Genomic DNA, 144,179 nt, shown 5'->3' on the forward strand with positions numbered 1-144,179 from the left:
CGCACAAGATTATACGCCCCTCGAAGATCTGTCTTGGTGAACCAACTAGCCCCCTTAATCCGAGCAAACAGATCAGACAGCAGCGGCAAAGGATACTGAAATTTGACTGTGATCTTATTAAGAAGACGGTAATCAATACACGGTCTCAAAGAGCCATCCTTCTTAGCCACAAAAAAGAACCCTGCTCCCAATGGTGACGACGACGGACGAATATGACCCTTCTCCAAGGAATCCTTTATATAACTCCGCATAGCGGCGTGCTCTGGCACAGATAAATTAAACAGACGGCCCTTAGGAAACTTACTACCAGGAATCAAATTAATAGCACAATCGCAATCCCTATGAGGAGGTAGGGCACCGGATTTGGGCTCTTCAAATACATCCCGGTAATCTGATAAAAACTCAGGGACTTCAGAAGGAGTGGAAGGCGAAATTGACAACAATGGAACATCACCATGTACCCCCTGACAACCCCAGCCGGACACAGACATAGATTTCCAATCCAACACTGGATTATGGACCTGTAGCCATGGCAACCCCAAAACGACCACATCATGCAGATTATGCAACATCAAAAAGCGAATATCCTCCTGATGTGCAGGAGCCATGCACATGGTCAATTGAGTCCAGTACTGAGGCTTATTCTTGGCCAAAGGCGTAGCATCAATTCCTCTCAATGGAATAGGATACTGCAAGGGCTCCAAGAAAAAACCACAGCGCCTGGCAAACTCCAAGTCCATCAAATTCAGGGCAGCGCCTGAATCCACAAATGCCATTACAGAATAGGACGACAGAGAGCAAATCAGAGTAACGGACAAAAGAAATTTAGACTGTATCGTATGTTATGTTTGCTAATGACAGGTGTTATGAAGGCAATCCAGAAACACAGTGTGCTTAGCGATCAGAGCGCACACAGTGATCTGACAAATACCCAAAAATACAAGAACGAGCTCTGAGACGTGGAAACTCTGTAGACTGCACACCTGATGCTATCCTAAACACAACTAAAAGCGGCTGTGGATTGCGCCTAACAACTACCTAGGCAACTCGGCACAGCCTAAGAAACTAGCTAGCCTGAAGATAGAAAAATAGGCCTGACTTGCCCCAGAGAAATTCCCCAAAGGAAAAGGCAGCCCCCCACATATAATGACTGTGAGTAAGATGAAAAGACAAAACGTAGGGATGAAATAGATTCAGCAAAGTGGGGCCCGATATTCTAGGACAGAGCGAGGACAGTAAAGCGAACTTTGCAGTCTACAAAAAACCCTAAAGCAAAACCACGCAAAGGGGGCAAAAAAAACCCCACCGTGCCGAACTAACGGCACGGCGGTACACCCTTTGCGTCTCAGAGCTTCCAGCAAAACAAAAGACAAGCTGGACAGAAAAAAAGCAACAAAAAAGCAAAAAGCACTTAGCTATACAGAGCAGCAGGTCACAGGAACAATCAGGAGAAGCTCAGATCCAACACTGAAACATTGACAAGGAGCAAGGATAGCAGCATCAGGCGGAGTTAAGTAATGAAGCAGTTAACGAGCTCACCAGAACACCTGAGGGAGGAAGCTCAGAAGCTGCAGTACCACTTGTGACCACAGGAGTGAATTCAGCCACAGAATTCACAACAGTACCCCCCCCTTGAGGAGGGGTCACCGAACCCTCACCAGAGCCCCCAGGCCGACCAGGATGAGCCGCATGAAAGGCACGAACAAGATCGGAAGCATGAACATCAGAGGCAAAAACCCAGGAATTATCTTCCTGAGCATAACCCTTCCATTTAACCAGATACTGGAGTTTCCGTCTAGAAACACGAGAATCCAAAATCTGCCACGTATCTCCGCAACAACGACCTATGGAATACATTATGTATGGAAAAGGAGTCTGGGAGGGTCAAACGAAAAGACACAGGATTGAGAACCTCAGAAATCCTATACGGACCAATAAAACGAGGTTTAAATTTAGGAGAGGAAACCTTCATAGGAATATGACGAGAAGATAACCAAACCAGATCCCCAACACGAAGTCGGGGACCCACACGGCGTCTGCGATTAGCGAAAAGTTGAGCTTTCTCCTGGGACAAGATCAAATTGTCCACTACCTGAGTCCAGATCTGCTGCAACCTATCCACCACAGAATCCACACCAGGACAGTCCGAAGACTCAACCTGTCCTGAAGAGAAACGAGGATGGAACCCAGAATTGCAAAAAAATGGAGAAACCAAGGTAGCCGAGCTGGCCCGATTATTAAGGGCGAACTCAGCCAACGGCAAAAAGGACACCCAATCATCCTGGTCTGCAGAAACAAAACATCTCAGATATGTTTCCAAGGTCTGATTGGTTCGTTCGGTCTGGCCATTAGTCTGAGGATGGAAAGCCGAGGAAAAGGATAGGTCAATGCCCATCCTACCACAAAAGGCTCGCCAAAACCTTGAAACAAACTGGGAACCTCTGTCAGAAACAATATTCTCAGGAATGCCATGCAACCGAACCACATGCTGAAAGAACAAAGGTACCAAATCAGAGGAGGAAGGCAATTTAGCCAAGGGCACCAGATGGACCATTTTAGAAAAGCGATCACAGACCACCCAAATGACTGACATCTTTTGAGAAACGGGAAGGTCAGAAATGAAATCCATCGAAATATGTGTCCAAGGCCTCTTTGGGACCGGCAAGGGCAAAAGCAACCCACTGGCACGAGAACAGCAGGGCTTAGCCCTAGCACAAATCCCACAGGACTGCACAAAAGTACGTACATCCCGTGACAGAGATGGCCACCAGAAGGATCTAGCCACTAACTCTCTGGTACCAAAGATTCCAGGATGACCAGCCAACACCGAACAATGAAGTTCAGAGATAAGTTTATTAGTCCACCTATCAGGGACGAACAGTTTCTCTGCTGGACAACGATCAGGTTTATTCGCCTGAAATTTTTGCAGCACCCGCCGCAAATCAGGGGAGATGGCAGACACAATGACTCCTTCCTTGAGGATACCCGCTGGCTCAGATAAACCCGGAGAGTCGGGCACAAAACTCCTAGACAGAGCATCCGCCTTCACATTTTTAGAGCCCGGAAGGTACGAAATCACAAAGTCGAAGCGGGCAAAAAATAACGACCAACGGGCCTGTCTAGGATTCAAGCGCTTGGCAGACTCGAGATAAGTCAAGTTCTTATGATCAGTCAATACCACCACGCGATGCTTAGCTCCTTCAAGCCAATGACGCCACTCCTCGAATGCCCACTTCATGGCCAGCAACTCTCGATTGCCCACATCATAATTACGCTCAGCGGGCGAAAACTTCCTGGAAAAGAAAGCACATGGTTTCATCACTGAGCAATCAGAACCTCTCTGTGACAAAACCGCCCCTGCTCCAATCTCAGAAGCATCAACCTCGACCTGGAACGGAAGAGAAACATCTGGCTGACACAACACAGGGGCAGAACAAAAACGACGCTTCAACTCCTGAAAAGCTTCCACAGCAGCAGAAGACCAATTAACCAAATCAGCACCCTTCTTGGTCAAATCGGTCAATGGTTTGGCAATGCTAGAAAAATTACAGATGAAGCGACGATAAAAATCAGCAAAGCCCAGGAACTTTTGCAGACTTTTCAGAGATGTCGGCTGAATCCAATCCTGGATGGCTTGGACCTTAACTGGATCCATCTCGATAGTAGAAGGGGTAAAGATGAACCCCAAAAATGAAACTTTCTGCACACCGAAGAGACACTTTGATCCCTTCACAAACAAAGAGTTAGCACGCAGGACCTGAAAAACCATTCTGACCTGCTTCACATGAGACTCCCAATCATCTGAGAAGATCAAAATGTCATCCAAGTAAACAATCAGGAATTTATCCAGATACTCACGGAAGATGTCATGCATAAAAGACTGAAACACAGATGGAGCATTGGCAAGTCCGAACGGCGTCACTAGATACTCAAAATGACCCTCGGGCGTATTGAATGCAGTTTTCCATTCATCTCCTTGCCTGATTCTCACCAGATTATACGCACCACGAAGCTCTTAGTGAACCAACTAGCCCCCTTAATCCGAGCAAACAAGTCAGATAACAATGGCAAGGGATACTGAAATTTAACAGTGATCTTATTAAGAAGGCGGTAATCAATACACGGTCTCAGCGAACCATCCTTCTTGGCTACAAAGAAGAACCCTGCTCCCAGTGGTGATGACGATGGGCGAATGTGTCCCTTCTCCAGGGATTCCTTCACATAACTGCGTATAGCGGCATGTTCGGGCACGGATAAATTAAATAATCGACCTTTAGGGAATTTACTACCAGGAATCAAATTGATAGCACAATCACAATCCCTATGTGGAGGTAGAGCATCGGACTTGGGCTCTTCAAATACATCCTGATAATCAGACAAGAACTCTGGGACCTCAGAAGGGGTGGATGACGAAATCGACAAAAATGGAACATCACCATGTACCCCCTGACAACCCCAGCTGGATACCGACATGGAATTCCAATCCAATACTGGATTATGGGTTTGTAGCCATGGCAACCCCAACACGACCACATCATGCAGATTATGCAACACCAGAAAGCGAATAACTTCCTGATGTGCAGGAGCCATGCACATGGTCAGCTGGGCCCAGTATTGAGGTTTATTCTTGGCCAAAGGTGTAGCATCAATTCCTCTCAATGGAATAGGACACCGCAAAGGCTCCAAGAAAAACCCACAACGTTTAGCATAATCCAAATCCATCAGATTCAGGGCAGCGCCCGAATCCACAAACGCCATGACAGAAAACGACGACAAAGAGCATATCAAGGTAATGGACAGAAGGAATTTGGATTGTACAGTACCAATGACGGCAGACCTAGCGGACCGCTTAGTGCGCTTAGGACAATCAGAAATAGCATGAGTGGAATCACCACAGTAGAAACACAGACCATTCAGACGTCTGTATTCCTGCCGTTCAACTCTAGTCATAGTCCTATCGCACTGCATAGGCTCAGGTTTAACCTCAGGCAGTACCGCCAAATGGTGCACAGATTTACGCTCGCGCAAGCGTCGACCGATCTGAATGGCCAAAGACAAAGACTCATTCAAACCAGCAGGCATAGGAAATCCCACCATGACATCCTTAAGAGCCTCAGAGAGACCCTTTCTGAACAAAGCTGCCAGCGCAGATTCATTCCACTGAGTGAGTACTGACCATTTCCTAAATTTCTGACAATATACTTCTATATCATCCTGACCCTGGCACAAAGCCAGCAAATTTTTCTCAGCCTGATCCACTGAATTAGGCTCATCGTACAGCAATCCGAGCGCCAGGAAAAACGCATCGACACTACTCAATGCAGGGTCTCCTGGCGCAAGAGAAAATGCCCAGTCTTGAGGGTCGCCGCGCAAAAAAGAAATAATAATCAAAACCTGTTGAATAGGATTACCAGAAGAATGAGGTTTCAAGGCCAGAAATAGCTTACAATTATTTTTGAAACTTAGAAACTTAGTTCTATCTCCAAAAAACAAATCAGGAATAGGAATTCTTGGTTCTAACATAGATTTCTGATCAATAGTATCTTGAATTTTTTGTACATTTATAACGAGATTATCCATTGAAGAGCACAGACCCTGAATATCCATGTCCACACCTGTGTCCAGAATCACCCAAATGTCTAGGGGAAAAAAAAAAAAGTGAACACAGAGCAGAAAAAAAAAAATGATGTCAGAACTTTTTCTTTCCCTCTATTGAGAATCATTAGTTATGAAGGCAATCCAGAAACACAGTGTGCTTAGCGATCAGAGCGCACACAGTGATCTGACAAATACCCAAAAATACAAGAACGAGCTCTGAGTCGTGGAAACTCTGTAGACTGCACACCTGATCCTATCCTAAACACAACTAAAAGCGGCTGTGGATTGCGCCTAACAACTACCTAGGCAACTCGGCACAGCCTAAGAAACTAGCTAGCCTGAAGATAGAAAAATAGGCCTGACTTGCCCCAGAGAAATTCCCCAAAGGAAAAGGCAGCCCCCCACATATAATGACTGTGAGTAAGATGAAAAGACAAAACGTAGGGATGAAATAGATTCAGCAAAGTGGGGCCCGATATTCTAGGACAGAGCGAGGACAGTAAAGCGAACTTTGCAGTCTACAAAAAACCCTAAAGCAAAACCACGCAAAGGGGGCAAAAAAAACCCACCGTGCAGAACTAACGGCACGGCGGTACACCCTTTGCGTCTCAGAGCTTCCAGCAAAACAAAAGACAAGCTGGACAGAAAAAAAGCAACAAAAAAGCAAAAAGCACTTAGCTATACAGAGCAGCAGGTCACAGGAACAGGTCACAGGAACAATCAGGAGAAGCTCAGATCCAACACTGAAACATTGACAAGGAGCAAGGATAGCAGCATCAGGCGGAGTTAAGTAATGAAGCAGTTAACGAGCTCACCAGAACACCTGAGGGAGGAAGCTCAGAAGCTGCAGTACCACTTGTGACCACAGGAGTGAATTCAGCCACAGAATTCACAACAATCGTACCAATGGTGGCAGACCTAGCGAACCGCTTAGTGCGCTTAGGACAATCGGAGATAGCATGAGTGGATTCACCACAGTAAAAACACAGCCCATTCCGACGTCTGTGTTCTTGCCGTTCAGCTCTGGTCAAAGTCCTATCACACTGCATAGGCTCAGGCCTATGCTCAGAGAATACCGCCAGATGGTGCACAGCTTTGCGCTCACGCATGCGCCGATCGATCTGAATGGCCAAGGACATAGTCTCATTCAGACCAGCAGTCGTGGGAAATCCCACCATGACATCCTTAAGGGCTTCAGAAAGACCCTTTCTGAAAATTGCCGCCAGGGCACATTCATTCCACTGAGTAAGGACAGACCACTTTCTAAACTTCTGACAGTACACCTCCGCTTCATCCTGACCCTGACACAAAGCCAGCAAGATTTTCTCTGCCTGATCCACTGAATTTGGTTCATCATAAAGCAATCCAAGCGCCAGAAAAAACGCATCAACATCACGCAATGCAGGATCTCCTGGCGCAAGGGAAAATGCCTAGTCTTGAGGGTCACCACGCAACAAAGAAATAATGATTTTTACTTGTTGAACGGGGTCACCAGAGGAGCGAGGTTTCAAAGCTAGAAACAGTTTACAATTATTTTTGAAATTCAAGAACCTAGATCTATCCCCAGAAAATAAATCAGGAATAGGAATCCTAGGCTCTAACATAGGATTCTGAGCCACACAATCTTGAGTGTTTTGTACCCTTTGCAGTGAGATGATCCACACAAGTGGACAGACCTTGAATGTCCATATCTACACCTGTGTCCTGAACCACCCAAAGGTCTAGGGGAAAAGAAAGACAAAACACAGTGCAAAGAAAAAAAAATGGTCTCAGAACTTCTCTTATCCCTCTATTGAGATGCATTAATACTTTGGGCCAGCTGTACTGTTATGACCTGGTGGTTAGGAGCACCAGGCACGACCTGATAGTTAAAATCACACAGGACGAGCTCTGGGATGTGGGAGCTCTGCTGACCGCAGTCCCTAATCCTAACACACACACTGGAAATAGCCGTGGAGCGCTCCTGACATGACCTAGGCGCCTCGTCACAGCCTAAGAGCTAACTAGCCCTAGAGATAGAAAATAAAGCCTACCTTGCCTCAGAGAAATTCCCCAAAGGAAAAGGAAGCCCCCCACATATATTGACTGTGAGTAAAGATGAAAGTCACAAACGCAGAAATGAAACAGGTTTCAGCAAAGGGAGGCCAGACTTAGTAAATAGACAGAGGATAGGAAAGGTATCTTTGCGGTCAGCACAAAAAACTACAAAAGACCACGCAGAGTGTGCAAAAAAGACCTCCGCACCGACTCGCGGTGCGGAGGGGCCACTCTGCATCCCAGAGTTTCCAGCTAGCAAGACAAAATCATGAAAACCAGCTGGACAAGAAAACAATGAACAAATAATGACTATCAGGAACTTAGCTTCTGCAGGAGAAGACAGGTCACCAGAAAGATCCAGGAGCGAACTGAACCAATGCAGAAACATTGACAGCTGGCATGGAGTAACGATCTGAGTGGAGTTAAATAGAACAGCCAACCAAAGGATAAACCACGTCACCTGTGTAAGGAACCTCAGAAGCAGCAGCTTCACTCACAGCCACCAGAGGGAGCCCATAGACAGAACTCGCCGAAGTACCATTCACGACCACAGGAGGTAGTTCGACAACAGAATTCACAACAATGCTATGTGGCTGTGCTATATGCTATGTGGGCTGTTATATGCTACGTGGCTGTGGGCTATATACTACGTGGGCTGTGTTACATGCTACATGGCTGTGCTATGTGCTACATGGCCGTGCTATGTGCTACATGGCCGTGCTATGTGCTACATTGGCTGTGCCATATGCTACATGGGCTGTGCTATATGCTACATGGGCTGTGCTTTATAATACGTATGCTATATATTGCGTGGGTGGTGTTATATACTATGTGGCAGTGCTATATACTACCTTGGCTGTGTTATATACTATGTGGCTGTGCTATATGCTACATGGGCTGTGCTATATACTGCGTGGGCGGTGTTATATACTAGGTGGCTGTGCTATATACTACGTGAGCTCTGCTATATGCTATGTGGCTGTGCTATATACTATGTGGGCTGTGTTATATGCTACGTGGCTGTGCTATATACTATGTGGGCTGTGTTATATGCTATGTGGCTGTGCTACATACTATGTGGGCTGTTATATACTACGTGGCTGTGCTATATACTATGTGGGCTGTGTTATATGCTATGTGGCTGTGCTATATACTATGTGGGCTGTGTTATATGCTATGTGGCTGTGCTACATACTATGTGGGCTGTTATATACTACGTGGCTGTGCTATATACTATGTGGGCTGTGTTATATGCTACGTGGCTGTGCTATATACTATGTGGGCTGTGTTATATGCTATGTGGCTGTGCTACATACTATGTGGGCTGTTATATACTACGTGGCTGTGCTATATACTATGTGGACTGTTATATACTGTGGGCTGTGCTATATACTACGTGAGCTGTGCTACATGCTACGTGACTGTGCTATATACTACGAGGGCTGTGCTATATACTATGTGGCTGTGCTATATACTACGTTGGCTGTTATATACTACTTGGGCTGTGCTATATACTACATGGGCTGTGTTATATACTACAAGGCTGTGCTATATACTACGTGGGTGGTGTTATATACTACGTTGGCTGTTATATACTACTGGGGCTGTGCTATATACTATGTGGGCTGTGTTATATACTACAAGGCTGTGCTATATGCTATGTGGGTTGTGTTATATACATTGGCTGTGTTTATATACTATGTTGGCTGTGTTATATACTACGTGGGTGGTGTTATATACTACGTTGGCTGTTATATACTACTTGGGCTGTGCTTTATACTTTGTGGGTAGTGTTATATACTACGTTGGCAGTGTTATATACTACGTTGGCTTTGTTATATACTATGTGGGCGGTGTTATATACTACGTGGCTGAGCTATATACTACGTGGGCTGTGCTATGTAATACGTGGGCTGTGCTATATGCTACGTGACTGTGCTATATACTACATAGCCTGTGCTATAAGCTACATGGCTGTGCTATATACTACGTGGGCTGTTATATGCTATGTGGCTGTGCTATATACATGGCCTGTGCTATATGCTTCGTGCCAGTGCTATATACTACATGGGCTGTGCTATGTGCTACGTGGCTGTGCTATATACTATGTGGGCTGTATTATATACTACACTGGATGTGTTGTATACTACGTGGGCTGGGCTATATGCTATGTGGGCTGTGCTATATACAACATGGGCTGTTATATGCTACGTGGCTGTGCTTTGTACTACGTGGCTGTGCTATATGCTACATGGGCTGTTATATACTATGTGGGCTGTGCTATATACTATGTGGGTGGTATTACATACAACATGACTGTGCTATATACTATGTGGGCTGTTATGTGCTACGTGGCTGTGCTATATACTACGTGGGCTGTGCTATATGCTACGTGGGCTGTGCTATATGCTACGTGGCTGTGCTATATACTTCGTGGGCTGTGTTATATACTATATGGGCTGTGTTATATGCTATGTGGCTGTGCTATATGCTACGTGGGCTGTATTATATACTACGTGGGCTGTGTTATATGCTATGTGTATGTGCTATATACTACGTGGGCAGTGTTATATACTATGTGGCTGTGCTATATACTACGTGGGCTGTTATATACTACGCTGCGTGTGCTATATACTTCGTGGGCTGTTATATACTATATGGGCTGTTGAATATAGGAGGACTAGAGTTTTTAGTATTAAAAATGTCATTTATTAAATACAAAAATATAAAAATACACAGAACTATAAAGTATCACCTACAATAATGAAGCATGAAAATATAACAGTGTGATCCCTATGGTGCGAAAACGCAAAGGGGTCGTAGTCCTGGACTAAGAAAGGTAGCCCTGCATGATATAACAATACAGTGAATAGCCTGGAATTTGTACTACACAAATACTAGTAACGAAGATAATCTTTCCTCTTGAGGAAGCGAGATTCATTCTCGCGAAACGCGCGTTGGGGAGAGAGGTCGGGTCTTGGACGGCACTACTAATACCATGGGTAATTAACCCCTTATTATGCACTGTTTGTTTCTGGGCAGCAATTACTATTGATGACATGTATGGTAGTCATGCACGGCTGGTATTACTTGTAATTATAAGAGGAAAGAGATTATCTTCGTTACTAGTATTACAATTGAGTTAGTATTTAGGTGATAAATCTTACATGCTGGTTTTTCTTTATATGTTTTACTATATGGGCTGTGTTATATGCTACGTGGCTGTGTTATATGCTACGTGGGCTGTGCTTTATAATACGTATGCTATATACTATGTGGTCAGTGTTATATGCTTTGTGGGCTGTGCATGCTATATGCTATGTGGCTGTGCTATATACTATGTGGGCTGTGGTATATGCTACGTGGCTGTGCTGTATACTATGTGGGCTGTGTTATGTACTACCTGGCTGTGCTATATACTATGTGGACTGTGCTATATACTATGTGGGCTGTGCTATATGCTATGTGACTGTGCTATATACTACATAGCTGTGCTATATACTACATGGGATGTGCTATATACTACATGGGCTACATACTACATGAGCTGTGTTATATGCTACGTGGCTGTGCTATTTGCAATGTGGGCTGTGTTATATGCTACATTTGCTGTGCTATATACTATGTGGGCTGTTATATACTACAAGGATGTGCTATATGCTACGTGGGTTGTTATATACTACATGGGCTGTGCTATATACTATGTGGGTGGTGTTATACACTGCGTTGGCTGTGTTATATACTACGTTGGCTGTGTGATAAACTATGTGGGCGGTGTTATATACTACGTGGCTCCGTTATATACTACGTGGGCTGTGCTATATGCTATGTGGGCTGTGCTATGTAATACATGGGCTGTGTTATATACTACGTGGGCTGTTATATGCTACGTGGCTGTGCTATATACTACATGGCCTGTGCTATAAGCTACGTGGCTGTGCTATATACTACGTGGGCTGTTATATGCTACGTGGCTGTGCTATATACATGGCCTGTGCTATATGCTGCGTCGCTGTGCTATATACTACATGGCCTGTGCTATATGCTACGTGGCTGTGCTATATACTACGTGGGCTTTATTATATGCTACATGGGGTGTGCTGTATACTACGTGGGCTGTGCTATATACTACGTGGGCTGTGTTATATACATTGGATGTGTTGTATACTACGTGGGCTGTGCTATAGGCTACGTGACTGTGCTATATAGTACGTGGGCTGTTATATGCTACGTGGCTGTGCTATATACTACATGGGCTGTTTTATGCTACGTGGCTGTGCTTTGTACTACGTGGCTGTGCTATATGCTATGTTGGCTGTGATATACTATGTGGGCTATAAATGACTGTGCTATATACTACCGGGGCTGTGCTATATGCTACGTAGCTGTGCTATATACATGGCCTGCGCTATATGCTACGTGGCTGTGCTTTATACTACATGGTTTGTGCTATATGCTACGTGGCTGTGCTATATACTACGTGGGCTGTATTATATGCTAGGCGAGCTGTTATATGCTACGTGGGCTGTGCTATATACTACGTGGGCTGTGCTATATACTATGTGGGCTGTGTTATATGCTATGTGGCTGTGCTATATACTACGTGGGCTGTATTATATGCTAGGTGGGCTGTGTTATATGCTACATGGGGTGTGCTATATACTACGTGGGCTGTGCTATATACTATGTGGGCTGTTATATGCTACGTGGCTGTGCTATATACTACGTGGGCTGTGCTATATACTACATGGGCTGTTTTATGCTACGTGGCTGTGCTTTGTACTACGTGACTGTGCTATATGCTACATTGGCTGTTACATACTATGTGGACTGTGCTACAGTGCCTACAAGTAGTATTCAACCCCCTGCAGATTTAGCAGGTTTACACATTTGGAATTATCTTGGCATTGTGACATTTGGACTGTAGATCAGCCTGGAAGTGTGAAATGCACTGCAGCAAAAAATAATATTTCTTTGTTTATTTTTTTTTTTAAATTGTGAAAAGTCTTTTCAGAGGGTTATTTATTATTCAACCCCTCAACCCACCAGAATTCTGTTTGGTTCCCCTAAAGTATTAAGAAGTAGTTCAGGCACAAAGAACAATGAGCTTCACATGTTTGGATTAATTATCTCTTTTTCCAGCCTTTTCTGACTATTTAAGACCCTCCCCAAACTTGTGAACAGCACTCATACAGGGTCAACATGGGAAAGACAAAGGAGCATTCCAAGGCCATCAGAGACAAGATCGTGGAGGGTCACAAGGCTGGCAAGGGGTACAAAACCCATTCCAAGGAGTTGGGCCTACCTGTCTCCACTGTTGGGAGCATCATCCGGAAGTGGAAGGCTTATGGAACTACTGTTAGCCTTCCACGGCCTGGACAGCCTTTGAAAGTTTCCTCCCGTGCCGAGGCCAGGCTTGTCCGAAGAGTCAAGGCTAACCCAAGGACAACAAGGAAGGAGCTCCGGGAAGATCTCATGGCAGTGGGGACATTGGTTTCAGTCAATACCATAAGTAACATACTCCACCGCAATGGTCTCCGTTCCAGACGAGCCCGTAAGGTACCTTTACTTTCAAAGCGTCATGTCAAGGCTTGTCTACAGTTTGCTCATGATCACTTGGAGGACTCTGAGACTGACTGGTTCAAGGTTCTCTGGTCTGATGAGACCAAGATCGAGATCTTTGGTGCCAACCACACACGTGACGTTTGGAGACTGGATGGCACTGCATACGACCCCAAGAATACCATCCCTACAGTGAAACATGGTGGTGGCAGCATCATGCTGTGGGGCTGTTTCTCAGCCAAGGGGTCTGGCCATCTGGTCCGCATCCATGGGAAGATGGATAGCACGGCCTACCTGGAGATTTTGGCCAAGAACCTCCGCTCCTCCATCAAGGATCTTAAGATGGGTCGTCATTTAATCTTCCAACAAGACAACGACCCAAAGCACACAGCCAAGAAAACCAAGGCCTGGTTCAAGAGGCAAAAAATCAAGGTATTGCAGTGGCCTAGTCAGTTTCCTGACCTTAACCCAATTGAAAACTTGTGGAAGGAGCTCAAGATTAAAGTCCACATGAGACACCCAAAGAACCTAGATAACTTGGAGAAGATTTGCATGGAGGAGTGGGCCAAGGTCACTCCAGAGACCTGTGCCGGCCTGATCAGGTCTTAGAAAAGACGATTATTAGCTGTAATTGCAAACAAAGGTTATTCCACAAAATATTAAACCTAGGGGTTGAATAATAATTGACCCACACTTTTATGTTTAAAATTTATAAAAATTTAACTGAGCAACAAAACTTTTTGGTTTGTAAGATTTATGCATCTGTTAATAAATCCTGCTCTTGTTTGAAGTTTGAAGACTCTAACTTATTTGCATCTTATTAAACCTGCTAAATCTGCAGGGGGTTGAATACTACTTGTAGGCATTGTATATACTACGTGGGTGGTGTTATATACTACATGACTGTGCTATATACTACCTGGGCTGTGCTATATACTATGTGGGCTGTGTTATATACTATGTGTCTGCGCTATAAACTACGTGGGCTGTGCTATATGCTATGTGGCTGTGCTATATGCTACGTGGGCTGTATTATACTACGTGGGATGTGTTATATGGTACGTGGCTGTGCTATATACTACGTGGGCTGTGGTATTTGCTATGTGGGCTGTATTATATACTATGTGGCTGCGCTATAAACTACGTGGGCTGTGCTATATACTACATGGGCTGTGTTATATACTACATGGGCTGTGCTATATGCTACATGGGCTGTATTATATACTATGTGGCTGTGCTATATGCTACACATTTTGCACTTATACTACGTGGGCTGTGTTATATGCATTTGCTGTGCTATATACTACGTGGGCTGTTATATACTACGTGGCTGTTATACACTACGTGGGCTGTAATATATGCTAGGTGGGCTGTGTTATATGCTACGTGGGTTGTGTTATATACTACGTGGGCTGTGCTATATACTACGTGGGCGGTGTTATATACTACATTGGCTGTGTTATAACCTACGTGGGCGGTTTTATATACTACGTGGCTGTGCTATATGCTACGTGGGCTGTTATATGCTACGTGGCTTTGCTATAGTACGTGGCTGTGCTACATGCTACGTGGGCTGTTATATACTATGTGGGCTATGTTATATACTACATGGGTGGTGTTATATACTACATGACTGTGCTATATACTACGTGGGCTGTGCTCTTTGCTATGTGGCTGTGCTATATACTACGTGGGCAGTGTTATATACTACAGTTGTGGCCAAAAGTATTGACACCCCTGCAATTCTGTCAGATAATGCTCAGTTTCTTCCTGAAAATGATTGCAAACACAAATTCTTTATTATTATCTTTAGTTAATTTGTCTTAAATGAAAAAAAAACACAAAGAATTGTCCTAAAGCCAAATTGGATATAATTCCACACCAAACATAAAAAAGGGGGTGGACAAAAGTATTGGCACTGTTCGAAAAATCATGTGATGCTTCTCTAATTTGGGTAATTAACAGCACTTGTAACTTACCTGTGGCACCTAACAGGTGTTGGTAATAACTAAATCACACTTGCATCCAGTTGACATGGATTAAAGTTGACTCAACCTCTGTACTATGTACTTGTGTGTACCACATTGAGCATGGAGAAAAGAAAGATAACCAAAGAACTGTCTGAGGACTTGAGAAACCAAATTGTGAGGAAGCATGAGCAATCTCAAGGCTAGAAGTCCATTTCCAAAGACCTGAATGTTCCTGTGTCTACCGTGCGCAGTGTCATCAAGAAGTTTAAAGCCCGTGGCATTGTGGCTAACCTCCCTAGATGTGGATGGAAAAGAAAAAAATGACAAGAGATTTCAACGCAAGATTGTGCGGATGTTGGATAAAGAACCTTGACTAACATCCAAACAAGTTCAAGCTGCCCTGCAGTCCGAGGGTGCAACAGTGTCAACCCGTACTATCCGTCGGCATCTGAATGAAAAGGGACTGTATGGTAGGAGACCCAGGAAGACCCCACTTCTTACCTCGAGACATAAAAAAGCCAGGCTGGAGTTTGCCAAAACTTACATGAAAAAGCCTAAAAGCTTTTGGAAGAATGTTCTCTGGTCAGATGAGACAAAAGTAGAGCTTTTTGGGCAAAGGCATCAACATAGAGTTTACAGGAGAAAAAAGAGGCATTCAAAGAAAAGAACACGGTCCCTACAGTCAAACATGGTGGAGGTTCCCTGATGTTTTGGGGTTGCTTTGCTGCCTCTGGCACTGGACTGCTTGACCGTGTGCATGGCTTATGAAGTCTGAAGACTGCCAACAAATTTTGCAGCATAATGTAGGGCCCAGTGTGAGAAAGCTACGTGGGCTGTTATATACTACGTGGCTGTGCTATATACTACATGGGCTGTGCTCTATGCTACACATTTTTCACTTTTACAATTGTTCTACGTTAATACTTTCTAATGTTTACTTCCCAGTGGGAGGTCCAAATGAGATGACTGACGTCTCAACGGATTCGTTGGGGCTGGACCAATACAGAGTCAAACTCGGGTCGGCTAAGTGGTTCTGGAGAGCCAGTCTCGATAGCTCGGAATCCGGCCACACTAGAGGGATATGATATGCGGTGGTGCGTGCAGGGGGCTCCCAGGGTTCTGGTGGTATATCAGACATAACCTGGAGATGCACGACACTTTCATAATTCACCTCTACATGTCGGTGATGCTCGATCTAGCTTTCATGGTACTCTCATGATTCATCTCTAGGTGACATTGGGTCTAGAGTTTGCTTTGATGTTGGCTGCCTTGCACAAAAGACAGCAGGGTGTTCTAGCTCTGCTCCTCTGTGCCTTCATTAACACTTAGTCTCTAATTCACTGGCCATTTGGCAAAAGTCCTGCTCTGGTGGGAATTAGTGATGAGCGAATATACTCTTTACTCAAGATTTCTCGAGCATGCTCGGGGGTCCTTCGAGTATTTTTTAGTGCTCAGAGATTTAGTTTTTCTTGCCACAGCTGAATGATTTACATCTGTTAGTAAGCATAAGTACATATGGGGGTCCCCACATGTACTTATGCTGGCTAACAGATGTAAATCATTCAGCTGCAGCAAGAAAAACTAAATCTCCGAACACTAAAAATGACTCGGAGGACCCCCGAGCATGCTCGAGAAACGAGTAAATTCGCTCATCACTAGTGGGAATCTGTGTGCTTTTCCCAAGGGTGGGGGCCACATTTCAGGAGTGGAGGGAGAGCTTCAGAATCTATGGGGCCTGAATTCATAAATTCAAAATGGAGTCTCCCTCGTACTTCACAATGTAAGTGCGGCGCCCCAGGGTCCTGGTCGTTGCAGTGGCATTGCTTTCCTCTCGAGGAGAGCGATGCTACGTTTGAAGGCAATGAAGGAGAACTCTTTGTCAGGTAACGCAATGCATGCAACATGTTCACACTCCAGACCAGAAGGGGGAGCTCTAAGCCTGTTTAAGGTGAACTCCCCTATAAGAACATCCTGATCTGGAGGGAAAGGGTTCAGTTCCTGTCAGAAAGAGAGAGGGAAAGGAAGCAGAGTAGCCCTGTGGCCTGAAGTGCTGCAGCTCCTAGGAAACAGATGGATAGAAAGCAGAACATATTGCAGCAAGCGTGAATCAAGTCATATCCTCTCCTTTGCTATCAGAGGAATTCTGCCCTACACAGGCTGCCTCCTTCTGAGGCGCAGGATCCCGGTATCAAGAACACCGAGGAAGAAACGATCCTTTATGCCTTGCTCCAGAGACCGACAGGACAGCTAATTTCACGTTACCTGTCCGCCCCTACACCCAGGAGGCAAGGTGGCACCCCTTAGAGGCTGGGGCATGATAGAGTCCCTGTAAAACGCCTCAAGCCACCGGTCATACGGGTTTGTCCTATCCATCTGGGGGACAGAGAGAGACATAACATCTGTAACATCTTCAATAGTTGTGAGGACCTTATGAGAAGCTTAACAGTAAGGTACTACAATACCACGGCGCTAGAGGAAGGCTACTGATTTCTACCCGGATAAGGGGAATCTGGATTTGCCTCCAAACTGGCCGGACTCTGCCTGCCCTGTGGATGCTGAAGCCTTCAGTAAAAGGTGAAGAGACTGCAACCTTGTGTCCTCGTTCTTCGCTGCACCTCTCACCATCCACCACCTACACACCGGGAAGCCCTGGGGATACACTTCACCCTTGGGAAGGTATACCATCTAGCTGCTATCACATCACCCCAGCGGACCCCTAGCAGCATCGGTCACCCTGACCGAATACCACAGGTGGCGCCACGAACATTCCCTTCAAAGACCTTTCCCTTTAAAACGGCCGTCCTAGGGCCACGGACCGGGTCAGCCACCATGACATCCCCCGGGAACCGAAGGACCCGCTACCGAGTACCCCGCTGCCCTGATGGGGTGATCCATAAGAACAAAAGTGTGTATATATATATATATATAGCCATTGTAATTTAACAGAGGAAATTATCATATTCCCCAAGGAGGGCCAAAAATATCACAGTAATGTGGTTCATAAGTACAATAAAAATAGAAAAACATTCAACAGGCGATTATGGGTTATTTAAAGAAAATAAAGGAAGAGAACCAGTGTATACTAAAGAGGTACATTAAGTATCTGATACCACACTTGAGAGGTTTGTTTATATAATGAACTCAGTGTCCTACAGTAATGATATCTGTAGAGAAAGTCTTTGTTACTTACCGGAAACAGTATTTTTCGGGGCCCTTGACAGCGCCATGAGAGGGAAACAGAAACCTACAGATCTAAAAAGGGCGGCACCTCTCCCACATCAGTTGGATTATAGAGCCCAAGAGGACCTCCATGGTTAATGGCAGAAATATATACAATACCCTTACATACAATACCCTAATACCCTAACACCCAACAATTTTACACACGTGAAAACTTACAAGAGAAAGAAGTACACACCTACACATGAAGTGAGGGAATCTAAGGGTGCTGTCATGGGCTCCAAAAAAATAGTTACCGGTAAGTAACTAAGACTTTATTCTGTCTCCCATGACCGCACCATGAGAGACTTACAGAGAGGAAATAACTGCCTTAGGGAGGAACCACAGGCTGCAGCACCCTTAGGGTATGTGTACACGTCAGGATTTTTAGTGTTTTTTTTTGCGGAGTTTCGCTATAAAAACGCTATAAATCCGGTAAAAAAAGCTAACATTATGCATCCTTTTAGAATGCATTCCGCATTTTTTGTGCATATGTTAGCGTTTTTTTCCGCAAAAAAAAACGCATTCCGCAAAAAAAAACTGACATGCTCTATCTTTTTGCGGATTTTTTGCGGATTTCCTATCAAAAAAGACATTCCGGAAAAAAAAAAAAATCCGCAAAAAAGTCGCGCAAAAAACGCGCAAATTCCGCGAGAAATCAGCGGGAAAAAAGGACGCGGATTTCTGGCAGAATTCTCAGGATTTTGTCAGGAAATAATCCTGACGTGTGCACATACCCTTATGCCAAAGGTGAGATCTGAGGAGGCACACATATCCAACCTACAGTGCCTTGCGAACGTATTCGGCTCCCTGGAACTTTTCAACCTTTTCACACATATCATCCTTCAAACACAGGTACCAAATGTAAATTTTTGGTGAAGAATCAACAAGTGGAACACAATTGTGAAGATGAACCAAATATATTTGTTATTTTTAATTTTTGTGGAAAAATCAAAAACTGAAAAGTGGGGCGTGCAATATTATTCGGCCCCTTTAACTTAATACTTTGTTGCGCCACCTTTGGTGCGATTACAGCTGCAAGTCGCTTGGGGTATGTCTATCAGTTTTGTACATCAAGAGACTGAAATTCTTGCCAATTCTTCTTTGGCAAACAGCTCAAGCTCAGTGAGGTTTGATGGAGGACATTTGTGAACAGCAGTTTTCAGCTCTTTCCACAGATTGTCGATTGGATTGAGGTCTGGACTTTGACTTGGCCATTCTAACACCTGGATACGTTTATTTGTGAACCATTTTATTGTAGATTTTGCTTTATGTTTGGGGTCATTGTCGTGCTGGAAGACAAATCTCCGTCCTAGTCTCAGGTCTTTTGCAGACTCCAACAGGTTTTCTTCAAGAATGGTCCTGTATTTGGCTCCATCCATCTTCCCTGTCCCTGCTGAAGAAAAGCAGGCCCAAACCATGATGCCGCCGCCACCACGTTTGACAGTGGGGATGGTGTGTTCGGGGTGATGAGCTGTGTTGCCTTTACGCCAAACATATCGTTTGGCATTGTTGCCAAAAAGTTCAATTTTGGTTTCATCTGACCAGAGCACCTTCCTCCACGTTTGGTGTCTCCCAGGTGGCTTGCTGCAAACTTTAAACACTTTTTATGGATATCTTTGAGAAATGACTTTCTTCTTGATACTCTTCCATAAAGGCCAGATTTGTGCAGTGTACGACTGATTGTTGTCCTATGGACAGACTGTCCCACCTCAGCTGTAGACCTCTGCAGTTCATCCAGAGTGATCATGGGCCTCTTGGCTGCATCTCTGATTAGTCTTCTCTTTGTTTGAGATGAAAGTTTATAGGGACGGCCGGGTCTTGGTAGATTTGCAGTGGTATGATACTCCTTCCATTTCAATATGATCGCTTGCACAGTGCTTTTTGAGATGTTTAAAGTTTTGGAAATCATTTTGTATCCAAATCCGGCTTTAAACTTCTCCACTACAGTATCACGAACCTGCCTGTTGTGTTCCTTGGTCTTCATGATGCTCTCTGTGCTTCAAACAGAACCCTGAGACTATCACAGAGCAGGTGCATTTATACGGAGACTTGATTACACACAGGTGGATTATATTTATCATCATTAGGCATTTAGGTCAACATTGGATCATTCAGAGACCCACAATGAACTGTTGGATGAGTTTGCTGCACTCAAAGTAAAGGGGCCGAATAATATTGCACGCCCCACTTTTCAGATTTTGAATTTCCACAAAAATTTAAAAACCTATAAATTTCGTTCAACTTCACAATTGTGTTCCACTTGTTGTTGATTGTTCACCAAAAATTTACATTTGGTATCTTTATGTTTGAAGCATGATATGTGGGAAAAGATTGAAAAGTTCCAGGGAGCCGAATACTTCCGCAAGGCACTATATAAATGATTATAAAAAGGCGGAAGGAGAAGACGATGTAGCTGCCTTACATATCTGGTCGATTGAGATCTCAGGGGGAGCAGAAAGGCAAGTGCAGTTAAAAAAAAAAAAAAGTTTTAAATGTTTTTCTGATGGGGCCCGTGCATACCAATACAGGGGCCAATCATACCAGGATACTATTGAAGAGAAATGAATATTCATTGCCCTTCATGCCCATGGGCATAGCATGCAGCGAGTATTCATTTCTCTTTAGCAGCGGGCATAGGCTTTAGCCGCAGCAGCCGGCTCCTGCCTCCTGAGACTTGCGGCTCCTCTCCCACCAGGAACATCCAGACAACAATACGCACCCCCATTTTCCTCCACATTTTTGAAGGGGAAAAAAAAAAAATACAGTAGGAGGAACAGTGGTGGTTAGGGTTGAGCGACTTTTACTTTTTTAGGATCGAGTCAGGTTTCGCGAAACCCGACTTTGTCAAAAGTCGGGTTGGGTGAAATCGGACAATTATTGCGAAAAATCGGGGGCCGACCGAAACACGAAACCCAATGCAAGTCAATGGGGAATCAAAGTCGGCAGTGAGTGGAGGACAGGAAAACACCTACAGTGCCCATTTTAATGCCAAAAACATCAATTCTTATTACTTAAGCTTGTCAATCTTAATTTACTTAATAATAATAGTTAGGCATTGAAAACTGGGGGTCATTTGGCTAAAGTTGGGGGGGGGGGGACGGGGGGGTAGGGCTGGCTCAAGATTTTTGTGGGCCCAGGAAACGCGGAATACGTCATGGCGATGGAGCAGGGAGAGGTAAGTATTTCAACTTTGCAAGTGCTGTGATCCTGAGCAAGCGGGGGGGGGCCCACTAGTTGGCACTGGCACAGGGCCCCTCATAGTATGGCGGTGTATTTGACGGCGGGTGGCGCCTCCCACTGCCAGACACACTTTTGCGTACTATGAGGGGCCCTGTGCCAGTGCCAACGAGTATGCCCCCCCCACTGAAGGAACCTGCACCTTCCTCTTTGTCCCCATGTAAGGTGGTACAGTATGCGGGAAGGGGAACCTGACTTTCAGCAGGGTCAGATTCTGGCTGTGTAGAGTGACCCAGACCACTACATTCCCCTTGCAATGTACCAGCAGACTCATCTAGCAGTGGCTGGGCAATGGGCAGGATGAGGAGGAAACAGATATAGGCCCAAATAAGAAAGTAGGCTAAATGCAGTTCAAAATTGGTAACAGGACTAAACAGGCGGCATAGCTTTGTTCAGTGGAGGACAACTGTAATGAGTGGCGCAGACAGACTTAGTAGGCCCAAAATAAAAAAGTAGGCTAAATGCAGTTCAAAATTGGTAACAGGAGTACACAGGCAGCATTAATTTTACCTCTATACAAGTCACCAGTTCGACCACACTTAGAATACTGTGCACAGTTCTGGTCTCCGGTGTATAAGAAAGACATAGCTGAACTAGAGCAGGTGCAGAGAAGCACAACCAAGGTTATTAGAGGACTGGGGGGTCTGCAATACCAAGATAGGTTATTACACTTGGGGCTATTTAGTTTGGAAAAACGAAGACTAAGGGGTGATCTTATTTTAATGTATAAATATATGAGGGGACAGTAATCATAGACCTGAAACAGGGACAAGGGGGCATCCTCTACGTTTGGAGGAAAAAAGGTTTAAGCATAACAACAGACGCGGATTCTTTACTGTAAGAGCAGTGAGACTATGGAACTCTCTGCCGTATGATGTTGTAATGAGTGATTCATTACTTAAATTTAAGAGGGGACTGGATAGCTTTCTGGAAAAGTATAATGTTACAGGGTATATACACTAGATTCCTTGATAGGGCGTTGATCCAGGGAACTAGTCTGATTGAAGGATTTAACAGCACAGACTACACAGTGGTGTAGGGAGAGGTAAGTATTGCAAGTGGTAGAGCACTGTTCGAGCTGGGGGGGAGTCAGTCCATTTAGGGAGGTATAAAAATGGCCTATGGTGGACATTCAGCAGCTGCAAATGGAGGAATTGGAGAAGTCAGTAAGAGGAGGCCAAAAGCAAGACATTTTTCAAGCAAGCTACGTGTCAGCAGGGCAAGGTGGGGCAAAATAATTTGAAATCCATGATTGGTTCATTTTAATGAAGGTTAGATCGTCAACATTTCGGGTAGCCAAATGTGTCCTTTCTTCGGTCAATATTTAACCAGCAGCACTGAAGACTCTTTCTGATAGCACACTAGCAGCAGGGCAAGCGAGCTCCTGTAATGCATATTCTGCCAATTCAGGCCAGGTGTCTATTTTAGATGCCCAGTAATCAAATGGGAATGACGGGTGAGGGAGAACATCGATAAGGGAGGAAAAATAATTCGTAACCATACTGGACAAATGCTGTCTCCTGTCACTGAATTGATGCTGCAGCACCTGTCGTGTCAGCGATCATTGCGAAATCACTCCACAACCTGGTCAGAAAACCCCTCAGTCCAACGCCACTTCGGATTTGTGCACCTCTAAACACCTCTGCCCTGTTGCCCCCTACGGGTCGTGCGAGAACCATCACCGCCGCTGTGTGTTGGGAATGCCTGAACCAAACGGTTTACAAGAGTTGCTTGCTTGGTAGCCAATATTTGCACAAGGTTCTCATGTGGCATGATATCTTGTAATTTTCCTTTATATCGTGGATCCAGGAGGCAGGCCAACCAGTAATTGTCATCGGTCATCATTTTGATAATGCGGGGGTCCCTTTTTAGGATACGCAAGGCATACTCAGCCATGTGGGCCAGTTTTCCAGGTGTCAATTCATTGCTTGTGCTGGGTTGAGGAGCAGTTTCTTGCAAATCAACATCACTTGTGTCCCGCAAAAACCCTGTACCGGATCTTGCTACGCCACCAGTTTCTATTGCCCCCTGAGAAGCATCCTCCTCCTCTGCCACCTCGTCCAGGAGAGTTCCCTGAGCAGACAATGGCCGACTGTCATCAAGGCTTCCCTCCTCCTCGGCTGCAGACGCCAGCTCCTTAATGTGCATCAAACTTTGCATCAGCAGACGCATTAGTGGGATGCTCATGCTTATGATGGCGTCGTCTGCACTAACCAGCCGTGTGCATTCCTCAAAACACTGAAGGACTTGACAGAGGTCTTGGAGCTTCGACCACTGCACACCAGACAACTCCATGTCTGCCATCCAACTGCCTGCCCGTGTATGTGTATCCTCCCACAAATTAATTACAGCACGCCTCTGTTCGCACAGCCTCTGAAGCATGTGCAGTGTGGAGTTCTTCCTTGTTGCAACGTCAATTATTAGGCGGTGCTGGGGAAGATTCAGTGGATGTGCGAGCAAAGTCTTCGCACCTTCAGCGCAATTTAATTTTTTTTATTTTCAACATTATATCTTGCTACTATTGATGCTGCATAGGCAGCATCAATAGTAAGAGAGCGAGCGAGAATTTCCGACAGGAAATTCTTCCACGCATGCTGTTTGAAAAGACGGGACCCGTCGCTGGATTCCTGCTTTTCACAGGCAGCGACGCATCCTGCGCTCATAGGCTTCCATTGTAGCCAGTAACGGGCAGCGCAGGATGCGTCGCTGACCAGTTTACTGACGTGCAGAAAAACGTTCCTCTGAATGTTTTCTCTGCTCTCCACGGGAGATCGTCAAGGGACACTTGTCTTAATTCGTTGTCTGCAGATCAGGAAGTATATTGTTTGTTTATTACAGGTGACAATGGCTTTGGGGATTAAGGTGATAGTGAGTAAGTACTCTGTTTAATGTACTGTGTATATGATGCATGTCGCATGTATTCTACTCTTAGATGAGATAAATAGAAGATATCAGAAAGTTAGAAGGAATAACAGAATGAGATAGATTGATGTAAAGAGATCGAAAGAGGCAAAATTGTCACTAATCTTACGCTAGCAGTGGGTTACGGCGTTATGTCCTGGATGGGAAATGTTTTCTGGCGTCCAGACCACCACAATTTGCATATACAGACTTCCGGGGCACAGAGGTTAGCATTCAAAGGCGGCGCATGCGCAATAATATGTTGTATGCTTTGCCCACAGTTGTTCAAAGCATACTGCACAGGTGTGAGAGGACACTTGAATGCACAGGCGCAAAATACAATGCCGGGAAGAGGATTCTTAGTGAAAAGCCGGAGGTGGGGAGAATCGCCTATTAGGCCCCGCCCATCAGACCGGGGTGATTGACAGACAAACGGTTAGATTACCAAGGTATTTTCTCTGCAAAGTTGGGGATATAAAAGGTACTAATGTAAAGCAGAGCTCAGGCCCTATTGAACAATATTTTTATCTGATATCGAAAAAACGGGGTAACAGGTTCCCTTTAACTTTAGGCCTTTTAGAGATCATTTCATCTTCAACTTTGTTAACTGTTCACAATACCAGGAACAGTGAGAAGGGTTGCCTAAACCTTTACATGCCACTGTACATACTGCACACTAGCCCAAGCTATGCTATGGCTACATTGGGTATCGATTTCCTTTGGGCATACAGTGAGGCTATGTGCACATGCTGCAGATCTGCAGCAGTTTTCCATGAGGTGTATGTACAGTACCATGTAAACCTATGGGAAAAAAATCTGCAGTGCACATGTTGCAGAAAAAAAAACAAAAAAAAACACGCGGAAACGCAGCGGTTTATTTTTCGTAGCATGTCAATTCTTTGTGCGGATTCTGCAGCGGTTTCCACCTGCTCCACAATAGAAATCTGCAGGTGTAAAACCGCAGGTGGAATCCACACAAAAACCGCGGTTAATCCGCAGTGCAGTTTACCTGCGCATTTACCAAAAACAGTGCGAAAAATACGCACACCATTCCGCAGCGTGTGCATAGCCTAATTCAGACAAATGTTTAAGTAGCTAAAACAAACAGTCTTCAACTAAAAAACACAATGAAAGATCACTAAAGGAAATAAAACACCAGATCTGAGAGCTCTTGAGACTTTATTAAAAACAAAAATGCAATTAAGTTTACAAATGAGTTATAAACTACAGTAATTGTCACCTTTGTACAAAAGACTGGTTTTAAAATGTTTCCCATATTACACCAGGATTTAAAAAAAAAAAATCAAAAAAAAAAATCATAGAACATTACAAAGACATTAGCTTTTACTTATTGCCAGGGTTAGAATTTTAGGCACGGTTTTATACATTCCCAGAGGTTTTAGAAAAGTTAATGGCTTGAATACTGCCCAAAATTGAAAGCAAGCAGCAGAGTAGACTTAAGAATACAGAAAAATTAGCAAAGTACAAGACAAAAAAAACTGATCGAAAAAAGGAAAGCCACTATGAGAAATCAACTATGTACATTTACTGTCATCAGCTCATCTCATAGGAGTCACTAACACTTATCTGTAGCAGAATTGTACCCAAACCTCTTACTGAGCGATGACCCTCGACTTATAATGGACTAAATATGACTTTGCTCAATTTAAGTTACAGTACATGAATTCACATAACTCCTATGAAAAGCCACGGCAGCCAAATGCTGAACAAGTCAATCTTTGCTCTTCACCAATGGCAATACTACATGGAAGCCCTATTACATGTGAAGATCCATTGGGTTTTCAGGCAGCACAACCTATAAAAGAGGACATTATGTGCAGACAAGATGTAGACCCATTTGTTCATCTTTTGAACAGTTTTCAAAAAACTGCAATGACAGTATTAAGGCTCCTCGGGTATTTTTCTAGTTTCAAGTTAGGACATGTTTACTCTGGCCGATGACAGCCTTTAAAAAAGGCCGCTGATCGGCTGTTTAATAGCTTGTTGAGACCCATCTCACAAGACAATAGTTAATAGAATGGTTTTACGCTCACACTTGTCATTGTTCTCGGCAGCACCAGATCTGTTTACACAGGATGAGGTGTTGCAAAGAATGAGCATTTTTAATGGAAGCTTTAAAATAACTTCAACTGTACCCTTAGTCTTTACAATACCTACATCACTGGAGCTTTTGATATAGGAGCACAACTAGAAGCCATCTAGCCAGCCAGCTTATAATAACTTACCACTCAATAGTAGATTTCCTTCACTGGACACATCACAAAACATTTCCTTTTCGGGGAACCATCTACGTATGATTAAACAGCACCCATCACCTACATTGAGGCTTGTTCATCGAACAAAATACATTTTCCATTCAAGGTCATACAGGTCATCACGTCCCCCTTGCTCAAGAAATCATGCCCCCGCCTCCATGTGACCGATTGGAGACCACAGCACCGATCAATTCAAATGAAAGGAGACAAATGTAGAAGATAAGTCCATAGAAAGGCTGTATTCCTGATTTATTTATTTTTACTTGGTACAAGTTTATGGATGGGTCTCAAATGTACAAAAAAAAAAAAAGTTATGAGACTACCACTAAAGTCTTAGATTAGACTTAAGGAAATAGATGGGAAAGGCATAAACCTGGTGATAGAGCAGCATATTGTAGGAGCAGATACCGAGAATCCAATGATGCATCACTTACTGGACTATGTGCTGCAGTTTTGATAAAACCCCTGTTTTCTTTGCTGAAGATCCAACAGCTCTCTGAATGCAGAGCCTGTTTAACTCCTCCTCACACCACTGATTGGCAGCTTTCTTTGCACACTGTGCATAGGCAGAAAGACGCCAATGGTGGAGGCAGAGTAACAGCTCATGAATATGGAGGACTACATGGCAGCATATTTAATAGTTTTCTAGTGTCAATGCACTGCTGGTAAACCAATATTATCAAAACTACAGCAAGCAGCTGAAAAAAAGTGACATCACTGGAATCAGGGTCATAATATGTTGCTCTCAGATTAGGTGGTCAACACCTAGTAACAGCTTCAAGGTAAAGCTATCGTCCTACAATTAGACTTTCACCTGTGTATAGGTGATAAGTTGACCACTGAAACTGACCATCCACAAAAGGTTACACAAGACAATTCTCATGAAGCAGCAGTCACTCCATTCTCAGTCTATGGAATAATAAAACAAACAAAAAAACAACTAAGCGCTGTACTTCCAACAGAGTGGCATCGGATTGCCACTTCATTCAAACGTGGCACATTGGATGCCCACTCATGAATTCTGGGGTCATGAATTCTGGGGTCCCAACGCTTTTTCTTCTCCTGAAGATATAGGCTTTACCAATGATGTACCAAGGCTACGACTTCAGGAGTTGTTTTCCAAGTTGAGCAGAGTTTGTCTGCCATTACATTTGTATAAATAGATTAGAGATTTATATTGGCCACTAGAGTTGAGTGAATTTGATCGGGTCCCTGCTTTTTCGGCAAGCTACAGAGCTTTCCAAATAAGGCTACTTTCACACTAGCATCGGTACGGGGCCGTCGCCATGTGTCGGCTCGACGTACCGACGCAAACTGCGATAATGGTGAACAACGAGGGCAGTGGCTGCAGTTTTACAACGCATCCGCTGCCCCACTGTGGTCCGGGGAGGAGGGGGCAGAGTTTTGCCGACGCATGCGTGGTTGGAAACGGCGGACTCGACACACAAAAAGTGTTACATGTAACTTTTTTTTTTGTGCCGACGGTCCGCCACAACACATCCGTCGCTAATGCAAGTCTATGGAGAAAAAAAAACCGCATCCTTCAAGCACATATACAGGATGCGTTTTTCTCCAAAACGACGCATTGCGACGTACAGCGAGCAACGCTAGTGTGAAAGTAGTGCACGCTACAGAGGGAACCCGGATACATGGAGCGTTCTGTGTGACCAGCTGTTTGGTGCCATGTGTTGTGGCTGTGTCACTGTCACAGCACATGCATGAAGAACCCAACACAGGCTCTCCATGCATGTACTGTGACACTGACAACATGCAGTGGGGAGCTGAACAGCCGGAGCGCTCCATGTATCCGGGTTCCCTCAGCAGCTTATTTGGCAAGGGCTATAGCTTGCCGAATAAGCAGGGACCCAATCAAATTCACTCAACGCCATTAGCCCCGTCACGGGGAAAGAAAAAAAAAAAAAAGTGAGGGGTGTACAGCGAGATTGAATAAATTGAACTTTCTGGAGATACATATGGAATATTCCGGACTCCCATTTAATTGCAGGGTAAATTGATAAACTTAAAGCCTCTTTGACAGATGTAAATAAATTACCACTTTCTACAAGAAATAGTTATATGGAGGTCACAAGTCAATAAAATAAAAAACTAAACAGATGCCAAGGATCAGGTATATTGAAAGAGGGGGCATTTTCTTCAAGACAAAAAAAAAAAAAAATGTTAAAATAATAGGGTGTGATATACAATAAGTGACAACAACTGACAATAATGCATAGCTTGTAACTAATCCAACTCTGTCTCCTTACATAGTAATCATTCATGGTCTAGCCACATAATGAGATCAGATTAAGGCACAGTCATTGAGAAAACAAGAAAAACCACGTACAACATCTCCAGCAGATGCCTCCAACCTGAACAGAAACCCCCGACTCATGAAGCCAGACGTCCACGATGGACCAATTTCGTGTCTTACGCCAAGACCTCATGAGATCAGCAAACCCCTACCTTAAATATTTCTAGAAGCAGAAATACCCTGTGGAGGGGGAGAAACCACGGTATAAAACTACTTTGCTTACATGTTTGGATGTGGGTATAGCTTCATATAAAAATATGTACATTGGCGCCCCTAAAATACAATTTCCCCCCCCCAAAAAAAAAAATATAATAATGTTATGTACACAAGTCATTTCTTTAACAAAAAAAAAAAAAAAAAAAAGTGAATACCCTCTATACTCCACTAACATTTTGCAAGGGCTCCAGAACATGAGCAAACGGGATGTGGACATGAACAGAACGTATATACCATCATTGCGCCATTATAAAACATTCAATGTCAAGATTTCTCTGCACATTCAGAGACATTGCGTCCAATTCACTGACAGCGACAATGACCAAGATCCTCCAGTCGGAGAAAGGGAAAAATAAACCTCCACAAGTTCTCTTATTGCAGCACAAACAATAAAAAGAAAGTGAACTGACCAACAAGTTCATTATTCCAGGGTGTTACAGTCCAGGGGATTCATATTGCTTCTGCCTGGACCATGCAATGCCAGCAAATCCTAAAGTAGGTGTTTAGCCTCCATATTCTATAAACCCGCTGTTAGATACAGGTTTCACATTTTTCATGCAACACACCAAAGACCTAGAGCAAAGGACTTCATTATAGAGAGTGCTTGTGACAAACCATATAGCGGCATTATTTCTCCTGCACAATGGGAATGTGACAGCTCGTGAAAAGCAAGAGAGTGGAAAAAGATATATGTATACAGAATCCCAGGAAATGCTTGAAATCTAATGTTAATGACACTAATTGGGAAAGGAACACGTACTAACAAGATAAGGCTATGCAGAGTGACCAGAAAAATTTTGGTCTAAACACTTGTTAGAATATATTTGGCATTTTTTCTTTAAATTCCACATTTTAATATCCTCTATATATAGGTCTTGTTAAAAATGTATTGCTTTGACAATAATTATAAAGGTTAAACGTTTACAGGATGTACCTTAGGTTTCCTCTGTTTCTGAAAATATAAGAAAATAGAAATATTTTATATATATATTTATAATAAAAAAGGAAGAATAGATAAGTCCTGGCAAACTTCTTCACAACCTTCACCCTAACAGTCAGGGGCTTTACAGTGGCGAGCTCTGGCTCTCCTTTGGGTGGTATTAAGCTCTGCCACAATCAAGGTTTAATAGCAAGAAGGTTTCCATTTATACAAATACATGGTTATGTCCCTTCCAAACAGGAAGCCCTGTAGATATCTGTAATATATTGTTAGTTAACGTGAATGGAGGGGAAGGAAAAACCCAAGAAAACTGCTACAGAACGTGAGTCTCCCCAAGCGGAGGCTGGGGAGATAAGTTGGCACAACCTTTCATGTCACAGATGCTTGACACTTTCCATGTATACGAATTTGGACCCATCATTCTTTCATAGCCCAAAACTCCAATACACATTTGCCAAATTATTTACAGTCTGGCCTGAACAAGGCCCGTCAGAAGCCATTGCCGCTGAGGTTGATGGACTGCAGGTCTGCCACTTGCATGACGTTTATGCCGCTGCTGGCGAGTCGGGCAATGCCTTCAGGTGATATTGCCTCCATGGCTACCATGTTGGTGGTGATGAGGGCCTGTGGGGTGGGCGTGGAGGCAGCGCTTCCATCAGAGCCTGTCCCCGCTTCCAAAGTAACTGTTGTCATGGCTACTGGTCCGGACTGCCCCTTCTTGTTTTGATGTGTTTTTATGTGTTTGGACAAGTGATCGCTTCTCATAAATCGCTTTGGACACTCCGGACACACAAACTTCTTCTCACCTATAGAGAAGATGGAGAAGAACGTTATAATAAACAGTCATTACATTCAACGTCATGGAAAACTTTACTGGCTTATATTATAGCCAGGTAGGTAAAGTATTACATTATATTATAGTTTCTTATTTTTGCCCTGTGTCAGCTGGATGTGTTCGGATGCCGAGCTACCCGGGTCTACCAGCTGCAGACTGGCTGATTGGGAATAATGTACATCTGCCCCCTACAGATTCGATTAGGGGGCCATTATGTGCAGCACCCATCCATGGCCCCTATAACTTGTGCTGCTATGCACATGAGTGTATCCAATTGCCACAGACAGCTGCAACAGCTGACCAGAAGGGGTCCCAGGTGTCGCACCTCCACGATCTGACATTGATGGTGGCCTATCCTTAGGACACGTCAATATGAATGTCCCAGACAACTTTAAAATTAGTTTTATATTTTAAATGCATTTCTTCATGGCATTTAACCTCCCTTTACCACCTTATTATTATTATTATTATTATACATTTTTATAGCGCCATTTATTCCATGGCGCTTTACATGTGAATACGGGGCAAATATAGACAAATACATTAAACATGAGCAGATAACAAGGCACACGAGTACATAAGGAGGGAGGACCCTGCCCGCGAGGGCTCACAGTCTGCAGGGGGTGGGTGAGGATACACTAGGAGAGGGAAGAGCTGGCTGTACGGCTGTTCAGTAGGTTGAGGATCACTGCAGGCTGTAGGCTTGTCGGAAGAGATGAGTCTTCAGGTTCTTTTTGAATGTTTCTATGGTAGGCGCAAGTCTGATGTGTTGGGGTAGAGAGTTCCAGAGTATGGGGGAAGCACGGGAGAAGTCTTGGATGCGGTTATGGGAAGAAGAGATGAGAGGGGAGTAGAGAAGGAGGTCTTGGGAGGATCGGAGGTCGCGTGTAGGTAGGTACCGGGAGACCATGTCACAGATGTATGGAGGAGACAGGTTGTGGATGGCTTTGTATGTCAGTGTGAGGGTTTTGAACTGGAGTCTCTGGGCGATAGGAAGCCAGTGAAGGGCTTGACACAGGGGAGAGGCTGGGGAATAGCGGGGGGACAGGTGGATTAGTCGGGCAGCAGAGTGTAGGATGGATTGGAGCGGTGCCAGAGTGCTAGAGGGGAGTCAGGTACATTATACAGGTACATCTAATGTGGCCTCCCAATGTTTGCTGCCGGCTCCAGCGATGAGCTCACAATTTTTCCAACACATGTAAGCTGTTCAAATCAGCTGACATGTGCCCAAAATGCTATCAATACAAACTTCAGCTCGGCACACAAAATAAGCCTGCAGCCAGCCCCAGATCACAAAAATAGGGAGACGCTACAGGTCTCAAAATGGTGACTTTTTGGATTTATTTTCACCACTTAAAGAACTTATACATGTTTGGGATCTAAACTTCGTGACCCGGAGAATCATAATGGCGGGTCAGTTTTAGCATTTCATGAACAAGGCAAAAAAAAAAAAAAAAAAACCACAATTGTGGAATTGCATTTTTTTGCAATTTCACTGCACTTTGAATTTTTAACCAGTTTTCCTGTACATCTGGCAAAAATCAGTGGGGTCGTGCAAAATTGCAACTCGTTCCGCAAAAAAAACAAGCCCTCACATGGCCATATTGATGGAAAACAAAGCTACAGCTTGGGGAAGAAGGGGAGCAGAAAAACCGGAAACTCAGAAACCGAAAAATCCAAGGTTGAGAAGGGGTTAAAGAATGAATATAAAATTATCCAGCTCTCTCCTGCAATGTTCACACTAGCTATTGAGGCTTAGTGGCCTTTACATAACACTTCTGGACATCCTCATTATCATAACAGGGAAAGCTGCATTTACACCAAGATAATCACAAACTAGTGTTAGAACCGCTCACTGAGTGAAGTGTTCCTTTACAGTGATGCTCCACCAATAACAGATTTTTAGTGCTGTGTAAACAGGACTCCTACTGCAGAGAACGCCGAGTGCGCATCATACTTTGGTCTGCTTCTATGTTGGTCCATAATAACGGACAACAAACATATACACTGCTGACGACACAGGATCCACCAGTCACAATAAGTGACTTCACATCTGACCCACTTGCTCTCCTTTCACAAAAACTTTTGCACAAAAGTGGGGAAAAAAAAAAAAAAATCACATGGTGCAGACACACATCATGGGAGGAAAGATCACCACCGCAGACCAAAGGGAGAAGGTCTGTGCCATGTGCTCCCTAACAGGATGATGTCCATGAACCAACTATGAGAGATGTATTTGCAGCAGCCACCTTGTCTAACAGTACTCTAGCAATGATTAGTGACCAAATGAGCAGCATGAAGGAGGATATTCACTGTATTAAACAGGACCTCCATACAGTAAATGAAAGCGTAGAGGAACAGGTTGGATGTATGGAGGATAACGATCTGAATTTTAAGAAAACTGCAGAACATATCCCTATTGTTGGATAAAACAGACGATTTTGAAAACAGGATGCGCAGAAATCGTCTAAGGCTGGTGGGGGTCTCTGGAAAAGTGGAAATGATCCTGTGGGATTTTTTGAAAAGTGGCTATATAACACCATAGGAAAGGAGGTGCTCATTAGTTTTTGCAATTGAACGAGCGCCAGGGTGCCCAGCATACCCCTCCAACCAGGTGCTCCCTATGTACTGTCATGCTAAAAAGCCAGGGAGCTTGAAGATCTCTTTATTAATGAATATTAAACTTCCATTTACCTGAACTTTTCTGCAGAAATATAAAAAAAAAAAAAAAAAAAAAAAAAAAAAAGCAGCTTTGTCATGCCTTCCAGACATATGAAGACTACTAAGGTGTAGATCACTACAGCATACGAAGGGCCTTATTTCCTCCATTGACAGGATATTACCCTTATGTCTACATAAGCATCCAATGTTGGTCAGGTCAAGATGGGAAGAGGATGTTGGCCCCATATCTGAAGAACAATGGAATGAAATACTAGAAACAATTCCTATACTCCCTTTATCTGAGTAGCAAATTTTCCATATCCACAGGGTATATTAAACAATATATTGTTTATAATTGGGACTCGGACTGAAGACTCATGTCCGAGATGCGGTATGAATGGGGCCCATCTGATGCATATGCTCTGGGAATGTGTTGATATAGGCCATTACTGGGTGGGGGTGACCTTCCTGATTAAGCAAGTAATCGGCATAGACATACAACTTCATCCTAGGGTGTGCATACTGGGCCTTCTAGGGGTGGGGGTAGATTTAAGATCCCCTGTGACAACCACCATTCTGAGAATTCTGGCCAGGAAATTGTTGACATTGCACTGGTTAGACCGTAACCCCCAACATTGGAGGAATTGAAAGCTAAAATTTAATACCATATGCCAGAGAGGTACTTAAATTAAAAAAAACTCCATTAAAAAAAAAAAAAAAAGTTTAGAAATATATGGGAATGGTGGCTGGTCACCCCTGAGGTGGCATCTGTGGACCTACTCAATAACCACTAGCTCGGTTGGCCATTTCGGCTTTTTAAATATTGCATGTTGAGGACATATAGATACCAATTATTTTCTGTTCGTAAACAGGTTAGTGAACTTACAACCAATACTATGTCTTGGTAAAATCCCTGTATTTAATAACATGTCACCAGTCTGGGAAAATTTTCATTTGCACAAGATTGATAACTTTGCTTGGCGTGGACTACCCTGGCATGTATAGGACTATATAAACTTTAAGGGTTAAACTAGTTTATTAAGTTTATAATATGATGTATATAATGGTTTCTAAAATCAAATAATCAAAAATGATCTGATTTAAAAAGTGAACTTTAACAAATCCCTTTGTCTAACATTAGCATGACGGAAGCGGAGAACAAGGTGTGCCATGCCATTCCCCTGGAACGCCCCCATACAGAGAAAATGCAGCAGTACAGAGTTCTCAATGAAATCCTTGAATTCTCTAAATAATGTAGTACTGTCCAGTGACCTCTAGATGCTGGTAGGTATGCGGATGAGAACCCGCCGTGAAAAAAAAAAAAAAAAAAAAACACGCAATAGGCATTTACCAAAAACTGTATTGCAAAGTTTCTTCTAAACGCCAACATACCTTATGGAAGCTTTAGATCTTAAGCTCCACTACACATTGCAAGCGCATATTTTTTACCTCTCTTTTAGCACAATTATTTAGCATCAGAATTAGGCAGCAATGACTGCATAAGGCTACATTCACATTTGCGTTCTGCCGGGCGCAGCCGTGGCGACGCATGCGCCCCTATATTTAACATGGGGGGGGCGCATGGACATGGGTTGCATTGCGTTTTGTGACGCATGCGTCTTTTTTGGTGCACATGTCAGAGCGCAGAGGACGCAGCAAGTTGCATTTTTTTTTGTCCAAAATCATGCCAAAAAAGGACGCATGCGTTTTGCATGCATTTTGGTTTGCGTTGTGTGTTGCCGACGCAGCACCACACAACGCAAATGTGAACGTAGCCTTAGACAGAAGAAAGCATGCATTACTCACCAGTGTGGGTACGCTTGTGCCTCTGCAGTTCGTCACTTCGTGTAAAACGCTTTCCACAGAACACCCACGTGCAAACAAAAGGTCTTTCTCCTGTATGCCAACGCAAGTGAGCCCTCAGGTGTGAAGTCTTTCCATAAACTTTGCCACAGCCCGGGATGTGACAGATGTGCTGTTTTTTCTTCCCTGGATCACTTGAACTCCTGAGAAGAGAGTTTGTTTGAAAATGAGAACTCCATGTTGTGGAATAAGCGATCGGGGGGGGGGGGGGGGGGGGGTTGGTGGAGAGAATGATATTCACACAAGTCACATTAAACATGCAAGGAATCTGTCAGTAGGTGAACAGCACTTCATGAACAGATTCAAGCTGCCATGTCATCCTTCGCCATGACCACAGTCTGCAGCTTCTACCTCACTCACAGGGAGAGAAATCAAATGTCAGAAAAACATGACAAGACATCGGACAATGAACTGTGTTTTTTCCCCGCCAACACTTCACTACTATAGGTTACATACTTGTTGCAGACATATGTACCTAAAATGCCTAAAAAAAAACCAAAACATAGCTGTGCATTCACCAGACAACCTAGTGATTTCAAAGCATAACATTTCTCCTTCGGGAAAAAAACCCCAAAACAAACCAACAGGTCCATGTCAGGACTGCCACCCAGAACAGTATTCTCTGGATTATACAACCTCATTAATGTTTACATGGTGGTACCAGATCATTAAACATTCACAAGACGCATCACACTGTTAGGCTGCCGTCACACCATCAGTATTTGGTCAGTATTTTACATCAGTATTTGTAGCCAAAACCAGGAGTGGGTGATAAATGCAGAAGTGGTGCATATGTTTCTATTATACTTTGCCTCTAGTTCTTCCACTCCTGGTTTTGGCTTACAAATACTGATGTAAAATACTGACCAAATACTGATAGTGTGATGGCAGCCTCAGTGGTGACCCTTACCTTCCCTCGCTGTCTTTACAGTAAGGACAAGTACAAGCCTCTCTGCGCATTCTCCGTCCAGGTTGGGGTTGGGGATCTGGGCTAGTTTCACCCTCTTCCATGGCAGAATGATCCTCGTGTAACCCGTCAGCACCAGCAGCATGAATGCTTAAGTGGCCAGTTCCATCTCCTGTTTTGGGAAGAGGAAGGGTGGGAAATTATAACACTGAAGCTCATTTCAGGCACAAACTAGTAGGCAATGGACAGTTTACAAAGATCTAGTTTGCTACATGACCCTGTCATAAGGAAACTATGATATCAAGAATATTACTAAGCTGAAAGAGCTTCAATGCAAACTGTCTATATGTATATCAAAAGAGCGGATGGATGGAGGGCGGACAGGCAGCAGTAAAGACTAATCTACAAGATCCTGGGATGACATCCCTGCAACACAGTGCCCCCTCGTAGTGGAGAATATAGAGCTGTAGGTACAGAGCTGTGCACCAGCAGAAGCCCTCCATACAGAGAATACAATGGATCATATTTGTTGTGAATTCTTAATGAATAAAGACAAATAAATCTGTGCGCACTCATAGGGTTAATGTCAATACCATAAGGCACCAAACACTACAAAGAAAGCCCAAATACAACCCCTAGCAAAAATTATGGAATCACCAACCATGGAGGATGTTCATTCATGGAGGATGTTCATTCAGTTGTTTAACCCCTTTCTGCCATCAGACGTACTATTCCGTCCATGTGGGGTGGGCTTTACTTCCCAAGGACGGAATAGTACGTCATGCCCTTTAATGCGACACTGCGACTTAAGTCGCAGCGATCGCATTAAAATTCCGACGCCATCTTACCTGCAGGAAGATGGTGTCGGCATCCTAGGGCCTGTCGCCGCCCCCCCGATCGCTGTGATTGGCTGCTCAATTCTGAGCAGCCAATCGCAGCCTCTCATTGCTTCAGCCAATCAATTTGGCTGAAACAGTGAGGTCCCAGCCTAGGATCGAGTACCGATGTACTCGATCCTAGGCCAGTGCCTGGCAATGCCAGGCATGGGCCCAAACCCCCCCAGGATTGGCGCGATCGAGATCGATCGCGCCAATCGCAGGGCACAGCGGCGGTGTTACCGCTCTGTGCCCTGCCTGTCCCTGCGCGCTCTGCAGCCCCGGGCCATGGCTCCGGAGCATTCAACGCTGATTGGTGAGGATTCCTTCAGAGCGGTCACGCTGCGAGATCCCCTCCTGTGCTAAGACTTGTGGTGCCACAGTAGCCTGTGACACCACAATTCTTGCTAAAGAAAGAAGAGAGAAGAAAGAAGAGAGAAGAAAGAAGAGAGACTACAAACCGTAAGTGTTGATACCCCGATCCCGGCCCGATCTCTATTCATCCCCCCTTCTCCCATCCATCCTTCTCCCATCCCCCCTCCTTGCGCCGTATCCGTGCCCAAATTTAGCAGCCGCCGAGCGTTGATTGGTGACGCAGTTCACCTATCACTCGTGCTCACTTTTTTCCCCATCCGCTCCCCCAGCCGCCGTGTCTAATCCGTGCCTTTTCTATTTTTTTTTCCCCCATCTCCTTGCGCTCCCCCAGCCGCTGCATCTAATCCGTGCCTTTTCTTTTTTTCCCCCATCCCCTTGCACTCCCCCAGCCGCCGCGTGTAATCTGTGCCTTCCCTTTTTTTTTTTCCCCATCCCCTTGCGCTCCCCCAGCCGCTGCGTCTAATCCGTGTCTCTCCTTTTTTTCCCCCCATCCCCTTGCGCTCCCCCAGCCGCCGCGTTTAATTTGTGCCTTCCCTTTTCTTTTTTTCCCCCCATCCCCTTGTGCTCCCCCAGCCGCTGCGTCTAATCCGTGTCTCTCCTTTATTTTTTCCCCCATCCCCTTGCGCTCCCCCAGCCGCCGCGTGTAATCTGTGCCTTCCCTTTTCTTTTTATTCCCCATCCCCTTGCGCTCCCCTAGCCGCTGCGTCTAATCCGTGCCTTCCCTTTTCACATCCCCGTTCGCACACCCAGCAGCCGCCGAACTCTGATAAGTGAACCGTGTCACTTATCAGAGCTCTCGTGCCTGGCGTTTTTTCCACATCCCCGTTCGTACACCCAGCAGGCGCCAAAATTTGATAAGTGACGCGGTTCACTTATCAGAGCTAGGGCCTGCTGTTTTAGACTTTTCCTTTCACAGGTATTTTTTTCTCCCCTTTGCTTTTTTTTCCTTTAGCCTTTTCTTTTTAGAATAGTTTGCACCAAACACTATCCCCCCACACGTACACATAGTTCCCAATAAAGTACACAAAAGCACCATACTGACAAAAAAAATGTCCCGTTCGTCCCAACAGCGCTATTCAGCGGAGGAGGCATATGCTTTCCTTGCCTCCGACACTGATAGCGAGGGAGAGGATCCCACTTTTCTTTATTTTTCTGATTCTTCCTCATCCTCTTCCCCCTCCTCATCTTCCTCCTCCGGCCCTGCGGAACAGCCACGCAGACGCCGCAGGACAGAAAAAGTGCCCATCATTCATGAAGATGAGGCAGGGCCCACTCCTGAAGATGAACCAGCGCGCCCCTCTTCGGACCCCGTATGGACCTCGCCCCCCGAAAATTACGAGCCACTGATTCCTGATTTTGTGGCAGAATCAGGAATCAGGTTTGACACCACCGGCCTCACAGAAATAGACTTTTTCAAAGTCTTTTTCTCTGAGGATTTTGTTAACCTCATGGTGGAGCAAACTAATTTGTACGCTCGTCAATTTTTGGAGCAAAACACCGGTTCCTCATATTCCAACTGGTCTCCTGTAGACGCAGTTGAGATGATGCAGTTTTGGGGCCTGATGCTTCATATGGGGCTCCTGAAGAAGCCAGAAGTTCGGCAATATTGGAGTGTTGATATTTTATTCAACACTCCAGTGTTCCGAATGGTCATGGTCCGAACGCGTTTTGAGGCCATCCACAAGTTCCTGCATTATTCCGATAATGCACAGTGTCCTGCACGAGATGACCCCAACTTTGACCGTCTGTTCAAAGTTCGGCCTGTCATCGAACACTTCAACAAAAAGTTCGGTGAAGTGTACGTGCCCAAAAGGGACATCTGCGTGGATTTTTCATTTTAAGGGGCGGCTCGGATTCCGTCAATACCTGCCCAGCAAGAGGGCCAGGTACGGAATCAAACTCTACAAGCTGTGTGAGAGTACCTCAGGGTACACCTACAGCTTTAGAGTCTACGAGGGGAAGGACAGCAGGATTGAACCGCCTGAGTGTCCCCCTGTCCTGGGAGTGAGTGGGAAAATAGTGTGGGATTTGGTGCACCCACTGCTGGATAAAGGTTATCACCTCTACACTGATAACTTTTATTCCAGCATCCCACTCTACAAATCCCTCTCTGCGCGAGGTACCGCAGCCTGCGGTACTGTCCGCAAAAATCAGAGAGGCCTCCCAAAGACGCTACTTGGGCAGATGCTCAGAAAAGGTGAGAGCAGAGCCCAATGTAGCGACCACCTGCTGGTGGTCAAGTACAAGGACAAGAGGGATGTCCTTCTCTTGACCACCATACACGGTGATGGCAGTGCCCTCAGCACTGTACGGGGTACCTCTGCACAGGTCTGCAAACCGGACTGTGTACTGGGGTACAACAAAAACATGGGGGGCGTTGATCTCTCCGATCAACTCCTCCAACCATACAGTGCTTTGAGAAAGGCCAAGGTGTGGTACAAAAAGCTGTCAGTGCACATCGTACAAATGGCAATGCTCAACGCTTTCCTGCTGTCACGATGTGCACACCACAGCGATACGTCGTACCTTCAGTTCCAGGAGGTAGTGGTTAAGGCCCTGTTATTTGGCACGAGGGAAGGAGCTGGCCCCAGTACTTCCGGAACTGAAGGTGCTCGTATCGTACCAGGTCAGCATTTCCCGGGGGAGGTCCCACAAACTGCAAAAAGAGGTAAGTCGCAAAAAAGGTGCAGAGTGTGTTACAAAAGGGGAATACGCAAGGACACCATTTATCAATGCGACACCTTCCCCCGAAAAACCTGGCCTGTGTATGAAGGATTGCTTCAGAGTGTACCACACCTCCATGCACTACTAATTTACTTTACAGGAAACAGTAGATTAGTTCCAAAAAGGGGGCACATCTATGTAAGTTCATTGGGGGTCTAGTTTACAAAATGCTACTTGTGGTTTTTTTTTACTGTTTGGGCACATCAGGGGCTCTGCAAACGGAACATGATGCCTGCAGACCATTCCATCAAAGTCTGCTTTCCAAAACGTCACCACATCCCTTCCGAGCCCCGACGTGTGCCCAAACAGTATTTTTTCCCACATGTGGGGTATCACCGTATTCAGGGCAAATTGGACAACAACTTTTGGGGTCCAATTTCTCCTGTTACACTTGGGAAAATTAAAAATTGGGGACTAAATGATCATTTTTGTAGGAAAAAATAGGATATTTTATTTTCACGCCCGGGCGTTATAAATTTAAGTGAAACACTTGGGGGTTCAAAATTGTCACCACACCTAGATAAGTTCCAAATTAGGTCTAGTTTCCAAAATGGGGTCACTTGTGGGGGATTTCTACTGTTCAGGCACATCAGGGGCTCTGCAAACAGAACATGATGTCCGCGTACCATTCCATCAAAGTCTGCTTTTCAAAACGTCACCACTTCCCTTCCGAGCCCCGAAGTGTACCCAAACAGTAGTTTTCTCCCACATGTGGGGTATCAGCGTACTCAGGACAAATTGGACAACAACTTTTGGGGTCCTATTTCTCCTGTTACACTTGGGAAAATTAAAAATTTGGGACCAAATGATCATTTTTGTGGGAAAAAATAGGGTTTTTTTTTCTCGCCCAGGCATTATAAACTCTCGTGAAGCACTTGGGGGATAAAAGTGCTCACGACACATCTAGATAAGTTCCTTAGAGGGTCTAGTTTCCAAAATGGGGTCACTTGTGGTGGTTTTCCACTGTTTAGGCACATCAGGGGCTTGCCAAACGCGACATGGCGTCCGATCTCAATTCCAGCCGATTTTAGCTTGAAAATGTCAAACGGCGCTCCTTTCCTTCTGAGCCCTGCCATGCGCCCAAACAGTGGTTCCCCCCCACATATGGGGTGTCGGTGTACTCAGGACAAATTGGACAACAACTTTTGGGGTCCAATTTCTCCTTTTACCCTTGAGAAAATAAAAAATTGGGGACTAAACGATGAGGTTTGTGGAAAAAATATGATTTTTTATTTTCACGCCCGGGCATTATAAACTTTCGTGAAGCACTTGGGGGATAAAAGTGCTCACGACACATCTAGATAAGTTCCTTAGGGGGTCTAGTTTCCAAAATGGGGTCACTTGTGGTGGTTTTACCACTGTTTAGGCACATCAGGGGCTCGCCAAACGCGACATGGCGTCCAATCTCAATTCCAGCCGATTTTAGATTGAAAATGTCAAATGGCGCTCCTTTCCTTCTGAGCCCTGCCGTGCGCCCAAAAAGTGGTTCCTCCTCACATGTGGGGTATCAGCGTACTCAGGACAAATTGGACAACTTTTGAGGTCCATTTCATCTTTTTACCCTTGGGAAATTAAAAGAATTATTGCTGAAAGATCATTTTTGTGACTAAAAAGTAAAATGTTAATTTTTTCCTTCCATGTTGCTTCTGCTGCTGTGAAACACCTGAAGGGTTAATCAACTTCTTGAATATGGTTTTGCGCACCTTGAGGGGTGCAGTTTTTAGAATGGTGTCACTTTGGTATTTTCTGCCATATAGACCCCTCAAAATGACTTCAAATGTGAGGTGGTCCCTAAAAAAATGGTTTTCTAAATTTTGTTGTAAAAATGAGAAATTGCTGGTCAACTTTTAACCCTTATAACTCCCTAACAGAAAAAAATTTTGTTTCCAAAAATGTGCTGCTGTAAAGTAGACATGTGGGAAATGTTACTTATTAAGCATTTTGTGTGACATATCTCTGATTTAATTGCATAAAAATTCAAATTTGGAAAATTGCGAAATTTTAAAAATTTTCGCCAGATTTCCGTTTTTTTCACAAATAAACACAGGTAATATCAAAGAAATTTTACCACCATCATGAAGTACAATATGTCACGAAAAAACAATGTCAGAATCACCGGGATCCGTTGAAGCTTTCCAGAGTTATAACCTCATAAAGGGACAGTGGTCAGAATTGTAAAAATTGGCCCGGTCCATAACGTGCAAACCACCCTTGGGGGTAAAGGGGTTAATTTTGTAGAAAAAAAAAAAAAAGAAAAAAAAAAGCAGATCACAGACATGGCACAAAACTAAAGTCATTTCAAATGGCAACTTTCTGGCTTTAAGACACACTAAAAGAAATCAAGAACAAAAAATGTGGTAGTCAGTAATTGTTACTTTTTTTAAACCAAGCATAGGGGAAAAGTTATGGAATCACAATTCTGAGGGGGGGGGGAAAAAATATTATGGAATCACCCTGTAAATTTCCATACCCCAAAAACAGCTCCTGCATCAAATTACATCTGCTAGCTAATCTTCATCTAAAAAGAAGCGCTCACACCTTGGAGAGCTGTTGCACCAAGTGAACTGACATGAATCATGGCTCCAACAAGAGAGATGTCAATTGAAACAAAGGAGAGGATTATCAAACTCTTAAAAGGGGTAAATCAATCACACAATGTTGCAAAAGATGTTGGTTGTTCACAATCAGCTGTCTACAATCTGGACCAAATACAACCAAGGGAAGGTTGTTAAAGGCAAACATACTGGTAGACCAAGGAAGACATCAAAGCGTCAAGACCGGAAACGTAAAGCAGTATGTCTCCAAAACAACAAAGAATAATAATAATAATTTTTATTTATATAGCGCCAACATATTCCGCAGCGCTTTACAAATTATAGAGGGGACTTGTACAGTCCATTCCAAACAATCGGCGTAGCATGTGTAAAGTCTTGGAGACGGGAGTGGGAGGTTCTGATTATTGAGGATGCTAACCTGAGGTCATTAGCGGAGCGGAGGGCACGGGAAGGGTGGTAGACTGAGACCAGAGAGGAGATGTAGGGTGGTGCAGAGCCATGGAGCGCTTTGTGGATGAGGGTAATAGTTTTGTACTGGATTCTGGAGTGGATGGGTAACTAGTGTAATGACTGGCACAAGGTAGAGGCATCGGTGTAACGGTTGGTGAGGAATATGATCCTGGCAGCAGCATTCAGGACAGATTGGAGTGGGGAAAGTTTGGTAAGAGGGAGGCCGATTAGTAGAGAGTTACAATAGTCCAGACGAGAATGAATAAGTGAAACAGTAAGAGTTTTTGCAGAGTCGAAAGTAAGAAAAGGGCGAATTCTAGAAATGTTTTTGAGATGCAGATAAGAAGAGCGAGCCAGTGATCGGATGTGGGGGTGAATGAAAGGTCAGAATCAAGGATGACCCCAAGGCAGCGGGCATGTTGCTTAGGAGTAATGGTGGAACCGCGCACGGAGATGGCAATGTCAGGCAAAGGTCGGTTAGTAGAGGGAGAGAACACGAGTTCAGTTTTTGACAGGTTTAGTTTCAGATAGAGGGAGGACATTATGTTAGAGACAGCGGTAAGACAATCACTGGTGTTTTCTAAAAAGGTCGGCGTGACAACAGGAGAAGAGGTGTATAATTGGGTGTCGTCAGCATAGAGATGGTACTGGAAACCAAATCTACTGATTGTTTGTCCAATAGGGGCAGTATACAACGAGAAGAGGAGGGGGCCTAGGACTGATCCTTGAGGAACCCCAACAGTAAGGGGAAGGTGAGAGGAGGAGGAACCAGCAAAACATACAGTGAAGGATCGGTCAGAGAGATAGGAGGAGAACCAGGAGAGAACGGTGTCCTTGAGGCCGATGGAGCGGAGCATAGTGAGGAGGAGCTGATGATCCACAGTATCGAATGCTGCAGAGAGATCCAAGAGAATTAGCATGGAGTAGTGACCATTAGATTTAGCTGTTAGTAGGTCATTAGAGACTTTAGTGAGGGCAGTTTCAGTAGAGTGTAAAGAGCGGAAACCAGATTGAAGAGGGTCGAGAAGAGAGTTATCTGAGAGATAGCGGGTAAGACGGGAGTGGACCAGGCGTTCGAGGAGTTTAGAGATGAAGGGAAGATTAGAGACAGGTCTAGAATTAGCAGCACAGTTTTGATTGAGGGATGGTTTTTTAAGTAATCGATGTATGATGGCATGCTTAAATGAGGAGGGAAAAATACCGGAAATGCACAAAACAAATGAGGAACGAATGGGTGGAAACTGGAGTCAACGTCTGTGACCGAACTGTAAAAAACCACCTAAAGGAAATGGGATTTACATACAGAAAAGCTAAACGAAAACCATCATTAACACCGAAGCAGAAAAAAAAAAAAAAAAAAAAACACGGTTACAATAGGCTAAGTAAGGAAAAGCAATCGTGGACTGTGGATGACAGTCATATTCAGTGATGAATCACGAATCTGCATTGGGCAAGGTGATGATGCTGGAACTTTGGTTTGGTGCCGTTCCAATGAGATTTATAAAGATGACTGCCTGAAGAGAACATGCAAATTTCCACAGTCATTGATATGGGGCTGCATGTCAGATAAAGGCACTGGGGAGATGGCTGTCATTACAGCTTCAATAAATGCACAAGTTTATGTTGATATTTTGGACACTTCTTATCCCATCAATTGAAAGGATGTTTGGGGATGATGAAATCATTTTTCAAGATAATGCATCCTGCCATACAGCAAAAACTGCAAACATTACTTGAGAAAAGACATCAGGTCAATGTCATGGCCTGCAAATAGTCCGGATCTCAATCCAATTGAAAATCTTAGGTGGAAGTTGAAGAAAATGGTCCATGACAAGGCTCCAACCTGCAAAGCTGATCTGGCAACAGCAATCAGAGAAAGTTGGAGCCAAATTGATGAAGAGTACTGTTCGACACTCATTAAGTCCAGGCCTCAGAGACTGCAAGCTGTTATAAAAGCCAGAGATTGTGCAACAAAATACTAGTGATTTTGTGTTTGTTTTTCATGATACCATAATTTTTCCCTCAGAATTGAGTGATTCCATAATTTCCCCCCCCTATACTTGGTTTAAAAAAAAAAAAAAAAAAAAAAAAGGCAACCATTACTGACTACCACATTTTTTTGTTCTTGATTTCTTTTAGTGTTTCTTAAAGCCAGGAAGTTGCCATTTGAAATTATTTTAGTTTTGTGCCATGTCTGATCTGCTTTTTGTCTACAAAATTAAACAACTGAATGAACATTCTCCAAGGCTGGTGATGCCATAATTTGCCAGGAGTTGTATAGCTTCATACCAAATTAAGTACCAATGTATCCCCTGTGTATGGAGAATCATCTACTATATAATTGTCTAAGGGTCACTTCCGTCTTTCTGTCTGTCTCAGATATTCATTGGTCGCAGCCTCTGTCATGGAATCCAAGTCGCTGATTGGTCTCGCCAGCTGCCTGTCATGGCTGCCACAACCAATCAGCGACGGCCACAGTCCGATTAGTCCCTCCCTACTCCCCTGCAGTCAGAGCCCACTCCGTACTCCCCGTAGTAACCGCTCACACAGGGTTAATGCCAGCGGTAACGGACCGCGTTATGCCACGGGTAACTCACTCCGTTACCGCCGCTATTAACCCTGTGTGACCATGTTTTTACTATTGATGCTGCCTATAGTATAGCCGTCAATAGTAAAAACATCTAATGCTAAAAATTAATAAATTTGTTATATGCTCACCTTCCGCCGCCTTTCCCGCTCCTGACTACGCTCAGGTGAGAGCTCCATGCAAGTGGCAGATTCCGGTGGCAAGGATGGTATGGGAGAAGGACCTGCCATGATGTCACGGTTATGTGACCGAACTACAAGGGGCCCTCGGAAGGCGAGTATATGCTTATTTTTTAACCTGTGACATACGTGGCTGGGCAATATACTACGTGGACATGCATATTCTATATTCTAGAACCAGAAACACATGGGCTACTTGCACAATGAACAAGTCTGTAGGAACCTGTTCACACACCACCAAGAAACTTGAAGACACAAAAGAGCACAGTGAGGTCAAAAATACTCTGTTGTAAAAATATTCTAGAATATCCGATGCGTTCGAATCGGGCCACAACACATTTAATGCTGTTTTTATGGTGGAGATAGTGAAGCCAAAGAAGAATCGTTACCAGAATGAACATACAAAACCCACACCAGTTACATATGTTTTATACCTGTAGATAATGCCGTTATTTTATCAGCGATATGAGACTGGTACCTGCAAGCTGCACATAACTTGTAAAACCAGTGTCGCTTACCAGAGATCAGTCACCGAGAACAAGGAAACTTATCGGCTGCGTCACTGCACCCGGGACAAGTCACTGGAAAGGAGGCTTATTGGGACTACTGGGGACACGCAGTCACAATCTACTTGTAGAGTCCAGATCACATCTCGTTTATATACACACTTATTATTCTACACATTTTAATTTTTTTTTTTTATATAAAGTTTCCTTTTCTATTTTTTTATCAAATTTGTAGTTTTGAAATAAAAAAATATATAATTAGAAATCTTAAGCAATTTTTTTTTAACGATCCCCTACCCTCTATAAATTTATGAGCCCATCGATGATGCATGCCTATGTGGCATACATTTGCAAAATCGGTATTGAAACCATCCTGACAGACCCCCAACATACACATTGTTCATGTTCTGTTACTTGTGGAGTTGTAAGGAGCTGCAAGATATCTTTGTGCTAAAAAGGACTTCCTGTGGCCTTTAGGACTTGTTAAGACCAGTTCCAGAAATGGTATCTTACTGTTAGGGTTGGGCAAGTCTCTAACTGCCCTGGCCACCTACCCATCAATAGCATTTCTATCAGCATTATACAAATATTTAATGTAAAGTCGAGGGCAACGTGTGACACTTACCAGTTGCACTAGTTATTGTCAGGGGAACCCCTTGAAGCTGGTGTACTTGTATGCCGGAGGCTCCTAAGGCACCGAGGTTAATGGTCTGAAGGCCAGGCATTGACGAGAGTTGAGCAGCATTCAAGGTAACTGTGCCTGGCATGGAGGCAGTAGCACTGCCCGTCTGCCCCAGAGATACACCTTGCATAGGCGCAAGAGTGATTGTCTGAGCTTGAGGATTTTGCAGCTGTAGGTTTTGCAACTGGATGGTTTGCCAAGTAACCTGCCCATTTGGACCCACTGTGGGAGTACGGATTATGATGGGACTACTGCTGGGCAGAGTTTGAATCTGAAGATTTTGCAGGGCATCTTGTGAGATGGCTTGTGCACTGAAGGTTTGGCCGGAAAGCTGAGCGGCTTGTAAAGTCTGGATAGCCTGTCCACCTTGTACAATCTGTGGCTGAATGAGGATCTGTTGCTGCTGAGATTGTTCACAGTCTTTCTGTTGGCCCTGCTGCATAGATGCATTGGTCTGCTGGACAGAGTCAGTAACCAAACTGAGCTGGCCGCTGGATCTCTGAATCTGGACGTTGGTCCCAGGATTGCCGCTGCTGCAGTTCAGGAGGTTCATGCCGCTAGTGGTGGTGCTGGTGGAGAGACTATTGGCGTTTGTAAAGAATGTGTTGGCCTGAGAGGTGACCAGTTGTGAGGTACTTACACATGAAGTAACAGGCTGGGAGTTATCCTGAGTGGCACTGCTCAGGGTTACCGCCTGAGATGTGGGGGTCAGAGAAGCCGCATTCACAGGGAGAAGGGTGATATTGCCATTAAGAGCAACAGGAACATTGGCCAAATACTGGGTCTGCCCTGAAAGGACATTGTTCGCTAGACCCATCCCCTGAATAGGGACAGCTTGCTGAAGAAGGTTTGGCATGGCAGCAAGTATGTTTCCTGCACCGCTGCGATTGGTAGTAATTATCTGCTGATTGCTAGCTGGGATAATCTGCAGCTGTCCAGAGGCATCCTGCTGGACATTGACCTGAGGGGCAGTGGTAAACTGGAGCTGCTGCCCATCCATTGTCTGGAACTGGGGAATAACTTGATACTGAATGTTAGGCATGACACCCTGAAGACTGGCCAGGACCTGCTGATTCTGCACATTCGGGGCAGCCACCACAAACTGTTGTCCAGGGGCTATTGGACGATTCTTTGAAGAGCCATCTCCTCCAATGTGGTCCTTGGATGTAGCAGCTGTAGATATTATCTGCCAGCCATTGGCTGTCTGTGCTATTTGGGCAGTGCTTAAATCCAGTTCTGTTGCACCCTGCTGTTGGCCAGCACCATTTCCGTTTTCAGGAGGCTCGATTCTACTACACGTAGCAGCCAATAAAGCCAGTGGGGAAGGTTGAGAGTCCTAGCAAGAGAGAAATAGAAGTAAAATATTAATGAAAAAGTCAGCCAAGTGTAGAGCAAAGTATTCTGGTGTGAATGCCACGTCAGTGGGGCTTCTGAAAGCAGGATACCTGGTCCTTGTGTCATTATGTCATATGAACAGGCAATCAAATCCAAACATTTTGGAACTAGCAAACAGTTACGAGTCGGATGGACTTTCTTCAATTTTACAAAGAGAATGTCAATATACAAGAGAAAGGACAAATGCCTGACAGGTATCCAGAGGGTTAACCACCGCACAGTGTGAGAACAATGCTAAAGAAATACAATATAACAGCAACAAGTGGCAAGAAACTAATGAAACTGGGTTCACATCAGCCAAGGGATCTGCAGGATCTAGAAATGATCAAGCTCAACATGTAATGTGTCATCAGAAAGTTAGTGTGTTTATAAATCTTTTTTAATGTTAATGTTTAAATACAGGAATTTTTTTTGCACTCTGCCCACAAATCTAATAAGCTGACACTTCCTGTTCTGTAGCAATCACTACTCAGTTGTCATCTCATCATTACAAGGCAGGAATATAATGAAAGTTAACGCCTATAGAAAATAGAGAGCACAGGATCTACCATTCACAACAAGTGATGTCACAACTCACCTCCTCCCCCTCCCTGCACTGAATGCTTAGAGCGCTCTCCTATAGACAACATCTTCAGACTAGACTAACTATACCAAACAGATGATGATATGACTACAGCAATCTAATCGAGGATTTCATTCATAAAGCGCAATTATATAGCATAAGCTCACACCAATGCATTACTAGGTTCAATTACTTGAAAAGGTTTTAGGTATGAACGGTTAAGAAGTGACCAAAAGGATTCACAGGATCCTGGACCAACAGCCATGGCAGTAGCATGTGACCATCGGATCAGAGCACCGAGAACCTCCGACTGGCTGACTTGCCTGATGCCTACATTGGTTAGTAGGCCGGGTGCATAATGCCAGAAGGTGCCAGGTAGGAGGGAGCTTGCAAAGCTCTGGTCCGGTGGCAGTGGCTGCAGTACCAGGGTTCTTCAAATCTTTTTGCTCAACTCTAGTGAATGCTGGTATAATGAAAAGCAGGATGAGGGTTGTTATACACTAATTTTGACAATTTATTCGATACAGATCTAATCCCCTTTTCTCAGTGCCGGAGCTCAAAATTCCACCACACAGATGACAGACCTGTGCTGTTCAGCTCAGTATCTGATAACATCCAGCTGCAACCAACACTGAGAACTGAACATGGGGATGCCAGATATCGGAGCCGCGCCAATCTGATATTGATGACCAATCCAAAGGACATAGGTAATTGATAAATATAAGTAAAACAACCCTTAATGCAATTTCTGATGCACATGTGCAATTGAGGGGGATGATCGTGAAGGGGTTTCAGGAACTTCGCTTCTCCCACACATGTGGAAGATATCAGCCATTTAATACAGCCGCTCTGTCCAACAGCAGTAGCAGTGATCTCCAGCCGCAGCCATTACCCATTTAAAAGCTGCTGTCAAACAGGGACATTAAAATGGAATGTGCAACACTGCACGTGTTATCACCATTTTCCTGAAGCAGAGTTCGCATCTCAACTTCAGGAAAATGGCCGCCGCGATCTCCATCTGCGCACGCACAGCATCCCGCAGCCATTTTCCTGAAGCCCCGGGCAGCAGAGGACTCCATATGCGCACGCACGGCCTCAGGAAGATGGCCGCCCCCACAGATCACCAGAGAAATAGCGCCGATCGTGCGTTTTTTCTTCTCCTGCCCAGTGGATTCAGAAGATGGGCATGCGAAAAACCACTATGCCACCAACGGAAATATATGCAAGATCTGGGGGAAGATACAGCGATGTCGCCACGCCCATCTGACCTGACCAGCCTGATTGACAGGCGATAACGGCGACTTTGGTAAGTTATTTCGGCAGCTTAGGGGTGGAATCAGGGTACACAAAATACACTATAGTAACGTACAGCTCAGGCCCTATTTAACAGTATTTTTATCTCGTACTGAAAAACCGGGGTGACAGGTTCCCTTTAAGAAAAACAGTCTAGATTGCGTGAAGAAATTACCCCCCTCTACTCCTCCTTGGTCAGACCTCACCTGAAATACGGTGTCCATTTCTGGGCACATTTTAAAAATATGTCAAACCCTTTCTGCCTTTTCTATGGTGAGGTCAGGTAAGTTTCACAGCTGCATCCCAGCTCTAGCACCATCTTGTGCAGTGTGGTTTCAGAATGTCACTGCAGACTAGAATGCAATTTCGCCAAAGTACACAGATACACCATATGTGGGTGAAACCCATTATTTTGGGCGCATGGCAGGGCTTGGAGGGGGAAGGAGCACAGTTTGACTTATGGAACGCAAAATTGGCTAGAATTGAGAGCGGACGCCACATCGCGTTTGGAAATCCCCCACAAATGACCCCATTTTGGAAACCATACCCCTCAAGGAGTTTATCCTGGGGTATAGTGAGTATTTTGAACCCACAGCTACAACAGAATTTGATAACGTTCGGTCATCATATTGAATATGTTATCAGTGTTGAACGCAAGTGCTTGCGACTCCAGTTTGCATCAGGTGCCCGGGTATGTTCCAAATATTGTGGGTGCCGGAGTGACACTCGAGCCCCTTCAGTGATCGCTGTTATTCGGTCAACAGCAGCGATCATGTTACAGGGGAGTGCAAAAACCAGCCCTGATCATGTTCTGCAGGCTCTCAGCTATCCCCGGTAGCAGAGACCCTGAAGATTTTCCGACAGTGGGAGAGGGGGGGAGGGGGGGGCATATCCTTATTTCTCAGCACCGTTCAAAAGTGGTGATGAGGAATAAGTACCCTTAACTGCTGTCGTTAAAAGGGGTAGCGGCAGTTAAGGGGTTAGAGGCTTCAGCGACAACAGCTGAACACAAGACAAGGCAGTCCAACATCCAAGGCAATTTCTGTCTGACAGCCAATACAAAAAGCTGCAGTGGGCAGTAATGGCATCTGACAGGGTAACCGTTCATATGCAGGTTTACAGGGTTTGAAAAAGGAAAGATTGTAAATCCTGACAGGACTCAGACTTTCACGCTTACCTCGCCCACATTGACAGGTTACCCTGTAAACACAATATGGGCATTGCTGCCAGTCACTGAGCACAGGCAGGGATGGCAGGTGCCATCTCATGATTTTAACTTCTACCCTCAAGCCTTGCACATGTGTGACAGTACTGGTGAGCATTTATCTTGGCAAGTACAAGCAATGCCATCATTGCATTATCGCCTACACAATTATTTAACTCTACATGTGCCAGATCACTGTTATGTGTGCTGTTCCATGTATATTCCTCAGTTTCCATGTATGTTGTTATATTTTACTTTGCTGCCACCCAATGGCCTTTTTCTGTATGGCAGCTTGTTTTTCATGTATTTCTTGTGGGCATGTCTTACATCCGGTTCAGGGGTCAAATCTTCTCTTCCTCTGGCAGCCATTTCCAGTTTACTTTCTGTTGTGAGAGGACGTGCTTTTGAACTGGGTTTAGGAAGGCATCAGTCTTTCGACCACTCTCATGCTGCTCACACTTGCAGACACACTTTGTGCTACATCTTACTGTACCCTGTCTACCCTGCATTTCTGGAGAAGTTCTGTATTACCAGTTATACGCTGTATGTCCAGATCTACAAAATAAACAAGTCTGGATTACACAATCCCTGGAGTGCATCATCTCTCTGGACGCTGAGCAGCATTGGTCATGTCTGCCTCATATCGAGGAAATGCGAAGGTACGATTATCTCTCTCACAACTCTTATTAGTCTGCGACACCCTCATTCGCCTCATGTGGGGACAGAACAGTCGAAAGACTGCCTTGAAGCCCGGCCAGAATCACCCTTATATCACTATTCACGTACCCGCTCTCATACTGCAGCCCTGCTCTGCTAAGAAATCTCCTGCAGCATCACCTCAGACTGCATCTAATATATAATTGCCTAGAATACTACTTCCTGCAATTTGTGCCAACTTCCTGTCCGGAGCTAATGTCCGGAGCTAAGTGACGTCATCAGTGTCCAGTGTCTGATTGGTTGCCGCCTGCTGCGAGCGACCAATCAGAAACGTGCCGTACTGTGACACACTCCGCCCGCCATTTTGGTGTGATTTTTGAATGTTTACCTCACAGCAAGTTTCTACTGCGTGGAGGCGGGCCCAGTGACGTTGCTCTTCAAGCTCCTGCCGAATTTCGTCAAAAAAATGATAATACCATTTACCAAAACTATATATATTTAGTTGTGAAGTGGTTCAGTGACATTTTCACACCAATTTTGAACTTTTGTTTGGTGTTTTCTCCATATACTGCCTATTATTCACTGACTGTTATACTGAGAGACTGCCGTTTATTAACCTCTTCTTTGCCACATTGGGTATATTGCTCTATTATTTGCCACATAAGGACATTGTCCATTATTGCCCAGCAATTTCTTAAATAACAAGAATTGTCAAGAGCTGGTAAGTGCAGCCATTTTTTGTTCTTTCTTACTATTATTTATTAATTGTATTATTCTTACATTTGAATAAATAAAGTATATATGGATTCTAGACTCCCGATTCTTTAGAATCGGGCTGCCATCTAGTTGTACATAAAGACTCTCTGTGTATTATACCGCACTGCTGCAGATCGTCGGACCGCAGAACCCCACAATTCTCCAACACCACCTTGGGAATCTTATCAGGGGGTCGCAACTAAGCTGCACCGCAATTTCCAGCCCCCAATTCAAAGGTTCAGTTTCTTAAAGGGACAGCGCACCTTAAATCAAAATGGCCGAAAAGGACCTTCCACAGTTCCCCAATGCTGAAACAGAGCAAATACAACCTGATACTGTCCATTATGAAGACCAGGAAGCAGAGCCCGCTTCCACAGCAGACCCAGATGCACGACCAGTACGTTCCATCAAGCCAACATTAAAGGTCCTCGAGAATTACTGTTCCACAAGGGATGAGTTCAATGACAACTTGGACGACCTATGGGAACGAGTCGCCTCCCTTATGTCAAGCGTCCAACGCCATAAAAATGATGCAGCGGGTTTACAGGACACTAAGACAGCTAGACGTGGCCCACGGCAGATACAAGAGACTGTCCGCGAAGTATGCTGCCTTCCTAAAAGAATCTAAAATCGACGAAGCCCTATCAGAGTTAAGCAAGGCAGATTCCACAGACAGAGAAAGGGACGCCGCCGTGCAAGACGCCAAAGATAAAGCGGAGCTTCGTATCACCCATCTGCAAGAAACTAGATCGCACAGGTCAGCCTCGTCTAAACACTCTGCTCGGTCATACAAATCATCCTGCTCAAGAACTTCAGCCCTCAGCGACAGAATCCTAGAGGCCCGTTTAAATGCAGAGCGGTCCAAACTAAGACGTTCATACACCGAAAAGAGAGCAGAAGCAGAGGCTAGAGCAAAGATTCTTCAAACAGAAATGGAGGAAGAAATTGCATTAGCCGAAGTAAAAATACTCGAGCAAGCATTGAAGCAAAACCTCGACCCAATTTGCCTGCCACCACAGGAAGAAGACGACCCAGCTGTTCGTACCAGAGACTACGTGCAGAAACAGATACCTGCAGCGCACACCTTCTCCAGTGACGTTCAACCCAACATTGCGGAAACGTCCAAGTCAGCCCAACCTATGGTGCCAGTATCGCCCACAGCCCCTACAGAGACCCAAGACCAACGCCGTGATGTACCCCCTCAGGAACAATCATCATCGCAAGACGACCACAAGGCACACTCCAGCCCGCCTCCACAGTTCAAGCAGCAGTCATCGGAATCTCTAGAGGTTAAACCACAGCTCAACCCTGCAGCGACATCATTCTACCCGGGAACAATTCACCCTTCCACGCCACACGGCTTATACGCCCGAGGGGCACCACAAGCTAATATGGTAACAAGGAGTGAAGGATCAGACATGTCAGAGTTTGCCAGGTTCATGGTGAGCAGGGAGCTAATCAGCACTAGCCTCTCAAAATTCGACGACTGTGCAGAGAACTACAGAGCCTGGAAAGCAACCTTCAAGGCCGCCATTGCTGATCTCAACCTATCCGCGGAGCAGGAGCTCGACCTCATGGTAAAATGGTTGGGTCCTGAATCCACAAACCGTATCAAGAGTCTTAGGACCGTCTATGTGGGGCAAGCTGAAGCAGGTCTCGCTGCTGCCTGGCAGAGACTCGAAAGAACCTACGGCAGCGCTGAAGCCATAGAAAAGTCCCTATTCAAGAGACTGCAGAACGTTCCAAGGATCAACCTTAAGGAAGCACACAAGCTTCTGGATTTAAGTGACCTGCTTATGGAGCTGGAACTTGCTAAAAGAGACCCTCGTCTGTCTGGACTGTGCTACCTGGACACTGCCCATGGGGTGAACCCAATCGTCTCAAAGCTGCCACAGTCTGCAGGAGAAGTGGGCAGTGTGTGTCTCCAGGTATAAAAGGTCACATGACGTCACCTTTCCTCCGTTCATTCAGTTCTGCAAGTTCATTGACGAACAAGCCCAAATGAGGAACGACCCTAGCCTCGACTTCCTGGAGTCTAACAATGCAGCTCCAGCAACACCTTCATCAAGGTATGAAAGCGTCGCACATAGACGCAAGGACTCAAGGAACAGTGTAAGCGTCAGAAAGACTAACCTGCCATCACCTGCAGTACCTGCCGACAAGCAGTACACTATTCTGTCGAGGGATAAGTCTTTCAATCGTGAGTGTCCCATTCACAAAAAACCACACTCACTGAACAAATGTAGAGGCTTCAGGTCCAAAACCATGCAGGAGCGCAAGAAAATCCTCAACGAACTTGGGGTATGTTTCAAGTGCTGCGCTTCATCAGAACACATGGCCAAGGACTGTAAATCTGCCATTAAGTGTGAAGAGTGTCATAGCGACAGACACCCATCAGCCTTGCACCCAGGCTCAGTCACCGGCGAAACAGCAGTTGCAGTTACCTCTAGTCCCGCTACAAACCATGGCGGGGAGCCACAGAATCACGCCAAGCCCACCACAGCTGTGTCCTGCTCATGCTCAGAGGTATGTGGGGAGAATCAAAGTGCTAAATGCTGTGCCAGGATATGCCTAATCAGAGTCTATCCAGAAGGGCAACCAGAGAAGGCTGTAAAAATGTATGCCATCATTGACGATCAGAGCAATCGATCCCTAGCTGGACCTAAGTTCTTTGAAGCCTTTAGAATCAAGGGACCAGCAACGCCCTACACTCTGAATACTTGCTCGGGGCGCATAGAGACTAGTGGCAGAAGAGCACAAGGTTTCATCGCTTCTCCTGTCAATGAAGACGTAGAAATACCCCTACCTACGCTAATTGAATGCGATCAAATACCAGACCAAAGGGATGAGATCCCTACCCCGGAAGCTGCTTTCCACCAACCACACTTAAGGCACCTAGCCAGCGTTATCCCACCTTTGGACACAGATGCTGAAATCCTACTTCTGCTCGGCAGAGACAATTTGAGGATACATAAGGTCCGCCAACAGTGTAATGGTCCTGACTACGCCCCCTACGCCCAGAGACTTGACTTGGGGTGGGTAGTCATAGGAAATGTATGCTTGGACCAAACAGGAGTCCATTCCTTTAAGACGTACGTACGCCGAGACGGGCGCACTACCTTCTGCAAACCATGTCCTCATCACTATGAGGTGAAGGAAAAGCTTCCAGATTCTGTACAGCTGCCTGATGTTATCCCTTCTCCCTATGCAGACGACTTGGGAAAATTGGTGTTTCGTACCACTAAGGATGACAACAAAGTAGCCCCATCTATGGAAGACAAGGAATTTGTCAGGATAATGGACAATGAGTTCCTTAGGGACGAAACCAATCACTGGGTTTTCCCCTTACCCTTCCGAGCTACCAGGGTAAGGCTCCCGAACAATCGTGAACAAGCCTTGTCCAGATTTAACCCTCTCCAGCGCACGCTAAGCAATAAACCGGAGATGAAAGAACACATTGTCACCTTTATGGGCAAAATATTCCATAACAACCATGCGGAGCCAGCGTCTCCCTTAAAGGAAAACGAGGAGTGCTGGTACCTACCCTCATTTGGAGTATATCACCCGAAGAAACCTAAACAAATTAGAGTTGTCTTTGATTCAAGCGCCAAACATCAAGGCGTATCTCTCAATGATGTCCTCCTCACAGGTCCTAATCTGACAAACAACCTAGTAGGAGTGTTGATGAGGTTCAGGAAAGAGCCCATTGCCATCACCGCCGACATTGAACAGATGTTCCACTGTTTCATAGTCCGAGAGGACCACAGGAATTTCCTCAGGTTCCTGTGGTACAAGGACAATGACCCCAGCAAAGAGATGGTGGAGTATCGCATGCGGGTGCACGTATTCGGGAACAGCCCTTCACCCGCAGTGGCAACATATGGCCTGCGGAGAACCGCACAAGAAGGAGAGTCAGAGTATGGAACAGACGCCAGAGACTTTGTAGAGAAAGACTTCTACGTAGATGATGGACTAAAGTCTCTACCTACAGAAGAAGCTGCAATTGACCTACTCAAAAGGACCCAACATATGCTGTACCGAGCTAAGCTTAGACTGCACAAAATTGCTTCAAACAGCCCGGCTGTCATGAGAGCCTTTGAGTCAAGCGACCACGCACCTGGATTCAAGGACATAGACCTGGGACCAGACCGTCCGCCTGTGCAGAGAAGCTTAGGCCTGAGGTGGAGCCTGTCAGCCGACACCTTCGGATTCCAAATCAACTGTGCAGACAAACCATTCACTAAACGTGGTGTCCTGTCAGTGGTAAATAGCCTGTATGACCCACTGGGATTCGTAGCACCAATTACCATACAAGGTAAATCCCTTCTGAGACAGCTGTCCGAAACTGTCAAGGACTGGGATACCCCTCTACCTCCTGATAAGGAACCAAAATGGGAAACCTGGAAGCAGTCTTTGTGTGCCTTGGATAAAATCCATATACCGAGATGCTACGCTGGAATCTCACTTGCTGCTAGCACCAGGACGGAACTCCATGTGTTCTCGGATGCATCCACGGAGGCCATTGCAGCTGTTGTCTACCTGAAGGTAACGGGATCTGACAATCAAGATCATGTTGGGTTCGTTTTTGGCAAAGCCAAGTTGGCTCCCAAGCCTGACCACACTATTCCCAGGCTGGAACTCTGTGGGGCTGTGCTTGCAGTAGAACTCGCAGACTTTATTCAGCATGAGCTGGACACTCACATAGATGACGTACAATACTACAGTGACAGTAAAGTTGTCTTAAGTTACATCTACAACCAAACAAGGCGCTTCTACGTGTACGTCAGTAACCGCATTGAGAGAATAAGAAGGTCTTCCAAACCTGAACAGTGGCACTATATCCCATCTGAACTTAATCCAGCCGACCATGCCACTAGACCCATGTCTATAAATTCCTTTGCTAACTCTTCTTGGCTTTCAGGTCCAAAGTTTCTGCTGGAACAGAAGGGAAGTGAATGTGTTCAGGAACTCTTCAGCATCCAGGATCCGGACGATGATCCAGAAGTCCGCTCCGAGGTCAGTGCTCTGGCCACGAATGCAAAACCAACCTCCACCCTCGGTTGTCAGCGCTTCGAACGCTTCTCCAATTGGATGAAACTCGTCAGGACTATTGCAAGGTTAGTCCACATTGCGAGATCTTATCACAATTCACATGGAGACAAAGACTGTCATGGTTGGCACGTCTGTCAAAAACCACTCTCTGCTGAGGACATTTCTCACTGGGAGTCTCTTATAATACTTTATGTCCAGCAGAGTGTATTCAGTACCGAATGGGAATGCTTATACCACAAACAGCAGATCCCTCCGAAAAGCCCCATTGCCCATTTGAATCCACTAATGCAGAGGTCCCCAACTCCAGTCCTCAAGGCCCACCAACATGTCATGTTTTCAGGATTTCCTTAGTCTTGCCCAGGTAATAATTGCATCACCTGTGCAATGCAAAGGAAATCCTGAAAACATGACCTGTTGGTGGGCCTTGAGGACTGGAGTTGGGGACCTCTGCACTAATGGACAGCTTCGGTTTGCTGAGAGTCGGAGGTCGATTAAGTCGAGCCAAGCTAGAGTTTTCAGAGCAACATCCTTGCATCATTCCCAGTAGACATCACATCACCGATCTACTGATTCGGCACTTTCATGAAAAAACTGAACACCAAGGCAGGCAGATCACAGAGGGCAAGATACGGTCTGCGGGACTTTGGATCATAGGCATGAAAAGACGTGTAGCGGGATCAATACATCGCTGTGTGCAATGTCGCAAAACTAGAGGAAAACAGGTACATCAACAAATGGCTGACCTACCCTTCGACAGACTGAGCACCGAACCGCCTTTTACCTACGTTGGCCTAGACGTCTTTGGGCCATGGATGGTATCTGCACGCAGGACTCGTGGAGGTCATGCCAACAGCAAACGTTGGGCCGTACTATTCACTTGCATGAGTGTCCGTGCCGTTCACATAGAAGTGATAGAATCTATGGACACATCCAGCCTGATTAACGCCCTTCGGCGGTTTCTAGCGATCAGAGGACCAGTGAAACAGTTAAGGTCCGACCGCGGAAGCAACTTCATCGGTGCATATCGAGAGCTGGATATTGACATCAAGCCAATTCAGGATCAACTGGCAGAAAGAGGTTGCACCTGGATCTTCAATCCTCCGCATAGTTCTCACATGGGAGGTTCCTGGGAAAGGATGATCGGGATCTCACGCAACATCTTGAACTCTATGCTTATGGACATAAACTCTTCAAGACTTACGCATGAGACCTTGGTTACTCTTCTGGCTGAAGTTTCTGCCATAATCAACTCAAGACCCCTTGTCCCAGTGTCAATGGATCCTGAAACGCCAACTATTCTTACGCCGGCTACTCTTCTTACCCAAAAGATCGGGAACCCGCTAACAGTCAGTGGAGAGTTTACTCACGCAAACTCCTACCAGAAGCAGTGGAAACGCGTACAGTACCTCGCCAATTACTTCTGGAACCGATGGAGAAAGGAGTATCTTGTGGTTCTGCAAGGAAGAAGAAAATGGCGACAGAGTAAACCGAACTTGAAGGAAGGAGATATTGTGTTAATGAAGGAACAACAAGCTCAAAGGATTGACTGGCCTATGGGAATCATTAAAAAGACTTTCCCTAGTGAAGACGGTAAGGTCCGGAAGGTGGAGCTGAAAGTCCTTAGGAAAGGTGAACCTAAGACATTTCAGAGGCCAATCCACGAGCTCGTACTGGTACTACCAATCGAGGACATTCCGGTAGGATAAACTATGAACACTGCACTAGTACTTTACCCATTGGATTACAGTGGGTCAGAGATAGTTTGGCCTAGTGCGGCTTCTCTGATCCGAAGATGGGTTTTCCATTGGATTATCTCAGGAACTGACTTAATGTCTTGTTTAAAGTTATTATTGCATTACATGCATGTTTGGTCTCATTTTCTAGGTTGTTGGACTTTTTAAGGACATTGATATAGTGAAATCCCTTTCGGAATTTCAGACGGGGAGTGTGCTGTTCCATGTATATTCCTCAGTTTCCATGTATGTTGTTATATTTTACTTTGCTGCCACCCAATGGCCTTTTTCTGTATGGCAGCTTGTTTTTCATGTATTTCTTGTGGGCATGTCTTACATCCGGTTCAGGGGTCAAATCTTCTCTTCCTCTGGCAGCCATTTCCAGTTTACTTTCTGTTGTGAGAGGACGTGCTTTTGAACTGGGCTTAGGAAGGCAGTCTTTCGACCACACTCTCTCATGCTGCTCACACTTGCAGACACACTTTGTGCTACATCTTAAAGGGACTCTGTCACCTGAATTTGGCGGGACTGGTTTTGGGTCATATGGGCGGAGTTTTCGGGTGTTTGATTCACCCTTTCCTTACCCGCTGGCTGCACTATTGGATTGAAGTTCATTCTCTGTCCTCCATAGTACACGCCTGCACAAGGTGCAATCTTGCCTTATGCAGGCATGTACTATGGAGGACAGATAATGAACTTCAATCCAATATTGCAGCCAGCATGCAGCCAGCGGGTAAGGAAAGGGTGAATCAAACACCCGAAAACTCCGCCCATATGACCCAAAACCAGTCCCGCCAAATTCAGGTGACAGGTTCCCTTTAAGGCCCCTTCACATTAAGCGACGCTGCAGCGATACAGACAACGATCCGGATCGCTGCAGCGTCGCTGTTTGGTCGCTGGAGAGCTGTCACACAGCTGCTCTCCAGCGACCAACGATGCCGGTAACCAGGGTAAACATCGGGTAACTAAGCGCAGGGCCGCGCTTAGTTACCCGATGTTTACCCTGGTTACCTTCCTAAAAGTAAAAAAAACCAAACACTACATACTTACCTACAGCCGTCTGTCCTCCAGCGCTGTGCTCTGCACTCCTCCTGTACTGTCTGTGTGAGCACAGCGGCCGGAAAGCAGAGCGGTGACGTCACCGCTCTGCTTTCCGGCTGACCGACGCTCACAGCCAGTACAGGAGGAGTGCAGAGCACAGCGCTGGAGGACAGACAGCGTTAGGTAAGTATGTAGTGTTTGTTTTTTTTACTTTTAGGAAGGTAACCAGGGTAAACATCGGGTAACTAAGCGCGGCCCTGCGCTTAGTTACCCGATGTTTACCCTGGTTACCAGTGAAGACATCGCTGGATCGGTGTCACACACGCCGATCCAGCGATGTCCACGGGAGATCCAGCGACGAAATAAAGTTCTGGACTTTCTTCAGCGACCAACGATCTCCCAGCAGGGGCCTGATCGTTGGTCGCTGTCACACATAACGATTTTATTAACGATATCGTTGCTACGTCACAAAAAGCAACGATATCGTTAACAATATCGTTATGTGTGAAGGTACCTTTACTGTACCCTGTCTGCCCTGCATTTCTGGAGAAGTTCTGTATTACCAGTTATACGCTGTATGTCCAGATCAACAAAATAAACAAGTCTGGATTACACAATCCCTGGAGTGCATCATCTCTCTGGACGCTGAGCAGCATTGGTCCGGTCTGCCTCATATCGAGGAAATGCGAAGGTACGATTATCTCTCTCACAACTCTTATTAGTCTGCGACACCCTCATTCGCCTCATGTGGGGACAGAACATTATGCGCATGCATTTACATCCCAGTATGACCATCAAAAAAAGTGATTCACTCACCAGTGAATAATATACTGAGCACGTACACTTGTCAGAAAGTCAAAGATTATAACACTAAAGCTACAAACACAAAACTGACTGCACAATGCCTAAACTATACATTAAAACAAGAGTATTCCTTCAGGGAAAAACAAAAAGTGTTTAATCAAGGAAGTAGCCGCAAACAAGGTGGACAAAAACCCTTAGATAAAAAAAAAAAAAAAAGTGTAAGCCAAGTCATGGCACACTCCTATAATATGCCATCACTTTATGATTGACGGTCCCAGAGGTCAGTTCCAGAGTGTAAAGGGGGCGCTGTGCTTGATTAGCTGTTCACAATAGTTGACCCCATTCAGGAGGACAGCCAGCTGCAGTTCCTTACACAACCATTCCAGCGAGAGGGCCACTTTCCATGGTGAGAAAGGATTGTCCAGGCTTAGGAGTAAAGTTTGTAGTCACTATGATTGCTGAATCTTGATAATGTGCAATGCACACACTGTCACGATTCCAGTGTTATTAATGTAGGTGGGAAGTCACGTGACCATGTATGTGACTTGCATATTTCCCAAGTGCGTGCCGATTTGACTTGTGCGTGACCCTCAATTCTCTTCTACCAAGACAAGCTGAAAGACTTGTTGCTACGTGACCCCCAAATAATAACATACATGCTGTCACGTGAGTCTACTACACCAAGAATACAGGTAAATGAGTGCGCATTGCACACTGTCGCAATTTGGTAGTCTGCGGTCACAAACAGTGACTGCAGATTTCTCTTCCAAGACCAGAAAACCCTTTTAAAAATGGGTAAAGTCCATCTCCACACAGCAGATGAGGAAATTTACACACACCAACATCTGCGAGTGCTCAGAACAGTGCTCCTGCCCTGACGTCACCTGCTCCGCTCACCTATGAAATGAGTGGAGTCAAATTCCCCCTTCAATACAGAACTCGCCAATAAACACTGCATCCATTTCATGGTCAACCCCCCACCACCATTAAATGTGTTTTTGGTGCTATTCAGGGCATTGCACTCCTCCAGCATCAGGTATTGAGCAGGTGCCCTGTTCAATAGACAAAGGACAAATGCGCAATACCTGCTGATCGTGCATGCATTTCAGCAATCTTGTGGACTCATTTCTACTGTCCAAGAAGGCCCCACCAGTGGCATGGGGAGCTCCTCCCCTGGTGTCCCTATCCTACAACAAAGTTACTCCACCTGCAACCGAGGCGGTTATAATGGAAGCAGGAAGAACAGATAGCCAATATAAGGACAGGACGCAGCGGGGGAAAACAATAGGGCACCAAGGAAACCACCCATGGAGAGCCCCATATTGGTGCTAGGGTGGAGTGTCGCATTAAGCCAAGGCAAATTACACACTCTAGAGCAGTGTTCCCCAACTCCAGTCCTCAAGAGCCACCAAAAGACCATGTTTTCAGGATTTCCTTAGTATTGCACAGGTAATAATTGCATCACCTGGACAGGCAAGAATTCAAATCACCTGTGCAATCCAGAGGAAATCCTGAAAACATGACCTGTTGGTGGCTCTTGAGGACCGGAGTTGGGGAATACTACTCACTTCACTAATGGGAGGAAAGAAGCGCTGCTTACATGGTGTCAACAGCCCCTTGACAGGTCTCGTGCACATGTCCTATTATAATTACTGGGGCAAAAAGTGTGCACAATATCTGCTAGGTGTGTACCAGACTTACAAATAGAAAGGGTTCATCCATGTCAGTATTACCACTCATGTAAAGCAAAAGAAGAGCTAGATAACCACATTGTAGAGTGATAGGACGTGCTGGTACATCACATGTCTACTCCCCAAGGATAATGTGGACCGAGGAACAGAGCCTGCATCTTTGTGGCAGATGGCTGTATAGGGGATGCCTGCTAAACAGGCCTACTTCACAACCCTTGTATCTTCCCTATCCTACAACCCCAAACAGTTCTTCCAAACCTTTACCTCCCTCCTCCGCCCCCCACATCTCTGCCGAGAACTTTGCCACACACTTTAAAAAAATAAGATCGATCAAACGAGGCAAATCTTCATTGTTCAACCACAACCCCCTATCCAACATCACTGAAGGGAAGCTTAATTGTCTCCTCTCCAAATCGCACCTCACCACCTGTGCGCTCGACGCATCCCTAACCCACCTCTTCAACCTATCACTAACTTCCGGCACCTTCCCTTCTGCTGTCAAACATGCCACAATCACACCTATCCTTAAAAAGCCAACCCTAGACCCAACCGCTATGTTCAGCTATCGCCCAATATCGCTGCTCCCTCTCGCTTACAAACTCCTGGAGCAGCACGTCCACGCTGAACTTTCTTCCCACCTCTCATCTAACTTGCTCTTTGACAATTTACAATCTGGTTTCTGCCCCATCACTCAACTGAGACAGCCCTGACCAAAATTATTAATGACCTACTTACAGCCAAAGCTAACGGACAATATTCTGTACTCCTAGACCTGTCCTCGGCTTTCGACACAGTTGACCACTGCCTCCTACTACAGATCCTCTCCTCCTTTGGCATCAAAGACCTCGCCCTATCCTGGATCTCCTCATACCTTTCCATCCACATATTCAGCGTTACCCACTCCCACACTACCTCCTCATCCCACCCTCTCCCTGATGGGGTCCTTCAAGGCTCTGTTCTAGGACCCTTACTCTTCTCAATCCATACACTCGGCCTGGGACAATTCAAAGTCCCATGGATTCCAGTACCACCTTTATGCTGATGACACTCAGATCTACTTCTCTGGCCCAGACATCACCACTCTGCTGTCCAGTATTATGTATCAGCCATGTGTCGTGTTTTGGCAGACCGTCGGCACAAAAAGTTCAATGTAACGTTTTTTCGTACGTCTCGTCCGCCATTTCCTACCGAGCATGCGTGGCCGGAACTCCGCCCCCTCCCCCCAGGACTTTACAATCGGCAGCGGATGCGCTGAAAAACTGCATCCGCTGCCCGCGTTGTGCCAAATTTTCATAAAGTGCGTCGGTACGATGCATTGTGACGGCCCCGTACCGACGCAAGTGTGAAAAGCCTTAGGCCTTTTTCACACTTTCGTCTTTGTAGTCCCGTGTCGAGATACGTCGTTTTTTGAGAAAACAGGATCCTGCAAAAAAATTTGGAGGATCCTGCATTTTCTCATAGTCTTGTATTAGCGACGTATCGCGACGGATGGCCACACGTTTCGTCCATCGTGCACTGGATCCTGCGGAATTTGACGGGACCTTCTTTTGGAAAAAAAAAAAAAAAATGTTCAAAGGATCTTTTTTTGTCTGCAGTGGAAAAACATGCCAGGACGCCTCCTGCGTCATTCCACGGAATGGCAGCCTATGGCCGCAGGATGTATCCGTTTTAACACTAGTAACTGAACGTCCATCAATAGGTCTCCTCAACACATTACGACAGGGCACTGCCGATGGAAGCGTGAAACAAGCCTTATTAGAGCACGTTTGCTTGTCACTAATCTCCACGTCCATAACAGCCTGATCTATCAAAAGCTGCAAAAGAACAAAAATATAACTCCATCACCAGAAAACATTATGGCTCTTGTAAAATGGAGACAAGCTAATTTTTCTCTTTACACATTTTCTAATTTTCTCACCATGTCAAAAAAAAAGAAAAAAAAAAAAAACTATGCATGTTTGCTATTGCAATAATCATAATGAACGCTGTAAATTAGGGGGAAAAAAATAAATAATAATACGGTACATTTTTCCACAATCGAGTTCTCCCCCGCTTTCCAGTACATTACAACAATGGATGGTATCATTTAAAAGTGCAAATCAACCAGAAAAAAAAAAAAACACACACACACACAACAACTTTCAAACTTTCCTAGCTGAATTCCAGCTTTTTGCCTCCAGTATCATTTCTATAGTAATATGAACAAAACAGACACTAAATGTGATACTTGAGCCTGACTGCAGTGTTTATCACAAGGAGTCTTCACAAACAAGAAAGTTAAGTCTGAAACTAGTAACTAACATTTCACTATTTGCCAATCTTATAATATAGCTACCGTAATCTGAAGAAAAAGAACTTAAATAAAATACACAAAAAAAAAAAAAGTCCCATTAGGTGGACAACTGCTTAAAACTAATGACATGGGTAGATCATGAGGCACTGCAGGGGCTAATAATGCACATCATCCGTACGTTCCATATAGAACATACATGTGAAAAACTGGCCGGTGGGAGAGTATTTTCCCCAAGATGCCAGACTGGTCTTCCAAGTAAATTCAGATCCCTTCCTCATAATTGTACCTTCACCCACCGTTATACTTTCACATATAACAGCATCCTAGGTGTCAATACAGTTAAATGCAATGACGGAGGAGGGAGCGTCAGCAGTCGCTCCTTCTCCCATTACTCCCCCTCTGCGCCTGAAGTCATTACAATGCACCCCCTGTACTGAAATGTGCAAAAGATCTGAACACACCATGAAGAGCAGCGGGGAAATGGGCAGAGGCAAGTACAGGTCCTTCTCAAAAAATTAGCATATAGTGTTAAATTTCATTATTTACCATAATGTAATGATTACAATTAAACTTTCATATAGATTCATTATCCACCAACTGAAATTTGTCAGGTCTTTTATTGTTTTAATACTGATGATTTTGGCATACAACTCCTGATAACCCAAAAAACCTGTCTCAATAAATTAGCATATCAAGAAAAGGTTCTCTAAAACAGAGGTCCCCAACCTTTTTTGCACCAGGGACCGGCTTTAAGCAAGACCAGTTTTCCATGGCCCGGTGGGGTGGGGGTGGGGCAGGGGCGGGGCTCTGGTCATATGGGGGTGGAGTTATGGAGGGGTGGAGCTTAGTGCATACTTATCATATAATTATGACATTTATAATGAGAATGTGATTCTGACACACACACATTCTCACACACACAATCACACACACACATTCACACACACATTCTCACACACACATTCTCACACACACATTCTCACACCCCTCTCACCTCTCCTCGCACTCTCCCACAGCATCTCATTGCCTTCCTCTGACACAGCCGGCCGCTGAATGATGACGTCATCCAGCGGCGCGTCTGTGTGAGAGGAAGCAGGAAGACAGATCGCTGGGCAGTGGAGCTGCAGGGATTTCTCCCTGCCCGTCACAGCCACCCTGCAGGGGCTCCCCTTCACCTCTGCACTTGTTGGGAGCCGGCGCTCTGCAGCTTCTCTGTGCCGGCTGTCAGCTTGACAGTCGGCACAGAGAACAGCTGACTCCCTGACCGGGGGCGGCAGAATGCAGCCGCCGGGGGAGACACTGCGGACCGCCGAATGAGGCGGCCCGACTGCGCCCCCCTGCCGGCTGCGCCCCGGCTGCGCCCCCCTAGATACGCCACTGGGCGTGTCAGTGAGGAGAGCCTGCCGCCCCACCCCGTCAGGAACACACCATGCTGCGCAGGAGGGCTGTGTCACTAAGACCCGCCTGACGCCTCGCCCCGTCCTGCATAATGTTCTCTGCCGGGAGCTGCGAGCTGTCACAGAGCGTGCTCTGACCAGGCGCAGGGCCATGAAGCTAGCTGTCAGCGGCGCCGCGGACCGGCTGAAAAACCCCAACGGCCCGGTCCTGGTCCGCGGACCGGCGGTTGGGGACCTCTGCTCTAAAAGACCTATTACCCTAATCTTCTGAATCAACTAATTAACTCTAAACACATGCAAAAGATACCTAAGGGTACCGTCACACTATACGATTTACCTACGATCACGACCAGCGATATGACCTGGCCGTGATCGTAGGTAAATCGTAGTGTGGTCGCTGGGGAGCTGTCACACAGACCGCTCTCCAGCGACCAACGATGCCGAGGTCCCTGGGTAACCAGGGTAAACATCGGGTAACTAAGCGCAGGACCGCGCTTAGTTACCCGATGTTTACCCTGGTTACAAGCGTTAAACTAAAAAAAAAACAAACAGCACATACTTACATCTGGTGTCCGTCAGGTCCCTTGCAGTCTCTGCTTCCCGCACTGTGACTGCCGGCCGTAAAGTGAAAGTGAAAGCACAGCCGCTGTGCTCTGCTTTCACTTTACGGTCGGCAGTCACAGTGCTGGAAGCAGACTGCAAGGGACCTGACGGACACCAGAATGTAAGTATGTGCTGTTTGTTTTTTTTTAGTTTAACGCTTGTAACCAGGGTAAACATCGGGTAACTAAGCGCGGTCCTGCGCTTAGTTACCCGATGTTTACCCTGGTTACAAGCGAACGCATCGCTGGATCGCATTGCTAGATCGGTGTCACACACACCGATCTAGCGATGACAGCGGGAGATCCAGCGATGAAAGAAAGTTCTAAACGATCTGCTACGACGTACGATTCTCAGCAGGATCCCTGATCGCTGCTGCGTGTCAGACACAGCGATATCGTAACGATATCGCTGGAACGTCACGAATCGTACTGTCGTAGCGATCGAAATGTTATAGTGTGACGGTACCCTAAGGCTTTTATAAACTCCCTGCCTGGTTCATTACTCAAAACCCCCATCATGGGTAAGACTAGCGACCTGACAGATGTCAAGAAGGCCATCATTGACACCCTCAAGCAAGAGGGTAAGACCCAGAAAGAAATTTCTCAACAAATAGGCTGTTCCCAGAGTGCTGTATCAAGGCACCTCAATGGTAAGTCTGTTGGAAGGAAACAATGTGGCAGAAAACGCTGTACAATGAGAAGAGGAGACCGGACCCTGAGGAAGATTGTGGAGAAGGACCGATTCCAGACCTTGGGGAACCTGAGGAAGCAGTGGACTGAGTCTGGTGTGGAAACATCCAGAGCCACCGTGCACAGGCGTGTGCAGGAAATGGGCTACAGGTGCCGCATTCCCCAGGTAAAGCCACTTTTGAACCATAAACAGCGGCAGAGGCGCCTGACCTGGGCTACAGAGAAGCAGCACTGGACTGTTGCTAAGTGGTCCCAAGTACTTTTTTCTGATGAAAGCAAATTTTGCATGTCATTCGGAAATCAAGGTGCCAGAGTCTGGAGGAAGACTGGGGAGAAGGAAATGCCAAAATGCCTGAAGTCCAGTGTCAAGTACCCACAGTCAGTGATGGTGTGGGGTGCCATGTCAGCTGCTGGTGTTGGTCCACTGTGTTTCCTCAAGGGCAGGGTCAATGCAGCTAGCTATCAGGAGATTTTGGAGCACTTCATGCTTCCATCGGCTGAAATGCTTTATGGAGATGAAGATTTCATTTTTCAGCACGACCTGGCACCTGCTCACAGTGCCAAAACCACTGGTAAATGGTTTACTGACCATGGTATTACTGTGCTCAATTGGCCTGCCAACTCTCCTGACCTGAACCCCATAGAGAATCTGTGGGATATTGTGAAGAGAAAGTTGAGAGACGCAAGACCCAACACACTGGATGAGCTTAAGGCCGCTATTGAAGCATCCTGGGCCTCCATAACATCTCAGCAGTGTCACAGGCTGATTGCCTCCATGCCACGCCGCATTGAAGCAGTCATTTCTGCCAAAGGATTCCCGACCAAGTATTGAGTGCATAACTGAACATTATTATTTGATGGTTTTTTTGTTTGTTATTAAAAAACACTTATTTGATTGGATGGGTGAAATATGCTAATTTATTGAGACAGGTTTTTTGGGTTATCAGGAGTTGTATGCCAAAATCATCAGTATTAAAACAATAAAAGACCTGACAAATTTCAGTTGGTGGATAATGAATCTATAATATATGAAAGTTTAATTGTAATCATTACATTATGGTAAATAATGAAATTTAACACTATATGCTAATTTTTTGAGAAGGACCTGTATACATTCTTTTTAATGTGGGGACTATTATACTGTGTGGAAGGCAAAGCAAGGCCCCGTTATACTGTATGAAAGACTGTGGGGATTACAGTTTGCGAATCATGCTGTGATTGGGTCACATCATGCGTGTGGAGAAATTCACTGGTGACACTTGTTTGCATCATACTTTCTGTATGCATGGGTTTTTATCCTTTATTACATATTTATAGTTAGGCCATATGCTTTTTAGAGCTCTGGCATAACATTACATTTATTCCAGCATTTTATTCTTAAGGTACCGTCACATTAAGCGGCGCTGCAGCGATATAGACAACGATTACGATCGCTGCAGCGTCGCTGTTTAGTCGCTGGAGAGCTGTCAGTGACAGCTCTCCAGCGACGCCGAGATCCCCGGGTAACCATCGGGTTACTAAGCGCAGGGCCGCGCTTAGTAACCCGATATTTACTTTGGTTACAAAAAAACAAAAAAAACAAAAACCACACACTACATACTTACATTCCGGTGTCTGTCGCGTCCCTCGCCGTCAGCTTCCCGCACTGACTGAGGGCCGGCCGTAAAGCAGAGCACAGCGGTGACGTCACCGCTCTGCTTTACGGCCGGCGCTCAGTCAGTGCAGGAAGCTGACTGCGAGGGACGCGACAGACACCGGAATGTAAGTATGTAGTGTTTGTTTTTTGTTTTTTTAGGTAACCAGGGTAAATATCGTGTTACTAAGCGCGGCCCTGCGCTTAGTAACCCGATGTTTACCCTGGTTACCAGTGAACACATTGATGGATCGGCGTCACACACGCCGATTCAGCGATGTCTGCAGGAGGTCCAGCGACAAAATAAAGTTCTGGCCTTCTAGCTCCGACCAGCGATGTCACAGGAGGATCCTGATCGCTGCTGCGTGTCAAACACAACGATATCGCTATCCAGGACGCTGCAACGTCACGGATTGCTATCGTTCTAAAGTCGCTCAGTGTGAAGGTACCTTTAGATCAATGAGGATGTACTTTGTGAGATAACCCCTTTAAGTTGATTTCCATCTGAAACTGTTTGTTATATTTGATAAGGAAGAACTTCCTCAGTTGCAGACTTTATTACCACATGTGAAGGTTTGCATGTGACTGTCCAAGCTTTTAATTTTGTCCCATGGTATTTGTGTTTGACATCCCTCATGTAGAATGTTAGGACAGAACAGACTGCACAGCGAGGAGAGAAAGTGGGCACAGCATAGTACACTTAGGGGGTGCTACATCAACCCTGCAAAAACTGATCAAATTGATATAAGAAAGGTAGGAAGGAAAACAAGATATGTATGTGCAAACCCAATATCAAGGCTGATAAATGTTATTGAATACATTAAAAGCAACACAGACAAACGGTTTGAAAACATGTTCAATTGTGTGCCGGGACTTGTAAGTGCAGATACCTCTAACCACTCAGTATTCTTAGCTGTATGCTTTATGGGTTTACTTGTTTTTCACCTTATGGTCACCATATCCTGTATGCACTCTGGCATCCCTCTCCAATATACAATTTTAAGTGCTTTTTTTACACCGTTTGTTGTCCGTTTTGCTGTTTAAGATGTTCAATAACATGCATTGCCGCCCTTTATATTTGGGGCGCACACCTCTACGGCTTTGCTACTGTTCTTATAGTAATGTGGACACATCTGACCGGTCCCATGACCCCGCAGGGCCACATACCAGCAGCTGCACAGGACAGTGTCTGCTACCACATCACTATAGGAAGGGATCACCGGTGGATCCCGGCCATGATCGCTCACCCCGCACTGACCCATCAGCTGCGACATCTGACCGGTCCCATGACCCCGCAGGGCTATACATCAGCAGCTGCACAGGACACAGTATCTGCCACCACATCACTATAGGAAGGGATCACCGGCGGATCCCGGCCATGATCGCTCACCCCACACTGACCCATCAGCTGCGACATCTGACCGGTCCCATGACCCCGCAGGGCTATACATCAGCAGCTGCACAGGACACAGTATCTGCCACCACATCACTATAGGAAGGGATCACCGGCGGATCCCGGCCATGATCGCTCACCCCGCACTGACCCATCAGCTGCGACATCTGACCGGTCCCATGACCCCGCAGGGCTATACATCAGCAGCTGCACAGGACACAGTATCTGCCACCACATCACTATAGGAAGGGATCACCGGCGGATCCCGGCCATGATCGCTCACCCCACACTGACCCATCAGCTGCGACATCTGACCGGTCCCATGACCCCGCAGGGCTATACATCAGCAGCTGCACAGGACACAGTATCTGCCACCACATCACTATAGGAAGGGATCACCGGCGGATCCCGGCCATGATCGCTCACCCCACACTGACCCATCAGCTGCGACATCTGACCGGTCCCATGACCCCGCAGGGCTATACATCAGCAGCTGCACAGGACACAGTGTCTGCCACCACATCACTATAGGAAGGGATCACCGGTGGATCCCGGCCATGATCGCTCACCCCGCACTGACCCATCAGCTGCGACATCTGACCGGTCCCCTGACCCCGCAGGGCTATACATCAGCAGCTGCACAGGACACAATGTCTGCCACCACATCAATATAGGAAGGGATCACCGGCGGATCCCGGCCATGATCGCTCACCCCACACTGACCCATCAGCTGCGACATCTGACCGGTCCCCTGACCCTGCAGGGCCACATACCAGCAGCTGCACAGGACACAATGTCTGCCACCACATCACTATAGGAAGGGATCACCGGCGGATCCCGGCCATGATCGCTCACCCCACACTGACCCATCAGCTGCGACATCTGACCGGTCCCATGACCCCGCAGGGCTATACATCAGCAGCTGCACAGGACACAGTATCTGCCACCACATCACTATAGGAAGGGATCACCGGCGGATCCCGGCCATGATCGCTCACCCCACACTGACCCATCAGCTGCGACATCTGACCGGTCCCATGACCCCGCAGGGCTATACATCAGCAGCTGCACAGGACACAGTGTCTGCCACCACATCACTATAGGAAGGGATCACCGGTGGATCCCGGCCATGATCGCTCACCCCGCACTGACCCATCAGCTGCGACATCTGACCGGTCCCCTGACCCCGCAGGGCCACATACCAGCAGCCGGTAGCTGCACAGGACACAATGTCTGCCACCACATCACTATAGGAAGGCATCACCGGCGGATCCCGGCCATGATCGCTCACCCCACACTGACCCATCAGCTGCGACATCTGACCGGTCCCCTGACCCTGCAGGGCCACATACCAGCAGCTGCACAGGACACAATGTCTGCCACCACATCAATATAGGAAGGGATCACCGGCGGATCCCGGCCATGATCGCTCACCCCACACTGACCCATCAGCTGCCAGTGGAGTTAACCCTCTCTGGGCCAGCCCTCCCATCCAATTGTGCCCGCATGTAAACAAACCAGCGTGTGAAGAGAATCCCAGAGCAGGAGGGCCTGGGCTGGAGGACGGGTCTCCGGAGCCAGCCCCCTGTGGGCAGTCAGACGTGGGGCGGGTGGGCTGGCAGCCGGGCTACAGAGCAGAGGCTCACAACGAGGGGGGAAGGGCTGCCGTCTGGGTGGGCGCACATACCTGCCCCTTCTGGCCGAAGCCGCCGCCTCCTCCCGCCCGGCTCTCCGACTTTCCGGCGGCGATGTCCTCGGTGCTGGGCTCCTGATCTGCGGGTCAGAGATAGAAGCGGCCGCGTTATCACAGTGCACGCGATCACACAACATGGCGGGCGGGCCGCCACTTCCGGGACACGGGCCCAGAGGGAGAGGCCTGCGCCCGGGGGACATGCCCGCAGCAGGCACAGCCGGGCGCCAAGGCAGAGGGGGCAATTGTAGTTCTACCCCACCCACCCAGGGGGGCAGCGAAAAGGGCGGGAGAGGTGGAGAGACGGGCGGGAGGGAACCTCCGAATGCGGGGCAGGAAAAAGGGGCGAGGTAGTGCGGGGACGGCGGGGTGAGGGCGGATATCACAGGCCGCACAGCCCCCTCCGGTAACACCGACCTCCGCCGCACGACACTGCGCTCCCCGGCGCTGACCCGCCAGTCCTCACCCCGCCCTCCCTCCGCTCAGTCGGGGAGGTCATCAGCACGGGCCGCCATTGCTTACCGCTCATGTCGTCTCGGGGCGCAGGCACTTCACACTAATCTCGGCTGAAGATAGCAACGTAACCTGCCTGCCGCGCGGCGGAGACGGGGAGCGGGCGTGGCCACGGGCGGAGATCGACAGCCTGCCTAACCACTCCCGCTGAGGGGCGGCTCCACCCGCCCAATGGGGTGTCATGGTGGGCGGGAAAGGGCGTGTAGCTGACAGGAGGAATCAACCAATCACAGACCTTGGCGCTCCGCCCCCGCCACGGAGTGACGAACTTGGGCGACTGGGGGAGGGGGAATAGGAATGTGACATGGGCGGGAACACGGGCGTCGCTCTCTTCCTCTTCTCCTGCTGAGGCCAAACATATGACTGACGTGCCGTGTGACCAATCACAGTGCGAGTTAGAGCGACCCCGCTGGAGGGAGCCAATGAGCTCAGAGGCACAGAGTGGCAGCCGTTACAGTGATCCCTGTCTTGGTGGGTGGTTGAAATTGCACAAGATTAGGCGCCATTTCGTTAATTACAAAGTTGTTTTTTTTAAGGTATTAGATATAAGTGACCTTACTAAAAGGCGCAGGCAGGGCCTGATCTCTGGTGGTGGAAGACAATGGAGGAGATCTGCCTCACTTAAAGGGGATGTCTGGCCACACAAATGTGCGCATGAAACCTCTCAGGCTATGTGCACACATTGCAGATTCGTGTGCTGATTTTTCCACACTGCTTTTGCAAAATCCGCAGGTAAAACGCACTGCGTTTTGCCAGCAGATTTACCACGGATTTCCTGCGGTTTTTGTGCGGATTCCTATTATGGAACAGGTGTAAACCGCTGCGGAATTCGCACAAAGAGTTGACATGCTGTGGAATAAACAACGTTACGTTTCCGCACGGTATTTTCCGCACCATGGGCACTGCAGATTTTGTTTTCCATAGGTTTACATGATACTGTACAACACATGGGAAACTGCTGCGGATCTGCCACATGTGCACACAGCCTCAGAGGTCAGTGACCTAATCCAAGCCTGACCCCTTACCAGCGCTCCTGTCCCAGCACTGCTGCTTGCTCCTCTGCTCTCCAAGCCTGCTGTTTGGGGCCAAAAACCATGCTGCTTTTATCACCGCTGTGGCCTGTGATTGGCTGCAGAAGTCACATGTCCGTTCGGTATGGTGACTAGTGGGGTCCTGAGACGGACAGCTGGGGGTGGGCATGGAGTGGATCACCGCAGTCGTTCCTTTTTGCTATTTTATTATTTTACAATAATTTGTGGGGTTTTTAAAACCTTCTTGAGCAAGTAGCCCACCCCTTATTGAAGGAATATTCACTTCTGTATGGAAAGGTAAGAAGGGCCGGGGACGACACAGATACCTGCCGGGGAGGCGGTAGAGATTGGCGGATACCAGCATATGTCCCATCCAGGTATCCATACACGTGACATCACCAGCCCCGCTCGCCTGCCGTCAAATTACCTGTTATTATTATAGGTTACCAGTATCAAATTGATGGGGGTCCGATAACTGGCACCTTCACCTCATTAAGGCCGGGGTCACACTTGGGAGTGCAATGGCACTCGGGACTGGAGTATGCGGCTACATAGAAATACGTGCAGCCACACACTCCGAGCGCCGGCAACAGTGCCGGTATTGATGTGAGAGACTTGCGCGAGTTTCTCGCATTGCACTTGCAAGTGTGACCCCGGCCTAACTGTGGAGCTGATCTTCAGCACCCGGCAGCGGCTGCTACACATAAAGCGGCTGTGCGCTACAGCTCCTCTTAGTGTTTACACACAGCCGCTGCCAGAGCTGCTAACATCTGGGTGGGTGACAGGTATTAGACCCCCACCAATCTGATATTGATGGCCTATGCTAGGGATCAGTCATCAATAGTAGCTGTCCAGACCATCCCTTTAAGCCTGCATGTGAGTGCATTACCTGATAAAATCTACATTCCCACGACGAGTTTTTGGTGAGTTTTTTTATGCTGTGTATTTTCTAAAAACGGCAAGTGACCTTTTTTTTTAACTTAATGGATGCAGAAAATCTGCAACATCAAATACTCATGGCGGGAACGTAGCCTTATTACTGTGTGCGCTGCAGAAATTATGGTTCTTACAAACGACGGAACTTGTGCACAGCAAGTCGTTTTTTCAGACAGTTTCCAGTCAGAATGCGCCTGAAAAAGACGTCATGTGAACATACACTTATAGGGCTGTGTCCTTTCCCCGGATAGCACTTGGTAGCCATGTTGACAGGACAAAAGGGTTCTAGCTCTTGGCCACGCTGTGTTGGAGATGTCTTGAACCTTGCTGCATTGCGTTTCTTGCGCTGGGCGTGGATGATGAGGGTGGACTATGCCTAGCGGTGGGGTCTGATATGGTGGAATCACACAGTCCACGTGTGGACCCACTGTCCGCGGGTCTTCAGACCTGAACCTAAAAGCCTGATATATGACTTTGAGTTGGAGCTTATATCCCCCCAGGCCGTTATCTGTGGCCCCCAGGCCGTTATCTTATATAAATGTTCAGGCTGAAGGGCCCTCCTATGCCACGATGGAAACAAAGCAAACTAGTTTTTTTTAAACTAAGCTTTGTGTCTTTGATCGTCTGGTTCCCTGCCCTATCTTCTACATTCCGACCCTCCACCATAGAGTAAGGGTACCGTCACACTATAACATTTTGATCGCTACGACGGTACGATTCGTGACGTTCCAGCGATATCGTTACGATATCGCTGTGTCTGACACGCAGCAGCGATCAGGGATCCTGCTGAGAATCGTACGTCGTAGCAGATCGTATGGAACTTTCTTTCATCGCTGGATCTCCCGCTGTCATAGCTAGATCGGTGTGTGTGACACCGATCTAGCGATCTAGCGATGCGATCCAGCGATGCGTTCGCTTGTAACCAGGGTAAACATCGGGTAACTAAGCGCAGGACCGCGCTTAGTTACCCGATGTTTACCCTGGTTACAAGCGTTAAACTAAAAAAAAACAAACAGCACATACTTACATTCTGGTGTCCGTCAGATCCCTTGCCGTCTCTGCTTCCCGCACTGTGACTGCCGGCCGTAAAGTGAAAGTGAAAGCACAGCGGCTGTGCTTTCACTTTCACTTTACGGCCGGCAGTCACTGAGTGCGGGAAGCAGACTGCAAGGGACCTGACGGACACCAGATGTAAGTATGTGCTGTTTGTTTTTTTTTAGTTTAACGCTTGTAACCAGGGTAAACATCGGGTAACTAAGCGCGGTCCTGCGCTTAGTTACCCGATGTTTACCCTGGTTACCCAGGGACCTCGGCATAGTTGGTCGCTGGAGAGCTGTCTGTGTGACAGCTCCCCAGCGACCACACTACGATTTACCTACGATCACGGCCAGGTCATATCGCTGGTCGTGATCGTAGGTAAATCGTATAGTGTGACGGTACCCTAAGTTTTGCATTCCCTCAAATATTTATAAATGACCCCGGAGAATAAGATGTGAGCTATTACCCACATGCTGCTGTAAAAATATAACTGCACACTGGCAACTCCTCTACATGTGTTAAGTCTATGTTCACATACAGCTTTTTTGTAGCTTTTTTTTTTTTACACAAATTAAAAGCTGCTTTGTACAGTCCCAGCAAAAGCTATGAGACTTCAGAAATCTCGTTTACACTCCTGATATAATTTTCCTGACTGAATTTGAGAAGTGCAGTGTTTGCAAAATCTGCAGCATGTCAAGTTTTGCAGCGGTATTTCTGTGTTTTTTTCATCCGTAGAAAGTACGGTAATAAGAAAGTGAAAAAAATCCCGCAGTGTTTTTCACAGTGATTTAGATGACTGAAACAAAATGTATTAAAGGGACTCTGTCACCTGAATTTGGCAGGACTGGTTTTGGGTCATATGGGCGGAGTTTTCGGGTGTTTGATTCACCCTTTCCTTACCCGCTGGCTGCATGCTGGCTGCAATATTGGATTGAAGTTCATTCTCTGTCCTACGTAGTACACGCCTGCACAAGGCAAGATTGCTTTGCGCAGGCGTTTACTATGGAGGACAGAGAATGAACTTCAATCCAATATTGCAGCCAGCATGCAGCCAGCAGGTAAGGGTACCGTCACACTATAACATTTTGATCGCTACGACGGTACGATTCGTGACGTTCCAGCGATATCGTTACGATATCGCTGTGTCTGACACGCAGCAGCGATCAGGGATCCTGCTGAGAATCGTACGTCGTAGCAGATCGTATGGAACTTTCTTTCATCGCTGGATCTCCCGCTGTCATAGCTAGATCGGTGTGTGTGACACCGATCTAGCGATCTAGCGATGCGATCCAGCGATGCGTTCGCTTGTAACCAGGGTAAACATCGGGTAACTAAGCGCAGGACCGCGCTTAGTTACCCGATGTTTACCCTGGTTACAAGCGTTAAACTAAAAAAAAACAAACAGCACATACTTACATTCTGGTGTCCGTCAGATCCCTTGCCGTCTCTGCTTCCCGCACTGTGACTGCCGGCCGTAAAGTGAAAGTGAAAGCACAGCGGCTGTGCTTTCACTTTCACTTTACGGCCGGCAGTCACTGAGTGCGGGAAGCAGACTGCAAGGGACCTGACGGACACCAGATGTAAGTATGTGCTGTTTGTTTTTTTTTAGTTTAACGCTTGTAACCAGGGTAAACATCGGGTAACTAAGCGCGGTCCTGCGCTTAGTTACCCGATGTTTACCCTGGTTACCCAGGGACCTCGGCATAGTTGGTCGCTGGAGAGCTGTCTGTGTGACAGCTCCCCAGCGACCACACTACGATTTACCTACGATCACGGCCAGGTCATATCGCTGGTCGTGATCGTAGGTAAATCGTATAGTGTGACGGTACCCACGGAGGAAAGGGTGAATGAAACGAACCAAGGAGGAAAGGGTGAATGAAACACCCGAAAACTCCGCCCATATGACCCAAAACCAGTCCCGCCAAATTCAGGTGACAGGTTCCCTTTAAACATGTACTTTAGAGAAAGCAAACGTAATCCACACACAAAAAAACGCTGCAAAAATCATGAAACGGAAACGCTGCAAAACAGGCATCTTGAAAGCAGCGTTTTTACTGCCAAGAGAGCAGGTTTTGGCCACATCAAAAGAGCAGCAAAATTGTGCGTGTGAACTTAGCCTTAGACATCCCTTTACTTTTTAGTTTGTGCTTTATACGATGTGGGCAGGGTCAGCAGTCATCCCATAATCATCAGAGGCAGGAGGACTACTATGAAACACCTGTATTGTGAAGATGGAGGCAGATACAGAATAATACCATTGATAACAAGTGAATAGGCCACCTTACCGCTCAATTTGTAGAACATGCTCACTTGATTCTCCAAGAAAAGTTAGCAAACCCTCCAAGGAGCAAATGTTTTTAATTGCACTACTCTTTTCTCCATTTTGCACTTTTCTACAATCCTGGGTGTGGGTGCAGCAACACTCTGATGCTGACCCTGATATTAGGGCATTGTGTGCCAGGGCAGCAATGCCTGGAGTGAAGAAGTGTGCCGAAACATCTGGTCTGGTTCGATAGATGGTGGGTTCAGTATACAGGGTCGTCTGGTTTGAGGTTCTTATACCGGGGAGGTGGTGAAGTCAGGCCTGGGTCTGCAGAAAAAATGTTTGGTCTACAGTATGTTTTATTTGTTTAGGGGTTCCGATGTGGTTTGTGTTCAGCTATGGTTTGCTGTCATATATACTATCTGTTAGGCTATGACAACACAGTGTCAGTCTGGCCACTGGTGTGGGGTGCATTATTATTAATTATGCCAGTCGTACTGTCCCTTTGTTCATTAGGTCAAGGGACATACATGAGCAATTGTTTCATGTGAGACTGTCCATTGACCCTTGTATGTTAACTTGTGGAATGCCTGCTGATTACGTGTTGTATCAGCCCTCTGCCATTTACTAGTCTACACAACTTGGATGACAAATATGCAGTCTAATTGAACAATCAAACAATGAGGGATTACCTACCTCCAATCCTGTGGGACAATTCCATGAAATGTGAGCTGTGGGATATAAAAGGGCCCTGCTCCTGTCCCTGTGTGACGTTACCGGACGTCAGCCCAGGAGCCATAGTTCCAGCTGGTGGATTACAGATCTGCTCCACTACCTATCACTGAACCCACAAAGTCATTTGGATAACCCAGGTTGGGACAATCAGGTCACCTGGCCACATACCTTGCTGTGCTCTGTCAGCTTGTTAAGCTTGCTGATACCTCTGCTCTGTGGGTGCCCACCAAGTGCTGGATGCTACTGGTTGGGGGAGTTGGTCCTTGATGCCCTAAAGTCACGTAGGTTGTAATCCTTGGTGAGCCAGCGGAAAGGTGAGACTCTGTCATTTACATCATCTCGTGTACTTTCTGGGAATGTACTATATGTTTTTGACTGTTGGTGATCCAATAAAGTCTTACTGGATTGTGGTACCCTCATCCTATGTTGTCTGAGTAGTGTTCTGCCCACGGGGAAGGAGTGTGGGCGTTCAGTGGCATGATCCCTGGTCCATGCGGTCTTTCTAAAGACAGCCAGGCCAGCAGACTAGAGCACCCACATAGACCCTCGTGTCTCCACATAGGCTTTATTCACACATCAGTATTTCATCAGTATTTGTGTGCCAAAGCCAGAAGTGTCTCAAAAACACAGAACAGATATCAGACTTTCAACCATAGCTAGTCTCTGTTAATTCCACTTCTGGTTTTGGTTTACAAACACTGATGCAAAATACTGACAAAATACTGATGTGTGAATAAGGCCATATTCAAATACTGCTTGATAGGGTCATGTACTTATCAGATATGTGGGGTGTGAATAAAACATTGCGCATGGCCTGCTACACACTTCACTTTTTGGTCTTCATGTTTTTGTGATTCTTTGTTATGTAGTGTTTTTCTTGGGATTTCTCATAAGCTTCTCTATATAATAATGTAAACACATAAGAAAAACAATAAGGCCATGTTCACACAGTGCGTTTTTTTCTGCGGAACCGCAGCGTTTTTGCCGCTGCGGTTCCGCAGCTGTTTTCCATGCAGGGTACAGTGTACTGTACCCTATGGAAAACAGGAACCACTGTGCACATGATGCGGGAATCGGGAAAAAAAGCCGCGCTGAATAGCCGCGGTAAAAAAGAAGTACCATGTCACTTCTTTTTTCGGAGCCGCAGCGGTTCTGCACCCATTGACCTCCATTGTGAGGTCAAACCCGCAGTAAAACCCGCAGATGAAAAAAATATCTGCGGGTTTTACTGCGGTTTGTGGTGCCGAACCGCTGCAGCAGGAAGTGCGGGGAAGCGGGCGGAAGTGCGTGGGCGGAATGTGGCTGCCCCCCGTGCTCCAATCCCACCGCCCCGTGCTCCGATGCCCCGCCCCAGTGCTCTGATGCCCCCCCCCCATGCCCTAATCTCCCCCCCTTATACTTACCCGGCGTCCCGGTGTCCGTCCGGCCGTCTTCTCCCTGGGCGCCGCCATCTTGCAAAATGGCGGGCGCATGCGCAGTGCGCCCGCCGAATCTGCCGGCCGGCAGATTCGTTCCAAAGTGCATTTTGATCACTGAGATATAACCTATCTCAGTGATCAAAATAAAAAAAAATAGTAAATGACCCCCCCCCCCCCTTTGTCACCCCCATAGGTAGGGACAATAAAAAAAATTAAGAATTTTTTTTTTTTTCCACTAAGGTTAGAATAGGGGTAGGGTTAGGGGTAGGGGTAGGGTTAGGGGTAGGGTTAGGGTATTTTCAGCCATTTTAACTGCATAGAAAACTGCATAAAAAAAAGGATCAAAAAAAGGATCAAAAAAGGACAAAAAAAAGGACCAAAAAAAGGACCTGCATTTTCTGCCAAGAGCTGCAGTTTTTTAAAAAACAGTCCTGAAAAAAAAAGGATGGAAATCAGGAACGTGTGAACATACCCTAACTGACTTAAAGGACTCCTTCCATTAAAGTTTCTATCTGAATATATTGCAGTTTCGTTTTACTGTATACCGCATTGTGTACTTACAATTGCTCATTTTGTCTTTCTACCCAGTAAATTCTTAGCTTTTCTCTGCTCTTTGTAGAAACAGGAAGTCTCTTTCCTGCATAAATCCTCCTCCTCTTCAACTCCTACCCAGCTGCTCCCTCTCCCCCTGGCAGATACTTTTGCAGTGATGACTCTTGCAGGGAAAATTGACTTCCTATTTCTTAATAGAGTTTAAAAGGATTCAGTTAGTCTGTTTTTAATCACATGATTTCACAGGCCTAATGAAAAAGAGAAGAATTAGCTGGTTAGAAAGCCAAAATGAGCAATTGTAAGTACACAGTGCTATATAATAAGATTGGAATATAATAAGAGGACAAAGAAGCACTCCCATCAAAATGTTATCCCCTTTACAACCAATCACGGACATAGCATATCATAAGTTAGTGTCAGTTCCCGCACCATGACAAGCTATGCCCGTCATGTGAACACGCAGTGACTGTTCAGTGCCGACAGCTGTCACTGACAGCGGAGCGCACGGAAGAGGTGCAGGGACCCATGCCGTCAGTCCCCATACTCAGGTCACGGTGATCGTGTCCGATCTCAGCTTGATAGCACAGGAGGTGCCTAAATATCAGCACCTCTCTCCCGATCACAGCAGGAGCTCAGTGCTGCTAGTGGCCAAGCTCCTGCACTAAGGCTAGTTTCAGACTTGCGTTCCTGTGTGCTGCAGATAGCAGCGTACTTCCTCCTTGCTTTCTCGTGAAGCTCCGCCTACTGCCGGTTGCGTCCAGCGTTTCTGTGCGTACCTGTCAGGTCGCCATTATCACCGCCGCGGCCCCTGCTGTCCTCTTTTACTTACCGCTCCTCGGCGTCCCGGCGCGCTCCTGTTCCTTCTCCAGCGCCGCCTTCTCTGCTCGCTCTCCCGGCTCCTGCTTCCTGTCAGGCGCGCGCGCACTAGGGTGTCCTGCGCACGCGCACTCTGCCTTCCCTGCTCCGGTCAGCTCTGTGTCTCGCTGGCAGCGCTGACGTTACTTAGCAGCGCTCCTGCGCGTCCACAGCGCCCTCTACTGGGAGCACATGTATGCACACTCTGCCTTTTTCTTTGGACACTCTTTCCCCTGCTCTCTGTGGTCCTGGAGGACCATGACCCAGAAGGTACGCTGCCACTCTGCATTTAAGGCCGCCTCTTCCTTTTGGCTGTGCCTGTCTGTCATTTGTTTTCTGGCAAATGCCTCTGGCCCCCTCGCTTCCTAGCATACCTTACGTTCTCCCTGCTGCTTGTCTCTGACTTTCCGTTTCTGTGTATTTTCTTTAACTGTCTCCGTGCTTCCCTTGCAGCTCCAGTTCTCCTGTACCTTCGTTTCTTCCCGGTGTTCCAGATCCTCTGCCTAGTCCTTCCGCCATCGTCTCCTGCGCTTCCGTGGTCTCGTGTCTCCATCCTGTCTTCCGGTTTGTCCTTCCATTCTCTGTCTGTCTTGTCAGTTCCCGTTATCCGTTCCGCTTCACCTTCTTCGTTCTCTTTTCCGTCGTCCCTGCCCTGACCTTTTCCTTTCCCTGTACTTTGGTACCGGCTGCCGTTCAGTAGTCTCCCCTGGGCCTGCTCCTAACGCTCCCTGTATAGGGGGCGGTCCACCTGGTCCACTCGTCCTGGGGAGGTTCGCTGTTTCGGTCCAGTGGGTCCACGTATCTCGCTTTCCTGGTCCCTGAGCGTAACAGTACAGACAGGCCATGGATCCCGCTGGTACCTCTGTTTCCACCCAAAAGGAACTCTTGTTTTTACGGGAGAACCAAAGCCGGATTATGGGTTTTCTTAAATCTATGGAGTCCCGTTTAGCTGCTCTTCAACCCTCCGACCCGGGGAACGCAACCCAGCTGGCCAGTCTCCAGCAAGAGCTCGCCCAGCAACGTGATACCCAGGGCCACATACTGAGTTACATGGCTTCTGTGGATAATCATCTGCTCACCCTTCAAACTGCCGCCTCGGCCCCTGCCCAGGCTCCGGCTTCGCACCCTCCTCCTCGTCTGGCTAGGCCGCCGCGATACGGTGGAGATCCTAAATTGTGTCGAGGTTTCCTAAACCAATGCCAGATGCACTTTGAACTTCTGCCACAACAATACCCCACTGACCGAGCTAAGGTGGCCTTTATTGTGTCTCACTTGGAGGGTGTGGCTCTGGCCTGGGTTAACCCCCTTTGGGAACGTGATGATCCTCTCGTCTCCCAACTCTCTTGTTTTCTAGAGACCTTTCGTAAGGTCTTCGATGAGTCGGGACGGTTGGCTTCTACTACCGAGTCTCTTTTTAGTCTCCGCCAGGGTACTCTTTCTGTCGGCCAGTACGCCATTCAATTTCGTACCTTGTCGTCCAAGCTGGGCTGGAAAAATGAGGCTTTGGTTGGGGCCTTCTGGCGCGGTCTGTCTGGTCGAATTAAGGACGATTTGGCGGGTAGAGACACTCCTACAGTTCTGGAGGATCTGATTTCCCTGGCGACCCGCATTGACTTGCGTTTTCAGGAACGTCTCCGTGAATCAGCCAGGGAGAGGAGACCGTCTCGTCCAGTCCTATCTTCTCGCAGTCCTCCTCGTTCTCCTCAAGTCTCTCCTTCTGTGGTATCTGCTCCTGAACCTATGCAGGTGGACTGTATCAAGCCGGCGGAGCAGCGTCGTAAGGAGAGACTGGCACAGGGTCTCTGCTTTTACTGTGGCAGTGCCTCCCATCTTCTGCGTTCCTGTCCGGTGAGGCCGGGAAACGCTTCCGCCTAGGTCAGGTAAGGGAGGCTTACCTGGGTGATAGTGATTCCTCTCTACCTTTTACTCTTTCTGTTCAGTTGCATATCGGTTCCGCTCGCTTTTCTGAAGTAGCGTATGTTGATTCTGGAGCGGCTGGAAATTTTATTCAACTCGAGGCTGTCAGTAGGTTTCAAATTCCTGTCAGATCCTTGGAGTCTCCTCGGCAGTTAGCTTCAGTTGACGGTCGGCCCTTGCAGGAGACCGTTACTCTGGTCACAGAAGAAGTGGAACTGCAAATCGGAGCTTTACATCGGGAGAAGATTGCCTTCTACGTGTTGCCATCTTTATCTCATACGTTTCTCCTGGGTCTTCCGTGGTTAAGAATACACGAGCCAGTTTTAGATTGGCGTTCTGGTGATGTCCTACGTTGGGGTCATTCCTGTCAAACTAAATGTCTACGTCCTGTTCTTCCTTTAAGGTCATCCGTGTCTACTTCTCCTCCGGCAGGTTTGCCTTCAGCCTATCACTCCTTTGCTGATGTCTTCGATAAGAAAGAGGCGGAGAACTTGCCCCCGCATCGCCCATATGACTGCCCGATCGACCTCGTCCCTGGTTCAACTCCACCCAGAGGACGAATCTATCCACTGAATCCTCTTGAGTCTCAAGCCATGTCCGAGTATGTTCAGGAGAATTTGGCCAAGGGTTTCATCCGGAAGTCCTCCTCACCCGCAGGTTTCTTTTTTGTTAAGAAGAAGGACGGAACCCTCCGTCCCTGCATCGACTACCGTGTTCTTAATTGTATTACTATTAAGAACAAGTATCCACTGCCTCTTATTCCTGAACTTTTTGATCGGCTACGGGGAGCTTGAATTTTTACAAAGCTGGATCTTCGCGGGGCCTACAATCTTATCCGAATTCGTTCCGGAGATGAGTGGAAGACCGCTTTCAACACCAGAGATGGTCACTACGAGTACCTCGTCATGCCCTTCGGCTTATGCAATGCCCCCGCGGTATTCCAAGAATTTGTGAATGACATTTTCCGTGATCTGTTGTATTCTTGCGTGGTGGTATATCTGGACGATATTCTCGTTTATTCTCCTGATCTGTCTACTCACAGAAGGGACGTTCGTCTTGTTCTTCTGCGTCTGAGGGAGAATCGTCTATTCGCCAAGATCGAGAAATGCGCCTTTGAGCAGTCATCTCTTCCTTTCCTGGGATACATTATCTCCGACTCTGGTCTATGCATGGATCCGGAAAAGGTGTCCGCCGTGCTCAACTGGCCACGTCCTCTTGGTACCAAAGCTATCCAGCGATTCGTCGGTTTCGCGAATTACTACCGACAATTCATTCCTCACTTTTCTTCTCTAATCAAATCCATCATCTCCTTGATTCACAAGGGATCCGACCCTCACATCTGGACCCCTGAAGTTGAAGATGCCTTTCTTTCTTTGAAACAAGCCTTCTCCACAGCTCCCGTACTTCATCATCCTGAAGTCAATAAACCTTTTATTCTCGAAGTGGATGCTTCTGCAGTAGGAGCAGGGGCATTACTGTCTCAAGAATCCTCGTCTGGGCGATTTGTCACCTGCGGTTTCTTTTCCAAGACCTTCTCTCCTTCTGAGCGAAACTATTCTATTGGTGACAGGGAGTTATTGGCCATAAAGTTGGCTCTACAAGAGTGGAGATACCTTTTGGAGGGAGCTGTTCACCCATTCAGGATCTATACGGACCACAAGAATCTAGCTTATATTCGTTCGGCTCAGAGACTTAATCCCCGGCAAGCTAGATGGTCCCTGTTCTTTGCTCGTTTTAATTTCGAGTTACATTTTCTTCCTGGCAATAAAAATCTTAAGGCCGACGCTCTCTCCAGATCCTTTTTGCCTATCGACTCAGAGGAAGAGGCTTCGCATATTCTGGATCCCTCCAAGGTCATCGTAGTAGCTCCCGTCAATCTGTCTTCGCTGCCTCCGGGCAAGACCTTCGTCTCTGAGCGCAACAGAAGGCGAGTTTTACGTTGGGGCCATGCCTCCAAGTTTGCTGGTCATGCCGGTCTTAAGAAGACGCTCTTGCTTCTTTCCCGCTACTACTGGTGGCCAACTCTTTCCCAGGATGTTCAAGATTTTGTTGCTTCTTGTCCATCTTGTGCCAAGAACAAGATTCCTAGACGACGGCCCTCAGGACTTCTTCATCCGCTGCCAGTTCCTTCAGCTCCGTGGCAACACATTGCAATGGATTTTATCACCGATTTGCCTCGCTCTTCCGGCTGCACTGTCATCCATGTTGTTGTGTATAGGTTCTCCAAAATGGCTCATTTTTTATCCCTTCCTGGTTTACCCTCTGCACCTGAACTGGCAAAAAATTTTGTCCGCCATATTTTTCGTATTCATGGCTTTCCTCAACATATCGTTTCGGATAGAGGAGTTCAGTTTACATCTCGGTTCTGGAGAGCGCTCTGTAAATATATGAACATCTCACTTGACTTCTCTTCTGCCTACCACCCTCAGTCCAACGGTCAAGTGGAACGCACCAATCAGACTCTGGTAACTTATCTTCGTCATTTTTCCAATGCACATCACAGTGACTGGTCTGATTTTCTTCCTTAGGCAGAATTTGCATACAACAACCATCCCAGTGAATCTTCTTCCAAGTCGCCCTTCTTTATCGTCTACGGTCAACATCCTGGTGTACCTCTACCGGTTCCTCCTGTCTCGGGGGTGTCGGCGGCTGATCTTTTGTCCGGGGAGTTCTCCAGGATCTGGCAGGAGACCAAGACCGCTCTTGAATTTGCGCGAGACAGAATGAAGAGACATGCTGACAAGAGGCGCCTAGACCCTCCGTTATATCATCCCGGTGATAGGGTATGGTTATCCTCTAAATTTGTTCGCTTAAAGATTCCTTCTCGTAAATTGGGTCCTCGTTATATTGGGCCTTTTGAGATTCTGACCCGTATTAATGATGTCTCCTACAAGTTGAAGCTGCCCTCCTCGCTACGCATTCCTAATTCCTTCCATGTTTCCCTTCTGAAGCCACTTGTTCTGAAATCAGTTTCATGCCTCTACTGCGCCTTCTTCCCAGCCGGTCTCCGCTAATGATGTTTTTGAGATTAAGGACATCCTTGCCTTGAAGAGAGTGAGGGGGAGGACCTTTTTTCTGGTAGACTGGAAGGGTTTTGGTCCAGAGGAGAGATCTTGGGAGCCTCGGGAGAACATCCAAGCTCCTCGAGTTTTGGCTAGATTTCTTTCTGGTCTTAAAAAGGGGGAGGTAAGGAGGGGAGTACTGTCAGGTCGCCATTATCACCGCCGCGGCCCCTGCTGTCCGCTTTTACTTACCGCTCCTCGGCGTCCCGGCGCGCTCCTGTTCCTTCTCCAGCGCCGCCTTCTCTGCTCGCTCTCCCGGCTCCTGCTTCCTGTCGGGCGCGCGCGCACTAGGGTGTCCTGTGCACGCGCACTCTGCCTTCCCTGCTCCGGTCAGCTCTGTGTCTCGCTGGCAGCGCTGACGTTACTTAGCAGCGCTCCTGTGCGTCCACAGCGCCCTCTACTGGGAGCACATGTATGAGCACTCTGCCTTTTTCTTTGGACACTCTTTCCCCTGCTCTCTGTGGTCCTGGAGGACCATGACCCGGAAGGTACGCTGCCACTCTGCATTTAAGGCCGCCTCTTCCTTTTGGCTGTGCCTGTCTGTCATTTGTTTTCTGGCAAATGCCTCTGGCCTCCTCGCTTCCTAGCGTACCTTACGTTCTCCCTGCTGCTTGTCTCTGACTTTCCGTTTCTGTGTATTTTCTTTAACTGTCTCCGTGCTTCCCTTGCAGCTCCAGTTCTCCTGTACCTTCGTTTCTTCCCGGTGTTCCAGATCCTCTGTCTAGTCCTTCCGCCATCGTCTCCTGCGCTTCCGTGGTCTCGTGTCTCCATCCTGTCTTCCGGTTTGTCCTTCCATTCTCTGTCTGTCTTGTCAGTTCCCGTTATCCGTTCCGCTTCACCTTCTTCGTTCTCTTTTCCGTCGTCCCTGCCCTGACCTTTTCCTTTCCCTGTACTTTGGTACCGGCTGCCATTCAGTAGTCTCCCCTGGGCCTGCTCCTAACGCTCCCTGTATAGGGGGCGGTCCACCTGGTCCACTCGTCCTGGGGAGGTTCGCTGTTTCGGTCCCGTGGGTCCACGTATCTCGCTTTCCTGGTCCCTGAGCGTAACAGTACCTATCTTTAACCTTGGGTACGCAGGGACATGCGTTGTATGTGGATGTGTGCGTATGTGGAGATTTGAGGTGTGCGGCGCCCGCACAGAAACGGAAAATGTATCTAATATCTACAGAAATATATGTAAGTGTGTGATAGCAGCAAGACATAAAAAACAGATATAAATCTGGTATCGCCCAATCACTTATATCCGACGAGGAACCACGTGAAAACTAAATAAAAACAATTTTTCACCTGCTGATCATTTGTTCATTCTGCCTCCCAAAGATTGCAGTAAGGCTCAGCTCAGATTTATCCTGTGCTCTATGCTGAGCACTTACATCGGGGTTTCCATGTAAATCTTTGAAATACGTGATTCAGATGCAACCCCGGCAGAAGATTACCTAAAATGAGGCATATGGAGACACTTTGGAAATTGTCTGGCCTATGATCCGACGGTATCTGTCTTTTTAGGCGTGCATAAAAGTGCGGTCCTCCACAGTTTTGTGCACTTCTGTAAAGGACACAACTGAACAGAGGCCAGACGGAATCCAGAGTAACTCTGCTGCCTCATTATAGTGAATGGATCCCTCTGGGGCTTCATTTGGATCACGTCACTCTGAGATTTATGTGACACCCCGATGTAAGTGCTCAGCATAGATCATGGGATAAATGTGATCCCAAACATTATGTAAAATGTTCCCAATAAAAACGTCAACTCAATCCACAAAAAAAGCAAGTCTCCACTCAGGTCTGTTAATGGAAATATAGGGGACTTCCATGTTACTGGTAGTAAAAAGTCTTTGGAAAAGCGCTATAGCTCCTTGCACCACAAATGAAATCCAATGAATCCTGCGCTCCCAAATCGAAAAGCCTCCTCCCTTCTGAACCCCATAGTGTGCCTAAACAACATTTAGCGTCCACATGTGTGTCAGGAGTATAATCTCCAAAATGTGGTCACTTGAGGGGTGTATTCTGCTCTTCTAGCACTTAGAGGCTGTGTATATAGAGTCTGCAAACTATTCAAGGAAAATCTGCTCACCAGGAGGCAAACAGCGCTCTGTCCCTCCCAAGTCTCTCCGTGTGGATAAGTACTGTACAGCCACATGGGGTATTTCAACAGCAGAAATTGTGGGACAAATTTGGTACCATTTCACCATGTACGGTAATATCTGGGGCTAAAATAAAATTTTTGTGGTAAAAATGTAATTATTTTTTCTTCACTGCCCAATGGTCTAAAACTCTGTGACACACCTGTGGTGTCAATATGATCACTGCTCCCTTAGACTAACTTATTGAGAGGTGTAGTTTGTAAAATGGGGTCACTTATGGGGGCTTCTGTTCCGATACCTCAAGGACTCTTCCAGTGGGTCATAGTATCCGCAAACCAGAACAGTAAGATCTGCACTATAATCTGGCACTCCTTCCCTTCTGAGTTTTGCACTGTGCCTCAAAAGTAGTTCACGATTACATGCAGGGTATTGGAGCCATCAGGAGAAATTGCACAACAGACTGTGAGGTCCGTTTTTTACTATTAGCACTTAAAAAATTTGAGGCTAAAACAACATTTTAATGGTAAAATGTAGTTATTCTTTCTTCACCCCCCAATGGTATAAATTTCTGTGAGGCACATGTGGTGTCAACATTCTCAATGCACCCGTAGATGAATTAATTGAAAGGTGTAGTTTGTAAAATGATGTCACTTATAGGGGTTGCAGTTGTTCTGGCACCTCAGGAGCTCTGCCAATGTGACATGGCACGCTCAAACCAATCCAGCAAAATCTGAACTTCAATATGGCGCCTCTTCCCTTCTGAGCTTTGCACTGTGCCTCAAAAGTAGTTTTCGTCCACGTATAGAGTATCGGTGTACTCAGGAGAAATTGCACAACAACTTTTGTGGTCTATTTTCTCCTGTCACCCTTGTAAAAATAAATAATATGGGGCTAAAAGAAATTTTTTGTGTAATTTTTTTTTAAAATTTTCACGGCTCTACGTTATAAACTTCTGTGAAGCATTTGGAAGTTGGATGGATCTAGTTTCCAAAATGGGATCAGTTGTGGGGAATTTACACTGTTTAGACACATTAGGCGCTCTCCAAATGCAACATGGTGTTACTCTCGATTCCAGCCATTTTTGTGTTTAAAAAGTCAAACGGTGCTCCTTCCCTTCCGAGCCCTGCCACGCACCCAAACAGTACTTTTAAACGACATAAGGGGTATCTGCTTACTTAGGAGAAATTGCACAACAAATTTTGAGTTGACCCCAATCCATGGGCTCCACACGATGGATGATAATAACCAATTGGAAGAACTGGGAAGTTTTATCCTTGACAGGGCACCTTTATCGCCATTTTATAATGGAGCTCCAGGGGGGATGTCTGACCGCAGCTCCAATAATTCTTTTTGGGGCTTTCACAAAAAAACAAGCTCAGCACTCACAGCCTGTGAGGAAATAAATAGATCAGTGGTCAACTCACACATGTCGCTCCAGTTTAATGGGGATAAAAGCTCCACATTCTGCCAATTGGTGCGGGTCACAGCAGTCAGACCCCCACCAATCAATAAGTCATCACTTATCCTGTGGAGAGGTGATTATTTGTTTTCACTGGAAAACCGGAAAGTGCATCTTGTTCAAGTTAACCACTAATGGAAATACAGAATCTCCTAATTAATATCAGAGAGAACAATTGACCCCCATACATATAGTAACAGTTTTTAAGGTTGAAGGAAGACTTTAAGTCCATCTAGTTCAACCCATAGCCTAACCTAACATGCCCTAACATGTTGATCCAGAGGAAGCCCCCCAAAAAACCATGTGTCAAACAGCAAGCTCCACATTGGAGAAAAAAAATCCTTCCCGACTCCACATACGGCAATCAGACTAGTTCCCTGGATCAACGCCCTATCAAGGAATCTAGAGTCTATATCCTTTAACATTCTTCTTTTCAAGAAAGGCATCCAGTCCCCTCTTAAATTTAAGTAATGAATCACTCATTACAACCTCATACGGCAGAGAGTTCCATAGTCTCACTTCTCTAAAGGTACCTTCACACTGAGCGACGCTGCAGCGATACCGACAACGATCCCGATCGCTGCAGAGTCGCTGTTTGGTCGCTGGAGAGCTGTCACACAGACAGCTCTCCAGCGACCAACGATACCGGTAACCAGGGTAAACATCGGGTTACTAAGCGCAGGGCCGCGCTTAGTAACCCGATGTTTACCCTGGTTACCAGCGTAAAAGTTAAAAAAACAAACACTACATACTTACCTTCCGCTGTATGTCCCCGGCGCTGTGCTTTCCTGCACTGACTGTGAGCACAGCGGCCGGAAAGCACAGAGGTGACGTCACCGCTGTGCTTTCCGGCTGGCCGGCGCTCACAGCCAGTGCAGGAAAGCACAGCGCCGGGGACATACAGCGGAAGGTAAGTATGTAGTGTTTGTTTTTTTAACTTTTACGCTGGTAACCAGGGTAAACATCGGGTTACTAAGCGCGGCCCTGCGCTTAGTAACCCGATGCTTACCCTGGTTACCAGTGAAGACATCGCTGAATCGGTGTCACACACGCCGATTCAGCGATGTCTGCAGGGAGTCCAGCGACGAAACAAAGTTCTGGACTTTCTGCAGCGACCAACGACATCACAGCAGGATCCTGATCGCTGCTGCCTGTCAAACTGAACGATATCGCTAGCCAGGACGCTGCAACGTCACGGATCGCTAGCAATATCGTTCAGTGTGAAGGTACCTTTACAGTAAAGAATTCGCGTCTGTTATTATGCTTAAACTTTGTTTCCTCCAGACGTAGAGAATGCCCCCTTGTCCCCACCTCAGGTCTACGAGTAAAAAGATCATTAGAAAGGTCTTTGTACTGTCCCCTCATGTATTTATACATTGTAATAAGATCACCCCTTAGTCTTCGATTTTCCAAACTGAATAGCCCCAAGTGTAATAACACTGGTCAACGCAATTTTTCTGGCAAAAGGTTTTAAAACATATTTTAAGTCAATTTTGCTGCTGATTACGAATATGAACTCCGTCTCTGGCTATCACATCAGGATTTCGAGATATTTTCAATTTTTGATTAAAATTACTCCTAATATTTTATGATAAAAACGCATGATTTTCGGTACTACATTTTGTATATTTTTAATCAAGGAATAACAAAGATTACAAAGTCTATGTACAGCAAATCAAATATACTTACATAATTAAACTACAAAATATAAAAACACATACAGTGGGGCAAAAAAGTATTTAGTCAGTCAGCAATAGTGCAAGTCCCACCACTTAAAAAGATGAGAGGCGTCTGTAATTTACATCATAGGTAGACCTCAACTATGGGAGACAAACTGAGAAAAAAAAATCCAGAAAATCACATTGTCTGTTTTTTTATCATTTTATTTGCATATTATGGTGGAAAATAAGTATTTGGTCAGAAACAAAATTTCATCTCAATACTTTGTAATATATCCTTTGTTGGCAATGACAGAGGTCAAACGTTTTCTGTAAGTCTTCACAAGGTTGCCACACACTGTTGTTGGTATGTTGGCCTATTCCTCCATGCAGATCTCCTCTAGAGCAGTGATGTTTTTGGCTTTTCGCTTGGCAACACGGACTTTCAACTCCCTCCAAAGGTTTTCTATAGGGTTGAGATCTGGAGACTGGCTACGCCACTCCAGGACCTTGAAATGCTTCATACGAAGCCACTCCTTCGTTGCCCTGGCGGTGTGCTTTGGATCATTGTCATGTTGAAAGACCCAGCCACGTTTCATCTTCAATGCCCTTGCTGATGGAAGGAGGTTTGCACTCAAAATCTCACGATACATGGCCCCATTCATTCTTTCATGTACCCGGATCAGTCGTCCTGGCCCCTTTGCAGAGAAACAGCCCCAAAGCATGATGTTTACACCACCATGCTTTACAGTAGGTATGGTGTTTGATGGATGCAACTCAGTATTCTTTTTTCTCCAAACACAACAAGTTGTGTTTCTACCAAACAGTTCCAGTTTGGTTTCATCAGACCATAGGACATTCTCCCAAAACTCCTCTGGATCATCCAAATGCTCTCTAGCAAACTTCAGACGGGCCCGGACATGTACTGGCTTAAGCAGTGGGACACGTCTGGCACTGCAGGATCTGAGTCCATGGTGGCGTAGTGTGTTACTTATGGTAGGCCTTGTTACATTGGTCCCAGCTCTCTGCAGTTCATTCACGAGGTCCCCCCGCGTGGTTCTGGGATTTTTGCTCACCGTTCTTGTGATCATTCTGACCCCACGGGGTGGGGTTTTGCGTGGAGCCCCAGATCAAGGGAGATTATCAGTGGTCTTGTATGTCTTCCATTTTCTAATTATTGCTCCCACTGTTGATTTCTTCACTCCAAGCTGGTTGGCTATTGCAGATTCAGTCTTCCCAGCCTGGTGCAGGGCTACAATTTTGTTTCTGGTGTCCTTTGACAGCTCTTTGGTCTTCACCATAGTGGAGTTTGGAGTCAGACTGTTTGAGGGTGTGCACAGTTGTCTTTTTATACTGATAACAAGTTTAAACAGGTGCCATTACTACAGGTAATGAGTGGAGGAAAGAGGAGACTCTTAAAGAAGAAGTTACAGGTCTGTGAGAGCCAGAAATCTTGATTGTTTGTTTCTGACCAAATACTTATTTTCCACCATAATATGCAAAAAAATGATTAAAAAAACAGACAATGTGATTTTCTGGATTTTTTTTTTCTCAGTTTGTCTCCCATAGTTGAGGTCTACCTATGATGTAAATTACAGACGCCTCTCATCTTTTTAAGTGGTGGAACTTGCACTATTGCTGACTGACTAAATACTTTTTTGCCCCACTGTATATATGGCATGAATGACAAATGGCAGTTATTTGAACTTTCTTTTCTTGGCTGATCTGTGATGTACAGCTTCTGGGTTGTCTCTCATCAAGTTCCAGCAATAGTCAGCCATCCTATGTGAGTCTCACCGGCCTTGATACCGTTCTTCCATTGTTTTAATGTCCTGATGAAAACGCTCCCCTTGTTCCTCGCTCACATCCCCAAGGTTCTCTGGAAAAAAGTCCAAATGTCTGTGTAAATAGTGCATCTTGATCCTCATTCTACATCCAAGATTTCGCAGACTCATTAGTACCACATTACAAAATGCATTCCAAACTCTTTCTTCTGTCTCATTCATTGATGTGATAAAATGTGGGTCTCTCATAAGTGTTCTTATTTGAGGTCCATCAAATATTCCAGCCTTTTTCTTCTCTTCACTAAGACCAGGAAAAGTTGAACATATATACAGTAGTTAAAGCATTCTCCACTGTGATTGAGAGCTTTGACAAACTGCTTCATCAATCCAAGTTTTATGTGTAAGGGAGGAAAGACAATGTCCTTCCTATCCTCTAGAGGATCATTGATGACATTCTTATCGCCAGATGCCAAACTCTTCGCTGAGGCCATTCAGTTTTCACCCAATGCTCTGCTGTAGCTCTACTGTCCCAGTAGCACAGAAAACAAGGGTGTTATCATAACAAATGGGAATTATGTATGTTCAAAGAAAACAAGGATATTCTCACATTTATTGGGAGACTAAATGAAAACTAAATTTACCTCAGTGACCTGTATAAACCGGCACTTTTCATACACTACTTATATTTATCATGGAATTCATGAAAATGGGCTATAAACCTATAGCGTAAAAACGTGATGTGATAGAGAAATTATAAGATCAGATTTGAATTAAGCACCCTCAAATTAGTCTAAAACTTTTCTTAAAGTCCATGCCAAAAAATTTTTTTTTTGTAGACCAGTGTAATCTATCTTGGTATTGCAGACCCCCAGTCCACTAATAACCTTGGTCGCTCTTCTCTGCACCCGCTCTAGTTCAGCTATGTCTTTCTTATACACCGGAGACCAGAACTGTGCACAGTATTCTAAGTGTGGTCACACTAGTGACTTGTATAGAGGTAAAATTATGATCTCCTCATGAGCATCTATGCCTCTTTAATGCATCCCATTATTTTATTTGCCTTTGCAGCAGCTGCCTGACACTGGCCACTAAATGTGAGTTTGTCATCCACCCATACACCCAGGTCTTTTTCAGTCACAGTTTTGCCCAGTCTTTTACAATCAAGTACATAATTGTACATCTTATTTCTTTTGCCCAAGTGCATGACCTTACATTTATCCCCATTAAAGTTCATTTGCCATTTATCAGCCCAAGCTTCTAGTTTACATATCCTCATGTAATATAAAATTGTCCTCCTCTGTATTTATTACTCTGCAAAGTTTAGTGTCATCTGCAAATATTGAAATACTACTCTGTATGCCGCCTTCAAGGTTATTAATAAATATGTTAAAAAGAAGTGGACCTAATACTGGGTGTCGCGGTCCGGTCCGGCACCTCCTATCTTCATCAGATGACGTCCTCTTCTTGTCTTCACGCTGCGGCTCCGGCGCAGGCGTACTTTGTCTGCCCTGTTGAGGGCAGAGCAAAGTACTGTAGTGCGCAGGCGCCGGGAAAGGTCAGAGAGGCCCAGCACCTGTGCACTGCAGTACTTTGCCCTCAACAGGGCAGACAAAGTACGCCGGAGCCGGAGCCGCAGCGTGAAGACAAGAAGAGGACGTCATCTGATGAAAATAGGAGGTGCCGGACCGCGACACCCATCGAACCGGACCGGGACCGCCCCTGGGTGAGTATAATCTAAACTCTTTTTCTCATCTTTCAGGATACATCGGGGGCTTATCTACAGCATTCCAGAATGCTGTAGATAAGCCTCTGATGCTGGTGGGCTTAGCTCACCCTCGATTTTGGTGGTGACCGGTTCCCTTTAATAACCACCCTTTTACTATCCCTGAGCCAGCTCTTAAGCCACTTACACATATTTTCCCCTATCCCCATTGTTCTCATTTTAAGTATCAATACTCGGAGACCACCCGAGCGTGCTCATGGAAAACCCGAGCAACCAGTATACTCGCTCATCACTACCGGTCACATTATGCAATGGAAATGTACTTTTTATATCGAAACAACAAAATGTACAATTACACAATACCCATAAGACTTATCTTCGTTCATTTGTGTTATGATAATATTAGTGTCCTATAGCTTGCGTTCACACAGCTGTATTTTCAGTCTGAGTGTTATCTGTAGATAAAATTAACCTTATATGGACAGGACTTGGACCAAAGTTATTAATTTGGACTCCTTTATCCTGCATTCTCAAGTCTAAGGCTGGAGTCACACTCAGTGTAAGACAATACGGTCCGTATATTACGGCCGTAATACGCTGAAAAGTCCCCAAAAAAGTGGTCCGTAGCTCCTCCGTAGGCAGGGTGTGTCAGCGTATTTTGCGCATGGCATCCTCCGTATGTAATCCGTATGGCATCCGTACTGCGTGTTTTTCTCGCAGGCTTGCAAAACCAACATACGGCTATACAAGGGATCCATGTGTAAAAAAAAACAAACATATATACTGTCTATATATACACATTGACAAATATATATATATATATTTGTCAGTAGACACATATATGTATATATGTTATTACTTCATACAGCGCTAGATAGCTTTAAAGCCGGTAATTGAATTACCGGCTTTTGCTATCTCCTTCCTAAAACCCGACATGATATGAGACCTGGTTTACATACAGTAAACCATCTCACATCACCTTTTTTTTTGCATATTCCACACTACTAATGTTAGTAGTGTGTATATGCAAAATTTGGCCGTTCTAGCTATTAAATTAAAGGGTTAAATGGCGGAAAAAATTGGCGTGGGCTCCCGCGCAATTTTCTCCGCCAGAGTAGTAAAGCCAGTGACTGAGGGCAGATATTAATAGCCTGGAGAGGGTCCACGGTTATTGGCCCCCCCTGGCTAAAAACACCTGACCCCAGCCACCCCAGAAAAGGCACATCTGGAAGATGCGCCTATTCTGGCACTTGGCCACTCTCTTCCCATTCCCGTGTAGCGGTGGGATATGGGGTAATGAAGGGTTAATGCCACCTTGCTATTGTAAGGCGACATTAAGCCAAATTAATAATGGAGAGGCATCAATTATGACACCTATTCATTATTAATCCAATACTAGTAAAGGGTTAAAAAACACACACACACATTATTAAAAATTATTTTAATGAAATAAAAACAAAGGTTGTTTTAATATTTTATTCTACGCTCAATCCAATCACTGAAGACCCTCGATCTGTAACAAAAAAAAAACAATAAACCAACAATATCCATACCTTCCGCAGATCTGTAACGTCCAACGATGTAAATCCATCTGAAGGGGTTAAAATATTTTGCAGCAAGGAGCTCTGCTAATGCAGCGCTGCTCCTTGCTGCAAAACCCCGGGGAATGAAGGTAAAGTAGGTCAATGACCTATATTTACCTTCATTTGTGGTGAGGCGCCCTCTGCTGGTTGTTCCTAGATTGTGGGAACTTTCCTAGAAAGCTCCCAGGCTCGAGTTCATATGAGGACAACCAGCAGAGGGCGCCTATTATGAACTCGAGCCTGGGAGCTTTCTAGGAAAGTTCCCACGATCTAGGAACAACCAGCAGAGGGCGCCTCACCGCAAATGAAGGTAAATATAGGTCATTGACCTACTTTACCTTCATTCCCCGGGGTTTTGCAACCACGAGCAGCTGCATTAGCAGAGCTCCTTGCTGCAAAATATTTTAACCCCTTCAGATGGATTTACATCGTTGGACGTTACAGATCTGCGGAAGGTATGGATATTGGTGGTTTACTATTTTTTTTGTTACAGATCGAGGGTCTTCAGTGATTGGATTGAGCGTAGAATAAAATATTACAACAACCTTTGTTTTTATTTAATTAAAATAATTTTTAATAATGTGGTTGTGTTTTTTTAAACCCTTTACTAGTATTGGATTAATAATGGATAGGTGTCATAATTGACGCCTCTCCATTATTAATCTGGCTTAATGTCACCTTACAATAGCAAGGTGACATTAACCCTTCATTACCCCATATCCCACCACTACACGGGAGTGGGAAGAGAGTGGTCAAGTGCCAGAATAGGCGCATCTTCCAGATGTGCCTTTTCTGGGGTGGCTGGGGGCAGATGTTTTTAGCCAGGGGGGGACCAATAACCGTGGACCCTCTCCAGGCTATTAATATCTGCCCTCAGTCACTGGCTTTACTATTCTGGCGGAGAAAATTGCGCGGGAGCCCACGCCAATTTTTTCCGCCATTTAACCCTTTAATTTAATAGCTAGAACGGCCAAATTTTGCATATACACACTACTAACATTAGTAGTGTGGAATATGCAAAAAAAAAGGTGATATGAGATGGTTTACTGTATGTAAACCAGGTCTCATATCATGTTGGGTTTTAGGAAGGAGATAGCAAAAGCCGGTAATTGAATTACCGGCTTTAAAGCTATCTAGCGCTGTATGAAGTAATAATATACATACATATATGTGTCTCACTGACATATATATATATATATATATATACTTATTCTATGTGTACACATTTATTCTACCTATTCTACTGTAAGCTGTCAGTGTGATTTTACTGTACACCGCACTGAATTGCCGGCTTTTCTCTCTAACACCGCTGCGTATTTCTCGCAAGTCACAATTCTGGTCCGTGTGTAATCCGTATTTTTCTGGCTTCCATAGACTTTCATTGGCGTTTTTTTTGCGCAATACGGTGACAAACGCAGGATGCTGCGATTTTCTACGGCCGTAGAAAGCCGTATAATACTGATCAGTAAAATACGGCAGATAGGAGCAGGGGCATAGAGAATAATTGGGACGTTTGTTAGGCGTGTTTTACGGACGTATTTTATGCGCTCATACGTCCGTAAAACTCGCTAGTGTGACTCCAGCCTAAGAGTTTGTGTACACAGAGCGATCTGCGGCACAAGACGACCATTAGTCGGTAAACTCTTACCATAGAAAACGATGCACACTGAGCAATCCATACTATATCATTCAGCGCACATTGGCTGCCATAGTTCTCAGCAGTGTGAGCCCTATGTACACTGAACAATGCACTGCTGAGATTGATTATCTTTTATGCCGCCTGTTTACTCCGCAAGATAATTGTGAAACAAGCGTTTTTAACAATGCTCATTCACGATTCATTTGACCATTTCAGAGATAATACATTTTAATTGTTTTGGTACAATGAAATCTGAGAAAGAGCAAAGTGGTTATGGATGAAAATATCCAGTTCAGGTTACATTACAGCTTGTACAGGTTCAGTAGGTTATGGCGGACAATCAAGCTGATCTCCAACAGCCTGGTAGAAGCATCTGCATTTCCCACCATAAACTGACTATATGTGCACACGTCAGGATTTCTGGCAGAAATTTTTCTGACAAAAACCTGACATTTCTGCCAGAAATCCGCATGCGTTTTTGACGCGTTTTTTTGTGCGTTTTTGACGTGTTTTTTCCCAATGCATAGGATAGCGGGAAAAACGCGAAAAAAAAACGCAAAATTAATGAACATGCTGCTTTTTTTACCGCAATGCATTTTTTTGCGGAAAAAAACGTATCATGTGCACAAAAATTGCAGAATGCATTCTAAATGATAGGATGCATATGTCTGCAGTTTCTAATGCGTTTTTATCGCGAAAAAAAGTGAAAAAACCTGAACGTGTGCACATACCCTAAGGCTATGTTCACATGTCCCGTAGTGATCAGTTAAAATCGATCCCGTAGTAATCCAATAAAACAAAAACGGATGGCTAATTAACGGACCCATTTTCCATAGACCTTAATGTTAAAAAAACAAACAGCAGAGATCAGTTATTTAAAAACACACTAAAAAGTTGTGTCTGCATAACTTTTTGCCAACTGATTGCTGCAGCATTTGTTCTAGCAGATCACTATATTACTTGTGAACATAGCCTGAGCTGCACATTCCTCCGGTATTCACATATAATGGAAATGGATAAAATAGTTAAGCCCATCCAGCTCTTAGGGTATGTACACACAACATCTTTTTGAGGTGGGCCTTCTCCAAAACCTCCTTCCAAAAAATGCTCAAAAATATGAACATATGCATTTCTACAATGGCATATAAAAGTTTGTGCACCCCTGGTCAAAAATTACTGTTATTGTGAACAGTTAAGCAAGTTGAAGATGAAACGATCTGTAAAAGGCCTAAAGGTAAGGATGACACATGTTGTTTTTTTAGGCTATAACAAAATATACCGTATATACTCGTGCATAAGCAGAGATTTTCAGCACAATTTTTTGTGCTGAAAACACCCCCCTCGGCTTATACATGAGTCATTGTCCATAAAGCCAGCGGGGGAGGGGAAGAGGCGGTGCAGCGGCAGTAGCCGGCTAACCGAATACATCATACTCACCCTCCTCACGCTGTCACTGCATCTCTGTCCTGGTGCTGGTGGCTCTTCCTGTGCAGAGCGGTCACGTGGTACCGCTCATTAAGGTTATGAATGTGCATGCGCCTCCACTCCCATAGGCGTGGAGCGCATATTCATTACCTTAATGAGCAGTACCACGTGAGCGCTCAGCACAGGAAGAGCTGCAGCGCTGGGACAACGGAGATGCAGCGACGCCGCAAGGAAGGTGAGTAGGACGGGGAGCCACAGGGGTGAGCCATGCATAGCAGGACAGGGATGAGGGGACAATGCATACCCGGCTTATACTCGGGTAAATAAGCTTACCCAGTTTTCCGTGGCAAAATTAGGTGCCTCGGCTTATACTTGTGTCGGATTATACTCGAGTATATACAGTATATTGTCATTTTTTACATTTTAAAAATTCCAAAATGGAAAATGGGCTGATGGAAAAGTTTGAGCACCCTTGGAGATTTGTGTGCTCAGATAACTTTGACCAAGGTTTCAGCCTTAATTGGCCTGTTATGGTTATGGCTTGTTCACTATCATCATTAGAAAATGCTAGGTGATGCAAATTTCCCATCTTTATAAAGACCTAGCCGCATCTAACCTTGTGTCAAAAAACAGCAGCCATGATTCTTCTAAGCAGCTGCCTAGCACTCTGAAAATGAAAACGGTGGAGGCCTACAAAATAGAAGACGACTATAAGAAGATAGCAAAGCGTTTTCAAGTTGCCCTTTCCTCAGTTCAAAATTTAATTAAGAAATGGCACAGGAACAGTATGGGTGGAGATAAGGTCTGGAAGACCAAGCAAAATTTCAGTGAGAGCTGCTCATAGGATTACTAGAAAGGCAAATTAGAACCCCTGCTTGACTATATAAGACCATCAGAAAGATTTAGCAGACTCTGGAGCCGTGGTACATTGTTTTACTGTTCAAGTCAAGTGTACAAATATGGCCTTCATGGAAGAGTCATCAGGAGTCATCAGGAGAAAACCTCTCCTGCGTTCTCACCATAAAATTCAGAGTCAAATGTATGCAAAAAAAAAACATCTAAACAAGCCTGATGCATTTTGGAGACAAGTCCTGTGGACCAATGAGGTTACAATAGAACTCTTTGGCCACAATGATCAAAGGTATGTGTGGAGAAAAAAGGGCAGAGAATTTCAGGAAAATAATATCTTGCCTCTCGCCAACCATTAAGCATGGGGGTGGATCAATCATGCTTTGGGGTTGTATTGCAGCCAACAGCACAGGAAACTTCACAGGTAGAGGGAAGAATAGATTCAGTGAAATTTCAACAAATTCTTGATGCAAATATAACATCATATGTAAAAAAGCTGAAGCTGAAAAGAGAATGGCTTCTACAAATGGATAATGGTCCTAACCACATGTCAAAATCCATAGACTACCTTAAAAGGCACAAGCTGAAAGTTTTACAATGGCCCTCACAGTCCCCTGATCTGAACATTAATGAAAATCTGTGGCTAGACCTCAAAATAGCAGAAGAAGCAAGATGACCCAGGAATCTCACAGAACTGGAAGAATTTCAAAGGAACAATGGATGAATATCCCTCAAACAAGAATTGAAAGGCTCTTGGCTTGCTACAAAAAGTGTTTACGAACTGTGATACTTGTTAAATGGGGTGCTACTACTAACCATGCAGGGTGCCCAAACTTTTGCATCGGCCCATTTGCCTTTCTGTAATTTTGAAAATGTAAAATATGAAAATATATATATATATATTTTTTTTTTGCCTAAAATACAAAAGAAATGTGTCATCTTTAACTTTAGGCCTTTTAGAGATAACTTCATCTTCAACTTGCTTAACTGTTCACAATAAGAGTAATTTTGAACAGGGGTGCCCAAACTTACATGCCACTGTATGTAAAAATGACTTGCTGTTCATATGTTCATTTTTTTTCAGCCTCTTTTAATAGCTTCTGGTTTCCAAAGACGCCAAGTAGTTACAATTGGTGGACAGACCATTCTTCAGGTACTTTCTGCCGTGAAGACGCTCTGTACGTTTCAAAACAAGGCAACAGTATCATCTCTATGCTGACGACACCCAATTATACACTTCTTCCTCTGACATCACCCCTACCCTATTCAAAATACCAAGGATTGTCTGTCTGCTGTCTCTAACATCATGTCTTCCCTCTATCTGAAACTAAATCTCTCCAAAACTGAACTACTTGTGTTTCTCCCTTTTACTAACTTCACTCTACCCGACAGCATGCCTGCTGGCTTGGGGTCATATTCGACACCGAACTTTCCTTTACTCCCTGTATCCGATCACTCACTCGCTCCTGTCACCTGCATCTTAAAAACATCTCCAGAATCCGACCTTTTCTCACCGTTGAAACTGCTAAGACTCTTACTGTTGCACTTATTCATTCTCGTCTGGACTTCTGCAACTCTCTTCTGATCGGTCTCCCTCTTACCAAACTTTCTCCTCTCCAATCCATCTTGAATGCGGCAGCCAGGGTTATATTTCTGTCCAGCCACTTCACCGATACCTCCATCTTGTGCCAGTCACTACACTGGCTACCCATTCGCTACAGGGTCCAGTATAAACTCATCTCTCTCACCCACAAAGCTCTCCACAGTTCTGCACCGCCTTATATCTCCTCTCTCATCTCTGTCTATCGCCCTACACGTGCCCTCCGTTCTACAAATGACCCAAGACTAACATCCCCCGTAATCCGAACCTCGCATCTCCGTCTCCAAGACTTCTCTCGTGCTGCGCCAGCTCTCTGGAATGCACTTCCCCAAATGATCAGGCTGATACCAAGCCCCGACCTATTCAAGGGTGATTTGAAAACCCATCTCTTCAAACAAGCCTACCAAATCAACTACTCAGTAAACTAACTTTGTACTGTTCCCTCCTTCCAAATATTACTCTGAATCTGCACCCTACTAATCATCTGTCTCCATGCACATGATAACTGCACTTGATACCTGACTATTGCACTTAAACACACGGGCTGATGACCGGATCATGCAGCTTCATATGAAAATCCCTATTATTATAATTGCCAGACCTGAAATAACAAGCACTTTTGTGTCCTCCCATTTCCTTGTAGATTGTAAGCTTGCGAGCAGGGACCTCACCCCTAATGTCACTGTTTAAATTGTCTTAACTTGTACTGAATTTATTGTCTGTACATGTCCCCGCTTAATTGTAAAGTGCTGCGGAATATGTTGGCGCTATATAAATAAAAATTATTATTATTATATAAATAAAAATTATTATTATTATAAGGCAATGGGAAGACTCAAAAAGCAAAAAAAAATTGATGACTGTTAAGGCGGGGTCACACATGCGAGAAATACGTCCGAGTCTCGCATGGTAATACCAGGCATTGCCGTCGTCACTCAGGAGCGGAGCGTCGGCCGCATAGCAATACATGGAGCCGCACGCTCCGCTCCAGAGTGATGGCGGCAATGCCGGGTATTACCATGCGAGACTCGTACGTATTTCTCGCATGTGTGATCCTGGCCTTAAAAACAATGAAAAAGCGCTAAGGAAATAACCACCAAAAAATGCACACAAAAAAAAACGCTTCAGGGAAAAAAAAGCCATAATGTCCTGAAACTTTTTCCATTTGGAATGCCCAGCAGGCTTGCTCACATGTAAAAGTTGCCTTGTGAACATACCCCTAAGGCAGACCTGGGCAAGATGCGGGCCGCATCCGGCCCGCCTGATGATTTTAAGCGGCCCGCCAGCTAGCTGTCACTTCTGTAGACAACCAACTACAATACTATAAGGATATATTTAGATTAGACAACCAAAAAAAACACAATATCCTAAAAAATACGTTATTAATAATATCTAAAATTGTAGTAGAGAAAAAAATATACTTAAATGTATGCTACCAACATCAACCACCTGGGTTCGGGTAAGGTAGGAAAAAATGCAGGAAGTAGTAACAAATGTATTCCTGAAGCAGTCCCTGTTAGGTGGCCCTAGAGTATCTTACACCTACCTAACAGCGGAGGTTGGCACCCTAAGTAGCGATGTGGCGCCTCCGCTCCACGTCGACTGTCCCTTCTTGCCCTAACTGGGCCCTACCAACTACCCACGCCCAGGAGCCCCACAGACATACACACAAATTGACCAAAAAGGTCACACTAACCAAAAACGTGAAAAAAATGTGAAAAAAGTGTAACAAAACCTACTAAAAAACCGCAGCAAAAGAATAGTGCTGCGTAAAAGTCCACTAAATTACATGTAACCCAAGGCTATGTCAGCCAAACTGGTATATATATTGCTCGAAAAAATAAATAGTAATACACAAGCAACAATCAAAAACCAGAATTATGGGGTACAGTAGAGCATCAATATCCTGTGCTCATAAATGTTTCAGAGGTCATAAAGGGTAAGAACCCCTAGTATTTATACTCATGTCACTATCTTTGTTAGTACATGACCTATATGTCATAAACGGCAGACCTACACCTAGGACCCATACAAGAGGTAAATTCCTAGAATAAGTGTCTAAGATACGAAAATAGCAGATATATCAGCTAGCTCAAAAGATGTTCATATGTTTAGATGATATATAAATGTACATCCTAGATACCATATGAATTCAGCATAAGGTGTCAAATATGAAAAATAAAAAATGAGCAAAATATTCAACAAGAAAGAAGAAGAAAAAATAATCAAACACAAATCAAAAAATGAACACTATATCAGGTATCACATATGTCATATAGTGACATATAGTGATACCTGACATAGTGATCATTTTTTGATTTGTGTTTGATTATTTTTTCTTCTTTCTTGCTGAATATTTTGCTCATTTTTTATTTTTCATATTTGACACCTTATGCTGAATTCATATGGTATCTAGGATGTACATTTATATATCATCTAAACATATGAACATCTTTTGAGCTAGCTGATATATCTGCTATTTTCGTATCTTAGACACTTATTCTAGGAATTTACCTCTTGTATGGGTCCTAGGTGTAGGTCTGCCGTTTATGACATATAGGTCATGTACTAACAAAGATAGTGACATATGAGTATAAATACTAGGGGTTCTTACCCTTTATGACCTCCGAAACATTTATGAGCACAGGATATTGATGCTCTACTGTACCCCATAATTCTGGTTTTTAATTGTTGCTTGTGTATTACTATTTATTTTTTCGAGCAATATATATACCAGTTTGGCTGACATAGCCTTGGGGTACATGTAATTTAGTGGACTTTTACGCAGCACTATTCTTTTGCTGCGGTTTTTAGTAGGTTTTGTTACACTTTTTTCACTTTTTTCACATTTTTTTCACGTTTTTGGTTAGTGTGACCTTTTTGGTCAATTTGTGTGTATGTCTGTGGGGCTCCTGGGCGTGGGTAGTTGGTAGGGCCCAGTTAGGGCAAGAAGGGACAGTCGACGTGGAGCGGGGGCGCCACATCGCTACTTAGGGTGCCAACCTCCGCTGTTAGGTAGGTGTAAGATACTCTAGGCCACCTAACAGGGACTGCTTCAGGAATACATTTGTTACTACTTCCTGCATTTTTTCCTACCTTACCCGAACCCAGGTGGTTGATGTTGGTAGCATACATTTAAGTATATTTTTTTCTCTATTACAATTTTAGATATTATTAATAACGTATTTTTTAGGATATTGTGTTTTTTTTTGTTGTCTAAGCTGTCACTTCTGACAGCCGCTTCCGGCACCACTCGGCTAGCCGCTTCTGAGGAGGACCGCTGGCAGCCGGAGTGAAAGCCAGGTTGATTACCTGTTTATCGGTGGCGGCGGCCATCTTCCCGAGGCCGCGCGTGCGCAGATGGAGTGCTCTGCTTCACGGGGCTTCAGGAAAATGGCCGCGGGAGGCCGCACGTGCGCAGATGGAGATCGCGGCGGCCATTTTCCTGAAGCCGAATTTGCAGATTTAGATCTCGGCTTCAGGAAAATGGCCACCACGATCTCCATCTGCGCACGCACGGTCTCCCGAGGCCATTTTCCTGAAGCCCCGTGAAGCAGAGCACTCCATCTGCGCACGCGCGGCCTCGGGTAGATGGCCACCACCACCGATATTCAACCCAGCTCTGCTGCTCACATTGCATTCCGGGCCGCTGCGTCACCTCACCGGTGGAAGGGACCCTGCGCACGCCATACCGCACCTCTGCCGCCGCCACACCACTGCTGCAACCCCCCCATGGACACCAGGCCGTGGCGTCGCCAGCTTAAGCAGGAAGGGACCCTGCTCAGGTGCACGCCACACCGCATCACCCCACATCTGCCGACACGATGCCTCCTGTGACCCTGCTCTGCCATCGCCAGCCCTCGGGTAAGAATCTTACCGTAAGATACTGTAAATTCGGACAATAAGACAGACCCCCATCTTATAAAAAATCTTTTTTTCTGCAATTTTCACCCCAAACTTGGGGTGCGTCTTATGGTCCGGTGCGTCTTATAGTCCGAAAAATACGGTAATTATATTAGTTCGGCCCTCTAAAACCATCCCACTTTCTCATGCGGCCCCATGGCAAAATTAATTGCCCACCCCTGCCCTAAGGTATGTTCACACTGACTTTTTTTTTTCCAGCAGTGAAAGATCATGGCCATGATTTATCATTGCCTTTGGGCGTGTTATTTGTCTAGTTTTGTGTGTTATGCGCCTTTTTAAATTTGTACTCATGTCATTATTCTATTTGCGCCTTTTTTAAGTCTATTTTATATATGATTGCATGTATTACCCATGTTTTTTTCCCGCTTTGTGGCAGTTTCTAGCAATTCCAGATGTTTTTTGCATAATTCATCAATTGGGAATTTTTAAAAAGTTGCAAAATTTGGTGCGATTCAACTCCAGCCACCCCTTGGTCAATTTTTGAGTCTTTTTGCACTAACATGTTACTGTAATTTTGCCACTAAAAATCACAAAAAGAATTTAAGGCCGGCGTCACACTAGCGAGTTTTACGGACGTATGAGCGCATAAAATACGTCCGTAAAACACGCCTAACAAACGTCCCAATTATTCTCTATGCCCCTGCTCCTATCTGCCGTATTTTACTGATCAGTATTATACGGCTTTCTACGGCCGTAGAAAATCGCAGCATGCTGCGTTTGTCACCGTATTGCGCAAAAAAAACGCCAATGAAAGTCTATGGAAGCCAGAAAAATACGGATTTCACACGGACCAGCAGTGTGACTTGCGAGAAATACGCAGCGGTGTTAGAGAGAAAAGCCGGTAATTCAGTGCGGTGTACAGTAAAATCACACTGACAGCTTACAGTAGAATAGGTAGAATAAATGTGTACACATAGAATAGGTATATATATATATATATGTCAGTGAGACACATATATGTATATATATTATTATTTCAGACAGCGCTAGATAGCTTTAAAGCCAGTAATTCAATTACCGGCTTTTGCTATCTCCTTCCTAAACCCGACATGATATGAGACATGGTTTACATACAGTAAACCATCTCATATCACCATTTTTTTTGCATATTCCACACTACTAATGTTAGTAGTGTGTATATGCAAAATTTGGCCATTCTAGCTATTAAATTAAAGGGTTAAATTGCGGGAAAAATTGGCGTGGGCTCCCGCGCAATTTTCTCCGCCAGAGTAGTAAAGCCAGTGACTGAGGGCAGATATTAATAGCCTGGAGAGGGTCCATGCTTATTGGCCCCCCCTGGCTAAAAACCCCCCCCAGCCACCCCAGAAAAGGCACATCTGGAAGATGCGCCTATTCTGGCACCTGGCCACTCTCTTCCCATTCCCGTGTAGCGGTGGGATATGGGGTAATGAAGGGTTAATGTCACCTTGCTATTGTAAGGTGACATTAAGCCAAATTAATAATGGGGAGGCGTCAATTATGACACCTATCCATTATTAACGGGTTTAGGAAGGAGATAGCAAAAGCCGGCAATTGAATTACCGGCTTTAAAGCTATCTAGCGCTGTATGAAGTAATAATATATATACATATATGTGTCTACTGACATATATATATATATATATATATATATATATATATATATATATGTATACAGTGGGGCAAAAAAGTATTTAGTCAGTCAGCAATAGTGCAAGTTCCACCACTTAAAAAGATGAGAGGCGTCTGTAATTTACATCATAGGTAGACCTCAACTATGGGAGACAAACTGAGAAAAAAAAATCCAGAAAATCACATTGTCTGTTTTTTTAACATTTTATTTGCATATTATGGTGGAAAATAAGTATTTGGTCAGAAACAAAATTTCATCTCAATACTTTGTAATATATCCTTTGTTGGCAATGACAGAGGTCAAACGTTTTCTGTAAGTCTTCACAAGGTTGCCACACACTGTTGTTGGTATGTTGGCCCATTCCTCCATGCAGATCTCCTCTAGAGCAGTGATGTTTTTGGCTTTTCGCTTGGCAACACGGACTTTCAACTCCCTCCAAAGGTTTTCTATAGGGTTGAGATCTGGAGACTGGCTAGGTCACTCCAGGACCTTGAAATGCTTCTTACGAAGCCACTCCTTCATTGCCCTGCCGGTGTGGTTTGGATCATTGTCATGTTGAAAGACCCAGCCACGTTTCATCTTCAATGCCCTTGCTGATGGAAGGAGGTTTGCACTCAAAATCTCACGATATATGGCCCCATTCATTCTTTCATGTACCCGGATTAGTCGTCCTGGCCCCTTTGCAGAGAAACAGCCCCAAAGCATGATGTTTCCACCACCATGCTTTACAGTAGGTATGGTGTTTGATGGATGCAACTCAGTATTCTTTTTCCTCCAAACACGACAAGTTGTGTTTCTACCAAACAGTTCCAGTTTGGTTTCATCAGACCATAGGACATTCTCCCAAAACTCCTCTGGATCATCCAAATGCTCTCTAGCAAACTTCAGACGGGCCCGGACACGTACTGGCTTAAGCATTGGGACACGTCTGGCACTGCAGGATCTGAGTCCATGGTGGCGTAGTGTGTTACTTATGGTAGGCCTTGTTACATTGGTCCCAGCTCTCTGCAGTTCATTCACTAGGTCCCCCCGCGTGGTTCTGGGATTTTTGCTCACCGTTCTTGTGATCATTCTGACCCCACGGGGTGGGATTTTGCGTGGAGCCCCAGATCGAGGGAGATTATCAGTGGTCTTGTATGTCCTCCATTTTCTAATTATTGCTCCCACTGTTGATTTCTTCACTCCAAGCTGGTTGGCTATTGCAGATTCAGTCTTCCCAGCCTGGTGCAGGGCTACAATTTTGTTTCTGGTGTCCTTTGACAGCTCTTTGGTCTTCACCATAGTGGAGTTTGGAGTGTGACTGTTTGAGGGTGTGCACAGGTGTCTTTTTATACTGATAACAAGTTTAAACAGGTGCCATTACTACAGGTAATGAGTGGAGGAAAGAGGAGACTCTTAAAGAAGAAGTTACAGGTCTGTGAGAGCCAGAAATCTTGATTGTTTGTTTCTGACCAAATACTTATTTTCCACCATAATATGCAAATAAATTGTTAAAAAAAACAGACAATGTGATTTTCTGGATTTTTATTTCTCAGTTTGTCTCCCATAGTTGAGGTCTACCTATGATGTAAATTACAGACTCCTCTCATCTTTTTAAGTGGTGGAACTCGCACTATTGCTGACTGACTAAATACTTTTTTGCCCCACTGTATATATATGACAGTATATATGTTTTTTTTTACACATGGATCCCTTGTATTGCCGTATGTCGGTTTTGCAAGCCTGCGAGAAAAACACGCATTACGGATGCCATACGGATTACAAACGGAGGATGCCATGCGCAAAAAACGCTGAAACACCCTGCCTACGGAGGAGCTACGGACCACTATTTTGGGGACTTTTCAGCGTATTACGGCCGTAATATACGGACCGTATTGTCTTACGCTGAGTGTGACGCCGGCCTAAGACTGTAAGAGAGCCCATTTTTTTCTTTGCATCAAGTTTCTTTTCTCCCACCAGGCGTTTTTAAAAGAACACTGAACACATGAGCAGCAAGTCATTTTCCAAAAGAAATGAATAAGAAGATTGTCTTGAACACTTCTTGAGCATTTCCTTCATTTTTAAAAGCATTGATGCTCAAATATCGCTAGAAAAAGACAGTGTGAATATACCTTCAGGGTAATAACCGATCATACTTTGTGGTTATATAAATCTTAGACCTGTCTTCTTGGTCTTCTAAATTGGACTTGAGGTTTCGTTTACTGTCAATCAGTATATGTAAAACAATTATGTATAAGATGTCAAAACAATGCAGATGGAAAGAGGACAAAAATAAGGTTTTGTGCACACAACGTCTTTCCCAGGCGGATGATCTAGACAAAATTTTCAAGTGGAATTCGCTACATGAAACGCTGCTGTACTTTTTCCTGAACCTTCTTTTTTTTGGTGATTGTTTTTTTACCACTTGTATTTCCTTGTGGATTGTAAGCTCTTGCGTGCAGGTCCCTCACACTTTTTTATTTAAATTATTAACTAGTTTGTAATGTGTAATTTTGTCTGAACCTTTACCCTTGGAATTGTTAAGTGTGACATAATATGTTGGCGCTATATAAATAAAGATTACTATTATTATTCAGTTAATAGGGAAATGTAAAAGGTTTGGATTTTGGAATTAAGCAACAAAAAAACAAAACAAACAATCACTGCATCCTCCTAAAGGTACTGTTACACTAAACGACTTACCAACAATCACGACCAGCGATACGACCTGGCCGTGATCGTTGGTAAGTCGTTGTATGGTCACTGGGGAGCTGTCACACAGACAGCTCTCTCCAGCGACCAACGATCAGGGGAAAGACTTCGGCATCGTTGAAACTGTCTTCAACGATGCCAAAGTCCCCGTGTAACCAGGGTAAACATCGGGTTACTAAGCGCAGGGCCGAGCTTAGTAACCCGATATTTACCCTGGTTACCATTGTAAAAGCTAAAAAAAAAAACCACTACATACTCACATTCTGATGTCTGTCACGTCCCCCGCCGTCAGCTTCCCATACTGACTGTATCAGCGGCGCCGGCCGTAAAGCAGAGCACAGCGATGATGTCTCTCTCTGTCTCTGTCTCTCTCTCTATATATATATCAGAATGTGAGTCATTGAGACACACATATATATATATATATATATATATATATATATATATATATACACTAGCTGAAGAGCCCGGCGTTGCCTGGGCATAGTAAATATCTGTGGTTAGTTATAGCACCTCACTTCTCTTATTTTCCCATCACGCCTCTCATTTTCCCCATCACATCTTTCATTTTCCCTCTCACATCTCTTTTTCTCCCTCACACCTCTCATTTTCCCCCTAACTCCTCTTATTTTCCCCCTCACTCCTTTCATTCCCCTCTAACACTTGTCATTTCGACCTCACATCTGTCATTTTCCGATCACTCCACTATTTTCCCTTACTCCTCTCATTTTGCACTCACACCTTTTCATTTTCACCTCACACCTCTCATTTTCACCTCAGTATATACATGTTTGTCATCTCCCTTATATATAGTATACACCTGTATGTCATCTCCTGTATATAGTATATACCTGTATGTCATCTCCCCTGTATATAGTATATACCTGTTGTGTGCCATCTCCCCTGTATATAGTATATACCTGTATGTCATCTCCTATATATAGTATATACCTGTATGTCATCTCCTCCTGTATATAGTATATACCTGTGTGTCATCTCCCCTGTATATAATATATATCTGTAAGTCATCTCCTCCTGTATATAGTATATACTTGTATGTCATCTCCTCCTGTATATAGTATGTACCTGTATGTCATCTCCTCCTCTATATAGTATATACGTGTGTCATCTCTCCTGTATATAGTATATACAGTGGGGCAAAAAAGTATTTAGTCAGTCAGCAATAGTGCAAGTTCCACCACTTAAAAAGATGAGAGGCGTCTGTAATTTACATCATAGGTGGACCTCAACTATGTGAGACAAACTGAGAAAAAAAATCCAGAAAATCACATTGTCTGTTTTTTTAACATTTTATTTGCATATTATGGTGGAAAATAAGTATTTGGTCAGAAACAAAATTTAATCTCAATACTTTGTAATATATCCTTTGTTGGCAATGACAGAGGTCAAACGTTTTCTGTAAGTCTTCACAAGGTTTCCACACACTGTTGTTGGTATGTTGGCCCATTCCTCCATGCAGATCTCCTCTAGAGCAGTGATGTTTTTGGCTTTTCGCTTGGCAACACGGACTTTCAACTCCCTCCAAAGGTTTTCTATAGGGTTGAGATCTGGAGACTGGCTAGGCCACTCCAGGACCTTGAAATGCTTCTTACGAAGCCACTCCTTCGTTGCCCTGGCGGTGTGCTTTGGATCATTGTCATGTTGAAAGACCCAGCCACATTTCATCTTCAATGCCCTTGCTGATGGAAGGAGGTTTGCACTCAAAATCTCACGATACATGGCCCCATTCATTCTTTCATGTACCCGGATCAGTCGTCCTGGCCCCTTTGCAGAGAAACAGCCCCAAAGCATGATGTTTCCACCACCATGCTTTCCAGTAGGTATGGTGTTTGATGGATGCAACTCAGTATTCTTTTTCCTCCAAACACGACAAGTTGTGTTTCTACCAAACAGTTCCAGTTTGGTTTCATCAGACCATAGGACATTCTCCCAAAACTCCTCTGGATCATCCAAATGCTCTCTAGCAAACTTCAGACGGGCCCGGACATGTACTGGCTTAAGCAGTGGGACACGTCTGGCACTGCAGGATCTGAGTCCATGGTGGCGTAGTGTGTTACTTATGGTAGGCCTTGTTACATTGGTCCCAGCTCTCTGCAGTTCATTCACTAGGTCCCCCCGCGTGGTTCTGGGATTTTTGCTCACCGCTCTTGTGATCATTCTGACCCCACGGGGTGGGATTTTGCGTGGAGCCCCAGATCGAGGGAGATTATCAGTGGTCTTGTATGTCTTCCATTTTCTAATTATTGCTCCCACTGTTGATTTCTTCACTCCAAGCTGGTTGGCTATTGCAGATTCAGTCTTCCCAGCCTGGTGGAGGGCTACAATTTTGTTTCTGGTGTCCTTTGACAGCTCTTTGGTCTTCACCATAGTGGAGTTTGGAGTCAGACTGTTTGAGGGTGTGCACAGGTGTCTTTTTATACTGATAACAAGTTTAAACAGGTGCCATTACTACAGGTAATGAGTGGAGGAAAGAGGAGACTCTTAAAGAAGAAGTTACAGGTCTGTGAGAGCCAGAAATCTTGATTGTTTGTTTCTGACCAAATACTTATTTTCCACCATAATATGCAAATAAAATGATAAAAAAACAGACAATGTGATTTTCTGGATTTTTTTTTCTCAGTTTGTCTCCCATAGTTGAGGTCTACCTATGATGTAAATTACAGACGCCTCTCATCTTTTTAAGTGGTGGAACTTGCACTATTGCTGACTGACTAAATACTTTTTTGCCCCACTGTACCTGTGTGTTATCTCCCCTGTACATAGTATATATCTGTATGTCATCTCCTCCTGTATTAGACCTCGTTCACACGTTATTTGGTCAGTATTTTTACCTCAGTATTTGTAAGCTAAATTGGCAGCCTGATAAATCCCCAGCCAACAGGAAGCCCTCCCCTTGGCAGTATATATTAGCTCACACATACACATAATAGACAGGTCATGTGACTGACAGCTGGCGTATTTCCTATATGGTATATTTGTTGCTCTTGTAGTTTGTCTGCTTATTAATCAGATTTTTATTTTTGAAGGATAATACCAGACTTGTGTGTGCTCTAGGGCGAGTTTCGTGTGTCAAGTTGTGTGTGTTGAGTTGCGTGTGGCGACATGCATGTAGCGACTTTTGTGAGATGAGTTTTGTGTGGCGACATGCGTGTAGCAACTTTTTGTGTGTCGAGTTGCATGTGACAGGTTAGTGTAGTAAGTTGTGTGCAGCAAGTTTTGCGCATGGCGAGTTTTGCGCGTGGCAAGTTTTATGTGTGGTGCCTTTTGAGTATGTGCAAGTTTTGTGTGAGGCAACTTTTGCATGTGTTGCAACTTTTGTGCATGTGGCAATTTTTCCGCGGGTGCAAGTTTTGCGTGTGGCGAGTTTTCCCATGAGGTGAGTTTTGCACGTGTGGCGAGTTTTGCGTGAGCCTAGTTTTGCATGTGGCGAGTTTTGCGCATGGCGAGTTTTGAGCGGTGACTTTTGTGTTTCGACTTTTATGTGGCGAGGTTGGTGTACGTCTGGTGAAATGTGTGCTGAGGGTGGTATATGTGTTCAAGCACGTGGTAGTGTGTGGTGCATTTTGTGTGCGTGTTCATATCCCCGTGTGTGGTGAGTATCCCATGTCGGGGCCCCACCTTAGCAACTGTACGGTATATACTCTTTGGCGCCATCGCTCTCACTCTTTAAGTCCCCCTTGTTCACATCTGGCAGCTGTCAATTTGCCTCCAACACTTTTCCTTTCACTTTTTCCCCATTATGTAGATAGGGGCAAAATTATTTGGTGAATTGGAAAGTGCGGGGTTAAAATTTCACCTCACAACATAGCCTATGACGCTCTCGGGGTCCAGACGTGTGACTGTGCAAAATTTTGTGGCTGTAGCTGCGACGGTTCAGATGCCAATCCCGGACATACATACATACACACACACACACACCTTTATATATTAGAAGATATATATATATTAATATTTCATCCAGCGCGAGACAGCTTAAAAGCCGGTAATTCAATTGCCGACTTTGCTATCTCCTTCCTTAACCCGACATGATATGAGACATGGTTCACATACAGTAAACCATCTCATATCCCCATTTTTTGTTTGCATACTCCACACTACTAATGTTAGTAGTGTGTATGTGCAAAATTTGGGCTCTCTAGCTATTAAATTAAAGGGTTAAATGGCAGAAAAAATTGGCGTGGGCTCCCGCGCAATTTTCCCCGCCAGAGTAGTAAAGCCAGTGACTGAGGTCAGATATTAATAGCCTGGAGAGGGTCCATGGTTATTGGCCACCCCCCCCCCCCCTCCCCCCCCCGGCTAAAAACATCTGCCCCCAGCCACCCCAGAAAAGGCACATCTGGCGGAGAAAATTGCGCCGGAGCCCATGCCAATTTTTTCCGCCATTTAACCCTTTAATTTAATAGCTAGAGAGCCCAAATTTTGCACATACACACTACTAACATTAGTAGTGTGGAATATGGAAAAAAAATTGGATATGAGATGGTTTACTGTATGTAAACCATGTCACATATGTCGGGTTTAGGAAGGAGATAGCAAAAGCCGGCAATTGAATTACTGGCTTTTAAGTTGTCTCGCGCTGGATGAAATATTAATATATATACATATATGTGTCTCACTGACATATATATATATATATATATATATATATATATGTATATATATATATATATATATATATACCTATTCTATGTGTACACATTTATTCTACCTATTCTATTGTAACCTGTCAGTGTGATTTTACTGTACGCCGCGCTGAATTGCCGGCTTTTCTCTCTAACAGCGCTGCGCATTTCTCGCAAGTCACACTGCTGGTCCGTGTGTAATCCGTATTTTTCTGGCTTCCATAGACTTTCATTGGCGTTTTTTTTGCGCAATACGGTGACAAACGCAGCATGCTGCGATTTTGTACATCAATTTCAGGCATGTACGCCTACTGGAGGTGGACACTCAGATGCAGTCTACTACATCTAAGTGTCCACCCCCAGTAGTCGTATCTGCCCGAAAATTATGCAAACGTGCGCTCTGCCGGCACCATTATAGTCAATGGCACCATCGGTGCACACACCCAAATGTCGTTTTGAGGGGGGTTCGGACATAAGCCCCGACGTGGCTAACGAATGACTGTCAAAACACAATGTGAAAGCATCCTCACTCCAACAGGCCCAGCTGTGCAGCAGTCCAGAGGAAGTCCACACGGTAGATGTTAGTCTGTAACCTGTCCGTCTGACCACAAAGTCATTATTCTGTTCAGCAGGCCCTACTCCAGCCTCACATTTTCTTACTGCTCTAACTCAGGACATGTGTGCAATAACTGGTGCACTTTCCCCAATTCATTTGCTCCCCATCTCACTCGCTAGCCATCTCCAGTCTAACCCTCTGATACTTTAAGCTCTTCTTTCTATAATGTGGTCCCACCTAGAACAGAGTCCGTGTGGTACAACACTCAGAACTGAACATGCAACCTCTAGGCTACTTTCACACATCAGTTTGTTTCCGTCAGGCAGGATCCGGCGAATTTTTAAAAAAACGGATCGTTGCAAATTGTGAAAAACTGATGCAACGGATCCGTTTTTGTTTTTTTTTGCTGGATCTGGTTTTTTTAATTAACCCGGAGATAGAGTTTCCTGTTCTGGGGGAAAAAAAAGGAGAGAGAGAGAATGTATGAGAATAAATGATTGATTGAATGGAGAAATGCATGAAAACCGGATTCTGGGGCCAGATTCATCATTTCGCCGGATCACTCGCTGGGCGTTTTTTTTGCCGGACAGAAAAAATGTTCCTCTGTACATTTTCTCCGTCTGCCAGAAACATTTTTTTGTTACGGATCCGGCAAAAAACTGATGAAACGTGTGGCCATCAGGCACAATCCGGCGCTAATACAACTCTATGGCAAAAAAACGGATCTGTTTTTTTTTTCAAAACTCGCCGGATTGCACATGAAACTGCACATGCACATGAAACTGGCATGTCATTGTGCTACAGTGAGAACAGCTGAGATTTTAAGACACAGAAAATTTATTCAATTTTTTTTACTAATTTGAATCACATGAAAATGATTTCTAGAGTTTTGTAAACCTAAAAACGCGCCACGTCTAAAATCCTTTTTTTTTTTTTAACATAGAAGTACTTACAAAGAAAACCTTATTGACATTCAAGCTGAATAAGCAGATTCATTTCTTCGGAGTCAGTAAATCAAGAGGTTGTCAGGAATTGAATATATATGAGTGAACTTTAGCCGGACATACAAGACCACTATTCTGTAATATAATAACCATGGCATAACTTTCACAACATGCCGTTGTGCATTTTCCACCCCAGTCCTCACTTCCGCATGCTCCTCTGCAGCGGTCAATGACTTCCTCTTATAGGGAACGTAGGTGTATATACATGTGATAGAGACACAGCAGCGGGGATCAGTATTTGGTTCTTAAGGTACCGTCACACATAACGATATCGTTAACGATATCGTTGCTTTTTGTGACGTAGCAACGATATCGTTAACTAAATCGTTCTGTGTGACAGCGACCAACGATCAGGCCCCCGCTGGGAGATCGTTGGTCGCTGGGGAAAGTCCAGAACTTTATTTTGTCGCTGGATCTCCCGCTGACATCGCTGAATCGGCGTGTGTGACGCCGATTCAGCGATGTCTTCACTGGTAACCAGGGTAAACATCGGGTTACTAAGGGCCGCGCTTAGTAACCCGATGTTTACCCTGGTTACCATTGTAAAAGTAAAAAGTAAAAAAAACAAACAGTACATACTTACATTCCGGTGTCTGGTCACGCCCCTCGCCTTCAGCTTCCCGCACTGACTGTGAGCGCTGGCCGGACGTCACCGCTGTGTTTTACGGCCGGCGCTCAGTCAGTGCGGTAAGCTGAAGGCGGGGGACGTGACAGACACTGGAATGTGAGTATGTACAGTTTTTTTTTTTTTTTACTTTTACTATGGTAACCAGGGTAAACATTGGGTTACTAAGGGTGGCCCTGCGCTTAGTAACCCGATGTTTACCCTGGTTACCGGGGACCTCGGGATCGTTGGTCGCTGGAGAGCTGTCTGTGTGACAGCTCTCCAGCGACCAAACAGCGACGCTGCAGCGATCGACATCGTTGTCTAGATCGCTGCAGCGTCGCTTAATGTGATGGTACCTTTAGGGTATTTCCCATGACAATGCTGGGTGGGTCCAGTTGTTGTCTAATGGAAGACAACAGGGGATCAGCAGGATGACCATTCATGTAAGGGAGTTTATGTAAATAAAGCCCTGAAATAAGTTGGATATTCAGTTTTCGCCAGGAACAGAGACTAATTCATGCGCATTATGTGAAAGTTGGAGTCCTGGCTGTATGTATGGCCTGTGCTGTGAGGGCGTTATGCAGGTATGGACTGGGACTGAAATTCAGCCCTGGCATTTGCAATCACACAGGCCCATGTTCTCCCATTTCCAAGCAACAGATGGGGATATGTTATTAACATTATCGTGGATGGAGGAAAGCAAGATTTACAAGACCAATATTTCTAATGATACCTGTGGCCTGCTGGGGTAAGTGACGGAGTCAGCGACTTTGTGCTTCATCACAACTGTTAACAGTATGGGAGTCTTGAGAACACTGATTCTGCTAACAACATAGCAGACAAGGCAGCCCATGACCAGACAGGCCCTTCTGGCATTTGCCAGAATTGCCCAATGGCCAGTCCGGCCCTGACGTTATGCCTGTGAAGGCCGCATGTATCCGATGTTGTGAGTTTGCCAGAACAAGCTGTTACACAGTTCAATGAGGGAGACAGACCACAGTTTAAAAATAAATTCTTTACAAAACAGTAACTTGGTGAGGGTTACATACGCGGGATAGCGGGTACAGTCTTATGAATGTTTCCTTTACAACTTGAAGCATTCTCCACACGGTTCCTTAGTAGTATACTCCAGGGATCTCTGTGTCTGCAGTTTCTCCCTACTTCACCACAACCCAGCTTTAATACTGCAGTACTGATCAACAAGCGTCCTTTGCTTGTTATGTGGGTCCGCATCCTCTTTCCACTACTGGCGCCCTGGAACTTGGGACCCTTCACTAATCCCACATACCCTGTCCTGCTTGGGCCTGTTACCTTCCAGTGTTGTAAGCTCATGGCTAGGCATCCTCTCCTAGGCCTGTCTCTGAAAGGCCGCTCTCTATCTCTGTCACTCATGTTCAGGATCTCTCTATCCCTTTTCTTCGGTCTCCTCTCATTTAGGGTCACCCTGGACAATCAGGTCTGCTAACTATGCACTCCTTACCCTTTCTGTCTTCCTCCCAGGAAACACTCACTTTCCCATACACTAGCCCATTCCATTGTGGGCTAGTCCCAAACATTAACACTAACGTTCCTTTAGCCAAACTACACAAGTTATTATCGCACATCAGAATTCACAACACACAGCACAGTTCATATTACATGTCATTAAGACTTCAACAACAAACTTGTTACTTCAAGGGGAAAACGTGTGCAGCATATCCATATCCTTACAGTGCAATACAAGGGACTGTTAATTTTGACATTTGTCAAAATCTGTAGAGAAGCCTGGGAATGGTACAAGATGTCCTAAGACAAAGATGCTACCAAGTCCCTAATGCCAGTTACAAACTTTTCATTTTTTAAAGGGACACTGTCACCTGGATTTGGAGGGAACAATCTTCAGCCATGGAGGCGGGGTTTTGGGGTGTTTGATTCACCCTTTCCTTACCCGCTGGCTGCATGCTGGCTGCAATATTGGATTGAAGTTCATTCTCTGTCCTCCATAGTACACGCCTGCGCAAGGCAAGATTGCCATGTGCAGGCATGTACTACGGAGGACAGAGAATGAACTTCAATCCAATATTGCAGCCAGCATGCAGCCAGCGGGTAAGGAAAGGGTGAATCAAAAACCCCAAAACCCCGCCTCCATGGCTGAAGATTGTTCCCTCCAAATCCAGGTGACAGTGTCCCTTTAAAGGCCTTTGGCTCAATCTCGATCCAAGACAACTTAATGGATGAACGGTCTGTTGGAAGATTGACCTTGTTCAAGTGTAGATAGGTTTACAAGGGTCTTCTTTTCGCCTTGTTCATTCTATTCTTCTCAATCATGATGTCCTTCTCCAGTGATTGCTCTCTTTTTATGATGTGTCCAAATTAGACAAGTCTAAACTTGGTGATCCTTGCTTTGAGTGACATGTCTGCCTTGATTTACTCCAAAACTGATTTGTTTGTTCTTCTTGCCATCCATGGTATTAATAACATCCTTCTCCAGCAACATATTTCAAAGACAATGATTTTTATGTGTTGTTTCTTTATCGGCCAGGTTTCGCATCCGTATGTTACCACAGAAAAGACCAAACTACATGTGCTTCTCACAAACTTAGAATATCATCAAAAAGTTAATTTATTTCAGTTCTTCAATACAAAAAGTGAAACTCATATATTATATAGAGTCATTACAGAGTGATCTATTTCAAGTGTTTATTTCTGTTAATGTTGATGATTATGGCTTACAGCAAATGAAAACCCAAAAGTAATTATCTCAGTAAATTAGAATACTTTATAACACCAGCTTGGAAAATTATTATAAAATCCAAAATGTTTGCCTACAGAAATGTATATTCAGTAAATGCATTCAATACTAGGTCGGGGTTCCTTTTGCATCAATTACTGCATCAATGCGGTGTAGCATGGAGGCGATCAGCCTGTGGCACTGCTGAGGTGTTATGGAAGCCCAGGTTGCTTTAATAGCAGCCGTCAGCTCGTCTGCATTGTTGGGTCTGGTGTCTCTCATCTTCCTCTTGACAATACCCCATAGATTCTCTATGGGGTTAAGGTCAGGCAAGTTTGCTGGCCAATGAAGCACAGTGATACTGTTGTTTGTAAACCAGGTATTGGTACTTTTGGCTGTGTGGACAGGTGCCAAGTCCTGAAGAATTAAATTTTCATCTCCAAAAATCTTGCCGGCTGAGGGAAGCATGAAGTGCTCTAAAATTTCCTGGCAGACGGCTGTGCTGACTTTGGTATTAATAAAACACAGCGGACCTACACCAGCAGATGGCATGGCTCCCCAAACCATCACTGATTGCGGAAACTTCATACTAAATCTCAAGCAGCTTGGATTGTGTGCCTCTCCACTCTTCCTCCAGACTCTGGGACCTTGATTTCCAAATTAAATGGAAAATTTACTATCATCTGAAAGCAACACCTTGGACGACTGAGCAACAGTCCAGTTCTTTTTCTCCTTAGACGAGGTAAGACCCTTCTGGTGTTGTCTATTGGTCATGAGTGGCTTGACACAAGGAATGCGACATTTAACCCATGTCCTGGATACGTCTGTATGTGGTGGCTCTTGAAGTAATGACTCCAGTATCAGTCCACTCCTTGTGAATCTTCCCCAAAGGTTTGAATGGTCTTTTCTTAACAATCCTTTCAAAGCTGCGGTTATCCCGGTTGCTTGTGCACCTTTTTCTACCAAACTTTTTCCTTCCACTCAACTTTTCATTAATATGCTTGGATACAGCACTCTATGAACAGCCAGCTTCTTTAGCAATGACCTTTTGTGGCTTACCCTCCTTGTGGAGTGTGTCAATGACTGCCTTCTGGATATCTTTCAAGTCAGCAGTCTTCCCCATGATTGTGGAGCCTACTGAAACAGACTAAGGGACCTTTATAAATGCTTAGGAAGCCTTGGCAAGTGTTTTTTGTTAATTATTCTAATTTACTGAGATAATGACTTTTGGGTTTTCATTGGCTGTAAGCCATAATCATCAACGTTAACAGAGATAAACACTTGAAATAGATCACTCTGTTTGTAATGACTCTACATGACATATGTGTTTCTCTTTTTGTGTATTGAAGAACTAAAATAAATTAACTTTTTGATGATATTCTAATTTTGTGCGAGGTACTTGTATCTGCAAGCCGTGTCTTCGTCGCCAGTGAAATGTTCCCCGACTTGAAGACTTCGTCCAGTGACTTCATTGTTGATTTACCCACATCTATTCTCCTATTGACTTTTGGTGTCGTCACTGCATGCTGAGTGATCATCAGTTTTTTTTACAACTTCCAGTTCATTACAGTCTATCTCAAACGTGTCCTGGTCATACCTGACAGTAGTCAATATGTTTTTGTTTTTTTTGAATAGCAGTCCTATATTCAAGCTTCCATCTCGACACTCCTTCATTCCATCTATGCTTATTGCTATCAATGTTGTATGGTCTACATAGTTAGGATTGTTGATGATTTGTCAAGCTATTTTGATTCCTTTTTCTTTTTTGGCAAGTACAGCCTTCCTGAAAATAGCTTCTGCATGTAAATTTATTTATATGCTGAAGTTACCGTCTAAGTGCCTTAATAGTGTAACAGTATCATGCAATGTTTCTTTTTTTTCTGGACAGCTTATAAAAACAAAAACAAATCACAGATAGTCAACACCATAATAAACATGTTCCTATATGATTGAAAAACAAAATGCTGGACAAAACAGAGTCAAAATAGCATTTTTCTACTACTTCATATCCATTTAAAGGGGTGGTCCGACATACAAATTAATTTTCATCCTATTTCCCTATGCATTTAAAATATTTTTTAATATACAGTACAGACCTAAAGTTTGGACACACCTCATTTAAAGATGTTTCTGTATTTCCATGACTATGAAAATTGTACATTCACACTGAAGGCATCAAAACTATGATTTAACACATGTGGAATTATATACTTAACAAAAAAGTGTGAAACAACTGAAAATATGTCTTCTATTCTAGGTTCTTCAAAGTACCCACCTTTTGCTTTGATGACTGCTTTGCACACCACTCTTGGAATTCTCTTGATGAGCTTCAAGAGGTAGTCACCGGGAATGGTCTTCCAACAATCTTGAAGGAGTTCCCAGAGATGCTTAGCACTTGTTGGCCCTTTTGCCTTCACTCTGCAGTCCAGCTCACCCAAACCATCTCGATTGGGTTCAGGTCTTGTGACTGTGGAGGCCAGGTCATCTGGCGCAGCACCCCATCACTCTCCTTCTTGGTCAAATAGCCCTTACACAGCCTGGAGGTGTGTTTGGGGTCATTGTCCTGTTGCAAAATAAAAGATGGTCCAACTAAACGCAAAACGGATGGAATAGCATGCCGCTGCAAGATGCTTTGGTAGTCATGCTGGTTCAGTATGCCTTCAATTTTGAATAAATCCCCAACAATGTCACCAGCAAAGCACCCCCACACCATCACACCTCCTCCTCCATGCTTCACGGTGGTAACCAGGCATGTAGAGTCCATCCGTTCACCTTTTCTGCATCACACAAAGACACGGTGGTTGGAACCAAAGATCTCAAATTTGGACTCATCAGACCAAAGCACAGATTTCCACTGGTCTAATGTCCATTCCTTGTGTTCTTTAGCCCAAACAAGTCTCTCCTGCTTGTTGTCTGTCCTTAGCAGTAGTTTCCTAGTAGCTATTTTACCATGAAGGCCTGCTGCACAAAGTCTCCTCTTAACAGTTGTTGTAGAGATGTGTTTGCTGCTAGAACTCTGTGTGGCATTGACCTGGTCTCTAATCTGAGCTGTTGTTAACCTGCGATTTCTGAGGCTCGTGACTCGGATAAACTTATCCTCAGAAGCAGAGGTGACTTTTGGTCTTCCTTTCCTGGGGCGGTCCTCATGTGAGCCAGTTTCTTTGTAGCGCTTGATGGTTTTTGCCACTGCACTTGGGGACACTTTCAACGTTTTCTCAATTTTTAGGACTGACTGACCTTCATTTCTTAAAGTAATGATGGCCACTCATTTTTCTTTACTTAGCTGCTTTTTTCTTGCCATAATACAAATTCTAACAGTCTATCAGCTGTGTATCCACCAGACTTCTGCACAACACAACTGATGGTCCCAACCCCATTTATAAGGCAAGAAATCCCACTTATTAAACCTGACAGGGCACACCTGTGAAGTGAAAACCATTCCCGGTGACTACCTCTTGAAGCTCATCAAGAGAATGCCAAGAGTGTGCAAAGCAGTCATCAAAGCAAAAGGTGGCTACTTTGAAGAACCTAGAAAATAAGACATATTTTCAATTGTTTCACACTTTTTTGTTAAGTATATAATTCCACATGTGTTAATTCATAGTTTTGATGCCTTCAGTGTGAATGTACAATTTTCATAGACATGAAAATACAGAAAAATCTCTAAATGAGAAGGTGTGTCCAAACTTTTGGTCTGTACTGTACTTGAATTAAAAAATTCCATATCCTTCCCTACCTAAACTATCTAATTGGTACTCTTTTTCCCTACTTCTTTTTTGATGACTCTTCGTTTGAGAATCCCAGTGCATGGTGGGATACTCAAATGAAGCATCATCGGGGACAGATGCTGCGGTCACTGCCACAGTCTCTGACCTCTCCCTGAAATGAAGCATCATCGGTGACCTTCGTCTCAGGGGCTGTTCTAGTCCCTGTGTGAAGTGCACAATGACAGCGCGCTGTCTCGCTGGTTCAGATTAGCAATAACGAAGCGGCAGCAGAGCACACTGTCAGTGCTCGTTGTCAGAATACCTAATGGCAGAGACCAGCGCCGCCCCATTGGGTAATCATTCATATGCTGTACAATACATATTTCGCAGTCCAGTTGTATACATCTCGTGGTATTCACTGTATAAATGTGAACCTAGCCTAATTTACACAAGTTTCTCCAGTTCCTAAATTTAAGTCCAAAGTTGCTAACTTTTCATGTTATGCATGGTGAACCATAAAATTCATTGTCACCTGATGAATGTCAGCATGTTTCTTGGCTGACCTCGTATTTCCTAGAGACGATAAACATCTCCCTAACTTGTTGTGTAACGTCTTACCGAAAGTATGCTGCATAAATGCATATCGATCATTGTCTTGTACCTGCTGTATCTTTTGTGTATGGTTACTTACAGCCACCCCCTTCTTACCACATGGCCAGGTTTTCCCTGTGCTTAGTCACAGTATGACTCCTTTCACAAAGTTAATCTCCACCCTGTAAATGAGTAAACTCATACAGCAGCCCTGCCCCTCAGCTGGTGAGAAGTTGCACTCTGCATATCCCATGCTCTTATAGGGCTACATAAATGAAAGCCGGTTATTGTTGGATCAGCCATCTCCCTTCCACTAATTGTTCCCACACTTGTGTTTTCTGTGATCTGCCAAACACTCTGAGACCAGAAGGGGTCTATTGTTGGAGGAAATTATTTTACACATCAGATCCATTTCAGGACCAGGAAGCACTTAAAACTATCATTTTTAAAACTTTTTGTATATTATCTTAAGAGCCCTCCCATTAAGTCACAGCACTACTACAGAGTGCGCAGTTACTGCACATGGAGTAATGTACGGGCTCAATTGTCAGGATTCGTTTGCAGTTTTAAATGTGAACCATCAACCTGCTCACCGGTTGGTGGTCGTTTAATAACCCGTTTACCCACGTCAGTCGTCAGATGCACACTGAATGATCTATACTAGACTGTTTAGTGCGTATCGGCTGCCACTGTTCTCTGCATCGGATGATGTCCTGCTGAGAACGATGAGCTTTGGGGCAGCCCAAAAGATAATTTCAGCAGCATGTTTAGATGCATGACTATCAGGAAACGATGTATTCCTAGGAACACTCATTCATGATAGTCATGCAGTGTAAATGATCCTTAAATTGACACTCACTCTTAGGCTGGGTACACATTACGTTACTGGCGTCTGTTAGACGGACTACGTTATAACGCAGTGTAACGCAGTCCATTAACGCCGCCATTGAGTCCAATGTCGGACGCATCGCTAACGCACGCCCACAATGGGCATGTGCTAGCGATGTGCCGTCATTGAGTGACGGACCCGGGGACGCGGGCTGCAGCATTTCCGGGTTCATCACTGCTAGCGCAGATAGAGCATTGCTAGCTCTATATGCGCTAGCGCGCTGACATATCGTCCCTTGCGTTAACAGCCGCCCGTTAACACATGTATTGAATGGGCTGCTGTTAACGCAATGTGAACCTGGCCTTACAGAGTGGTGTACTGACACATACACTTAAAGGGGTTTTCCAGAACTAGATTATTTTTTTTCACTGTGAGCCAAAAAACTAACAGGCAGGTAGTTGCTAACTAGAAGCAGGATGGGCTAAGGAAAAGGTTACAGTGGGACAAGCTGTAACGGGCTGGGTGGTGGAACCACTGTGCGAAAGCCCAAGGAAGACCTGGAGGGGCGTGACTAGGAGCCTCACCCAATCTGACCATGGAAATGCAGCAGCTAACCACACCACGGTCCGTGGAGAGACAAGGGAGATGAGCCAGGTACTACTCCAGGACTGACCTTGGGTAGACGGCGGCTGACCCCTAAGAACAGATAACTGGAATGGCCCGGGGGAATGTCCAACGGATACAGACAGGCAGAGAAGATGACAGGAACCGCAGGTACCGACAGGACAGTCTGAAGGAGAGATGAGCACTGAGGGGTGCAGCTGGCTCGACTGCCGTTGAGGTGAGCACTAGCAGATGCAGCTGGCTCAGCTGCCGTTGAGGTGAGCACTGGCGGGTGCAGCTGGCTCGGCTGCCTTTGAGGTGAGCACTGGCGGGTGCAGCTGGCTCGATTGCCGTGGAGGTGAGCAGCTGGATCATTTAATAATAATATAATAATAATTTTTATTTATATAGCACCTACGTATTTTGCAGCACTTTACAATTAAGCGGGGACATGTACAGACAATAAATTCAATACAAGATAAGACAATTTAAACAGTGACATTAGGGGTGAGGTCCCTGCTCGCAAGCTTGCAATCTACAAGGAAATGGGGGGACACAATAAGTGAAAAGTGCTTGTTATTTCAGGTCTGGCAATTATAGTAAATAGGGATTTTACTATAAAGCTGCATGATCCGGTCATCAGCCCGTGTGAGTAAGTGCAATAGTCAAGTATCAAGTGCAGTTATCGTGTGCATGGAGGGTGTGGAGACAGATGAATAATAGTGTGCAGATTCAGAATAATATTTGGAAGGAGGGAACAGGGCAAAGTTAGTTTACTGAGTAGTTGATGTGGTAGGCTTGTTTGAAGAGATGGGTTTTCAAATCGCACTTGAATAGGTCGGGGCTAGGTATCAGCCTGATCATCTGGGGAAGTGCATTCCAGAGAGCTGGCGCAGCACGAGAGAAGTCTTGGAGATGGAGGTGCAAGGTTCGGATTACGGGGGATATTAGTCTTAGGTCATTTGTAGAACGAAGGGCATGTGTAGGGCGATAGACAGAGATGAGAGAAAAAATATAAGGTGGTACAGAACTGTGGAAAGCTTTGTGGGTGAGAGAGAGAAATTTATACTAGACCCTGTAGCGAATGGGTAGCCAGTGTAATGACTGGCACAAGATGAGGGCATCGGTGAAGCGGCTGGACAGAAATATGACCCTGGCCGTCGCATACAAGATGGATTGGAGAGGAGAAAGTTTGGTAAGAGGGAGACTGATCAGAAGAGAGTTGCAGTAGTCCAGACGAGAATGAATACGAGCGACAGTAAGAGTCTTAGCAGTTTCAAAGGTGAGAAAAGGTCGGATTTTGGAGATGTTTTCAAGATGCAGGTGACAAGAGCGAGTGAGTGATCGGATATAGGGAGTAAAAGAAAGTTCGGTGTCGAATATGACCCCAAGACAGCGGGCATGCTGCTTGGGAGTTATGGTTGAACCCTCCAGGGTTATTTCGATGTTAGGTAGAGTGAGGTTAGTAGAAGGGAGAAACACAAGAAGTTCAGTTTTGGAGAGATTTAGCTACAGCTAGAGGGAGGACATGATGTTAGAGACAACAGACAGACAATCCTTGGTATTTTGAATTAGGGTAGGGGTGATGTCAGGGGAAGAAGTGTATAATTGGGTGTCATCAGCATAGAGATAATACTGGAGCCCAAATCTGCATTAGCTAAGCATCAAGCAAAAGCAGTTATTCCATGGCAGTTAGTCAGGGCAGGAGTCGGGTAACCCACACTTTGCTCTCCCTTTTATCCATGTGCTCTATTTCTATCCTCCTGTGTTCGCTTGCCATCCATATTCATTGCCCCTTCCCCCCTCTATCATGACTCATACACATCAGCCCCTCTATACTTCCCTCTCCCATGTACAGCTCCCATGCACTCTTCACCTTCCTGAAAAACCTCAGCCCATCTTGCCTATACACGTCACAGAAAAAACTTCTTACAATTCCAATCACTACTTGCTCTTTATCTTCCTACTCCTACTGATCGCATCGCATTGTCCTGATGGAAGCAGGCAGGGAGCCCCCTCTCTGCACGATGCTCCTCTACTCCGATGTCACTTGTTATGACCTGGTGGTTAGGACAATAATGGACCTGATGATTAAGAGCACCCGGAAAGACCTGATAGCTACAAAAACACAGGACAAGCTCTGGGAAGTGGAAACTCTGCTGACCGCAATCCCTAATCCTATCACACACACTAGAAATAGCCGTGGATTGCTCCTAACGCTCCCTATGCAACTCGTCACAGCCTCAGAACTAGCTAGCCCTAAGAAAGGAAAATAAAGCCTACCTTGCCTCAGAGAAATTCCCCAAAGGAAAAGGCACCCCCCCCCCACATATATTGACTGTGAGTTAAGATGAAATCACAAACACAGAGATGAAATAGATTTAGCAAAGAGAGGCCCGACTTACTGAACAGACAGAGGATAGGAAAGGTCACTTTGCGGTCAGCACAAAAACCTACAAAAAGCCACGCAGAGTGTGCAGGGAAAAAAAACCTTCCGCACCGACTCACGGTGCGGAGGTGCCACACTGCGTCCCAGAGCTTCCAGCAAGCAAGGCAATATTCACAATAGCAAGCTGGACAGAAAAAATAGCAAACAGGAAAATAGCAAAGAGGAACTTAGCTTCTGCTGGAGTAAACAGGTAACAGAACGATCCAGGAGCGAACTAGACCAATAGTACAACATTGACAGCTGGCATGGGGCAAAGATCTAAGTGGAGTTAAATAGAGAAGTCCATTAACGAATTAGCCTCGTCACCTGTGGAAGGAAACTCAGAAACACCCACAGCCACCAGAGGAAGTCCATGGACAGAACCAGCCGAAGTACCATTCATGACCACAGGAGGGAGCTCGACAACAGAATTCACAACAGTCACTACTGAGTGGCATCAGAGGGGTTAAATGCCCGTGATCGGTGCTAGCACCAATCATGGGCATTGCTGTGGGGTGTCAGCTGTGACAGCTGACACCCGCACCCAATTGCTGTGGCGCTCAGAGTGAAGCCGCGTGATCGGTGCGCCATACTAGAACTGCTGTTTGAGGAAACGCATCTCCCACAGAGCAGTACTACCCCCTGACGAAGGAGTATATCCGAAACGCGCGTCGGGGTGCGCTGTGCTTGGAGTGTACGGACCTTGACAGGTAGTGTCTTATCATCTTTATTTTGGGCATTTTTTGGATACATACGCCACCTGGAGCCGGGCTGATCTTGGTACAGGGTGCGGACCCTTATTATGCTGTTTCCACAGACGGACTTAGGCTCTCACATTGTTCAGTATTGTTTGGACATATTAACACGCACATAGCGATTTATATTGCACTGATGCACTTTCTAGTAGTATTTCACATATAGCTGTGATGTCATGCACATATATATATATTTTTTTACATTGTGTGTATATACATACCGTTAGTACCTTGCACTTCTTTTGATCTTACCCTGTAACATTTTGTTGATTCTTTGGGCCCCCCTCTGTGATTGCAGACATATGGGTATACTTATGTGCATCTCTGTACGCCCTAGATCCAGTTGATTAAATGCCTTTTTATTAATATTACAATTTTACCTTCTACTGTGTCCGCTCATTTTTCTGTGCTATAGGCATTGGAATATTCCCGCTTCATAGGCCATTTTTTGATAGCACATAATTGTTTATATTTTATATCTATATCTCCAAGCACAGGCACATCTTTGTAGTGCCACCTTTTATTATTCAATAAAGATATATTATATTGCTATAACGTATGTGCCTTTCATTATTTGATATACGACTATAGTTGTTTGACTTTCATTTCTGGGGTCTGTTTTTTTATCACAGAGCAGTACTAGTACGGCGCATGTCGGGAAGGGGTTAATGTTCATGTTTTCCTTCCAGATTGCAAAAAGTTCCTGTTAAGCACGTCAAGGGTGAATAAACTTCTTGTACGCGGTTTTGAACACCTTGAGGGGTGCAATTTTAGAATGTGTCACTTTTTGTAATTTTCTGCCATATAGGCCCCTCAAAGTCACTTCAAATGTAATATGGTCCCTAAAAAAAATGGTTTTATAAATTTTGTTGGAAAAATGAGAAATCACTGATCAACTTTTAACCCTTCTAACAAAAATAAATTATGTTTCAAAAATTGTTCTGATGTAAAGTAGACATGTAGAAATTATTATATATTAACTATTTTGTGTGGCATAAATATTAAATGTTTGAAAATTGAAAATTCAAGTTTGAGGAGTGAAATATCAACAACAGGCAGTTCTACTCAGGGCTACCTCCAGGAATTTCAGGGCCCAATACTGTCAAAGTTTTCGGGCCCCCTTGAGACTCTGCCCATGCTCCATCCCAGGTTTGCCTGCACCCCTCAAACCTTCCACAGTCCCACCACCCACTCTTGGAAAATCACACAGTAACAGTTCCCATCGAACACCAGATCACATACATAACCATTAGCTTTTGTTTTGGCTAAAAGATTTTTTTAAGCCGCCACCACGGCAAGGTAGACTTTTTGGCCAAGCCCTACTCTACTCTAACCTATTAAACATGTATTAAATTACCCAATACTCTTTTTAGGTATATTTTATTTATTTTTCTTTAAGGGAATATGTCAGATACATTTTGTCAGATACATTTTTTCAAATGTAGAACAACAAATGGCAGTTTGTGGAAGGAGCGCTAGCGGCTGTCCCAATGAGGAGGAAATGAGTGCGCAGGTCCCCGCAGCTCCAGCCGGATACCCCACAACGTGGGAGAAAGACTTGCAACAGGAACAGAATAGGCAGTCTCAGGAGCGCAGAAGGAGAACACAGACATCAGTTAGGGTAAAAGCACAACGCGTTTCAACGGCGTGCGCCGTCTTCTTCAGGTGGATATTTATTAATGATATGCAAGGAAGCAGTATTTAACCTTACAAGGACAAATCACAGAACGGTGGCAATTACATATGCAAATGTAACATACAAAAAGTGGGCATGTATCATTTATTACAACATTTTAGCAGCAAAGCAGCATATATAACATGCAGATAGTGGGCATGTGTAATTTGTTACAAGATTTTAGCAGCATAATACTGGACCCCAAATCTGCATTAGCTAAGCATCAAGCAAAAGCAGTTATTCCATGGCAGTTAGTCAGGGCAGAAGTCGGGTAACCCACACTTAGCCTCGTCACCTGTGGAAGGAAACTCAGAAACACCCACAGCCACCAGAGGAAGTCCATGGACAGAACCAGCCGAAGTACCATTCATGACCACAGGAGGGAGCTTGACAACAGAATTCACAACAGTACCCCCCCCTTGAGGAGGGGTCACCAAACCCTCACCAGAGCCCCCAGGCCGACCAGGATAAGCCAAATGAAAGGCACGAACCAGATCGGCCGCATGAACAACAGAGGCAAAAACCCAGGAATTATCCTCCTGACCATAACCCTTCCACTTGACCAGGTACTGGAGTTTCCGTCTCGAAATACGAGAATCCAAAATCTTCACCACATACTCCAACTCCCCCTCAACCAACACCGGGGCAGGAGGATCAATGGATGGAACCACAGGCGCCACGTATCTCCGCAATAACGACCTATGGAACACATTATGGATGGCAAAAGAATCTGGAAGGGCCAAACGAAATGACACAGGATTGATAACCTCAGAAATCTTATACGGACCAATGAAACGAGGCTTAAACTTAGGAGAGGAAACCTTCATAGGAACATAACGAGACGACAACCAAACCAAATCCCCAACACGGAGTCGGGGACCCACACAGCGCCAGCGGTTAGCGAAACGTTGAGCCTTCTCCTGGGACAATGTCAAATTGTCCACCACATGAGTCCAAATCTGCTGCAACCTATCCACCACAGTATCTACACCAGGACAGTCCGAAGACTCAACCTGCCCTGAAGAGAAACGAGGATGGAAACCAGAATTGCAGAAAAACGGCGAAACCAAAGTAGCCGAGCTGGCCCGATTATTAAGGGCGAACTCAGCCAACGGCAAAAAGGACACCCAATCATCCTGATCAGCAGAAACAAAGCATCTCAGATATGTTTCCAAAGTCTGATTAGTTCGTTCGGTTTGGCCATTTGTCTGAGGATGGAAAGCCGAGGAAAAAGACAAATCAATGCCCATCCTAGCACAAAAGGATCGCCAAAACCTCGAAACAAACTGGGAACCTCTGTCCGAAACGATGTTCTCCGGGATACCATGCAAACGAACCACATGCTGGAAAAACAACAGCACCAAATCAGAGGAGGAAGGCAATTTAGACAAGGGTACCAAATGGACCATCTTAGAAAAGCGATCACAAACCACCCAAATGACCGACATCTTTTGAGAGATGGGGAGATCCGAAATAAAATCCATAGAAATATGCGTCCAGGGCCTTTTTGGGACCGGCAAGGGCAAAAGCAACCCACTGGCACGAGAACAGCAGGGCTTAGCCCGAGCACAAGTCCCACAGGACTGCACAAAAGAACGCACATCCCGTGACAAAGACGGCCACCAAAAGGATCTAGCCACCAAATCTCTGGTACCAAAGATTCCAGGATGACCAGCCAACACCGAACAATGAACCTCAGAGATAACTCTACTAGTCCATTTATCAGGGACAAACAGTTTCTCCGCTGGGCAACGGTCAGGTCTATCAGCCTGAAATTTTTGCAGCACCTGCCGCAAATCAGGGGAGATGGCAGACAAAATTACCCCCTCTTTGAGAATACCCGCCGGCTCAGGAACACCCGGAGAGTCAGGCACAAAACTCCTTGACAGGGCATCAGCCTTCACATTCTTAGAGCCCGGAAGGTACGAAACCACAAAATCAAAACGGGAGAAAAATAACGACCATCGAGCCTGTCTCGGATTCAACCGTTTGGCAGACTCAGGATAAGTCAAATTCTTGTGATCTGTCAAGACCACCATGCGATGCTTGGCTCCTTCAAGCCAATGACGCCACTCCTCGAATGCCCACTTCATGGCCAACAACTCTCGATTACCAACATCATAATTGCGCTCAGCAGGCGAAAACTTTCTAGAAAAGAAAGCACATGGCTTCATTCCCGAGCCATCAGAACTTCTTTGCGACAAAACAGCCCCTGCTCCAATCTCAGAAGCATCAACCTCAACCTGAAACGGGAGCGAAACATCTGGCTGGCACAACACAGGGGCAGAAGAAAAACGACGCTTCAATTCCTGAAAAGCTTCCACAGCCGCAGAAGACCAATTGACCACATCAGCACCCTTCTTGGTCAAATCAGTCAACGGTTTAGCAACACTAGAAAAATTAGCGATGAAGCGATGATAAAAATTAGCAAAGCCCAGGAACTTTTGCAGGCTCTTCACAGATGTCGGCTGAGTCCAATCGTAAATGGCCTGGACTTTAACAGGGTCCATCTCTATAGTAGAAGGGGAAAAAATGAAACCTTCTGAACTCCAAAGAGACACTTTGACCCCTTCACAAACAAGGAATTCGCACGAAGGACCTGGAACACCATTCTGACCTGCTTCACATGAGACTCCCAATCATCCGAAAAGACCAAAATATCATCCAAATACACAATCAGGAATTTATCCAGGTACTCTCGGAAGATGTCATGCATAAAGGACTGAAATACTGATGGAGCATTGGAAAGCCCGAATGGCATAACCAGGTACTCAAAATGGCCATCGGGCGTATTAAATGCTGTCTTCCATTCATCGCCCCGTTTAATACGCACAAGATTATACGCCCCTCGAAGATCTATCTTGGTGAACCAACTAGCCCCTTTAATACGAGCAAACAAATCAGACAGCAACGGCAAAGGATACTGAAATTTGACTGTAATTTTATTGAGAAGGCGGTAATCAATACAAGGTCTCAAAGAACCATCCTTCTTGGCCACAAAAAAGAACCCTGCTCCTAACGGTGATGACGACGGGCGAATATGGCCTTTCTCCAAGGATTCCTTTATATAACTCCGCATAGCGGCGTGTTCTGGCACAGATAAATTGAACAATCGGCCCTTAGGAAACTTACTACCAGGAATCAAATTAATTGCACAATCGCAATCCCTATGAGGAGGTAGGGCACTGGCTTTGGGCTCATCAAATACATCCCGATAATCCGACAAAAACTCCGGAACTTCCGAAGGAGTGGAGGACGAAATTGACACAAATGGAACATCACCATGTACCCCCTGGCAACCCCAGCTGGACACAGACATAGATTTCCAGTCCAATACTGGATTATGAACCTGTAGCCATGGTAACCCCAAAACGACCACATCATGCAGATTATGCAACACCAAAAAGCGGATATCCTCCTGATGTGCAGGAGCCATGCACATGGTCAATTGGGTCCAATACTGAGGCTTATTCTTGGCCAAAGGCGTAGCATCAATTCCTCTCAATGGAATAGGATACTGCAAGGGCTCCAAGAAAAAACCACAGCGCCTAGCATACTCCAAGTCCATCAAATTCAGGGCAGCGCCTGAATCCACAAATGCCATAACAGAATAGGATGACAAAGAGCAAATCAGAGTAACAGACAATAGAAATTTAGACTGTACCGTACCAATGGTGGCAGACCTAGCGAACCGCTTATTGCGCTTAGGACAATCGGAGATAGCATGAGTGGAATCACCACAGTAAAAACACAGCCCATTCCGACGTCTGTGTTCTTGCCGTTCAGCTCTGGTCAAAGTCCTATCACATTGCATAGGCTCAGGCCCATGCTCAGATAGTACCGCCAAATGGTGCACAGCTTTACGCTCACGCAAGCGTCGATCGATCTGAATGGCCAAAGACATAGACTCATTTAGACCAGCAGGCATGGGAAATCCCACCATGACATCCTTAAGGGCTTCAGAGAGACCCTTTCTGAAGATTGCTGCCAGGGCACATTCATTCCACTGAGTGAGCACAGGCCACTTTCTAAACTTCTGACAATATATCTCCGCTTCATCCTGACCCTGACACAGAGCCAGCAAGACTTTCTCTGCCTGATCCACTGAATTAGGTTCGTCATAAAGCAATCCAAGCGCCAAGAAAAATGCATCAACATCACGCAATGCCGGATCTCCTGGCGCAAGGGAAAATGCCCAGTCTTGAGGGTCACCACGTAACAAAGAAATAATGATCCTTACTTGTTGAACAGGATCACCTGAGGAGCGAGGTTTCAAGGCAAGAAACAATTTACAATTATTTTTGAAATTTAAGAACTTAGATCTATCACCAAAAAACAAATCAGGAATTGGAATCCTAGGCTCTGACATCGGATTCTGAACTACAAAATCTTGAATGTTTTGTACCCTTGTAGTGAGATTATCCATCCAAGAGGACAGACCTTGAATGTCCATGTTTACACCTGTGTCATGAACCACCCAGAGGTAAAGGGGAAAAGAGAGACAAAACACGCTGCAAAGAAAAAAAAATGGTCTCAGAACTTCTCTTATCCCTCTTTTGAGATGCATTAATACTTTGGGCCAGCTGTACTGTTATGACCTGGTGGTAAGGACAATAATGGACCTGATGATTAAGAGCACTCGGAAAGACCTGATAGCTACAAAAACACAGGACAAGCTCTGGGAAGTGGAAACTCTGCTGACCGCAATCCCTAATCCTATCACACACACTAGAAATAGCCGTGGATTGCTCCTAACGCTCCCTATGCAACTCGTCACAGCCTCAGAACTAGCTAGCCCTAAGAAAGGAAAATAAAGCCTACCTTGCCTCAGAGAAATTCCCCAAAGGAAAAGGCAGCCCCCCACATATATTGACTGTGAGTTAAGATGAAATCACAAACACAGAGATGAAATAGATTTAGCAAAGAGAGGCCCGACTTACTGAACAGACAGAGGATAGGAAAGGTCACTTTGCGGTCAGCACAAAAACCTACAAAAAGCCACGCAGAGTGTGCAGGGAAAAAAAACCTTCCGCACCGACTCACAGTGCGGAGGCGCCACACTGCGTCCCAGAGCTTCCAGCAAGCAAGGCAATATTCACAATATCAAGCTGGACAGAAAAAATAGCAAACAGGAAAATAGCAAAGAGGAACTTAGCTTCTGCTGGAGTAAACAGGTAACAGAACGATCCAGGAGCGAACTAGACCAATAGTACAACATTGACAGCTGGCATGGGGCAAAGATCTAAGTGGAGTTAAATAGAGCAGTCCATTAACGAATTAGCCTCGTCACCTGTGGAAGGAAACTCAGAAACACCCACAGCCACCAGAGGAAGTCCATGGACAAAACCAGCCGAAGTACCATTCATCACCACAGGAGGGAGCTCGACAACAGAATTCACAACAGTCACTACTGAGTGGCATCAGAGGGGTTAAATGCCCGTGATCAGTGCTAGCACCAATCATGGGCATTGCTGTGGGGTGTCAGCTGTGACAGCTGGCACCCGCACCCAATTGCTGTGGCGCTCAGAGTGAAGCTGCGTGATCGGTGCGCCATACTAGTACTGCTGTTTGCGGAAACGCATCTCCCACAGAGCAGTACTAGTACGGCGCATGTTGGGAAGGGGTTAATGTTCATGTTTTCCTTTCAGATTGCAAAAAGTTCCTGTTAAGCACGTCAAGGGTGAATAAACTTCTTGTACGCGGTTTTGAACACCTTGAGGGGTGCAGTTTTAGAATGTGTCACTTTTTGTAATTTTCTGCCATGTAGGCCCTTCAAAGTCACTTCAAATGTAATATGGTCCCTAAAAAAAATGGTTTTATAAATTTTGTTGGAAAAATGAGAAATCACTGATCAACTTTTAACCCTTCTAACAAAAATAAATTATGTTTCAAAAATTGTTCTGATGTAAAGTAGACATGTAGAAATTATTATATATTAACTATTTTGTGTGGCATAAATATTAAATGTTTGAAAATTTAAAATTCAAGTTTGAGGAGTGAAATATCAACAACAGGCAGTTCTACTCAGGGCTACCTCCAGGAATTTCAGGGCCCAATACTGTCAAAGTTTTCGGGCCCCCTTGAGACTCTGCCCATGCTCCATCCCAGGTTTGCCTGCACCCCTCAAACCTTCCACAGTCCCACCACCCACTCTTGGAAAATCACACAGTAACAGTTCCCATCGAACACCAGATCACATACATAACCATTAGCTTTTGTTTTGGCTAAAAGATTTTTTAAGCCGCCACCACGGCAAGGTAGACTTTTTGGCCAAACCCTACTCTACTCTAACCTATTAAACATGTATTCAATTACCCAATACTCTTTTTAGGTATATTTTATTTATTTTTCTTTAAGGGAATATGTCAGATACATTTTGTCAGATACATTTTTTCAAATGTAGAACAACAAATGGCAGTTTGTGGAAGGAGCGCTAGCGGCTGTCCCAATGAAGAGGAAATAAGTGCGCAGGTCCCCGCAGCTCCAGCCGGATACCCCACAATGTGGGAGAAAGACTTGCAACAGGAACAGAATAGGCAGTCTCAGGAGCGCAGAAGGAGAACACAGACATCAGTTAGGGTAAAAGCACAACGCGTTTCAACGGCGTGCGCCGTCTTCTTCAGGTGGATATTTATTAATGATATGCAAGGAAGCAGTATTTAACCTTACAAGGACAAATCACAGAACGGTGGCAATTACATATGCAAATGTAACATACAAAAAGTGGGCATGTATCATTTATTACAACATTTTAGCAGCAAAGCAGCATATATAACATGCAGATAGTGAGCATGTGTAATTTGTTACAAGATTTTAGCAGCAAAAAATTAATAAAAACAATTAAAAGAAAAATAAGAATAAAAAAATAATAATAATCACCAAAATAATAAGAATAAAAAAAAAATCAGCATAAGGGGGGAAAAAATTACAAATAAACGTCTAGTTAGTAACTTTCTCAATCATGAGGTTCAGACCCTCAGGGGCCAGTGTACCATGCTTAAAAATCCAGAAACTCTCTTTTTTTATTAGACTACTCAAGCAGTCTTTTACATACTCAGATATATGAATAATTGTTAGTTGCATCGCTTTCCAATTTTTTTGGTGCATCAATAAAAAATGCTTCGATAAGCTGTGTAACATAAAGCCATTTGTTATGTTCTGTCTATGTTTATTTAGTCTCGCATGCATCGTTTGTATGGTGCGGCCTACATATTGTAGACCGCAATCACATTCAATCAGCTAGACTACATGAGTAGTTTGACAGTTAACAGATGAATTGATTAGAAACATATTGCCCGTCGTGTTGGATTTGAATTTACGTGCACCTTTGCCAATGGAGATGCAACACAAACATTTGGTACTCCCACAAGGCAAACAGCCCGAATTCAGAGACGCACGAGGTTTTGATGTGATTGGGACCATTGACGTGTTACTGGGTGCAACCTTATTCCCTAAAGTCTGATTTCTTCTAAATATGGTTATGGGGTGGGGAGGTAAATGTTTCGAAAGTACTGGATCCCCCTTCAAATAAACCAATATTTTGATAGAATTTTTTTAACCATTACATGAGACTGATTGAAAGTGGTAATGAAGCTCCACTTGCTAAATGTAGTTCTAGAGGGGAGAGGCTTCATCAATTTCCTCCTAATGCTATCAATACACTCCTTCTGTGTCAAAGAATTGGCTTTTTTGCGGGCGTCCCTAAGTAGGTTCTTTGGATAACATCTCTGTTCAAACCTCTGATCCAGGATTTTAGCCTCCCTTAGGAAGTCAGACTTATATGTACAGTTTTTTCGTATCCGCCAATATTGGCCGTACGGGACATTCTGGATCCTCTTGGGTAGGTGACCACTATCAAAGCTGAGATAACTGTTTACATCCACTTCCTTAAAATGTGTGGTTGTGGATAGATGACCTGTTTCATCAACTCGAATCACAAGATCTAGGAATTGAACAGAGATGTTAGACATATTAGCGGTAAAATGTAACCCTAATGAGTTCTTATTGAGGTTGGAAATAAACTCCAATGCCTCCCCCTCAGTACCGGTCCATATACAAAACAAATCATCGATAAAGCGTCGGTAAAAAGCCAATTTCCCGAATTAAGGTAGGGTTGCGCGATGAGGACAAATTCGAACGCCCCACAAACAAATTAGCATAACTGGGGGTGAATTTCGTCCCCATCGCGCAACCCTTGATCTGGCGATAAAATGTGTGATGAAAGGAAAACACATTATTTAGCAAGACAAACCAAATAGCATTGATTAGAAAATCTTTTTGCTGAACAGGCAATGTAGGATCTTTTAACAAAAACTGGTGGACAGCCTCGATACCCTTATCATGAGGGATATTGGTGTAGAGAGCTTGTACGTCCATAGTAATAAGAATACAGTTAGGGACAGAGGATAGATTCAGAAGTAAATCAATGAGATGAGATGAGTCTTTCAAATGGGAATCCAGTGTTACTACATACTTTTGCAAAAATAATCCACATAGTGAGAAAGATTACTGGTAATTGCACCTATCCTGGTGATAATGGGACGACCGGGAGGATTAGAATAATTTTTATGGATTTTCGGTAGAAAATAGAAAAAAGGTGTTTTGAAATGTGAAATGTTCAGAAATGTATACTTTTTTTTTGTTGAGAATCTCTACGGAATGGGCCATTTTTATCAATGCACCTTATTCAACAAATATATCCATGGAGATATCATAATCCAGCTTAAGATAGTTCTTGGAATCACTCAATAGTCTGAGGGCTTCTGTAGTATAGAACCCCCTATTCATAATAACTACCCCTCCCCCCCCTTTATCCACATTTTTTATAATAATCTCCTTATTATCCTTTAGGGATTTCATCGCGGCCTTCTCACTGTTACTCAAATTTGTATTAGATTGTTTACTAAGGGGTAATGATCGAATTTCTTGAAAAATAAGCTTTTGGAATGTCTCTAAATGTGATCCCTTATAATCCCATTTAATCTTTTTTTGGATTTAAATGATTTCATGCAAAAACTTACAGTACATTGTCACTTTTTGTTAGAGGGTAGTAAATCTACCAAGACCCCTATATCAGAAGCACCACCCACCGAGTCAAATCAATTTCTGCACGTTGCACCAAAAAATAGTCGTAGTAATTTTTATCCTATTCACCATAAGGGATCACATTTAGAAACATTCCAACAGCTTATTTTTCAAGAAATTCGATCATTACCCCTTAGTGAACAATCTAGTACAAATTTGAGTAACGGTGAGAAGGCCGCGAATAAATCCCTAAAGGATAATAAGGAGATTATTATAAAAAATGCGGATAAAGGGGGGGTAGTTATTATGAATAGGGGGTTCTATACTACAGAAGCCCACAGACTATTGAGTGATTCCGAGTACTATCTTAAACTGGATCGTGATATCTCCATGGATATATTTGTTGAATATAGTGCATTGATAAAAATGGCCCATTCCATAGAGATTCTCAACAAAAAAGAGTATAATTTTCTGAACATTTCACATTTCAAAACGCCTTTTTTCTATTTTCTACCGAAAACCCATAAAAATTATTCTAATCCTCCCGGTCGTCCCATTATCGCCGGGATAGGTGCAATTACCAGTAATCTTTCTCACTATGTGGATTTATTTTTGTAAAAGTATGTTGTAGCACTGGATTCCCGTTTGAAAGACTCATCTCATCTCATTGATTTACTTCTGAATCTATCCTCTATCCCTAATTGTATTCTTATTACTATGGACAGACAAGCTCTCTACACCAATATCCCTCATGATAAGGGTGTTGAGGCTGTCCACCAGTTTTTGTTAAAAGATCCTACATTGCCTGTTCAGCAAAAAGATTTTCTAATCAATGCTATTTGGTTTGTCTTGCTAAATAGTGTTTTCCTTTGATCACACATTCTATCGCCAGATCAAGGGTTGCGCAATGGGGATGAGATTCGCCCCCAGTTACGCTAATTTGTTTATGGGGGCGTTCAAATCTGTCCTCATCGCGCAACCCTACCTTAATTCGGGGGAAATTGGCTTTTTACCGACGCTTTATCGATGATTTGTTTTGTATATGGACTGGTACTGAGGGGGAGGCATTGGAGTTTATTTCCAACCTCAATAAGAACTCATTAGGGTTACATTTTACAGCTAATATGTCTAACATTTCTGTTCAATTCCTAGATCTTGTGATTCGAGTTGATGAAATAGGTCATCTATCCACGACCACACATTTTAAGGAAGTTGATGTAAACAGTTATCTCAGCTTTGATAGTGGTCACCTACCCAAGAGGATCCAGAATGTCCTGTATGGTCAATATTGGCGGATACGAAAAAACTGTACATATAAGTCTGACTTCCTAAGGGAGGCTAAAATCCTGGATCAGGGGTTTGAACAGAGAGGTTATCCAAAGAACCTACTTAAGGACGCCCACAAAAAAGCCAATTCTTTGACACAGAAGGAGTGTATTGATAGCATTAGGAGGAAATTGACGAAGCCTCTCCCCTCTAGAACTACATTTAGCAAGTGGAGCTTCATTACCACTTTCAATCAGTCTCATGTAATGGTTAAAATAATTCTATCAAAATATTGGTTTATTTTGAAGGGGGATCCAGTCCTTTCGAAATATTTACCTCCCCACCCCATAACCATATTTCGAAGAAATCAGACTTTTGGGAATGAGGTTGCACCCAGTAACACGCCAATAGTCCCATTCACATCAAGATCTCGTGCGTCTCTGAATTCGGTCTGTTTGCCTTGTGGGAGTCCCAAATGTTTGTGTTGCATCTCTATTGGGAAAGGTGCACGTAAATTCAAATCCAACATGACGGGCAATATGTTTCTAATCAATTCATCTGTTAACTGTCAAACTACTCATGTAGTCTAGCTGATTGAATGTGGTTGCGGTCTACAATATGTAGGCCGCACCATACAAACGATGCATGCGTGACTAAGGTAACGTTCACACTAGCGTTTCCCGTTTTGCGTCGTGTTTGCGTCGGGCGATGCAGCGTCGACGCAAGCGTCATGCGCCCCTATATTTTACATGGGGGACGCATGTGTCTTTTTGTGCTGCGTTGTGCGACGCATGCGTCTTTTTTGCCGCAAGCGTCGGACCAAGAAAACGCAACAAGTTGCATTTTTCTTGCGTCCAAATTTCGGCAAAAACCGACGCATGCGTCGCAAAACGCAGCGTTTTTGCGTGCGTTTTGCTGCGTTTTTGCATGCGTTGTGCGTTGCGTCGCTGACGCAGCGGCGCACAACGCTAGTGTGAACGTAGCCTAAATAAACATAGACAGAACATAAAAAATGGCTTCATGTTACACAGCTTATCGAAGCATTTTTTTCTTGATGCACCAAAAAAATTGGAAAGCGATGCAACTAACAATTATTGATCATATACCTGAGTATGTAACAGACCGTTTGAGTAGTCTAATAAAAAAAGAGAGCTTCTGGATTTTTAAGCATGGTACACTGGCCCCTGAGGGTCTGCCCTCATGATTGAGAAAGTTACTAACTAGACGTTTATTTGTATTTTTTTTCCCCTTATTTTTTATGTAAGTTTTTTATGCTGATTTTTTTTTATTATTAGTATTATTTTGGTGATTATTTTTATTTTTTATTCTTATTTTTCTTTTAATTGTTTTTATTAATTTGTTGCTGCTAAAATCTTGTAACAAATTACACATGCCCACTATCTGCATGTTATATATGCTGCTTTGCTGCTAAAATGTTGTAATATTACATGCCCACTTTTTGTATGTTACATTTGCATATGCAATTGCCACTGTTCTGTGATTTGTCCTTGTAAGGTTAAATACTGCTTCCTTGTATATCATTAATAAATATCCACCTGAAGAAGACGGCGCACGCCATTGAAACGCGTTGTGGTTTTACCCTAACTGGTGTCTGTGTTCTCCTTCTGCGCTCCTGAGACCGAGTATTCTGTTCCTGTTACATTTTTTTCAAATGACCAATAAAACCACATACAAGGAACAACTACCATCCCACCATGGCCAGACCACATATTACCACCACATAGTGACTGAATAATACCACATATATGAACAAATGCAGCCACACCGTGACCAGACCACATATTACCATCACACGGTGACAGAATACTACAATACTGCTCAGTAATAAAAAAAAAGCAATACTAATATTACCATAAGTGACATATACTCAAGAGCTCTCTATATAGTGTATAGTGTACAGGTAATTCAGTGATCCCCATTGACATCATACACATAATCTCTGTATACAGTGTCATCCTGCACAGTAACAGGACCTCCCCCCCACTGAAAACAGTATCCTCAAAAATAAAACACATCACAGCAATATTAATATCCTTAATTAGTCCCTACAATAATA

The 144,179-nt window shown here is 44.9% G+C and overlaps 1 protein-coding gene across 1 annotated transcript; it reads right to left on the reverse strand.

The window, feature by feature from the left end:
* Positions 1-25,689: 25,689 nt before the first annotated feature.
* On the reverse strand, positions 25,690-73,981 carry SP1 (Sp1 transcription factor). Its single transcript, XM_069758760.1, has 6 exons — positions 73,878-73,981; positions 73,353-73,438; positions 47,413-48,805; positions 36,540-36,708; positions 35,573-35,772; positions 25,690-31,076 (listed from the first exon to the last, which is right to left on the reverse strand). Exons 1-6 carry the CDS (start codon positions 73,882-73,884, stop codon positions 30,760-30,762), a joined length of 2,172 nt encoding a protein of 723 aa, XP_069614861.1. The 5' UTR covers positions 73,885-73,981; the 3' UTR covers positions 25,690-30,759.
* Between the last annotated feature and the right edge of the window lie 70,198 nt (positions 73,982-144,179).

This window comes from Ranitomeya imitator, chromosome 3, assembly GCF_032444005.1.
Source record: "Ranitomeya imitator isolate aRanImi1 chromosome 3, aRanImi1.pri, whole genome shotgun sequence".
NCBI classification, from domain to species: domain Eukaryota; kingdom Metazoa; phylum Chordata; class Amphibia; order Anura; family Dendrobatidae; genus Ranitomeya; species Ranitomeya imitator.

Coding starts and splice junctions, on each gene's coding strand:
- SP1 (XM_069758760.1), bottom strand. Junction 35,773..36,539: donor TGTAAAGACAGCGAGGGAAG/GTAAGGGTCACC, acceptor CTCTCTTCTCAG/GAGTTCAAGTGATCCAGGGA. Junction 31,077..35,572: donor GCACAAGCGTACCCACACTG/GTGAGTAATGCA, acceptor TCTTCTCTATAG/GTGAGAAGAAGTTTGTGTGT.